At 40.0% G+C, this 144,179-nt stretch overlaps 1 protein-coding gene across 1 annotated transcript; it reads left to right on the plus strand.

Annotated features, from left to right (window-relative positions):
- Positions 1-141,992: 141,992 nt before the first annotated feature.
- On the plus strand, positions 141,993-142,188 carry TUNAR (TCL1 upstream neural differentiation-associated RNA). The gene has a single exon (XM_063293766.1). It carries the CDS (start codon positions 141,993-141,995, stop codon positions 142,137-142,139), a length of 147 nt encoding a protein of 48 aa, XP_063149836.1. The 3' UTR covers positions 142,140-142,188.
- The last annotated feature ends 1,991 nt before the right edge of the window (positions 142,189-144,179 follow it).

Here is a 144,179-nt window from a genome sequence, read left to right on the forward strand (position 1 = left end):
TAGGAACTTGGTGGATAGGTAGGCCATATCCCCCGCTTGGAACGTCGGTTGTTGGCACCGGTGCTTGTCGGCCTGCTCTTTGTAGGCTGCCTGTGCATCCTTCAGTGCCGCCATGATTATTGGCCATGATTCCGCGATCTTCCGTCCCCAGTCGCTAGCGTCCACCTGGGGTTCCGGGGGTTGAGGTAGCTCCGGTATGGGGACGAAGTCGCGCCCCGAGACTACTTCGAACGGAGTTTTCCCCGTGCTCGTGTGGACGGCGTTGTTGTATGCGACTTCGGCGAACGGGAGCGGTTCAGCCCAGTCGTCTTGGTGATAGTTAGTATATGAGCGTATGAATTGCTCTAAGGTGGCATTAAGAACCTCTGTGGCTCCGTCCGTCTGGGGGTGCCAAGCCGTAGATAGGGCCTGTTGGGTCCCCGTCAGTTTTAGGAAGGCCCGCCAGAATTTGGAGGTGAACTGTGTGCCCCTGTCGGTCACCACATGTGCGGGACATCCGTGTAGCCTGTACACGTGGATGAGGAAGAGTTTGGCTAGCTGTTGTGCGGATGGGGCTGACGTGCAGGGGATGAAGTGGGCCTGCTTTGAGAAGTAGTCCTTCACCACCCAAATGGCCGTTTTCTTCTGGCTGGGTGGGAGGTCCACTATAAAATCCATAGAGATTTCCTCCCATGGGCGGGAGGGTTCTGCCACCCATTGTAATAGCCCCGCGGGTTTGCCTGGTGCCCGTTTGGCCCTAGCGCACGTTGGGCAGGACGCTACGTATGCTTTTACGTCTCGCCTGAGCGCGGGCCACCAGAATTGACGCCGTGTTAGGTGTAGGGTCTTGAGGAACCCAAAGTGTCCCGCTTGTTTGGCGTCGTGTGACCTATGCAAGATCGCCTGGCGTTGCGAGTCCGGGACGTAGATTCTGCCTTCCCCCCATGCTAGGTCCTGTGCCATCGTTACCTTGTCGGGGTTTGCCAGGAACCAGGGGTCGGTTTTGAGGGCGGCGGCGAGGTCCGTGCGCATTCCCCCTGGTAGTTGCGGTTGGCTTCTTCCGGTCGCCGGTTGTCCCGCCGTCGGCTGCGCCGTAGAGTCGAGCTGCCTCCGAGCGCCGCTTCGGGTGGTCACGGCCATCCCCAGTTGCGAGGCGGATAGGACCGTCCCAATGGTGTCTGGGGCGGGCTCTTCGTCTTGGGGCAGTCGGGAGAGGGCGTCGGCCAGGAAGTTCTTTTTGCCCGGCATGAACTTCAGCTGGAAATTAAAGCGGCTGAAGAATTGGGCCCATCGGACCTGTTTTGGGCTAAGGCGTCTGGGCGTTCGTAGGGCCTCGAGGTTCCGGTGGTCGGTCCAGACCTCGAATGGTTGGGTGGCTCCCTCGAGTAGGTGTCGCCATGTCTCTAGCGCTGATTTTACCGCGAAGGCTTCTTTCTCCCAGACTTGCCATCGCCTTTCTGTCTCGGAGAACTTCCTTGACAGGTAGGCGCATGGTTTCAGGAGTCCCGTGGGGTCTTTCTGTAGCAGGATGGCCCCCAGGGAGAAGTCTGAGGCGTCGGCTTGGACCACGAACGGCCGTTCTGGGTCCGGGTGCGCGAGGATTGGCTCCGTAGTGAACAGCGCTTTCAGCTTGTTGAATGCGGTCTGGCACGCGGGAGTCCAATTCAGCACTGTGCCCGGGTTCTTGGCGCGTCGGGTGTCCCCCACCCCTTTGGTTTTGAGGAGGTCCGTTAGGGGGAGGGCTATCTCTGCGAACCCCCGGGCGAATGACCTGTAAAAATTCGCGAATCCGAGGAAGCTCTGTAGTTGGCGTCTGTTGCGGGGGCGCTCCCAGTTTAGCACCGCCTCGACTTTTGCGGGGTCCATTTCTATGCCGTCCCCGGATATTCGGTACTCCAGGTAGTCTAGGCGCGCTTTGTGAAACTCGCACTTTGTAGGCTTGGCATAGAGCTGCGCCCTTCTGAGCTTGTCGAGGACTTGCCTGACTAGGGTCACATGTTCCTCGTGCATTTTTGTGTAAATAAGGACGTCGTCGATGTAGACCAGGACCCCTTTGAACAGATGTTCATGCAGTACCTCATTGATGAGCTGCATGAACACCCCAGGGGCCCCCGCGAGTCCGAAGGGCAGTACTTTGTACTGGAAGGCGCCTAGGGGGCAGTTGAACGCAGTCTTCCATTCGTCCCCCTCCCTGAGTCGGATGCGATAGTACGCCTCGCGAAGGTCCAGTTTGGAAAAGACTTTGCCCGTGGACAGGTGGGCGAGCATGTCCTTCACCAGGGGTAAGGGGTATTTGTTGGACGGGGAAGCCGCGTTTAGGCCCCGGTAGTCGGTGCAGAGCCGTAGGGTGCCGTCTTTCTTCTCCCGGAATAAGACGGGGGCTCCGACCGGTGAGCATGCTGGCTCTATGAATCCCCTGTCTAGGTTTTTATCGATGAACTCCCGGAGGGTTGCCATCTCCTTCGGGGTCATCGAGTAGATCTTTGGTCTAGGTAAGGGGACGTCGGGCAGTAGGTCGATCCGGCAATCCGTCTTGCGGTGGGGGGGTAGTTGGTCAGCTTCTGCCTCTCCGAAGACCTCGGAGAAGTCGGCGTATTGTTCCGGTAGGTCTGCTGTGGTAGCGGCGTTGTCTTGTGTAGTCGCCTCCGCTCGTCCTACAGTGGGGTTGGTTCTGCCCGCTGGAACTGGTGCTCGATACTCGCCATCGCCGAATGTGAAGGTGCGGGTCTCCCAGTTGATTCGCGGGTTGTTTGTCGCGAGCCATGGCATCCCCAGGACTGCAATGGGCCATCCGATGTGAGTGACGACGAACGATGTGCGTTTGGTGTGAGTGCCCATTTGCAGGGTGACCGGCTCGGTTTGCAGCGTGGCTGGTTTCCCTCCCGCCGTGGAGCCGTCCAGCTCGTGGAATGCCAGCGGCGTGGGGAGGGGGAAGCAGCGGAGGTCGAGTTTGGCGACTAGGTCGGGGTGGATGAGGTTTTTTGAGCACCCCGAGTCCACTAGTGCCGCGGCCGTGGTGGCTCCGTTGCCGGCAGAGAGTTTGATTGCCGCCATTATTACGGGGCTTTCGTCGTTCCGTCGAGGTGGTCTGCGCTGCTGTCCCACCGCCTGCCTCGCAACGCGTTTCAGGGCAGGCGGGGAGCTTTTCCCGCCGGCTGGTCGGGGTCTACGTTATCCTCTTCCCCCCGGTAGGCGTCCCAGCCTTCCTCTGGTGTCGCTGTGGCCACGGTCATTCGGCGGTGAGGGGGCGGCCCCAGGTTGGGTGGTTTGGGGCTAATTTTCGGGGTGGGTTTAGGCACACTGGTCGGCGGTCGGTTGGCGAAGCAATCCACTGTCTTGTGCCCTAATTTGCCACACTTCCCGCAGGGCTCCCGATTGAATTTCTTTTTTGGGTATATGGGGCCGGCCATCCCCACGTGTGGTGCAGGTACCTTTTTTCCGGCATAGTTTGTGTCTTCCGTGGTTGTCATGAGGAAGGTGCGGTGTGCGTGTTCGGCTTTCCCCGCGAGGTGGATCCACCCGTGTAGCGTTTCTGGGTCGTCGCGGTAGAGGGCCCATTGGAGAACGTCGCGATTGAGCCCCCTTTTGAACATTTCCAGCAGGGTGGTCTCGGACCAGTCGCTGACCTTCCCCGCGAGGGCTTTGAACTCCAGGGCGTAGTCAGGGACCATGCGTGTGCCCTGTTTAAGTCTTTGGAGTGCGCTTTTCGCCCTTACTTTGGCTAGGGGGTCTTCGAAGTAGTTTTTCATCTCATTGATGAAGGCAGGGAAGGTGGCAAGGGCGGGGGAGCTGGACTCGTACAGTTGGACGTACCAGTCCGCCGCCCTGTCTTGTAGTTTGATCGCCACGGCGGCGATCTTGTCGGCCTCGGAGTCGTAGGAGTGTCCGTGCCTCCCCATGAACTCCCTGGCGTTCGTTACGAAGAACGAGAGTTTCGTGGGGTTCCCATCGAAGAAGATGGGGAAGTCCTTTGGGGCCCGGGCGTTTTGCGCAGCCCTGCCTCTCGCTTCCCGGTCTGTGGTGTCGTCCGCCTGTGCCGTCTGCTGACCCTCCGCTGGCCCGTGGGGGTTCGGTGCTTCGCTCGGGGTGTGGGCCTGTGCGGGGATGTCGTTGGGTGGCGCGGGGGGTATAAGCGACTGGAGCATGGTCCGGAGTTCCGTCAGTTGAGCCCGCATGGCCGCGAGTTCAGCTCGTGCCTCCTCGTCCACATCCCGCGCCGCCGCTGGGGCCGGTTCCGTTGGTGCATCAGCGGGGGTGGGTTGCCGGCGGGGTTCATCCTCCCTCTGCCGCTGGCCCGCTTCCTCCGCCGTCTGCTGGGTGTCTCCATCGTCCTCCTCCGTGTTGACCGCCATTGGGCTGTCGCTCCTCGCCCGTTGCTGGGGTGCGATGTGGGGCGCGGGGTCCTCCGCTGGTCTCGGAAGGCATGCTGCTCCCTCCCGCGGTCGGGTTGCCTCCGTCGCCATCTCCCCTTGGGGTTGGAGCTGAGGCTCGGGTCGGGTGGGGTGGGCGTCCATGGCTCCGGGAGTCCGCGGTGCCTCTGGCCTTGGTCGGTCCTCCTCTGTCTCTTGCCGCGCGGCTCGCCCTCCTTGCCCGCGTCGCTCCGGCTTCATCTTGCTGGTCTTCTCGCCGTCTATTCCTCCCGCGGCTCGTTGTCATCCGGTGGGGCTCGGCGAGGCTGAGTTTATGACTCTCAGCTTTATGTCATGCGCTGCCTGCCTCTGAATAATACTCAGACACTGGTTCGATGGATCAGGCTCTGGTTTATTCACAGCGCAGTTACAGCGTCGGAAGAAAAAAGCTGAGAGTGACAGGAGCGCGCCGGTGCGGGGTTTAAATACCCCGCGCCAGTCAGCGCCCCCTCACTCGCGGTCACGTCACCCCCCTTTGTCCAATACGTTGCCCTGCCGGTGGGTGAGGGGTTGTGAGGCCCCGCTGGCGTTCCGGGATCGCCCATCATCGGGTTTTCTATTCATCCGGTGATTGCTGTCAGCTGGGCGATCCCCGTTGTATTGGCGCTGATGGCTCGGTTGTGCTCCGTGATCCGTTTAGTTATTGTTTGTTGGCCGTTAGTCATTGTGAGTTGATGGCTACTTATCTTGAGCCCCTTCTCCTGTTTCCTTGCTATTGTTATGTGTGCCATTGCGCTGATGACTTCAGCTCAACGGCACTCATGACACGCTGCTGCACAGATGGCCTTCCTCTCCTACCAGGTACAGTCAGTGTGTCCAGCAGTCCAGAACAATGAGACTTGGAGTCCAATAACATCTGTGGAGTTCTTGGTGCTCTCTGAGCTTGGTTGCTTGCTTGTAGATGTTTCATTCCCCAGCTAGGTAACATCATCAGTGTGAGTCACTTAACAACCATGATGGAAGTGAAGTTGTAAATCCATCACAGTCATGTGATGTGTCATTTAAAGACTGCATCACTTAGCGATGGAGTTGCGTATCCCAATTGTGGTTGCTAAGCGAGGACTACCTGTAGTCTTTTTGTTTCCTTCCTGGGTTTTTTATTGCCTCTTTTGAATGCTGTGTAAATGTGGTTTATCTTTATGTGTCTATTGATGGCTAATTTGTCTGAATGCCAAGCTTCCAGGAAATCCTTAGCATTTTCAGATTTGGCTTGGTCTAAAATGCTAATAGTTTCCCAGTCAAAACTATGATTGAGTCTGTCATGTGTTGTGAGATTAAGGAGTTTTTGTCATGTCTTTCATCCAATACCATCTACAGGACCACAGGACCAACTCCTATACCAGCTAGAAAGAAAGGAACTTTACTATTTCTATTCTACGATTTCTAACTTTTTAAATAATAGGTTCATCTCCTTGTCATCAATCTTTAACTAAAAGCCGACATTCTAACAGGAATGGGGATGGGGGGGAAGAGAATGTATTTGCAAGAGAAGTGTGAGTGACAGGATCAGCCCCATTCTCTTGGCCAAAAAGGAACTGATGTCAGGAAAGGAAAGTGAACAAGGATGTCAGCAAGAAGAGATAATTAATTTGAAAGCCCATTTCCCCACCCTCTGAGTCACCGAACTTCATTTGTCACTTCCTGCCCTATTTTTAATGTCTTGCCTTTGGAAAAAAAATGGCTCCTCCTGCCATTCAGATTCCTGATGACAAGGTTTTGGTTCTAATATGCATCATTGAGAAAGGCTGGCAACAAAAGGAGACTGTTTGGGAGGTTCCTCCTCCTCCTCCTCAGCCTCATTAAATAGTTTCTGCTCACATAGTTTTGAGTAACTCTGAGAGCTACTCCACAAGTTTTCCTAGGGAGCTCCATGCTTGTCAGGCTGTGATAGGAAAAAGTATGGCTTAGTTTTACCTCAAAGGTGTTACCCAAATGGCCAGGTTTGGGCAACTGATCCTCCCCTCTTGATATCTTGCCATCTATTTCAGGTATTTCGATTGCGAAAATTGTTGTGTAGCTAAAGAGGCACCACCCAAACTTAATAGGAATAGGCCTGAGAGTTTATAAATTTAGAAATGAAGAAAAACTGTAGAAGAGAAAGATCTCAACAGAGTCCCACGAGTGGTTGAATCTGATGAATGGTAACATTTTCAGAGTATTGTTTTGTTAGTATTTGTCCTTTGAGTTCACCTCTATATCTGTGAATTGGTTTGCAATTTTTGTGAAGTGAGGTATATGGTATATAAATAAAGTATTTGGATGCCCTTCAAAAAGCATGTTTAAAAACCTTTGACTCTATTGATTTTGAAAGGACTTGGCACAAATTTATTTTCTCTATACTGAAGTTGAGACCTTTCTGGTTGATATGGTAATATTTATCTTACATTTATGTCCTTATTCCACTCACAGGTTATGCTTAACATATCCTTATTTTTGACAGCTTTATTGCTTCATTGGTAAGCGTAAAACTCCTTTTGCCTTTCTTCCTTTAAATCAGTGCTCTGTGGGATAAATTATAAGTCCAAAGTTGAGAAGGCAGAGGAAACTAGGCTCATCCCTCTCCTCACCTCAGGGGAGAAGCACCTCAGAGCTGAACAACAGTTGAAAGCTGAATTTATTCCTGACCCACAAAAGAAAGGAACACAGAAAGAGTTATGATTTACATTCTTTTAGATTAAAACCATGGGGGACAAGGTGAAACAGAATTTTTAGGAGATGAAGGAGAGACTTGATTATTTGGATCAGAAAATCACAGAGTTAAAAAAAACATATGGATTAATTCATGTCAAAATAAGAATCACACAGCTTGAAAATTCAGATAAAAAATACGTCACAAACATGTTCAAAGTAAATCAGTATTTAGGAGGAAGGAGAAATGTTGTAAAAATGAATATTACCTTAAAGGTTGACATGTATGCACGTTTAGAGAAATTCTCATATTAATACCTTGAAAGTATAAAGACAGATTTTATGGGAAGGACAAACCCCTAGATTTTCTTTGGTTAGATGATAAGGTCTTGGTTTCTGTTTTAGTCAATATTCTATTGTATTTCTAACATTAAAGGCTGCAAAATATATTTGGGAGAAGTTGGGATGGAGGTATAATAATCATCATCTGTATTTACATGATAAACTTGTACTTTATGATAATGGCAGCCTGAAAATTGCAAGTAAATCTTTTTTTTTTTTAAATTCATGTGCTAATAGGAATGTTAATACTTCAGGTAAATTAATTGCCAATCCATTTTTATACCATTTTTGTTATTGTAAGAGGAATTTAGATTGTCTAAAACTGCAGATTGGCAGAATATTCAACTAAATGTTTTTAATTTCACAGTTTGGTGAAGCATCATCTGAAAACTCTTGAATTACTGTCACAACTGAAATGTGTTTGGATGATTCCACATCCACAGTGTTTTTTTTAATAGATAACAAAGAGTGCTGCTAAGGTAAGTATTAGTTATTTACAAGAACTTTGGGCTAAAGAATTAAAACATTCTATATTAACAACTCAATGGTTAAGGATCCCAAAGAATTATATTATAACCTGTAGATTAGATTAGATTAGATTAGATTAGATTAGATTAGATTAGATTAGTCCAACAATTTTTCTATATACAATACTGTCCAAAATTCTTAGGCCACCATTAGATTTGTTGTTTTAGCAATGCTATAATGACTATATATAATTACAGTATATTGGCTAGCCCTTATACTTAAAACAAGTTGGTGGTTAACTTTAAGAGTTTGTTGTTTATTCATTTAGTCGCTTCCGACTCTTCGTGACTTCATGGACCAGCCCACGCCAGAGCTTCCTGTCGGTCGTCAACACCCCCAGCTCCCCCAGGGACGAATCCATCACCTCTAGAATATCATCCATCCACCTTGCCCTTGGTCGGCCCCTCTTCCTTTTGCCCTCCACTCTCCCTAGCATCAGCATCTTCTCCAGGGTGTCCTGTCTTCTCATTATGTGACCAAAGTATTCCAGTTTTGCCTTTAATACCATTCCCTCAAGTGAGCAGTCTGGCTTTATTTCCTGGAGGATGGACTGGTTTGATCTTCTTGCAGTCCAAGGCACTCTCAGAATTTTCCTCCAACACCACAGTTCAAAAGCATCGATCTTCCTTCTCTCAGCCTTCCTTATGGTCCAGCTCTCGCAGCCATATGTTACTATGGGGAACACCATTGCTTTAACTAGGTGGACCTTTGTTGTCAGTGTTGATGTCTCTGCTCTTAACTATTTTATCAAGATTTGTCATTGCTCTTCTCCCCAGGATTAAGCGTCTTCTGATTTCCTGACTGCAGTCAGCATCTGCAGTAATCTTTGCACCTAGGAATACAAAGTCTTTCACTGCTTCTACATTTTCTCCCTCTATTTGCCAGTTATCAATCAAGCTGGTTGCCATAATCTTGGTTTTTTTGAGGTTTAGCTGCAAACCAGCTTTTGCACTTTCTTCTTTCACCTTCATCATAAGGCTCCTCAGTTCCTCTTCACTTTCAGCCATCAAAGTGGTATCATCTGCATATCTGAGATTGTTAATGTTTCTTCCAGAGATTTTAACTCCAGCCTTGGATTCCTCAAGCCCAGCTTGTCGCATGATGTGTTCTGCATACAAGTTGAATAGGTAGGGTGAGAGTATACAGCCCTGCCGTACTCCTTTCCCAATCTTAAACCAGTCCATTGTTCCATGGTCTGTTCTTACTGTTGCTACTTGGTCGTTATACAGATTCTTCAGGAGGCAGACAAGATGACTTGGTATCCCCATACCACTAAGAACTTGCCACAATTTGTTATCGTCCACACAGTCAGAGGCTTTAGAATAGTCAATAAAACAAAAACAGATGTTTTTCTGAAACTCCCTGGCTTTTTCCATTATCCAGCGGATATTGGCAATTTGGTCTCTAGTTCCTCTGCCTTTTCTAAACCCAGCTTGTACATCTGGCAATTCTCGCTCCATGAGCTGTTGAAGTCTACCTTGAAGGATCTTGAGCATTACCTTACTGGCATGTGAAATGAGTGCCACTGTTCGATAGTTTGAACATTCTTTAGTGTTTCCCTTTTTTGGTATGGGGATATAAGTTGATTTTTTCCAATCTGATGGCCATTCTTGTGTTTTCCAAATTTGCTGGCATATAGCATGCATTACCTTGACAGCATCATCTTGTAAGATTTTGAACAGTTCAGCTGGGATGCCATCATCTCCTGCTGCCTTGTTATTAGCAATGCTTCTTAAGGCCCACTCAACCTCACTCTTCAGGATGTCTGGCTCTAGCTCACTGACCACACCGTCAAAGCTATCCCCGATATTGTTATCCTTCCTATACAGGTCTTCTGTATATTCTTGCCACCTTTTCTTGATCTCTTCTTCTTCTGTTAGGCCCTTGCCATCTTTGTTTTTGATCATACCCATTTTGGCCTGGAATTTACCTCCGATGGTTCTAATTTTCTGGAAGAGGTCTCTTGTCCTTCCTATTCTATTGTCTTCTTCCACTTCCACGCATTGCTTGTTTAAAAATAATTCCTTATCTCTTCTGGCTAACCTCTGGAATTTTGCATTTAATTGGGCATATCTCCCCCTATCGCTGTTGCCTTTTGCTTCCCTTCTTTCTTGGGCTACTTCTAGTGTCTCAGCAGACAGCCATTTTGCCTTCTTGGTTTTCTTTTCTTTGGGATGTATTTTGTTGCCGCCTCCTGAACAATGTTGCGAACCTCTGTCCAGAGTTCTTCCAGGACCCTATCTACTAAGTCCAGTCCCTTAAATCTATTCTTCACCTCCACTGCATATTCCTTAGGAATATTAGTGAGCTCATATCTAGCTGATCTGTGGGTCTTCCCTAATCTCTTTAGTCTGATCCTAAATTGTGCAAGAAGAAGTTTGTGATCTGAACTACAGTCAGCTCCAGGTCTTGTTTTTACCGACTGTATAGATGTCCACCACCTTTGGCTACAAAGGATGTAGTCAATCTGATTTCGGTGTTGTCCATCTGTTGAAGTCCATGTATAAAGCCATCTCTTAGGTTGTTGGAAGAGAGTGTTTGTTATGCAGAGTGAGTTGTCTTGGCAAAATTCTATCAGCCTATGTCCTGCTTCGTTTTGTTCTCCCAGGCCATGCTTCCCTGTAATTCTAGGTGTCATTTGACTTCCCTCCTTAGCATTCCAGTCTCCCGTAATGAAAATAACATCTCTTTTAGGCGTGTTGTCCAGTAGGTGCTGCAGATCCTCATAGAACTGCTCTACTTCAGCTTCTTCAGCATCTGTGGTTGGGGCGTATATTTGGATCACTGTGATGTTAGATGGCTTGCCCTGAATTCGAATTGAGATCATTCTGTCTGTCATGAGTGCCGTTGAGCTGAAGGCATCAGCACAATGGCACACATGACAATACCTAGGAAGCAGAGGAAGGGACTTAAGATAAGCAAAGCACGCACAACAACAGACACAGACCCCGAGGAGAAGGGAATGACCCCGGCCAGATGACTCAGCCATCAGGACACAAAAGAGGAAGAAGGAAAGACAGAGACAGGGCGGATCACGAGGCACACCTGAAGCTGTCAGCAAAGCGCAACGGAGATCGCCCAGCTGACAGCAATCACTGGCCGGAGAAAGAAACCGATTATGGGCGAAGCCCGGGGCACCAGCAGGGGCCCTGCAACCCTTCACCTACCGGCACGGAAGCATGCAGGACTAAGGGGGGATGACGCAACCCGAAGTGGGGGGGCGCTGACCGGCGCGGGATATTTAAACCCCGCACCGGCGCGCTCCCTTCACTCTCAGCTTTTTTCTCGTCTAGCACTACGCTGAAATAAACCCGAACGTGCTCTTCCCTGAATCAGTGTCTGTGTTTCACTCAGCGGTAGGCAGCGCATGACACTGTCATTTTTTGGATTGTATCCAAGCACTGCTTTAGCCACTTGACTATTAATTATGAAGGCTACTCCATTTCTTCTGTGGTCCTCTTGTCCACAGTAGTAGATCTGGTGGTCATTTGATGTGAAGTGGCCCATTCCAGTCCATTTCAGTTCACTGACGCCCAAAATGTCTATCTTTAATCTTGACATCTCACCAAGAACCACATCCAATTTGCCCTGGCTCATAGATCTGACATTCCAGGTTCCGATGGTGTGTTGATCCTTAGAACATCGGATTTGCCGTTCACCACCAGCACCGTCGGCCGCTAGCCATCCTTTCGGCTTTGAGCTAGCTGCGTCATCACGTTTGGGGCTAGTTGAACTCATCCTCTGTTCCTCCCCAGTAGCATTTTGACCATCTTCCGACCTGGGGGTCTCATCTTCCGATGGTATACCGACATATCTCTGGTTGTACTGATCCATTTAGTTTTCATGGCAAGAATACTGGGGTGGGTTGCCATTACCTTCCCCAGGGATCGCATTTAGTCTGACCTCTCTGTCATGACCTTCCCGTCTTGGGTGGCCCTTCACGGTTTAGCTCATGACATCATTGAGGTGCTCAAGCTCCAGCACCACGACAAGGTAACGATCCTTTGCTGAAGTAACTTTAAGATTAAGCCACCTAAATATAAGTGCAAGCCACCCAAGTCATTTTAGAGTCAGGCAACTTTTAACTTAAATACATACATACATACATACATACATACTTCATTATGCAGAAATATAAAATGATAAAGGAGTCACCAGAGCAATATTTTTAAAGGTATGAACGTGATTTTGAATTAAATACCAGAAGTTTAGAATTTATCATTATATGAAGAACTTTGGATTTATCAAGCATGAGACATAAAATGATTACTGCTTTTTGATGAATTTACAATAAATTTATGAATGTACAATGCTAGATTGATGATATGTGTCCATGTTCTGCTTACCAACTGGCTTTTTAATATTTCTCCCTGTGATCAAGGCTTAATCCTGTGTTTAAAAACTGAACTATTTTTATAAGTGTTATAATATTTTCTTTTCCCTTTTGTTTGTTTTGTCCCCCTTTGCCTATTCAAGCAATAAAAGTAAAATAAAATAAATTGAAGCCCAGTTTATATTTGCAACAAAACCGATTCACAGAGCAAAGGAGTCAAATTTCCACTACTTTAGATGTACCAGTGTATTTACTGTAACAAAATCTGAATTTAAAACCGCATGTCCCAACATAAATTCACAGTTACAAAAAATCAGTTGAGTATATTTTAATACCACTGACTTTGCCTAGAAGATTGGATGCAAGGGACTGGGTTAGAACGCCTCCAAACTCCCTTTCAACCATAAGACTCTATGATTCTATGACAGTTATGGATTTTAACTTTAGCTTTGAATGATGGCTGTAAAAGTCTAACTTTAGTCTAATCATGCCTCTGGTATTTACAAGCAAAGTTAGGTAAACCAGAATTCAAACAATACCATGTTATCATATAAACTATGCATTAAGGCTATGTAATGCTTTGGATCCAAATGCAAAAAGATGCTTTGGAGCAAGCAGGGGCATGCACCTACCTGTAACGCCTTGCAGTTAAGACACAATCCTGGGAAAAGACACATTGTAGTGCTGCACAGCCTTACTATGCATGTCTGCTTAGGGGTGGATGATTCTATCAAATCTAATTCCTCATGTTTTCTAATCTTAGGTTTTTCCATCCCTTTTCTGCATTTTTGTTGTTGTTTAAAAAAACTCACAAAAATCTTATGTAATTTTAGGTGCAATATCCCCAGTTGGCTTAATTTTGTATTTGTGTTTGCCTAATATACAGTTTTTGTAAGTAATTTGGCTTTAATGCAAATGCTATTTTGGCCAGTTTCTCCCTGGTATACACATTCATGCACACACTTTCTCCCAATGTGTAGAGAGATATTAAAAACTCTCCACACAACTGAGCTCTTTCAAAGAGCATCCCAACTGAGTTCACGATTGCACCTTCTATTCTTCTGTGTTTTGTTTTTCTGTCTTTTAGTTTTGTTTAAAGCTAAATTGTACCATGGATTAAGTTTTCATATCTTGGAAGCTGCTGAGAGTCTTTTAATTATGGTGGGACATACAGTCAGGACTGGAAATATTGGAACAAAGATAACTGTTTGGGCATTTGGCCTCTGTACACCACCACATTTCAAGTTGAAAGGAGCAAGGTCAGGACTTTCAGCTGTAACTCAAGGGGTTTGACAAAAGTGGGGCACTAACCATTCAGGAAGTACAGCCAGTGGCATACACACACACACCCATCATTGGTGGCTCATAAGTAATAGAACAAATGGCTGACAAGCAACTGCATGGCCAGATGTGGCCTGCTTCCTGGGTATCCCATGACCAATCAAGCAGATAAAAGGCCTGGAGGTTTTTCTGAGTGTTACATTTACATTTGGTAGCTGTTCACTGGAACTCTCAACATGAGGTCCAAAGAGGTGCCCATGCAGGTGAAGGAGGCCATCATTATGCTGAGAAAACAAACCCATCAGAGAGATAGCAAAAACATTGGGAGTGGCCAATACAACAGTTTGGAACATCCTGAAAAAGAAGGAATTAACTGGCAAGCTCAGCAACAACAAAAGGCCTGGAAGACCACAGAAGACAACTAAAGTGGATGACTGCAAAATTCTGCTCATGGTGAAGAGGAACCCTTTCACAACATCTAGCAAGGTGAAGAATGCTCTTGAGGAGGTAGGCATGTCATTGTCAACATCTACAATCAAGAGACGGCTTTATGAATGTAAATACAGAGGCTTCACAACAAGGTGCAAACCACTGGTAACACTCAAGAACAGAAAGGCCAGATTAGACTTTGCCAGCAAACACCTAAAAAGCCTGCCCAGTTCTGGAATAAGATTCTTTGGACTGATGAAACCAAGATGAACTTGCACCAGAATGATGGGAAGAGAAAAGTATGGAGAAGGAAAGGAACAGCTCATGATCCAAAGCATACCACATCATCTGTCAAACATGGTGGAGGCAGTGTTATGGCATGGGCATGTATAGCTGCCAATGGAACTGGGTCACTGGTGTTTATTGATCACCTAACTGCTGATAAAAGCATCAGGATGAATTCTGAAGTGTATAGGTCTATACTTTCTGCTCAGAGCCAAATGCTGCCAAACTGATAGGATGCCACTTCATATTGCAGATGGATAATGACCCAAAACATACAGCAAAAGCTACCCAAGAGTTTCTCAAGGCAAAGAAGTGGGATTTTCTTCAATGGCTAAGTCAGTCACCTGATCTCAACCCAATAGAGCATGCTTTTCACTTACTGAAGACAAGACTGAAGGCAGAAAGATCCACAAACAAGCAGCAGCTGAAGGCAGCTGCAGTAAAGGCCTGGCAAAGCATCTCAAGGGAGGAAACTCGGCATTTGGTCACGTCCATGGGTTCCAGACTTCAGGCAGTCATTGACTGCAAAGGATTTTCATCCAGGTATTAAAGGCGATCCTTATGTTTGTAATGATGTTGCTTTGTTCCATTACTTATGAGCCACCAACGATGGGTGTGTGTGTATGCTACTGGCTGTACTTCCTGAATGGTTAGTGTCCCACTTTTGTCAAACCCCTTGAATGTCAGCTGAAAGTCCTGACTTCACTCCCATCTGGGTTTCCTTTCAACTTCAGTGTGGTAGTCTACAGAGGCCAAATGCCAAAACAGTTATCCTTGTTCCAATATTACTGGTCCTGACTATAAATGGGATAGATAGATAGATAGATAGATAGATAGATAGATAGATAGATAGATAGATAGATAGATAGATAGATAGATAGAATACATTTTATGTGGGTTTTTTGGGAGGGATTATTCCTTAGTAAAAAAAAACATAGAGGGGCTAACTATTTCGACTCAAAGTCAATAACATTGTCCTGTCCCAACTGATGCACTTTAACAAGGAATAAACTTCAATGAATTTTATTTAACAACCATGAAACTGAAACACTTTACCTCACAAAACTTCTCAATTTCACCAACAAAAGAAACTGAACTTTTTGAAATGGTTTGGCTAGAAGGAATACCAACTCTTCCATTTCCCTTTTAATCTATTTCATTACTCAAGGATGGGTTAAGACAGTTAGTGTTTTCTCTGGTTTCCAAGCCAGGTGGTGTTGCATCAATGGATCAGTTGTCCCTGACAACCTCTTCATGATCAAGGCTCTCCTTATATAGACTTTCCCCCTTATGTGAGCATGCACGTTCTTTTTGACATTTCTCTTGGTGTGCAAGGATTTCCCTCTTTCTCCATTGCTCCGGACATCTTTCTGCTCTTCTTTCATGCACACTGGTTGGTGGAGTCAATTCAGGGCTTTCCTCTTCTTCCTTTGGCTGCTTCTGTTTCTTCTGTTCCTGCCTTCCTTCCAACTGACTCTCCACAAATTCAGCATTTGGAGGCAAAGCCGATTCAATGTTTGGAGGTAAAGCTGATTCAGCGCTTGGATGTGAAGCTTCCTAAGTTTCATTCCTGGTAAACATCAAGATTTTAAATTAGAAAATAGTTGCACTGAAGCACATATCATTTTTTTAAAAAAAATAAAAATATCCAGGTATCAGAAACAGCATATTTTGTTTTTCTGTACCTATGAACCTTGAGGAATTTTTCCAAAGTTGGGATTCCTCAGAATTAAAGGTTTTACAGGCAGAAGGAGATAATATTTTCCAAATTTAAAAATCAAGGGCTAGAAAAACAAAACAAAGCTGGATCACCAAGCCAATGGGATTATATAATGAAATACCCAAAGCAATCCATGTTATTTGCTGGTAGGAGAGTTGAAAGAGTCCAGGAATCTAGTCTCACAGAAAAACAAAGCCAACCCCTCATTTAGCCCTAATATCAGTCATCTAGAAGGGCAGCTGATCTTTATTGCAATTCCCATGTTGTCCTAACTATTCACGTTTATGAAGTCAAGGAGTGCCTTTAGTCCAGTAAAGCCTCTGTTGGAAGCAGTTCTGGGTATCTGAGCCTGCACTTTCAGAAGTCTTTTTCTTTTGGATGTCCATTAACATCAGCTGGGGTATTATTTGTAGTACTGGTTGATTCAGAACCCTGTTTCATTGGAAACGGTACATCTACAAATACCCACAGCACAATTTTCTGCTTCTTCTTTGGAGAAGGAATCCTCAATGAGATACATAATAGTAGTCAAGCTTCTTTGAACAATCTTGCCTCTCATAATAGATCTTTCTTGGTAGTTCAGGGAATGGTTATTTGGAAAACACAAAGGGTTCTAATCCCTCTATCTCTACAATAATCTGAAAATAAAAGTGTTACTTTGATGATATCGGAGATGTGCTGTGTTCACATGAGATACAGAGCTACAGCTACCTGAACCTGGCTGCAAAAGTATATACAGCCACTAGATGGCAGCATAGAGATATATGAACCTATTACCCTTTGCTGTCATCTAGTGTCAGCTGAAGTTTTCCAGCACAGATCTGGTAGCCATAGCAAATCAGGTCTTCAGAAACTTCTGAAAGATGCATAACTTGAAGTGCCCCTCCTACATGATGGTCGAAGAGATCATAGCCATCTGGATTTTACGAGCTGGGGTAGTTAGGAAATTGTTTTGGTTTTAATGGGATTTTATTGGAATTTTACCGTGTATTTATTTGAGTTTTTATTGTATATTTATTTTGTGTTGTAAACCGCCCAGAGTCCCTCCGGTCGGAGGAGATGGGCGGTGACAAATTCGATAAACAAACAAACAAATAAATAAATAAATAAACTTTCTCCAAATTGTATACTTTTTTCATTTACTTTTGTTTTGTTAGTTTATATTTCTTTTTAACTCTTGGGTTTTTTATTTGTTTGTTTGGTTTTGGGTTTTGTCTTGATGTTTGTTCAGTTAAAAAAGGAGATACCTGGGAGGGCTACTACCAGATTGGGGATGCAAAAATTTTGACATTGGCTAGATGGCAGCAAAGAGTCATGTTTTTATATCTCTTTAGTGCCATCTAGTGGTCCTTTGGATTTCCACAATCCAGATTTAGCAGTACAAGATATGCAGATTCCGATTTTTAAACTAACATTCAAATTTGGATGAACTTTCTTCTGCATTATTCCAAAATAAAGCAAACTTTTCAGATGTACCAACGAATGTTATGGCCTGTGCATACCTGCTGCACATGTGGACTGCAGAAGCTTGGACTGCAAATTGCTTTGCAGGAATGAAACATCTAAAGGTTTAACTTTGTGCCAGTGCAGTTTGCCTGAGGCCAGTGCTTTGTTCAGCATAAATTATTAACAACTGACACTACTGAAAAACACTGAAACACAGGATCTTTTGAACTATCCCTGCATTTAAATGATTGTATGAACTGGGGTAATGAGGTATCTGCTAAACGTAATAAGAAGCAGTAATCTGTGATGACTCACTATGTGGTGACTTATGCAAGGAATTTCACATTTTCAAGCAATTACTTGCAATTACCTTGTGATTAACGTAATGTGTGAACTTCCTCTGCTTAGTATGAAAGGCAATTTCCTGGCACTGCTGGATGCATGTGCTTACCCAGCAATTAACAGTTTGTAGGCTTGAAACTCATTTTATTTGCACCGTAGACATGTCTTCTTTTTCTCATACACCTGGGGGTCCTTGAACTGAATTGCATTTTAGGGGGACTCACATCTCTGACCTAGAAAATGTGTTTCCTTCTCATCCAGTGTTCAACAGAGACAGAGCGCGGTTCATGCAAGTACAGAAAAGTTCACATACCCTTCCAGTTGTTTCCGTCTATCGTGTCTTCCTGCCTGTGGCTATCCAAACTCTAAGTTCATCTCTGAGGGGCCTTTGGGGTTGGTTTTCTCAGTTGCTCTCCAGAAAGGAATGGCTGGTAGCTACCCCATTTAATTTTTTTTGCCCTTGTGCTACAATGCAGTCTTTTGACTAAAGTTATCCTTGATGTTTGAGCAGTTGCCTTAATTGATAGCTTTAATTGATTACTTTACCAAGTTTTTGGAAGGATATTTAAGCAGGATATTATTGTATGCCACTTGAAGAGCTTTTGCTATAGATGGCTTATCAAACTTTAGAAATGAGTTGAAATAGATGGTGTCTTCATGCTGTTGGGGCAGCCCAGGCACCCCGTTTCCCTACAGTCTGGAACTCAGACAGTGCTTCTTTGTTTAGGAATAGCGGAGAAAACTCAAATTAATTACTGTTAATTATATCAGTTCTGGGATATAGTAATTTACAATTATTACTGTTTATAATTTTGATGACCAGATACAAAGAAAGGTAGGCTTCCTGAACCTTTATTAACTGGACAGGAGAGAAGATTTTTGGAAGATGTTGCTCTACCACCTGCCAAGATTCCCCCAGCTATGTTCTTAATTGCCCAAAAGATTGTTCTTTGAATCTGGTTATTCTGTTAATGGCTTTTCCTGGCTTTTTTTCCTAAAGAGAAAGATGCAAAGAGGTTGCTGACTAAGAAGAACCAATCCGCTGCTCAACCTGATAACTGCAGATTTTTATGACTGTTGTGCACCATAAGGCTAAAATAGAGTTTTCCACAGTAGTCTTCTAAAACCTACTCCAGAATTTTCAAAACATACAGCAGCCTCCAGAAAATGTTCAGCAATGTTGCAAGATTCAGCTTTTTGGCATCTGAAGAAAAAGAAGGTGAGGGGGAATCCAAAATAGCTTGGCATATCCTGAGAAAATAAATGCTTCCCAGTTCTCAGCAACTTGGAAATCACCAGCATGAGGAGTGGAGGAAATTCCTGCCAGTTTATGGTTCAGGGGTTCAGTCAAACCACAAGGCATACTTTGAAACATTACAGTAAGCACAAAGCTTCAGCAAAGCAAAGCTGTAAACGTGATGACTCCTGCTTTATTGCAGGGCTTCTTTGGAAACTAATTTGAAGCAATTGCATTCCCAGAGCAGCAGAGGTACAGCAAGACCTTAGCTAGCATATTTTAAATTAGGCATTTTCCATTTGTGATAGTCCCTGTGTTCCATTGAGCTGTTGGATGATTGACGGTTCGTGCATGGTTAATTCACATGGAGTTCATATAGTGGGGAAAAAAGAGGGGGAAGAAAGAAACCCTTGGTGTAATAAATATTGTAGAGGTAATGATCCTTTCCCCCATGTTACACTTTTAAAACCATGAAACCATATATAGAGTTTAGATGATCCCAAGTGGATTTGATTGCTTTTCTTTGGGGAAAGAGGGAAGAAACACCATTCCCAAAACAAAATGAGATAATCACCCATGGAGATTTCATTTCCTTACAGAAAGAGAGGGTTAGGTATTTAAGAAAAATGGAATTAAAGAGTAACTATTGAAGAGTAACTATTCATACCCAGAGGACTTGTCAATCTTGAAAAATGGACCTTTACAGCTTTAGAGTTGAAGAAGACAGTAGAAATTCTTCTTGATTGTAAAAGACAAACAACAAAGCAACAATGTTCTAAATTAGGTACTAGGTACTTTCTATAACACAATAGTGCCAAAATTGGTCTGCTGAGAAAGAAAAAGAAGGACAAGTAATCAAGTGGGTTTTTTGGTATTAACTGAACCTATTAAAAACATGTATATAGTGATAGATACCTCATCCCCATCCACCAAATTGTTTCCTCCATGGTGCAGAAAGAAGAGGGAAGTAGACCTGCTGTCTGACTTTGCATCTCGCTTCTGCTACTGTGGCTTTTGATAGATAGAGACAAAGTAAATTGTTGATATTAAGTCTCTCTGCCCTTTTAATTCTTGCCTGTTGTCCAGCTCTTTCTCTTTCCCTGTTTTTGCCTGCCTTTTGACAGGATCTTGCCTCATTCAGCAAAATACATTCAGCAATACTCAATATTGCTACAAGAGAGGAAGGCTGGATGCCAATCCAGTTGAATTCTTAGCATTGGGATGATGATGGGCAGGGGCAACAGCACTACCATGTTCTGCAATAAACACTGTGAGCCTCTATACTATTGATATCCCCACTGTGCCCCAAGGTAGCATTGTTCCAGGGCACTGTAGAATCAGCCAAATAGCAGATACTTAACTGATTGCTACTCCCATAGCAAAGGTCATATTGAAGGGCAAAGTCAAGAGGGAGGGAGAACTCGACGGAATTGACAGCACCAGTCAATTGCCAGTTGGGTGGCTGGCAAACATCTAAGAATATTGGATGTATCCTTGCAAGAGAGACATCATTTGTATGATATTCATACTTATTTTCTCTCACATTCAATTTTGGTCAAATAGATAAATTAACGATGATTAATATATTGTGGTCTCACCCTGTCACCACTACTTGCTTTGGGACTTGATAAAACCCTAGCTGAACTAAGGCAGAGGATTTGGTACCTTTGTTGTTTATTTGTTTAGTCGCTTCCGACTCTTCATGACTTCATGGACCAGCCCACGCCAGAGCTTCCTGTCGGTCGTCAACACCCCCAGCTCCCCCAGGGACGAATCCATCACCTCTAGAATATCATCCATCCATCTTGCCCTTGGTCAGCCCCTCTTCCTTTTGCCTTCCACTCTCCCCAGCATCAGCATCTTCTCCAGGGTGTCCTGTCTTCTCATTATGTGGCCAAAGTATTTCAGTTTTGCCTTTAATACCATTCCCTCAAGTGAGCAGTCTGGCTTTATTTCCTGGAGAATGGACTGGTTTGATCTTCTTGCAGTCCAAGGCACTCTCAGAATTTTCCTCCAACACCACAGTTCAAAAGCATCGATCTTCCTTCTCTCAGCCTTCCTTATGGTCCAGCTCTCACAGCCATATGTTACTACGGGGAACACCATTGCTTTAACTATGCGGACCTTTGTTGTCAGTGTGATGTCTCTGCTCTTAACTATTTTATAGAGATTTGTCATTACTCTTCTCCCAAGGATTAAGCGTCTTCTGATTTCCTGACTGCAGTCAGCATGTGCAGTAATCTTCGCACCTAGAAATACAAAGTCTTTCACTGCTTCTACATTTTCTCCCTCTATTTGCCAGTTATCAATCAAGCTGGTTGCCATAATCTTGGTTTTTTTGAGGTTTAGCTGCAAGCCAGCTTTTGCACTTTCTTCTTTCACCTTCATCATAAGGCTCCTCAGTTCCTCTTCGCTTTCAGCCATCAAAGTGGTATCATCTGCATATCTGAGATTGTTAATGTTTCTTCCAGCGATTTTAACTCCAGCCTTGGATTCCTCAAGCCCAGCATGTCGCATGATGTGTTCTGCGTACAAGTTGAATAGGTAGAGTGAGAGGATACAGCCCTGCCGTACTCCTTTCCCTATCTTAAACCAGTCCGTTGTTCCGTGGTCTGTTCTTACTGTTGCTACTTGGTGGTTATACAGATTCTTCAGGAGGCAGACAAGATGACTTGGTATCCCCATGCCACTAAGAACTTGCCACAATTTGTTATGGTCCACACAGTCAAAGGCTTTAGAATAGTCGATAAAACAGAAATAGATGTTTTTCTGAAACTCCCTGGCTTTTTCCATTATCCAGCGGATATTGGCAATTTGGTCCCGAGTTCCTCTGCCTTTTCTAAACCCAGCTTGTACATCTGGCAATTCTCGCTCCATGAATTGCTGAAGTCTACCTTGCAGGATCTTGAGCATTACCTTGCTGGCATGTGAAATGAGTGCCACTGTTCGATAGTTTGAACATTCTTTAGTGTTTCCCTTTTTTGGTATGGGGATATAAGTTGATTTTTTCCAATCTGATGGCCATTCTTGTGTTTTCCAAATTTGCTGGCATATAGCATGCATTACCTTGACAGCATCATCTTGCAAGATTTTGAACAGTTCAGCTGGGATGCCGTCGTCTCCTGCTGCCTTGTTATTAGCAATGCTTCTTAAGGCCCACTCAACCTCACTCTTCAGGATGTCTGGCTCTAGCTCACTGACCACACCGTCAAAGCTATCCCCGATATTGTTATCCTTCCTATACAGGTCTTCCGTATATTTTTGCCACCTTTTCTTGATCTCTTCTTCTTCTGTTAGGTCCTTGCAATCTTTGTTTTTGATCATACCCATTTTGGCCTGGAATTTACCTCCGATGGTTCTAATTTTCTGGAAGAGATCTCTTGTCCTTCCTATTCTATTGTCTTCTTCCACTTCCGCGCATTGCTTATTTAAAAATAATTCCTTATCTCTTCTGGCTAACCTCTGGAATTTTGCATTTAATTGGGCATATCTCCCCCTATCACTGTTGCCTTTTGCTTCCCTTCTTTCTTGGGCTACTTCTAGTGTCTCAGCAGACAGCCATTTTGCCTTCTTGGTTTTCTCTTTCTTTGGGATGTATTTTGTTGCCGCCTCCTGAACAATGTTGCGAACCTCTGTCCGTAGTTCTTCCGGGACCCTATCTACTAAGTCCAATGCCTTAAATCTATTCTTCACCTCCACTGCATATTCCTTAGGAATATTAGTGAGCTCATATCTAGCTGATCTGTGGGTCTTCCCTAATCTCTTGAGTCTGATCCTAAATTGTGCAAGTGTCATGTTCCCGTTCCGATGTTTATGGTTCCTCGTAACGTTTCACATGTCATATCTGCAGTTGCGTGCCTGCCTGGCCATGCTGGTAAATTTCCTTTGTGCTGACTTGTGATCTTCTGGAATGTATGTTTGGGTTATCTCTGCTGTTCAAGGTTACTTTCTCAGGCCGATTCTAACGGTTGCTAGCGTCTGGGGTGGGTGGTTGCTATGCTAGCCTGAGGGGAGGGTTCGCAACGGGAGCAAGGCCTTTTAAGTTTGTATTTGGCGCGCTTTTGCTCATTCTCAGCTTTCTTCGTACTTTGCATACTATTCATTCAATAAATTAGTTTTCTCTAGTAACTACCGATGAGACTCCTTTTATTGGAATAGGCAATCATTACAGCAAGAAGAAGTTCGTGATCGGAACTACAGTCAGCTCCAGGTCTTGTTTTTACCGACTGTATAGATGTCCGCCACCTTTGGCTGCAAAGGATGTAGTCAATCTGATTTTGGTGTTGTCCATCTGGTGAAGTCCATGTATAAAGCTGTCTCTTAGGTTGCTGGAAGAGAGTGTTTGTTGTGCAGAGTGAGTTGTCTTGGCAAAATTCTGTCAGCCTATGTCCTGCTTTGTTTTGTTCTCCCAGGCCATGCTTACCTGTAATTCCAGGTGTCATTTGACTGCCCACCTTAGCATTCCAGTCTCCTGTGATGAAAATAACATCTCTTTTAGGCGTGTTGTCCAGCAGGTGCTGCAGATCCTCATAGAACTGCTCTACTTCAGCTTCTTCAGCATCTGTGGTTGGGGCGTATATTTGGATCACTGTGATGTTAGATGGCTTGCCCTGAATTCGAATTGAGATCATTCTATCGTTTTTTGGATTGTATCCAAGCACTGCTTTAGCCACTTGACTATTAATTATGAAGGCTACTCCATTTCTTCTGTGGTTCTCTTGTCCACAGTAGTAGATCTGGTGGTCATTTGATGTGAAGTGGCCCATTCCAGTCCATTTCAGTTCACTGACGCCCAGAATGTCTATCTTTAATCTTGACATCTCACCAATAACCACATCCACTTTGCCCTGGCTCATAGATCTTACATTCCAGGTTCCAATGGTGTGTTGATCCTTAGAACATCGGATTCGCCGTTCACCACCAGCACAGTCGGCTGCTAGCCGTCCTTTCGGCTTTGAGCTAGCTGCGTCATCACATCTGGGGCTAGTTGAACTCATCCTCTGTTCCTCCCCAGTAGCATTTTGACCATCTTCCGACCTGGGGGTCTCATCTTCCGATGGTATACCGACATATCTCTGGTTGTACTGATCCATTGAGTTTTCACGGCAAGAATACTGGGGTGGGTTGCCATTACCTTCCCCAGGGATCGCATTTAGTCTGATCTCTCTGTCATGACCTTCCCGTCTTGGATGGCCCTTCACGGTTTAGCTCATGGCATCATTGAGGTGCTGAAGCTCCAACACCATGACAAGGTAATGATCCTTTGCTGAAGATTTGGTACCTAGATATCCAAAATTACAGAACCAAAGTCTCTTATCCATTTTATAGCACAATTGTTCCTCCTCCCAAGATTATCCCTAAATATTTCTTTAACATTTTATATGCTCAACATAGGGGACTATTTACTTTGGCCCAAATTAGGGCACTGCCTATTAGGACAAAAAACTGGTGGATACATAAGCCGCTCATGAAAGCCAGAGTTGTTTTGTTCAGACTTGGAAGTAGAATCTGTCTCACATGCACTATTAAAATGTCTATTGTACACCCAATGGCAATCAAGTTTAATACTTCCAATTGTCAACAATTCTAATTGCCATTGTGACTAGAAGGCCATTACCCTTCTCCTGGGTGACTGCTCTTCTGAAACTTCTCAGAAGGTTGCAAAATTCTTATCAATAGCTACAGCAGTTAGAAGCTGTCTGGTTCCTCCCTCATGTTATTAATTGCTAGCTGCTAATTGTTTTAAGATTTCCTTGCAATTTGTAAAATACCTTTTTATAGTTATTGCATTGTACTGATCGTCTTTTTATTGTGTTTGGTCTTGGACTGTAAATAGATTTGATAGATTGATTTGGTCAAATACAATTTTCAAGTTATACAAACATGTTGACTAGAAGGAAACATGGGACACAATTTAAGCCATGATCCCTCTCCTGACATTGCAAGAAAAAATACTATTTGCTTAATTATTGGTTTACTTTCCACTTTTGTTTATGCTGATTACACTTCAGGCATTTATCCTATGTCTTTGCTAAAAAAGTTGGAAAATGATCAGAAGATGTGGGCAGCTGTTCAAAGCAAGAAAGTCTCATTCATGCTATTCATTGTGAGTTGAGCACTTGACTTGATGGAGGAATGTCAGATCTGATGTAATTGTTCTCAGCTCAGCCTTTTAAATGGTGATTTAAATTCATCATTGTTATCAGCATTAAGAGGTTTTATTATTCTCCTCCTTTAAAAAAAATCTCAAATAATTCACCACTGAGATATTTATGTCACTTTTGTTTGATATTCAGTGAGCTTAGCAATTGCAGGGCTCACAAATTCATCCAGACCAGAAATAACTAAGCCAAGAATTGTGGATGATCAAAAGACATGAGCAGGGAAAGGGAGTAATAGATTTAAAGATTAGGAATCCTATGCTTTAGCTGGCTAATATGTTCTTCAAAAGGTGAGATAATTTTTCTGCTCCAGTCAGAGAAATGGAGCATGCAGGTTGCAAATCAGCCAGGATTAAATTCAGAGATGATAGACAGTGCAATTCAGTTTGAATTGATTCAATATTTAAATGGGGAAGCATTAAAATATCTGCCTTTATTTCATTTTTTTTTTTTTGGGCAAATGAGATGAAATAGCAGGGATAGCATGTTGGATATATTATCTTCATTCACCAAATTGTTACTACAGTATTTATAATCCAGAAGAAAGGACTCCTACGTTCCATCTCTATTCTGCTCCTGTTACGTACATGAAAGAATTAAAACTGGAAAAATCAAAGGCTTTGTGACTATACATGCTAATTACTCACAATATTGTTTCCAGCAGCTCTGAAAAATTCTGAGTTTATTAAGTTCTCCACACTTCTTTTTCCCCCCTTGTAGCTTACGTCCCTTTCTTCCACTTGCTTTTTGTCCTGTTTTTGTCCTGTTAACTGTTTTTGATGTTTTGCTGATAATAAACATCAAGCTATTTTTGCCAGTTGAACTGAATGATGTCTGTGCATGGCCTGATCTGGATACAGGGACTGACCTGAGATTGTGCTGGATGCAAAACTAAACTAGAAATTACTCATAGCAATTTTCCAACATAGTATACCCTTTAGGGGATATCAACCCTGCCAAGTTTCAGTGAGATAGCTTGAAGAGTTTCACTTCAATAATTTTTGAAATACCTCTTCTAAGCCAGAGATGGCACAGATGAACAAATGACTGAACAGCCTTCAAATTGCTCAGCATAGGGCTTTTGGAAAAGATGTGCAGAAAATGTCCTGTCGCATCTCAAAAAGCAAACAAAACAAAAACTCCAAAGCTACACATAAAGCTTTCAGTAAAGTTTGAAGAGTTTGCCACCCTCTAACCTTCTGGGCTGGCAAGTAAAATTGGTCTGTTCTGGAACTTGTGCAACAATTTTTCTTTTAAAGGCTGAGAAGCATGTGTGATCAATACTGTGTGTGTACGTGTGTGTATATACATTACACTATGAAATAAAGGAATATGCTTTTATGCAACAGCAAGCACAATCTGAGTTCCATTCATGAAATGAAAAAAAAAAACCCTCAAATCATTCAACATAAGACAGGGTAGCATCAGAATAAAAGATAAGATACTTTAAGTGTTATTTTGGGAGGGATGGGAAGATATAAATCAGAATGAAAGTGGAGGCTGGTTGGTCTGACAAATTGCCAACAGTCTAGGCACAGAGACTAACAGTGACTATACTACTAGTAGGACAAATAGGCTGAGAGTCAAAGTTAAGCATAAAAAATTATGGATCTGGGGACAGCAAGAAGATCACACAGGATGGAAAGAACAAGCTAAATTAAAGAGCAGCATAGCAGTATTTTTCTCAACTGATATAATTTGCAGAGATACGTAATAAAAATTAACCAGCTACTCACATGGATATCACAGCGCTCATCCAGCCAGTCAGTCCCTGTTTAGCTTGCTTTATATATAAAAGTTGAAGCTAGGTTTGAGATTGCAAAGCTAGAAGTACTAATGACTTACTGAATATCCAAATCACCTTTGAATCTCTCAGAAGCAACGTGATGGGCATCTGAATCAGTTTGATGCTTTGAAATTGCCTTGGATATTCAAAGATTTATTTTAAAAGGTGATTCAGTTAAATCTCCTTTTAGTCAGATTTTCTCTTTTGTAACCATCATATTTACTTGATGCAAAAGTTGGGCCAACATGAAAAACAGTACTTTTATTCAGAGACTAAGTTAACCATGTCTTCAGGAATTTCCATTCCATCCCCCTCCCTCATTTCCCATTTTCCCACAGCAGACACTATGTTTTGAGTCTGCTTTGGGGTGATGGTACTACTTCCTGAAAATCCCACCCCCCTGCTTTTGTTTTTAGAAGGAGGTGATTATGTAAACCTGAGAAATGCCTTCAAAATTACTAATGACTGATTCCTATTGAGTGATGAAGATACTATACTACTTTATGGACCTGGAGAATGAATAAGTTTTCTGTTTGTATACAGGATGCTCTTCCTTTGGTACATATGTGAGTACACTGACCAGAATTAGATAAGCAAACTTGCAATCCTTCAATTTTAAACTTATTTTTAAAAGACTCTTTTTGAAGAGCTGCACCTGCAGACTTAGCTCACAATGTTTGTATGTGTGTTTGCAAGCCAGATATTAACACATTTGGATACCATCACTCATCCTTGCTGTGCTACTAGGCTTACAGGGTGGCCTTGATTAAGTGACTTCCCCTACTACCTCATGTTCCAATAAGATTGCAACAATAAATATAAGGACTCTTCCATCGCAAATGTGCAGCAAATGTAATCAACCAGAGCAGACATATCCATTTGTCTGACTAATCACTCCCCCATGTTCCTTCTTTCCAATCCATTTGACTAACCTAAGGGAAGAATACATAAACATAAAGGGTCTAAGGAACAGGATAGTTTGTTCACTTGTATTGAGATGGGGGGATTACAACTCATCTTTTATAAAGAAGGAGGGTACAGAATATTCACATGGAAAAATAAACAAAATGTTCTGTTTTTAGTTGTTGTTGTTGCTTTGTCTCAAATATTTGTAAATTCAGATGCTCAGGTACCTGATTTTGCTTCAGTATTTTCTGTTGTATCTGTTACTAGTTTTCCAAGATTGCAGACTGGAACCTCTCCCAGCCCTATCTGGAAATGCCTGGCACCACTTGCCTATGCGAAACTGCCCCTCTATCACTGAAGAACGCTGTGCCTTTCTACTCTCTAGCAGCATAATAGAACTGGCCTCAGCAGGAGAACACTATTCTAGAGGAAATATTGTGAAATTTGGAATGTATACCAATTTAATCAGAATTGCATATCAGTAGAATAATTTTAGCAGGCTCAGGAGTAGCTGGCCTTTATAAAACATTGAAATCCTCTCTTTTGAATAATCAACTTGATTTCAGACAGATCTGCCTTCTGATTTAATTTTGTTTAATTTGTTAAAATACATTTTTCTTTGGCTTTGAATTACAGTGCAATCACTATGAGCAGCCTCTTCATTCTCTAGAGGGGTCCTTTTGAGCAGCTCGTAGTTAGAGAGTTCAGATTTTGAAAATATGTACTAGAGTCAGGTCTAGTTTCTAGACATGCTTCTCGCTGCTGTTTAATTTCTGCACATAGTACAGAGTTATTGCAATAGACAGATAAGTCCTTATTCATGGACATTGGCCTGTTTATGTGTGTGCTTAACTTGAGGGGAAAAATAACAGTGGCCAGAATTATTGGAAATAGCAGAAATTCCTATATCTGTTATTTAATGAATATTTCCATCATATAATCCAAAATCTAGTATGTATGGATCATTCTTTTGGAGGATGTGATGACTGGCAGAAGTCTAATTGTGGAAGTCCTGAGAATACTCTGGGGCTCTAAATAATGTTATTGATGAGTGATGGAATGCTGAGTCTTGCATGAATAATTCCAGATGATTTTATGTTGATCTGGGCCTTACAACTTCTAGGACTTCCCAACCCTATCTTAAGCCATTGTGATAGCATTGTTTACATAAATAAATTGAGCTCAAGGAATATGGAATCATAGAACTGATAGGATTCATCTAAGTCAACAAAACCAAATCCCTGTTCAGTGCTGAAATTAAAATTAAAGCAAATGTCTAGCTACCCTCTGCTCAAAAATTTCCAGCAGAAGCGAGCCCACTGTTTCCTTAGATAAAGAATTGTTGAATCGTTCTTACCATGAGGAGGTTCTTTTAATATTCAGCTAGAATTCTGTAGTTTAAGACCATAATACTGTGCCCTGTTCTCTGAGATGATTAAGAATAGGATAGGGCCTTTTTTCTGTGTCACTACTTTCAGTTACTTGAAAAGTGCTATGATATACTCCTCCTTCCCCCAACGAATCCAATTCTCTCCATGCCTCTTGTCCAGGGTGCTTCTCCATGTCCAGGGTACTTTTTTATAGTACCCTGGACATCACTGTTGTCTTTTTTCACACCTGCTCCAGTTTGTCTGAACATTTCTAAAAGTGTGAAGCCCCAAAGTGGATGCAACTTTTGTGGTACAGCCTGACAAATGCAAAATAAAGAAGAATATTACTTCCTGGGATTCGGGTTCTCTGTTTCCAGTGATGCAGCCTAAAGTTTTGTTTGCCTTTTTTGCTTCTGCATCACATTGTTGACTCATATTCACCTTGTAAGCAACCAAATCCTTTTCACTAGTACTAGTATCTCTTACTCTAGAGCTGGACATTTGATTTCTTTTTCCCAAGTTAATGGAGAAAGAAAACAAAGAAAAAAAATTCTGATCATAATCCAGATATTTATGCAAATGTTATTAACTATTTCTCAATTCTTCTCTGACATGTTTAAAATAAATTATAGTAAATTTAAAAATCCAGCTGCTTCCATTTGGGTGGAATAAATCATGATTTAATGAAGACAGCTATCTGCTGTGGTGTAGAACCTAATTAAGAAATATATGAATCAGAGCAAAATTAACTTTAGAATACTTAGTATTGTATAACTTTTGCAAGGAAAAATGTAACAAATTACCACACAAAAAGTCTTCTTAAGCATGTTGTAGCTATCATCACACTTTCTTTCATCTGCTGAAGCAGCTGAAACAACTTACAGTATTTTGTCCATGGCATCTCAAGCTGCCTCCTCATGGAATTTTAGATTTGAAAACAATCAATTTAGAAGCTGGCACATCTCTCTTCTTTTTATGGCTCTGTGTTTAATCTCTTCCTATTTCTTGGTGCAGAATTAAAATACAATTTCGCTAATCTACAAAGAAGCATTTTCAATATAAATCTAGTCACTTGAATAAAGACACTATTTGATCAGAATTCTGGCCACTAAAAATCAAATCAAACAGAGCAAAGCAATGGGAGTGAAGGTGATCTTTTCTTTTTGAGTTACTAATGTTCAAAGTATCTGAAAAGCTCAGTATGGTTATATAATAAGTTTTACTGTTTAGGTAATGAGGAAGTTTGTAGATTATGGTGCTTTGTTTTAACTGGTTTTTCTTGTGGTTTCTTCTTTTATTTTAATTGTCGTAAGCCACGTAGACATGTAGATTGTGATAGAGGCAGCCTATAAATTTAATTAATAAACAAATAATTTCAGTTCTCCTGGTTCTGATCATTTTGAGCATCAGCTGGTCTACCTTGTTTGTTTAGCATTATTTGAATAACGTAAAATCCAATCCTATGCATGTTAACTCACTGAAAATTCCCATATAGTTCATTCTGACTTGCTCCAGCGAATTTAGTTTTACAAGAAAGGCAGGATATAAATCAGATCTATCTCTCTCCCTCCCTCCCTCTCCCTCTCCCTCAATCTCTCTCTCTCTTTCTCATTTATCTTGCCTTGATTTCAACAACTTCAAGTAACTTCCATTTTTTAACAATGTTTCTCATTATTGAAATTGCTAGGTAGAAGTATTTAGATCATTTGTATAGCTTTTCCCTGCTTTCTAAGAGTGAATTATCTTCACTCTTAGATTATTTTTAAATGCTCAGTGCCCAGAGTTGTTGGAAGTAGACACAACAATCACAACCATAGAAGTTAGAAGGGACAGAATAATTGTTCAATTGTCCTCCTCTCTAGCACCATGGTAGAACTGACCCCAGCAGGAGACCACTATTCTAGAGGAAGTATTACATGAAACATTGTGAAATTTGGAATGTATACCAGTTTAACCAGAACTGTATATCAGTAGAGTAACTTTAGCATGTAATAGCTTTACAAATGGAAGGAAGTAAGCAAATGTGTTGCTTAAATGTAAAATACACAGCTTTTCTCTCCCACCCACCCACCCTGCCCCCAGTCAATTCCATGCTTTAAGACTGCTTGGACTTTCACAGTACAGCATTTTCCATTTCTTACTCACAAGTAGAAATATTACACTCTGCCTGTTAATTGATATGATAAATAAGTGAACACACACAGAGAGAGCTGATCAGTCTTATATATTGCTGTAATTCAAATATTTTATTAAAATTAATCAATGCAAACAAATTTTAAAAAATGCAGCAATGTGTTGAACCTGTCTGGGAGAGCCTTGATATCTTGCAAAATTCTGTGGAATCCCAACACATCACACAGCCAGCTTGTCTACTGCAAATTGATGGTCATTGGTGGCTTGTATCCAGCAGTGCCCTTCATTCTATTGGAGATTTCTTCTCCTTGAAAAGAGAAGAGTCTTTCTATTGATCCCTGTCAAAGCTCTGGCTCAGTGGTGGAACTCTTGTGTTGCATGTAGATTATACAAGGTTCAAGATAACTTTGGCATCTTCATGTATTTTATAGTTCTTAAAAAACTCCTTGGTCTATTTGGGCATTATATATGTACATGGAATAAATAGTTAAGTGGGCCAGGTTACTCAGATAGGGACACTTTTAATACTTTGACCCATTGTGAACTATTTCTATATTTTCCACCCACAGACGCAGCTTGCACCAGAAATGAAACTTATAAGAGCAGTAAATAATAAATATGTGACTTTCTGATCTGGATCTCCCTCGCATCTACACCGTTGCTATTTAGATAAATAAATAAATACACCAAGTTCAATTGCATGATCAGTGTCACTTCTATTTTGGTCCTTGGCTAAAACTGGAATTGGAACTTGATATATAATATGAATGTCTGTTTGGGGAACTGGTTGCTTATGTACAGGGTGCTGTTAGATTTCAGAGCAAGGTGCTTTACACTAATTTAGACCATTGGTTCATATCTCAATATTCAGGTAGTATTGTCAGAAAAAATTAGAAGCAGGAGATAATAGGAGATGGCTACTATACTATTGTCTTCCTTGTGGGCTTTCTAATACACCGCTGATTGAGCATTAGATGATATATTTTTTGTTTGATCCAGGAAAGGTCATCTTATGTTGTTAAGAGTTCATCTGCAGGGGCTCTGGAGAAGTAGGCACTACAATTATGTTGACAAAACAGCAGTGCATGAGTATGGGCTTTCTTCAGAAGAATGAAAAGCATGACAAGTTGGATACAGAACCTACTGCCAAATCCCTCCTCTCTGTTCTTCATTCTCCCCTAGATATATAACCTGAAGGAAACTTTGGCAATATGCACCCACTTAGTTCACTACAGGTAGCAAAGCAATCACTGCTTTCCAGTAATGCAGGCATCTAGTTATTTGACTTGAGCCTTTCTTCCTTTCTTCAATAATGTCAGGAAACATACCTTCCATAATTTCACAGCCTCCTTCCTGCTCTTTCTCCTGAAAGTATCTTGTTTCTTGGTATGCAAGAATCTGTGGACTCTGCCAAAAGTTACAATAATTACATGATTTTGCTCTTTAAAAAAGATTAACAATTAATAAATTCTTGATAGGTTGTTTTCTGATAGTATTGGTTGTAAATAAATATTTTCCCCAACATACTGTAGCTTTGCTATAAGTATTTTGATAGGATGTTCTTCTTACTGCTTGTTTGTAATTAAATAAACAACACTCAGTTTCTTCCAAGAATATGATACTATAACCTTGAACAATAAAGAGAATAACGAAATTGTCTTATGCTGATTTAGTCCATTAGCCCTTCCAGCTTAATAATGTCTGTATTTCTGGCAGCCTCTCTTTTTCATCTCTGCCTGGAGGTGCACAGACTGAACCTGGCAGCTGTTTTATCAAAACATAAACCATTCCAAGAGAGCCAATTTGGTGTAGCGGTTAAGGCATTGGGCTAAAAACCGGGAGATTGTGAGTTCTAGTCCTGCCTTATGCATGAAGCCAATTGGGTGACCTTGGTGAGTCATTCTCTCTCTGCCCTAGGAAAGAAGCAATGGCAAACCACTTCCAAAATCTTGCCAAGAAAACCACAGGGACTTGTCCAGGCAGTCACCAGGAGTCAACACTGACTCAAAGGCACGTGCACACACAGACACACACAAACACCCTGTTCCAATGCACTACAATCCTTCCTTTTCAAATCTACAGATTTAAGGAACATATAGGTCAGATCTGATTATTTGTCCATTAGATCCAGTATGGTTTACTCAAGTTGGGAACTGTTCTCTGTGTCCATAGTATTTTAGGCAAGTTCTTTCCCCATTGTTTGCTGGCTGTTCAAAAAGCATCTTTTGTATGCAGAGCAACTGTTCTACCAAGAAACTATAGTGATATTTTACTCCATATTTGCATTTATCTTTGCTCTCTTTTTCCACTGTTTTTTTCTTCTTTGTAACTTGACTTTTTATTGATATTTTTTCCAGTTAAATGCAACAACGCTAACAACATGTGCTATGGCTCCTGTTGCAACCCATTACTTATTGGCTGCACAGCCTATTCATACACAGGTAGGAGTCTGTAAATGGCACTTCAGGGGCAAATAACTTGTCAAGAAACTGTGTAACAGGGAAGTATGAGCTTGGCCCTTTTGCACTGTAATCATGATCCAGATTGGATATTTTTGTAAGGCAAAAGTCTGGCCAGTTACAAGCATGTTGGTTAAGAATCCTTTAATATAACATACTTTGGTTCTAAACTAAACTTATGGCTAAGCTGAAGACAATAGTTAATTTTTTTTGTTCAATTAAAAATAGACTTTTTTCAAATATTGTAATAGGTTAAAACTTAGCTAAATGAATGTTGGTGGAAATAGCAAAGTAACATAACCAGGTGACAGGCTTCCCCCCCCCCCTATTTATGTATGTTTATTAAAAATTCCTGCTTCTGCTGTACTAATTCCCCATTGGGATTCATACAGCACAGGGCACTGTCCCAAAGTTCTGTACCTATGAACTTTTACCTTTATGCTACAAAAAAAAAAGTTTCTGTTAAATCTCCAAGACACTCTAATAGTTTTGTTGCTTTAGTAATATAATGTCACAGTTTTAAACTTCAGTCCATTGCCAGGAATGAAGGGAGGGGAGTAATTCAGCAGAGTCCAAACACCTTATGACTCAGAGGTTTAATGTTACCAACTAGTCTTAAGGCTTGGGCTGAATCTAGACAATGTTAAGGTTAGCAGTGCATACTAAAACATTTTAATGTGGTTTCCTTCTCTCAGAAAGGCAAAAGGAAGAGCAATGATCTACCAGGAACAGGGATAAGTTAAGTTGGGAAGACCCTGATGATCAAGAATAGTTGGGGTTCATGATGAAAAACAATGAGGAAGGTTTAGAAAAATCACAGAATTTTTCAGGAGGAAGGTCCTCAGACCTCAAATAGCTTGGCATGTTTCCTGGTCATTGATACCATTTGCAATGGCCTGAGTCATATCTGAGGAGAGTATCTCCACATCGGAGATATTCAGACCATGTGATTAAGCCTGTATCTGAGGCAACTGAATTCAACAAGATTGGGTCCATGACTTCAGATTTTCCTGAAAACCTCAGAAAGGTTTTTTCCCCTTTTCTTTTCTTGTCCTATTTTAGCCCACTCTAAATTTTAATCTATAGATCTGCCCTCTACAAACCCTCCAACATTTTCCTCTTGATTATTTGGTTTGTGATGGGGAGACCACCACCCTGCTAAAAAGCCATGTGATCTGCCTTTGTCTCATAGCTCTATTCTTACTATTTTTGAATTGCCTGTGACTTGGTGCAAGCTATTTTTTATTTTATTTTTTTAAAAAAAAACATTTTTTAAACATGTGACTCCATATATGAAAGTACCCTTTCAGAACAAGGTAACATTTGCCAAAAATATTTTGAAAGTTTACGTATTTGATCTGATATGATTATAAAGATGACTAGCATACACAGAGAGAGTAAACCAAAATATAGATCCATGTGTCCTCACAACAGCAATGCAGTTCTATTTAATGCCATAGAAAATAATATACTCCTTCAGTCTCAAGGATTTAGACTTGTGGAAATGTCTGGAATTGATAGAAATTATAGTCCAACCTGGCTGGAGGGCATCAAGTCATATATAGAAGAACTCTCTTGGCTCTCACTGAAACCCATTTCTACAAGGGATAGGCAATCTGTCAATTTTGGTCTCACTCACTTGCTCATTTTCCAAGGCATGTTGGATGGGAGGAAATGGCTTAATTCTCTTCCACCTCCAGTAGAAGGGGAGGGTGTGGGTAAGGCCTTGCAGCAGGAAAGGTGCTTTGAGTCTGGCAATCTTGATTATAATAAATAGAGTTAGATTTATAGAGTATAAAGGAAACTCTGTAATAATCAAAGAACAACAACACATTTGGTAACTGTAAAATATTATTGCCAACTAATATTTACAAGGCCATGAAGGGCCTGCTTGCTGTTCCTTGTAAAAATCATTTAAATGAAAATTTAAAAGGTATTCCTCATCCTTATTTTTCATTTTTCCTAAGGTTCTGAACACTAGAAATGATGCTCCAGGTTGACTGATGACTAAGGAGTGGTGAGTCATAATCCCCAACTTAAATATTAACTAAAACCTGTTATATGACTAGATCCTTATGTTTTAAAATTTCCCTGTTTAAAAACACATGCAAAAAACGTGCATGTGTGTGTGTTATTTACTTATTTTACTGTACCTGTAACCAATCCCAAAGGACATTATTTGCATAGTATAAGAGAAAACTATTTGCCAAAAAAAGCATACTGTGTATCAGGAAAAGGGTGCATAAGAAATAGAATATCTTCTAGATTCATGTACAGAGCATATACAGTACATATGTTGTGGAGTCCTTGGTGCTTTCTGAGCCTTGTTGTTTTCTTGCAGATGTTTCATTGCCAGACTAGGCAATGAAACGTCTGCAAGAAAACAACAAGGCTCAGAGAGCACCAAGGACTCCACAGTTCAACCCTGAGCTACAAATATTTGCTTCGATTAGTATATATATTGTATTGTGTTTAGATGGATGTTCTCCTGCAATCCATTTTTATTTATTGATCTTGTTTTCCTATATTTTTAAAGTGTTTTAACAGTTGTGGTATTGTTTTAACTATTGGTTGTATACTGCTCAGAGTCACATTTAGTGAAATGGGTGGCCATATAAATGTGTTTAATAAATAAATGCATACATACATACATACATAGCCACCTAGAATTATTTTGGTGATTGAGCTGACATAGAAGTTTATAAAAGTATATAATGATGACTTACACAATGTTAACATAGTGAACTATGTCACCCCAAAAGGTGACATAATTCACAGATTTACATGTGCTAGTGGACAGCAATGCTTGCAAAAATAGAATTCATTATTATAATGTAAATACAAATACAGCACAGCTCATCAATGACCTTTTTTAAGCGGTCCAGGTTAAATTGTATGTTTCAACAAGTCCCTCAATAAACAGAAGCTAGCACATTCTCTTTGTGGGGCAAAATCAAGCATAACATCAAAATAAGAAAACAGTGAATATGGCAAATGCAGAAGTCTGGACATCCTTCCAGTTGATTCAGTGCTACCTTTATTTTTTGTTTTTAACTATACAGTTGTTAATAAGGCCCCCAAAGGTGATTGACTCATTAGGCCTACAGTTAGCCAGGTAGGACAGTTGAACAACTACTCTGTCCCTTCTAACTTCTATGGTTGTGATTGTTGTGTCTACTTCCAACAACCCTGGGCACTGAGCATTTAAAAATGAAGATAATTCACTCTTAGAAAGCAGGGAAAAGCTATACAAATGATCTAAATACTTCTACCTAGCAATTTCAACAATGAGAAACATTGTTAAGAAATGGAAGTTACTTGAAACTGTTGAAATCAAGGCAAGATAGATGAGAGAAGGGAGCGAGAAATCTGATTTATATCCTGCATTTCTTGTAAAACTAAATATGGCATACATCGCGCTCCTTCCTTATATTTTCCCTACAATGTGAAATAAGTTGGGCTGTGAGAGAGTGATTGGCCCAAGGTCACCTAGCTGACTAGAGCTCACAGTTTCCCACTTTCTAGTCTATTACATAAAGACAAGATCTAGAAAACCAAGAAAATCTCTGCTGTGGCTGCTAGAAAACTGATCAGATCTGTAAAACAGAGCAACAGATTAGTGCAAATGATCAGTGAAAAGTTTAGATGACACTAGAGTAATTGTCTCAGGTCTGCAAAAAGCACAATGGTCTGCATGAGAGAGGTCTCAGAATGAAACACTTTTCTTCCTGTTCTCATTACAAAAGTCACTGTCTGAAGTATGCAAAAGAAAACCTTGAGGATATTGAAACATTTTGGAGCAAAGCGCTTTGGAGCTATAAAATAGCTATAAAATGAATCATTTGAAGAAAAGAATATCTTGCCAACCACCTAAGCATGGAGGTGGTTCTATTATGCTTTGGGGTTGCAGAGCATCCAGTGGCACAGGAAATATGTGGGTGGAAGGAAGGACAGAATTAACTAAGTATCAACATAAGAGCTAATGTCCCACAGTCAGTGAAGAAAACAAGGCTGAAAAGAGGTTGGATATTTTAACAAGATGACAATCCCAAGCATACCTCCAAAATCAACTATGAAACACTTACATCAAAGAAAAATAAAGATTTTGGAATGGCCTTCAGAGTCTCCAGACTTGAATATTATTGAGAATCTGCAGGGAGATCTCAGGCATGTAGTGCATGCAAAGACACCTTAGAATATTTCTGAGCTAGAAGAGTTTTTGCAGGAAAGCCTGGGAAAAATGCCAAAAGCAAAAATAGAAAGACTTAGCTGGCCATGGGAAATATTTGAAAGCACTTGTTTCTGCCAAGGGAAGTATTACAAGGTTCTGACTGAAAAGGAGTCCAACCTTCTGCATCTGCCATATTTACAGCTTTCTTATTTTGAATCTGTAAACCACTACACACAAAAAAGTTAGTTTGGATTAATACCTGCAGAATGTTTTCTTTCTTTATTTGACAATACTTAGAGACTACCCCGATCTGAAAAATTCTGGGCAGTGCTCATGAGCAATCCAAACAATGTGTATTTCCATACATTAAAAGAGACCATTCTAAATATAGCTATAAAAAAATGCAAAACAGGGGTGGGGGGTGGGGAAAGGCTACTGAAATGACTTTAAGTACCTCCTGAACTCAAGGGTGGTAGGTCTAACTGCACTTTTGGGGGAGTATGGTCCATAAAGCAAGGGCTATTACCAAGAAGGTCTGTCTCCTGGCATACATCCTCTTGACCTTCTAAGAAAGGGGGGAAGTCAGAGCTGGCCTTCTCTAGAAATTTGGACTAGATGGGAAAAGAATAATTGGCAAGGTAGTCCCCAATGTATCCCAGTGCAATGCCATATAGAACTTTATGGTTGATAACCAGTAGTCTGAATTAGGCCCAGAAGCCTACTAGCAGTCAATACAGCAAGTGCAATATTAGTGTCACCTGACAGTCACAGTCTATTATCTACCATAGCCATGCTCTCATAGGATGCTTCAAGACACCAGCTTCTCCAGTCCAGCTAAACTCCTCACTTTTCATTATTGACACCACTTTGGAATGTTCTATCTATCTCCATATGGCTGCCTCTACTTCTGCTCCACCAGTTTGAATAAAAGCTGTTCCCTCCTATCACCCCCTTGTTTATGCTATAATAGTGTTCATTTTATTGCTGTCACTTCACTGTCCTTCTGAGACACACTGCCAAGAAGGCACTGCCACCAAAGCAGTTCATATTCCTCCAGAGTCTTTGCCACTCTTGAACAGCAGTAATCCAGCAAATTCTTTGTAGAGCTGAATCACAAAACATTATGTTTGTATTATTCTTTTTCTTCTCCTTCGCAATATCAACACTTCCCACCTGTCCATTCTTAAACAGTTTCTTCTTTATGGTAGGCCATAGCAAGGGTGTCAGTCAAATTTGCAAGATGGCAGGTGATCATGATGCATGATCCAAGCCATGCATCATGAAACATGTACCAAAGGCTTAGATTGCAATGGTGACTCTATCATCTTGCAGCAGTGTCCCAGATACTGCTGGACACAACTAAACCAGCATCAGCTCTTTCAAAGAGTTTTTTTCCCCAAGCTTATTGAAACATTGAGCAGAGTAGCTTTTCTGTCACCATACTGTTTTTTGCAATATAAATAATCTTTCTTCAAAGCTATTATTAGCCCATCCCAGTGGAGAACAAATATTGGTAGGAAGGCCCCATAAATACTTCTGATTATTCCAGATGAATACAAATGGGCAGCATACACATTTTCTAAATAAATAAACAAACTGTGGAGGAATGCATTTTCTCAAACAAGGGGATCCATTCTTCATCTCAGTAGCGTAGCTACAGGAGAAAATCATATTTTCAATAACAAACTGACTTTAGTGGATGGCACTTTACTGATTGCCACTTCAGCTGAGATGTGCAATTGTATTAAACTTGACAAAGGTTCTGTGTGTGATTTAGAGTCTAATAAGCTACAAATTAAGATAACAGGAACCCTCTTAATTTGCTAGTCAATAATTGCAGACAAATGCCATTAATATTTTATTAACTAGAACAAAATATAAGTGAGTTAAGTGTTGAGGTACTGACTGGTGGGGGTTTCTTAGGGGTAAAAAAAAGTGAAAGCTATAGTCATACATGCTGGAGTACCTATCCATGGGATTCAGCAGGACTTACTTCTGTGTTAATGTACAAAATACTATGATCATTTTTATGCTTTCAAAGGCTTCCTAATATTTAACAAGTGAATAAAAATAAATAAAAACATGTAAATCTCTATCCAATATGCTGTTATAGGCATCTGTTGAAGCTGACGTAACACAGTAAAAATAAATAATATGGATTCTAGTATTTGTTGAAATGTACTAGTGAGTCAGATGCCTTTGCATTAGTGATGGGTAAACAGAACCTGCCAAGAAATTGCAATTAACTTGCCAAATTACAAATGAAGGGTGGGTGGGAAAGATGAATGTCAGTTATTTTAGGAATTCAAAGTATCTTTGCATTTATTCTGGGCCTGTGGGCCTCTGTTTTCTGTAGTCAAGTAATGCAAAACAAAGATGGGAGACTGTGAAATAAGCAAAAACTGAATGAGCAGCAGCAGCAATACAGCAAGTGAATTGTTCATTTTGAGATTTCTATGGGACTCATAAAAAAGTGGACTTCCTCATTCACATTCCTGAATGGGAAACTTGATCTGTGTATATAATTTAGGCATCACAATAAAACTCAAAGAGAATTGTATAGGAGTCACAGGCACTGATACAGCCCCTAGCCTGCTCAGATTCTTCAAGAGCCTTTAGATCAAAGGCTGAGAACTTGCAACTTATGGGCCAAGTCCTGCTTTTGAATAAATCCCATTATTGCCATCACATGCTACTACCTCCCATTCTCTCCTCATGTATGACTAACAATATTGATGTATTTTTAATGCATTTGTATCCCACCCCAGTCCAAAGACTCTGAGTGGTTTCCTTACATGAAAACCAAAATCCAGCCAGAACATAACTCAAGTTTGCATACTATAATTGAAAACAAAGTCCAAATAACCCTAAATCTATAAAAAACCAAAATGTTGAACATTTTCAAATCAAAATTGCTAATAGTTCTACAGAGCCTCAGTTAAATGCCAAATGCTCATCAAAAAAGAATTGTCTTCACTGCCTTCTGGAAATCCTCACTCAGAGACATTCTATTCCATAAGGCTGGAGCTGCCAACAAGAAAGACCACATTTAGACTCCCATTAAATTCATGCTTTCAGCTTGCTTTATCACCACGACAGACCACCCACCATTTCTTGAGTGCAGGAATGGATGATATTGTGCTTCATCTACTCCCAGCCCATTGCAAATGAACCCCTACTTTGAAGTTCAACTTCAAAAGTACTTTATTTCCACCATGAGCTAGCTTTAACCCCTTCCAAGCAGCTCATTCACTGTACTTCATTGTGATCTAGCAATGTTGCTAGGTCCAACTGTCTACAGTGCCTGGCATGACTCCTTCCCTCCATCAGCTGATGACTGCCTTCTGGGCTGCTGGACTGCTGTGTTCTCAGCTGCTTAGCAGCTTCCATTTGTTTGTTTGTTTGTTTGATTGATTGATATACAGTAGCCGCCTATCTCACATACATGACTTTTGGTGGTGCACAACTTTAAAATAAATAAAAACATACACAATTACTAAAATAAATTTTAAAAAGAAAACACACAAACAAAAATAAAAACACACAGCAGCCAGAAAATCATAAAACACCTTCAGCACAGCCAGGAAACAGGGTCTGTCACACACCAGGGGCTCCAGGCTCAGGCACAGAACCAGGTCAAGGCCTTCCAGATGGCCAGCAGGAGGGGTGATGTTCCAGAGGGCAGGCACCACAGCAGAAAAGGCTCTTCTTTGGGGCCATGCCAGCCAACACTCCTTGGCCAATGGAACCCGCAACATGTCTCTCCTGCCAGATCAGATTCGACAGGTAGAAACAACTGGGAAGAGACAGTCCTGTGCCCTGGCCCCAAGCAACGAAGGGCTTTAAAGGTGACAACCGGCTCCTTGAATTGCACCAGGAAGCGGACTGGTAGCCAATGCAGCTTGCAGAGCAGTGGTGTAACACCACTGCTCCGCAAGCTGCATTGGCTACCAGTCCGCTTCCTGGTGCAATTCAAGGTGCTGGTTGTCACCTTTAAAGCTATGCCAAATAACCGGCACCATTAACTGTGTGCACCACCATATTCTGCAGCAGTTAAAGCTTCCAAATGCTCTTTGAGGGCAGCCCCACATAGAACGTGTTGCAGTAGTCTAAGGGGGAAGTCCATCCAGCTGATGTACTGATGGATCATGGAGGCCTGGCCACCATATTGTCCTCACCTCTTCTGCCAGCACACCTCTATCCCACGTTTATCTCCCTGGGGGGAACCCTTTTGATTTCTGCCTAGGTTGGATGAACATTACTTGGCTTTCTTTCCCATTCTGTGTCCACTGTACTGCAATGGTTTGTTAATTCATTTATCTATTTTAATATAAGTTGCAATTTAGGGACTTACTGTAAATGCATAGCCTTCATAATCTTTATCTTAATTGTAGTCTTGTTTTTATTCTTTCGGGGAGGGGGGAGGTTACAATGGCTTGTTAGTCATGCCTTACAGCTGAGATTGCTTGTATTAGATTAGTTATAAAAATGTTATATACTGTTTTGTCTGATCTGTGACCATAATGAGCACACACACTCAACATCATATTGAGTCAGCACACAGCCGCCTTGCTTCTCCTTAGCAGGGAATCACCCCTCAATACCTCAACATGCCTCTTCTTTCTCAGGGTTCAAATAGCAGGTGATCCAAAAAGCCTCTTTGCTTGAGACCCTAACACTGCTGCTAGCTAATGGAAAAAATACTGTTTTGTATGGCACATTTCACTTAGTAAAGGGTGCTTGGGAAGGTTGCTAGGGGAATTAATTATAGCTCTGGCCTGACACACCTCCTTAATTGACCACCCTCTGCTCAGCTCTGTGGGATAAGAGGATTGGTGGCCGATTAATTTTTCTATCCAGCTTCTGAAGCAGAAACAAAGCCTAGAACAACTTCCCCCATAGCCATAGAGGGAGCTGGTTGGATGACAATCAGAAAGGGATGAATGTTTGTGCATCTTGTGTCTCTGTCTGCAGTGGCACCAGCCCTAACTGGGCCTCTGTGTTCTGTTATTTCCCATTCCATAAAACACACAAATATATACACGTATGGAAACACCACCCTCCTTTGCGGCACATGAGAGTATACTGAAAAGAAGTATCCCCCTTTAACTGGGGCATCAGTGATTGGGTGTTCCTAAAGCATGGGTGTTAACTATTTACCCTGAGTGTGTGGCTAACTTAATCAGCTGCATTGGGTAAACACAGCCCCTGGGTGTATATAGCTCTGCACACTTTTTTTAATCAACTGACTTGATCAGTTGGCTGGAAAGTCTCACACAGTTCATTCTCAGTCACATGCATAATGCACCCACAAGGAAGATGGCCATGCCTTTAAAGTGGATCATAACACCGCTTCCTACCATTATAATACAGATAGCATTCCCATCTTCTATGTTAAATGTAATTGCATTATTAAAAGTTGGCATTAATGAACTTTGGAACACATTCTCTTTCTTCCCACCTTCCTTGTCCAGATTACATCCATTGTGCCTTGCATTCATAACTTTTAATTTTCAGTCTTGCTTCATGTATACCCTGCAGTATCATAGCTCATTAGATAAGATGTTTATCAATACAGTGTAACCTGTTAAAAATGTAATCCTGACAGTTAAAACAGCTCTATAAAATATTTTAACTGACAGTTAAGAGCTTTAGGTTTCAAGACTCATAACGGGGAACAATAATGGTATGCTGTGGACTGGTGGGAACCTGGAAACTAAAAGCATTATCTAAATAATCAGTAGATGGAATGAAATAAGTTACTGGGAAATTGCTACAGGAAAAAGCTTTTTGGTGGAGTTTCATTGCATGCACAATGTACAATAAAGGAGAAATATTGTCACTGGGAGAAATCTGGTGGTTGATCTGACTTTGATAATGAAAGCTTAGGATCTCTTTGCTAGTGAAAATGTTTTCTTTTTTTTTATTCTTTCTGCCAAATGTAAGAAAGTACTTTTGTATACAGACTCATATATTGTGCCAAAATATTTGTGGGAGAAGAAAGATAAAGCACATTGACTGACATGCGTAACTTGTTTACTGAGCTGGCCCAGTTTTGGGATTAACATAATACACTGAAACATAAATTAACTGAAAAGGTTGGGGTCACACAGCATGCTAACCACTCCTAAAACAAACTAGAATTAGAATTAATTCATCTTAGTATGTTGTGTGAATGCAGATACTAAGTAACTTTAGTTGACTTGGTTAAAGGTATTGTGTGAACACAGCCATTGTAGAGGATATATCAATTTGTTATATTTTCAACTGCTGTCAGTGATATAGTGAAGGGAGAGGTATAGGAGAGCACAGAGTGGGGGTTCAGATTATTGACAGATTTCTCTGATAAGTGATGTGATAAGAGGGGCAGATATGGGAAAGGGGGTTATTTTCTCTCTCCCCTTCTTCACAATGGAAGAATTACTCAGAGGCTGCTGCCTACAGTATAAGGGTGACACCTTCACCCCAACTGTACAGTCTGGCCCACAAAGCACTTCCTCTATGAAAATTCCATCCCTCCTCGGTTCATAGTCCCATCGCAGATCTGTTCCTCTGCATCCATTTCCTTTGGTATTTTTGGTTTCTGGAGTTTAATCTTTGGAGTGCCACATGACACTCAGATTTTATTTTTTCCTCCACCATCACTCTGGAGGTTCTTGATTCGTAAAGAGCTCTTCTGAATAAACAACAGGTCTGTTTTTTTATATAGCTACTTAGCTTCTTTCTGGGAGACATGCCTAGTGCTATAATTTTGAGCACTTGTTATTGGAAATGGAATCTGGACATGAATGTACTCAGTTGTCATGTTTCCCGATCAAATGTTCCCAGAACATCTTATCGTACTTGCATCCATTTTGCTGCAATGCATGTCACCCTGTGAGTCGACCAGCAGGGAGGGGGAGCATGGTTGGAGTGTGAATCATCTTGTTTGGACTATCCCTGAGCACCAAGGTCATCCACAGAGAACCGTTGCAGTCAGGAGGGGGTGCATACCTAAGGGGGCAGTGGGGGGGGGATTTTACTTTACTGATACTTTTAATTGTACAAATGCATAGGAATTTTCATTCATAACTTTTTCTCTGTATTGGATGCTTCACGCCATTAAAATAGATTTTCTAAGCAAAAGCTTATAAGTCATGATTGATGAGAAGTCAAGTGTTCCAGTAATCATATCAGTTATATTTACTGCCACAGATGATAATTAACATCAATTTATAGGCTACAGAGTTTTTTCAAATAAGTAGGAATATTAGTGAAAAATATGTCACTTTTACCTACTTCATTTGCACTTATAGAAGCAGTAGCACAGAACAGGAGGGAAACTATGAATACTCAAGGTCAGTATAAAAATAGAATTACATGTCACTAATTTATTTGCAGAAGATATATTTATTTTTCTCAGAATCCAAACAGAGATTTCTCCACATAATGGCAGGTTTAAAAGTTCACTTTGATAGATCATCTGCTACATTAATTAACACAGATACAGAATCACAGATACAGCTTCAGGGAGTTACAGACTTTATATCAGTCCAGGTGGCTTTAGATATTTTGGACTAGTTATTGGCACTAATTAAAAAACAGAATTTTGACTCTGTTCTGTGCGAGATTAAAATGGAATTTAAGTTAAGGCAACATTTTTCATTATCATTACCTGGCAGAATAGTAGCAGTTAAAAGCTTCCTCTTCTTCTGCATCAGTAGTTGGAACATAAATTGGATAACAGGCAATATAAAGTGATTGATGATGTAACGCCAGATGATGGGCATCTCAGGTTGGATAGCACTCAACGTGCTACTGAGGAAGGGCTGAGGATCTTTTAGAGTACTATTGGTGTTTATGACTGGCTAGATTAAAGCCTTTAGGGCATCTAGTTGCTGATGCTGGCATGCAAGAAAAGAAAACCCAAAGCTACAAAGACAGAAAGAGTGGGAACATGGGACATAAGAGCATGGGAAAGCTCAACACAGTGAAAGATTAAATGAATCAACTACACATTGATATCTTAGGCATCAGAGAACTGAAATGGACTAGAATTGGACACTTTCAGTCAGAAGATCACACTCTTTACTATGCAGGACACAAAAAACAAAGGAGTGGCATTGCTTTCATAGTCAGGAAGGTTATACCAAGAATATTACTTGGCTACAATGCAATCAGTGACTGAGTAATATCAATTAGACTTGGCAGGTAACTTTTTAATCTGAAGATTATCCAAATTTACGACCCAACCACTGAAGCAGAAGAAAAAGAGGTTGATGAATTTTATAATCAAGTTCAATCTGAAAGTGACAGAACATGTAAGCAAGTTGTGCTTGTGGTTGTAGACTGGAATGCCAATGTTGGAAATATTAAGGAGGAAAACGTAGTTGGACTGTATGGCCTAGGAAATCAAAATGAAGTAGGAGAATGAGTTATCAATTTCTTCATTGCTAACAGTTTTCAAATGACTACAATAATACAAGCACTGTTAAATAAATAAATGCCATAGCATTAACATTTCACTCCCTTTTGATAGTCAAAAGTCAGATGAGATGTGTCAATCTTTTTATAAAAACCTATTTAAAAAGAAAAAAATTGCCAGGGATGGACAAAGAGGATCAGAGTATTTCCAGTGCTCCTGTATCTGAATGTGCATCCAAGTGCCTGAAACTACTTCCAAGCCACTTCAAAACTAATATGCATATACCTCTATAAAATGGTCTTTATTTGATACTGAATCAGCTGGACAGGTTGGTACAGCTAGAAGAGACCCAGATTCCTCCACTGTCATCATTATTAGCTCTAGAAGGAGCTAAGTAGGAGTGAATTTTGCTTTCCCCTTCAGGCTCTTAATTGCTGGTGCTGCTACTTTCTGAGATGGCGGCTTCTATGACCTATAAAGATAGCAGGATGCTGAATAGTGAATTCAGAAACAAACAAATAAAATCTTTTGCCCAGAGCACAGGTCAGAATTGCAGAAATGGGTGGAAGAAAAAGTCCCAGCAAAAAATGCTCAGTTGTGCTTCATATTCTTAAGAACATACTCTGGTGACAAGTACTCTGTCAGTGCTGAATACCTAAAGGGAGATGGCATATTTGATAGACTGCAGATATATTGCTGGGAGCTTTCACTTCATTATTCATAAGAGAAACTGGATGTTATAACTTGGCTTGGATGGAGAGTCATGGTTTGGTTTGCTAGGAAGTGAAAGAAATGTACAAAGGCTGACCTTAGGGAATCTCTATTTTAGAGTTCTAGAGATTCAGCTGCTGGGTTTCTCCTTATAGGCAAGGAGTCATGTAGGGGAGGGTCATGAAAATGTTTAGCATAACAAATATCTAGTTTTTCTCTTTTTTCTGTTTTGCAGGACCAAGGTTGAGTATAGGTTCAAGTTAACAGACAAACTTTAAAAGTAAGGAAGTCAGTGGCCCTTCCTCCCCAGTCCATCTAATGCTGTAACTAAATGCAGACATGTGGCTTGAATGTCAGCCACCCTTTTGCTTTGCTTACAGTCTGGCTTGATGAAGAATTTGGGGAAAACTGGCATGCTGTTTGCCTAAGGGAGGTATTGTTCTAATATGCGACGGTGCTATATAGGTACCTTAATGAAGATACCAAAGTGGTGGATAGCTCCTGCCTTTTAGGATCAACCATCAACAGTAAAGGAACAAGCAGTCAAAAAACATGCCACAGTCTAGCACTTGGTGGAGCAGCCATGAAGGACTTGGAAAAGATATTCAGATGCCATGATGTGTCTATACCTACAAAGATCAGAATCATGCAACTCATGGTATTACCTGTGACACTCTATGGAAGTGAAAGTTGAAGTCTGAAGAAGCAGGACAGGAAGAGTATTGACACCTTTGAACTTTGGAATTGGAGAAGACTCCTGAGAATACCATGGACAACCAAGAAAATAAACCAATGGATCATCAAACAAATCAATCCAGAGTTCTCACTCAAGGCACAGATGACCAGGCTCAAATTATCCTACTTTAGACACATTATGCAAAGACCTAGCTCTCTGGAGAAGTCTCTAATGCTGGGAAAGATGGAAGGAAAGAGAAGAAGAGGACAAGGTTGATGGACTCAGTTACAATGACAATGCTCAAGGTAGGAAACAGTAACATACAAATGCAAAGCTGTCCTTTTCCAGGTTTCCTACTGAAGAAGGAAAGATCTGATGGTCTGACATGACCATCAGATCTAGGAGCAAGAATTGACTAAGGGAACATTGCATGATACATGTGAGATAGCACTGCTATCTCAAATGCACTTGTGCATAGCAAGTATTTCGTGGTTGTTTTTGTTATTTCAGTATCCTATTTCTTCTTGCTATTAAATCCCCATTAATTTTGTTACTCTTGTTACTCTTTATTTATTCATCCCTTGGGACAGATTTGATGAATTCAAGGTGGAGAGGGGAACGCTTCTTTTGATGGAAGCAGTCCCATCAGTGGAAGACCAACTAGGCTCTAGTTTTGTTTAAGTTTTAAATTCTTCCTTTTTAATTTTAAACTGAAATTCAATTATTTTCCCAGAATGCCCTGAGTGATGTTATTCTAGGGCATGCTAAAGAAAAATAGTGCCTTCAGCTATCAAAGACAGATAATTCCTCCACCCCTTTATGGATGACAAACGGATAGAAAGAGGATAAATCTCTGTCAGTCTGTCTACTTACTAACTATACTAATGATACCGCTGAGTACTGAGATCTCTCAGCAGTTTACAATAAAGTAACCACATGCCGGTTATTTTATAAATAAAAGATGAACTGAATAAACCCCATTTGGTTCAATGTTTCATTTATTAAAGAACAAATGCATATCCCTATGACTTGGAGAAGCTGTGTTGCCAATGAGGCCATAGCATAATACTAAAAAGTACTTACCCCATGCTATGACATCATCACATTGGGAGCTTCCCTTCCACTGTCACTAATACTCTGCCATGCTGTTTCAGAAATTGAACCCTACCCATTACCTGCTGCCAGAATCTTTTTAAGTGGAAATGTCAAAGGTTGATCCTGGGATCTTCTGCATGCAACGTATGTGATGGTGCTGCAACCACTCTGAGATCCATCAGCAATTGTCATATTGTTTCCTTTTAAGAGAAAATTATCAAAAGCACAATAAATGCAGAGAATTACATGGTTGTTTGACACATAGAAAAATCTTATTTTTTAACTTGGGGGCTTGTTTTCATTCCTTATATCAGTTTGAAACTCAAGTACTCATATGCTGTCTCATCTTGCAAGTGAAGAGTATTTCTCACTAATGGCATGTTCCCTTAATTCCCATAGGAGCAGACAGAGCTGCACTGAACTCTGCCCCAAGCAGCAAAGCAAATTTGCATGATTGTGCCTTCAAACTACAACTTCTCAGTTTTGCTCTTACACTAAGATGATTAAAGAAGAGTGTTTCAAGATGTATCTGATTAAGCATCTTAGAGTTTGCCTTAGGACACAGCCATGTTCAACAGCAAAAAGAGATAAAGAAAGTCATCAATACTATATATAGGTTCTTCCCTTTTATTTGAAATATTTTGTGAGGTTTAAGAATACATGCCAGCAAATGCAACTTAGAATTGACAATGAAGATATTGAAGTGGTGGATACCTTCTGCTTCTTAGGATCAACCATCAACAGTAAGGGAACAAGCAGTCAAGAAATATGCTGCAGACTAGCACGGTAGATCAGCCATGAAGTCCTTGGAAAAGATAATTCAAATGCTGTGATGTGTCTACACTTACAAAGATCAGAATCATGCAAGGCATGGTATTCCCTGTAACACACTATAGAAGTGAATGTTGGACTTTAAAGAAGCAAGATAGGAAGAGTATTGATGCCTTTGAACTGTGATGTTGAGAAGAGTCCTGAGAATACTGTGGACCGCCAAGGAAACAAACTGATGCCTCATAATGACTTGATGGCACATAATCAATCAATCAAATTCAACCAACATTGACAATGTTGAGGAATGATGGGAGTTGTTGTTTAACGGCATTGGCATGGCAGCAATTGTGTTGCCAGTGTAGTCACCATTTTTCATCCTCTATAATGATCTGGATCAAGTGTTTTGGGATATTATGTGTTGATATGGTGGGAAGGGAGCTAGAAGTATCACTAAAACTTTAATGAAGGATGTTTGGAGACAATCCTTCAAATACTGGAAATTCAACCTTAATTTAAGCTGTTAGCATGTACTAGAGTAATAATTGTAGAAGTGCTACATAATTAATTGGGGGAATCAAATATTTTGCCAAGTTCCTGATTGAAAGCAAACAGACTTCACATGCATTTCAATTAGCACTTGTTCAGGCTGTCTTTTCAAGACATTTGAGTGTTAACCATTCATAGGGCTATCAGATCAAAATTTTCTGTGGCTACTGGATAAGAGCAATAAGATCCATGACCCTCCTAACTATTTGCTGCCATCTCGTGGTCATCCAAATTTTTGCAGCCCTGATCTGGCTACCTTAACCTTTCAAAGCCACTTAAAAAGTGGAATTAACAGTACACATCAAGATGTTAAGAACATTAAGCACAATTCAGAAAGTCTGAATCAACTACACAACCTGCTGCCTTGTCTCTTGTTTTTAACAAAAGCTGATGGATCTAATAAGCAAGAATTTTCATTTCAAGGACAATTTAATTTAAACAAACCCAACCTGGCAGTAACCTCTCATTGTTATTGCTAGTATTCTAAGCAATTAGTTAGCTTAAGGATTAATTGGCAAACCTTTACAGCAAACCACTTCTGAGACCACTGTGTGCTTCTTGGCAAAGCCCACTGGCTTGGGAGGCAAAACTTCAATCCATGGGTGGGTTATTTAAGTTCAGCTTGTTGCCAAATAAGCTTGCTTTATTGTTATTTTTAAAAAGTTGGTTGTACCTTGGGACGTTTCATTTCTATCCAGAAATTCACTCAATGATATTCAGATGGCATGATTCTGAAGAGTGTGTTGATAATGGAGTCTTTGGATATGCTGCCTTGACTTCTTAACAAGAATCATCAGTCAGCACTCAAAATAATTGCAGGTTCTAATGACATATAAGTGATTTACTCTTTTTTTTTTAAATACAGGACCAGCTCCGTTCTGCTCATTAATTGTAGCTTTCTGCTACAATCCTTTTCTCTCTTTTTTTAAAATTTAACTTTATTAAAGTTTTTAAAAGAAAGATAAAAACTAACAAGAAATAATATTTAGAATAAAGAGAGAAGAAAAAAGAAGGAAATAAGAAAAGAGCAAAGCTAAAAGTGCAGAAAAAAGAAGAGAAATATAAAGAAATGACTTCTGATTTTCTTTTACAGCAGTTATAAATTTAAATGTAAATTAACCTCTTACTCTATGGTTACAACATTGCTTACATTTTTTCTATAATCTATTTTTTTCTTAATCCTCAAAACTATACATTATAATTTCATTTTTTTTGTTTCACACAGAAAGTCAATAAGGGGATTCCAATCAGCTTTAAACTTAGACAATGTCTTATCTCTAATTAAAGCTGTCAATTTGGCCATCTCAGCAAGTTCCATCATCTTCACCATCCATTCCTCCATTGTGGATAAACTCAAATCTTTCCATCTTTGTGCATGTAATAATCTTGCTGTGGTTGTCATATATAAAAACAAAGTTCCATGGTTTGTTTTCCAACTGTTTATCCATCAGGCCCCAAAGAAAAGTCTCTGATTTCAATTGTATATTAATCTTTAAAATCTTATTATTGCATGTAATTGAGTCCAAAAATTTTTAGCTTTTTTTACACATCCACCATGCATGATTTTATTTTTTATTTATTTTATATATTATTAAATTTATACACCACCAGTGTCACAATAAAAGTGACTCTGGGTGATAAAATGTCCTTTCTTGTTGGTTACAATTTCAGCATAATTTTGAAGTATCTTTATACATTCTGGACAGTTTTTTCCAGTGACATGTACCAACGATACATCATTTTATAAAAATTCTCTTGAATTTTGATTCTTTCAACTACATATTCTCCCACTGTTCCATTTGTATATTGTAACCAAACATTTTAGCCCATTGTATCGTATATTTTTTGATTTGTTCTTCTTGTTTCAGATTTCTAGAAAAGTTTATACATTTTAGCAATAACATGCTCTTCATTTGTACACAATTCTGTTCAAACTCAGTCTTACTGTGTTCAAACCCAAAAGTTCTTTTATCTGCTTTAAATCTTTCTAATAATTGTAAATAAGAAAACCACTGAGATGTATATCTTTCTATCGCCATCTCTTCTCTTGATTTTATTTTAAATTCTCCTTGACAAAATCCTAGTATATCAGAGTAAGTTAACCGTTTAATTATTTCTCTTCAATAAAATGCTTCCTGCGCTGAGGGCCACAAAGCTATCTTTGGGCACAACCTAGGTTTATATCTGTACCATATTCTAAGTACGTCATGTCTAACAAAATGATTTTTATAATCTACATTAACCTTAGTTAACACATTCTCATCTGCTTTGTCTGTTTTCCAACAGCAGTAGAGGACCAAATACAGGGCCACTGTATTTCTGGGGAAAAAATAAATGCAATACAGTATTTGGGATTCCAGCTGTTGAAGAGAGAAAGCAGTTGCAGACTCACATCATTATTTTGTACATACAGTACTAGTACAGTATTTCCAAAGTATTGTAAAAGAAATTAAAATAAAAGAAATTAATAAAAATAACACAAATACAGTATCATAAAAATAAAATGAAATCAAACAAATCTCCTAGATCAATGACAGCCACTAAGACCAAGACACTACAGTAAATGAAATGCTTACCTTACAGCAGTAAAAAAAGCAGTAGATACAGCAGTTTGTAGTTGCTGCATTCTGCTTCTAAATACTGTAGAGGAGGGAAACTCTTGGAATAAACGACTGTTTAAAAAACAATAAACCAGCATTCAGTATTGTTAAATATAATTAAAAATTAGACAGGCTGTGGATGGAATATGCATGCCACCATACAAATCTCTACTTAAGTTAAACAGAAGCTAGGAAAAAAAGGCAAGCATACAGTACTGTATGGAAAAAGTACTTACTTTTCCTGTACAGTAAGGCACACACAAGCCTCCTTCTGCCGGCTGCTAAATCAGAGGAAGTAGTGCGACCACGAGACTAGGCCTGCTGCCTCAGAAATCCAGCATCGGAAGCCTGGAGGACTTCCGGGAACCAAAGGGCGGTCAGGTAACCCAAAATGGCCACTACTTCCAGGATGGCCGAATCCGGGTCATGTGATCGCAGAGGCCTTGTGAGGGTCATAATTTCAGGCCCCAGTCGGAAATCTAATTTTGGGGCCATTGTAACTTCAGCCTTTAAGCAGCCGGTCGGTAAGTGAAGACTACCTGCATAGACCAGCTTTTTACCTCCAACTGTGGCCAATCAAGTGTCTCTTGAAAAACCACCCTCAAGAGATGAATGGCTTCTCTGCTGTTTTTACTCAGTGGCATTGTGTCTATACTTTAATATAGGTGTGGAACATAAATCAGAGTTTGGAGGGGGCACTTAGGTCAGAGTCTAACCTCCTGCTCAGGGCAGGAATCCAATTTAAAGTATCCTTGACAAATGGCTTTCTAACCCTCACATCTAGTGAAGGAGGGCCACCAACTTGCTGGATAACTGTGTACGCTATTGAACTGCTATTACTGTTAGGATTTTGTTTTTTAACAGTCAATCAGAATCTGCTTCCCTGTAATTCAAATCCATTATTCTATGCCACGCACTACAGAACAAAAAAGGACAGGTCTTGGCCTTCTCTACAGCCTTTCCACTATTTTGAAAGCACTCTCCTTAGGCTTTTGTTCTTAAAAATGAACAGTCCTAGTTCTTTTTACCTTTCTCCCGAGAACTTCCTTCCGGATTTCTAATAATCTTCACTGCTGTTCTTAGAACTTGTAGAGCCCTGAACTGGATGCAGTACTTAGGGTGCACTCTGGCCATGGAGACTGAAGAAGAACTATGAGCTCCCATGGTTTTGAAACTAATTAACCAGGGTAAAACTCTATTTGCCACATCACTCTGTAGACTTAGATTCAGGTACTCTTCCAAAATCTTTTTCACAAATAACTATTTCCAAGCAAAGTTTCTCCCTATGCATACCTGTACATTTTGATTTCTATTAGCGTTTTCTCTTAAATTGCATTCAGCTCATTTCTCTAACCCAGGGTTTCTCAACCAGGGTTCTGTGGAACCCTGGGGTTCCGCGAAAGGTCACTAGGGTTCCCCAGGAGATCATGATTTATTTTAAAAATTATTTCAAATTCAGGCAACTTCACATTAAAAAGGTAAGTTTCACTGTTTATTCTCAGTTTAAGAACACTGTTAATGCATATATACAAGTCTACACATGAAACAAATATAATATTTTTGTAACTTCTGGCCTATATTTGAGCCTGAATGTGCAGGGGTTCCCCAAGGCTTGAAAAATATTTCAAGGGTTCCTCCAGGGTCAAAATGTTGGGAAAGGCTGCTCTAACCTGTCAAGATAGTTTTGAATTTCATTTCTGTCTTCTAGGTTATTAATTATCCCACCAGTTTTATACCAGCTGCAAATTTGATAAACCTTCCCCCCATCTACTTGTTTAGGAGGATTCTGGTCTGATCCATGTGAGACCCACTTGATATTTTTCTACAATGTGATGAGAAATATTTGATAAACTCAATTGGAGTATAATTTTCATGTATTTAATTAATTGTTATGCCATCCAGCCATCATCAGCCAGCTGATTGGAATTCTTTGGAGTACTTTCTTGTGTTAAGCTTGTTCCTCCCCATTCAGATCCCCACAGCCTCCAGACAGCAGGAAAGAACATCAATGACTTTGCTTGATCAACCCAAGGTAGAGATGTATAACTGGGTGTCATCAGCATACTTATGATACCTCACCCCATGCCGGTGGATTGCCTCACATGTTGAATAGGAGCAGGGAGTGTGGAGTCTTGAGGAATACTGCAAAGTAGGGATCTAGGGCTAGATCACTCCCCCCACGAATACTGATTGGGATTGGCCCCAGAGGAAGGAGGAGAGCCACTGCAACACTATGCCTCCCACCTCTAACTCGTGAAGGCAATCCAGGAGAATACCACAAATATTCAAAATGAGTACATTTGATCTGCTCTAAAATTTTCCCAGGTAGTGATATCATATTGAAATCAGTAGTTCCCTGGATCCTCTTTTTTTCTTATTCTGAAGATAGTGACATTTTATTCTCTTTCAGACATCGGTTTCTCCAGAATTTTCTCAAATATAATACATAAAAATAGTATCCTAGGATGAAATTCTTCTAGCTTTCGATATTTAAACTCATTCAAAGTAAATACATAATCCCTAGTTTCTAAGCCTAACACTACATTTCTATGAAACCTAACCCTAAATCCTGCCTCTTCATCCAACTGTGTGATGGAAAACATACCCCTTTTCAGAGAATGTTGAAATAAAAAAGCAGCTGGGAAATTTCTCTTTTCTCTTTTATTTTGAACATATCAAAAGTTATTTTTGTTAACTTCTCCCTCCAACCGCAGCTGATTCTAAACTGTAGCTTTTCTGACTCCATCTCTATTTTCACAGTGATTACACGTGTGACCATTTCTTTTTTCGTATCTTCTGTAAATTTGTTGTGCTTCTTCAGCAGTGTTCCGTTTTTATCTTCATTGGAACCGTTTGCCTTTGTGCATCTGGTATTTCCTTTTTTAGGAATTCCCACTAATCTTTAGTTCTTTTTTTTAATTAGCTTCTCCTGTCATGAATCCTACTTATCACTACTCAGAGTTAATTAAAATCTGCTTTTTTAAAAAATCCAAGATATTAAGCTTTTTGGTGTTGTTTAGATGTTCACTTGCTTTCAGTTCTTTCTGATCTGATAGACATTATTTTGCAAGGATTATCAGTAACTGCTTCTTTGAATTCTAGTAAACTTACGCTTGTGATATCAGTAATAGTATCTAGTCACTTTGTCTTCAGTTGGCATCTTTTTCAAAAGCATTAAATTTTCTACATATGAGAAACTTCTCTAATAACTCTTGCTTTTGTATTAGATATTTTTGTCCAAAATATCTAACTTTAGCTTCATTATTTGGCTTTCTAGGGAGCAGTCTGGTTTTATTTCATCTATTATTGAATGATTTCTTCTTCCTGAACTCCAGTATACAATCAAAAATTGTGTTCAACACCTCCATTCAAAGCAGTGATTCTTCATTCAGCCTTTCTGATGATCCAGGTTTCACAGTCATATAATACAAATGAAAATTGCATGGACTTTATAGTGCGTACCTTTCTAGTCAGTGCAATGTTTCTGCATGGTCATATTCTGTCTAGATTTGTCATAGTATTTTTCCCAAGTAGCAAACCTCTCTTTATTTCATGATTATAGTCACCATCCTGGTGAATGTTTGAGTCTAGGAAAACAAAATCTGTTAGCACTTTGACTTTTTCTTCATGTATTTCCATTGGGTTAGCACTGCCCATTGATATACAAATAAAATAAAATAAAATATTGAACAGAGGACCAGCTTTGGTAGAATATTTGCACAAACCCTTTGGCCATTATCTTATTAAGTAAATGCATTTTATCTGGGAGAATTTGACTGACATTTTCTTTTGCCTTGAAATAAATTTTGAAAGCAAATTGCTTTCCATGAAACTGAAAAAAATATAGAATTATTTTTTCTGATAGACAAAATAATTTATATACACTCAACTGATAAAATTTTCAAGATGTATTGATAGCCACTAGCTTGAAAGATAAAAATGCCTTCAAGATTATTTTAAAAGGAGATTACAGATGAGTGCAAAGCTATACATGGGTATCACTCATTACAGCTATACGAAGCCTCCATGTTTCAGAGCCTATGAATTATTAGTATTTGGGGGTTTGCTGCTTACGGAAACAGAATATCAAATTAGATAAACCATTGCTTGGATCTGGCAGGACTTATCTTTTTGCTTATTTTCTCTATTGTGAATTGTTTAGTAATGCACTCCTATTAACACAGTTTTAAAAGAAATCCATCACAGATTTCTTTGAGAGTAAAATAGCATGATCTGCAAGACACAGTTAGTTGCAGCATGAATAAACAGCAACACAGATTTCCCTAGCATCTCTTAATCTACATTCAAAACAATGGAAATATGCATTAAGTTTCAAATTGCATCGTTTCTATCTCTAACTCTGTCTCTATCTCTATGTAATCTATAAGGTGTATATACAGTAAAGTGCTCTTCAGATTGGCTTGGCTGCTTCTGACTTCATTGACATGTCCATGTAGCTTTCTTGGCAGCAATATGGGAGGGTTTTTTCAGGAGTTTTTTTAATCAATCTAATCTGCAGCCTGGTATTTCCTGAAGGTAAGCTATATTTTCAAAGTACTTGCACTAAATAAAGAAAAGCCTCTAAATTAGGAAAATTATGTAGGAAAATGTATGTGGCTTTTATAGTCATTAAAAAAAACTGTGACACTGGCTTAGATAATTTTAGACTTGGACACCTATTGCTACATTGGATCACTCACTATACTGAATCATAAGTACACCATTTTTAAAAATCTTTGTATTTTCCTTCTTGCTAGCAAAGTATCTTGAACCTTGCTTGCTATTTTTCCCAAGTATCTCAAGGCATCAACCATTAGGCCTGAAATTGGCAAGACAGGAAGCAAAGAGCTGTAGAGCAGACAATACCATTACGTAAAGTGGTGGAGGTGTTCTCCACACACTGGTGTGGGAAAAAAGCAACAAAAAAAGAACATTTTTTTTGTAATAGCTGATTTTCTGTGTAAGTAAAACTTCTATCTAACCATTCTGAGTCTGTGAAGAGTATGCTGTTAGCTAATTATTTGGGTGGGGTTAGTATCAAATAGCTGAAGATTTGTGAATCAAATTATATGCATGTGTTATATGCATGTGAAATCTTACAGCAACTTCTATATGGAAGGGTCATCAAGTAAGTCTTAAGGAAAATTTGAATAAAGATAAGGTCTCCATTGAATTAAAGTTCTAGTGAATTGATGGACCCATCCATGTAGGTTTCCTAATAGCAACATCCATACCCATACCCAGAGAGAGAGAGAGAGAGAGAGAGAGATCCATCCTATAGCCTTAGTTGTTACTGAAGGTCTCCCATCCAAATACTAATTTCTGAGTGCTAGATAATCCAAATGCTTCTATCCACTGAAAAAAACAGTAGAATACCTAATACTATTACTAGAAGAACAAAGTGATATAGAACTTGTTACCTAGCAAATACTGCCCATCCAATCAACATTACAAAACCCACATATTGCATAAAATAATGAATAATAATTGTGCCATCTAGTATGGATCTCTGCATCAGTAAATTTATTTATTTATTTATTTGTTTGATTTCTATAGCCACCCATCTCAACAAGTGACTCTGGGTGGCTTACAATCATAAAAACCATAAAACAGTTAAAATAATTAAAAGTACAAAATAAATATATATGGTTGCCAAGTAAACAATCCATGGATGTTAATATAGCCAAGAAATGGGCCTTTAACACATTCGGGGGCCCAGGCTTGGGCACAGAACCAGGTCTTCACGGCCTTAGAGAAGACCAACAGGGTTGGGGACATCCTGATCTCTGAAGGGAGAATATTCCTGAGGGCAGGTGCTATGGCAGAGAAGGCATGCCTTCTAGTCTCCACCAACCAACATTCCTTGGCTGATGGGACCCGTAGCATGCCCAACCTACCAGACTGAACTGGACAAGTAGAAACAACTGGGAAAAGACGGTCCCTTAGGTAACCTGGTCTCAAGCCACGAAGAACTTTAAGGGGTGACAACCAGCACCTTGAATTGCATCTGGAAACACACCAGCAACCAATGCAGCTCACGTAGTACTGGTGTTACATGCGTCGAATATCCAACTCCATTTACTACCCCTGCAGCTGCATTCTGTACCAGTTGAAGCTTCCGAATGCTCTTCCTGGGCAGCCACATGTAGAATGCATTGCAGTAATCCAGACGGGAGGTCACGAGGGCCTGAGTGACTGTGAGCAAAGCCTCTCAGTCCAGGAACAGGTGCAACTGGTACACAACCCGAAGGTGTGCAAAGGCCCCATTAACAAACCGTCTGTGTGCCCTATACCAGATGTTCTAGTGATCATCTGTTACTCAAATAATAGTATTAAAAGCTGTTTTGTAGCTGTATAATTAAAAGGGCATTATCAGGTGATCTGAGAGAGCATGATGGAAACAAAAGGAAGAAGACAAGGCCATTTCTAATCTAAGTAGGAGCCAAATTTCTTAGTGCTTTAGTTAGAACTTTTGTGGATGCATACAGATTAGAGTACCTGACAGGTCAGATCTTATGCAATTAATTGATAGAAGTAAGTGGTTTGCACAATTCATGAAACACATCTAAATATAAAATGAACTGGTTTGCTAACTGGAGAGGATAATCAAAACCCATCTAATTCATTCAGTAGAAATACATATCTCAGAGATCATCAGTATCATTCTATTTGGCGTTGGAGGTAACCATATAAAACTCTTGATTCACCTCCTCTTCAAACATTATATGAATATAAGTCACCAACAGAAGAGAATATGTGCATCTCAGGGTTCAACTGTAGAGTCCTTGGTGTTCTCTGAGCTTGGTTGTTTCCTTGCAGACGTTTTAGCATCAGTGCGAGTGAATGTGGGTTTTGCTCCCTGATAACATACAGTAACTTGCCTTGCCAGTTTTGGTGGGGGTGTAGATTTCTCCTTGGTAGTTCCTTGATTAGGAAGTTAGTTCCTTGATAAGGCTGTTACAGTCCTTACACTGTAGGTTGTCAGCTATGTTCCTGTCTGCTATGTCTTCTTACAGTATTCACGACATGAATATATGCTAACCTTTAACATTTCTGGTAACAGTGAAGAAAACTTCCATTTAGGCATCTTTTAGCCTTAATTTGCCAGCCAAGAGGTATCCTTAGAGAAAAGGCTCAAATAAAGTATCATCCCAAACTGCATTCCAGATACTTGGGGAGCAGGGGTGGATAGACGTAAACAGAATTTATCAAGGAGATCCTGTTAAGTTCAGAATTCCTTAGTAGCTATATCAAAGAAAGGCCATTTTGGGATGATGTAAATTTAGACAAATTTATAGTTGCTTCTTCAACAAATCCCATGACAAAACCCATCCACTTATTCCTAACTGATTGAGATCATGTTCTCCTTGCTTTGTTTTCTTGCCTTACAAGCTGTTTCATGAAATATGCTTCCTATCACAAAAAGAGCTACTGTACTTGAAAAGGTAATAGAAACTCCCTAAAGCCAATCCCACCCAATACGAAAAAGAAATTACATTTTCCTGTACCACAAAAGAATAATCTGTGTGTATTGCAATAGCTGAGAACTGTGGCTTTCTACTCAGCTGCATCATATTCCTTCGCTCCAAACAGAGCAGGCCAAACGATTTGTTTCCATGTTGTTCTACAAAGGCTTCAACCAGCTGAAATCCCTGATAAATTTGCCCTGCTTTGTTGTTATGATGAATCATTGTGTATTTTTCTGCTGCACTGGTTAATCTCACTCTGCAGTCTAGGGCTTGTATGTACACTAAGAGATAAATTGGACAATGACCTCTCCATAGCAATGTTACAACCACCGCTAAGGGTGCACTTGCAACTTAACTCTTTAACATCATCCGGCTGTGTGCTTTATGCAAGACTGGCTTCATCATCAGACAGGGAGGGCTAATGCTAATGGCTCCAATTTAATGGGAAGTCAAATAATAAATCTGAGAGGGTGGATCAAATATCTACATTTTGATGTTTACCTAGAAAAAATGGAGGTCATTGTTATAAAACCCAAGCCTGGGTGCAAACAGTGAAGAATTTAAAAGCCTACAGGGTGATTTCTTAAAAGAAAAATAGTGATGCTGAAGACCATCCTAAATAAGTAAAGTAATGATAAAGCATTCCTCCCACTTCATTTTGCAGCAATGTCTCCAGCATCAGCATGAAGGGCATCCACTGCTGAGAGGGAGTCTATTGTAATAACAGAGCAAAACAAACAAGGGACAGGGGAAAGCAGAGAAAGCCTTTAGCCACCTGGTGATACTGCATGTTCACTCTTATCATTAACTTCTTCCTTCTCCACTCAAATGTTTACCTCTCATTTTAATCTTCAGGAAATTCAGTTAAGTCCTAAAGAAAGTGTGTCATCTGCCATATAGCCTCCATCATGGAATGCAACCAGATGCTTGGTCAAGTATACAGTATGTATTTATTATTGTACAGTATTAATATATGATACATCAGTCAAAGAATTTTATACCTGTCTCCCAGTGAACTCCCAATCAGTTATTCTAAAATATCAGATAAGTTTGATTTCAATAGCATCATTCCATCAAAATTTTTTGTAGCTATAAATGATCTTTGGCCAGATGAAATGCAGCTTTACTCCACTTTTCGTTCAATGCTGTGTGCTTCCTTTACCATTTAAACAAACTAAGAGGGCCAGGCCCCAGTTCTGCCCCTATATTTACTCTGGCACCACTGTTACAAACCCTACAATGAATCATCATCATATCATCATCATCATCATCATCATCATCTATAAAAGTATATGTAATAATAAAATTGATTAGTGTTCTTTTTCTTGCCTACAAAAGACTAGCGTGGCTACCACTTTGGAAACCTTTTCACATTGACACACTGAACTCAATGGCTCAAGAGACATGCAATTATCTGTAGTTATTTATCAATTCCTTTCTCCTATTCTCTACCACATACTTTCCATGTTCCCTCAGTTTTTTCCTAGCATTAGACAGATTCATTGGTTCCTTGAGAAAATGGGAATGAATTTGTCCTGTGAAATTATTTGTCTCATATCAATAGAAAATAATTGTTATTTTGCCTTTCTGCCTAGAGTATTTTCATTCTAAAATGGAAATACAGTTTTGCCTAGCTGATACATTTCACTTATCCATTTTGGACTATTTACAGCTCCAAATTAAAGTATAATGTATTTTCAGCAGTTGTTCATCATAGTCTGTTTTCTGCTGCCCAAAAAGCCAAGGCATTTTTTTTAAAGTAATAAATAGTGCATGGGATTGTTGCTTGGAATTTTTCAGATGTCATCTTTTTGAAAGGTTGAGGGATGCAAATAATGGAAAGTAAACTTAATATATATGCTCCCAGTATCCTCCCTCCAAATCTGGGTGTCAAAGAAAAAAATAAATCTCTATGTTTTGTTTAACAAACTCGATGACTAATTTGTTAGAATGCAAGTCTGGCTACTGTATTGGTTTCTACCTAAAATAGAATTGTAAATTACCTTGGGCTTCATGCAGTTTAACCTTCTGCTCAGTCAATGAAGGAATGTTTAGCTGCTGTAATCCTGTAGATGGCCAACTAGCCTCTTCTTAAATACTTTCAGTGGAGGAGAGTCCATTACTTCCTGAGGAAATCCTGTCCATTTTGTTCAGTGAAGCTTACTAATAAAAGTGTGTATACATGTATAGCAAACATTCCCAGTTTGACACTTTCCAGATGAATGGAGACTGCACCTCCTACAATTCCTGCCCAACATGGCAATTCTGGGACTTGTAGCCCTGCACATCTGGAGGGCACATGATTGGAAAACACTGATAAATAAGATCGCAGGCATCAATTGATGATCATCAGACCATATGCCCACCCTGTTTCATTATTTTTTTTCTGACAGTCATCAGCCTGACACATCTGGAAATCCAGTTGCATTCACTAACAAACTGCTGAGATGCCCCCAATACTTATTTATTTACTTATTTCCTATCCTGCCTTTATTATTTTTATAAATAACTCAAGGCAGGGAGCATACCTATTACTCCTTCCTCCTCCTCTTTTCCCCATAATAACAACCCTGTGAGGTGAGTTGGGCTAAGAGAGAGTGACTGGCCCAACGTCACATTGACCCCGACTGGAGACAGGGAGAAGACTAAGTCAGAAACCTGTTGCCCAGTAAACCAGATTGTTTCTATTCACTGACTATATCTCAAAGATAGTATGGCTAGCAGGCTGACCTAATAGGAAGGGATAAATAATAATAATGTCACACAGATGGGTTTATCTAAAATATTCCAACATCACACAGTAATTTCCACAGTGTCTGCCTTTTTCATTGTTTCGCCTTTGCCTTCCTTTGCCTTTCAATGTAGTGGGCCAAAAGTATATAAGCCCTGGTTCTGCTTTTACTCATGGTCGCTCAGCAAAGTATCAAAGCTTTGCTGGGGGTCCAGTATACTATTATTGCTTGTATGAATGCACCCAGTACGCTTCCAGTCAAGCCCCATATCCAGATCAGAGGAAGCACTTGCACCACTCAATTCAGCTAGCAAAAAATTCAGCTTGATATTTATATATTGTGTGTGTGTGTGTGTGTGTGTGTGTGTGTGTATATATATATATATATATATATATAATATATATATACATAATATATATATTAAACATCAGCAAAAATCAGTTATCTGAAAAAACAAGAGAAGGCAGGAAAAGCAGGAAGAGGGAGAGATGAACAACAGACAAGAGATAAAAGGGAAGAGGACTTAATATCAACCATCTGCATTCTTTATATGACACATCAAAGGCACAGGGCCACTTGAAATAGTAGTATGGGAAATTAGCACGGACAATCCCAAAGGGAGTGGTCTTTGGTTGTTCCATCTTTAAGCCTTTTATGTAGATAACAGTAGCAGAATAGGGAAGAAAACCGGGTTATCAGGAGATCCCTCCTCTATTCTGCACCACCAAAGAAGCAGGTGACCAGGATGATGTATCCAACCAGGCACACCCCAAAAGAGCTCTAATAGGCAAAGAGTTTAATAAGGCATTAAGCTGATTGGCTACTCATGTAAGTCAGAATGCCCAGCATACCACTCAACCATCCCAACATTCTCCTTATACGGAATTGAAGGTGCAACATTTTATATTGTCTGTAAAAATCCCAGGTGTAGCAGAATAGCCATTGAATCTCCAAAGCATTTTGCAGTCATCCAGTTCTGTTAGTTGTTTCAGATCTGATGCCTGCTTTGATTAGTGAGCCTTCTTGGATGGGATAATGTGATTAAAGCTTTGTCCAAACTCTGTTACCCATTTGAAGCTTCCTACAGTCCTATTTCAGGACTTGACCTCATCCAGTTGATGAAGATGACTGTGATCCATGAAAAATCAAGTGTAAATAAACTGATTTGCCTTTAAATCAAAACATTATTTACCATTTTGAACAAAGTGGCCATTTGATCTTAAGATATGATGACCAAAGCAAGTAGGTTCTGTGGGTGACATCCAGAAGTACAAAACCTTTGTGTATGTGCCTTCAGGTCAAGTTTTGACTCCTGGCAACTGCCTTGATAGTCCCTGCAGTTTTCTTGGCAAGGTTGTTTGGAAGTGGTTTGCCAGTGCCTCCTTCCTAGGGCTGAGAGAGTATGACTGGCCCAAAGTCACCCAGCTGGGTTTGTGCCTAAGGCAGGACTAGAACTCACAGTCTCCAGGTTTCTAGCTTGATACTTTAACCACTACATCAAACTGGCTCTTTACAAGCCCTTTACAGCCTGTGATATCACTGCTTTTCTTCTTTTCTTGCCATTTTACAATGTTTCCCCCCCCCCCAGGTCAAAAATCAAGATTCTTATTCATCTTGAAACTTCAGGGCAAAACCTATATATAATGATTCTGAAGGCCTTGAGAAAAAGTGGACTTAAGAAAAAAATCTATCAAAAAGCAAAAAAAAAAAAAAATGCTTACTGTCCAATTCTTTAGAATATCCTCTTAAGGTAGAGCTTCACATAACCTTCAAGTTCCTAATGAGCACAGCATATAGGTCCATAGACTGAGCTGGGCTATGCATAATACCTGCAATAAGATTTGTCAAATAGATCAGAAGGATTTATGTTTTCAAAAAGAACCTTTTTTGCACATATGTGTGTAAAATCATGTCAGTAATTCAATTTCACACCCCCTCACACCCCCACACAAGCACAACAGATTGTTTTCTAATCATTACTCCCTTGTGAGTTATAGTAGTTAGAGATTCGGGTCTCACAATTCATTTCAGTTTTCCCTTACCTAAGGTATTAAGAAATAGGTAGCCTGCTGCTTATCACAAAATGAATATGAAAATAATATTTAATAAAAGATTAAGAGAACATTGGGTCTACTTATTCTGGAACTATTCAATTAGCCACTTCAGTCATATGAATTACATTTACCAGGAAAAGGCAAAATCTTTGAATCTTCGTAATTCCTTCTACAGTAACTACGTGGATATGTCTTCATTATATTCATGGAAGTCTGTTCACTGTTGCTGCTTTTTGACTTTTCAAATAGTTTACAGTCCTGATATTTCTCAATGACCTCCTACCTAAGTATAGCCATGTCCAACTCTGCTTTTGGAAATCAGCTAAAGTCAGCTGGATCCTGCCACTTAACAGGGCATATTCACTGCAACATCTTCCTAAAACACTTTTTCAGTTATGGCTTCCATGCAGCCCTTTTCCTAAGCAAGATGATCTCAAACACTTCAGATACGGGAAATTTTATGAACATTCTTTCAGCATTACAACAATTAATAAATATTGTATCAAATATTAATTTTATTATACATTACATCATTTCCTAACAGAAAATATAAGTTTACTTTTAACACATCCAGTTCTTTCAGCAGGAGTCATTCCTGAACCTTTATGGTTCAATGGCTGCTAAGATCTAATTCCATCTTTTGTGCTTGTTTAGTCTGTAATTGCCACTTGTTTAAACAAGCAGGAAAATTCTGAACCTTGGTTCAAGACATGCTAAAAATACAGTTGTTAGGCTAGATTCACATTTTGCCTTTCTCCACTGGCTCTTTAGGTATGACTTCTGCAACTTCACCTCCCCAAGTTCCTCTGGAAACAAAGGAACCAAGCAAGATTGGTGAATTGAAAGAAGCCTCTCAAGACCAATTACAGTAAGAGCCTGAATCACCTCCTGTTGTCAGTAGTTAACCAGGCCATCAATGGCAATGCATAACAAATTACTGGAAACCTTCCCAAGGACCCACCAAAATCCATCAGGATCCATGAAACATCTTGGATAGGCCATCCAAATTGATCTGTTTGCCCAAATAGGTTCTGGATAGCAAACCAGGAAATAATGTTGTATTCTCCAATTTCAGATTATCATACAATAGCTCCAGGACAAAAATGAAATCTAACACGTGACCACTTGTATGTATTGGGCCAGAGATTACCTGGGACAAGCCCATGGTCACTGTGGAGATCCTGGAATCCTGAGCTCACCAATAACTGTGAGAATTCCAACACCAGCCTTGAGTCTAGGTCCAGCAGCAGGGAGGCCAATATACCATTAAGATTCCTAACTTGTCCCTATGGATAAGATCAGCAAGGTAGTTAATTGTAGGCTGGATAACATGCCAATTAAGTGAATATACAGTATAGGTGTCTCAAAAGAGTGCTTATTCATGATTCCTCATCAAATGGTTAGTCTTTAAGTATTACATTTTCTTTTCTTTTTCTGCTTTGGGCTTTCCTTGAGCATTTTGAGGATGAAACAACCAGTGATGACATAACTCATGACTTGCTCACCCTTGGAGCTGGCATATTCTCCCTGTTCTCTCACACACAATACCGTGGGGGGGATCTGAACACTAAACAAGACTCCAGTATGGGACATGAATCAAAATTTGTGCTTATCTAATACTCCATCAAATAAGGCATTTTGCAAGCAAGCAGAAAGTTGCTTTATTTCAGTTTGCCACGTGTATCACAACGAGTGGTGGAAGGAGGGCCATATTTTTGCTTTTTTAATTTCAAAGATTTAACATCTAGTTTGAGCCACTTTTTCATACTTATTATGTATTCATATAAGACTTCAGCTTTTTTTTTTTCTACTCCTTTCTTCCAGGCATGAAATTAGAGAAGAATTCAAAAGAGAAGGCATCCTGCTAATAAAAATTACATCTGCTCAAGGTATCTGAATGATGCTTAAGCAGATTTGATTGAAACAAGAATCCTGGGGGCTGATTCTGAAAGAAAATGCTACAGACTTCTCACAAGTATGCAAAAATGTAAATTAGAAGCAATCAGATTGTATCTCTAGATAGGGGTATGGAGCATTTTTAATTGATGGGATATTTTTGCTCCTGATTGGACTGATAATATCGTAGGGTAGAAACTAGCATATTTTAGTTGCTAAAGGTGTTAGACGTGAACAAAGGAACTCAGTGCTTACTCTTTTCACTGGGAGGAAGAAGCTTTGATCTGATCTTAAATATGTTTCCTCAGAAATAAGCCCATCTGGATTCAGCCAGACTTACTCCCAGAAGACAGGTATAGATTACAGTCTCAGTGGCATAATTTACTTTGCTAGACAGAAGAATAAACTGATGAACATCATCCCTGAATTCCAGGGGAAAAAAGATAAGGAGGATTCAAATGAATAGATTAACAGACTGTAAGCATGCTGCAAATAAAGCCAGCCAGATAATCTAGAAAGTATAAAAAGAGAATAATCCTTTTTATTGCTTTCCCAAAGTGCAAGGCATAACCTCCGACATTTCAGAGAGAAGAAAATGAAACCACACTTGTAATGCTCCTATTGTCATATCAAGATCAAGGATTATTAGCTGAACCCCCTTGCCTGTTTTTCATATTGCTTTAAACATATTAAAATTAAATGCATATTCAGGTACAATTCTTTATATAGTTAATTGTCAGCATTATAGTTGTATAGCTCAGTGTCTAGCTCAAGACCCTGGACTGGAGGCAGCTAAGAGAAATGAAACAGCTCTCCTTCCTAGGGAGGGTAAGTGGAATGATGTAAAAGGAGATACAACATAACCTTTGCTGTTTATTGTATATGTTGATAATACCAGGAAGGATTCTACAAATATGAAAGAAAGTATAAGAGGGATGTCATTTTATCAGCTTATCAAAGCATTCCAGCTAAAGTATCATAGTGTAATTGTATTAGTTATTTTATCTTTCTGTGTCCAGCATAATTGACCAAATGTATATAATCTGTAGCAGTGTCTCACTCCAGGCTTTCTCTCCCACTATCTGTTGGCAAGGAGCCCCGTGATCACCATAGCGCATTTCAATAAAAGTATACCATTGCATATATCTCCAATCACTTTAGTTTCTATTTTAAATGAGCAGATTTCTCATAATATCATTCTTATTTCCATCACATACATATACTGCTTCCTTTTGTTCTTAAAATATATCACCTCTCTCTACTTGATGAGGTTCTCATCAAGTCCATCCAGTCATGACTTTGGTCTTCTCCTTCCTCTCCCTAAATAGGCAACGTGTGCAGTCTGATCCTCATTCATTCTTTCTGCATGACCAAATCACATCAACCTATTTCTTCTGTATCAGTCACTCACTTTGGTATTCAATCCATGTTCATTCAACACCCATTCATTCTTGACCCTGTCTCTTCTTGTTTAATCATAAACAATTCTTAACTACACCCATTCCCACCATGTTCAATGTTCCTAGCCTATTCTTATTTCAATACAACATAATGGACAGAAACAATCTCACATCCAGTTATTTTTGTTTATTTTGACAAACATCCATTTCTTGCAACAGATCAGATACTGTTCAATTTTGTCCCTCCATTTTCTCATCTCTGGTGAGCATTCTACCAAGGTGCACAAATTCATTTATTTAATCTAGATTTTTTGCCACTTATGTATAACTTGCAACCATTCATTTCATTTTCCCTCTCAGACACAACTACCTTGGTCCTTAATACATAATTTTTCAGAGCCATACACCTGATATGTAACATTAGCTACAAATCATTTAGGTTCTCAGTCAAAAACATGGCATCACCTGCATACAAAAATATGCATAGATTCATGTTCCCAATCAACAAGCCTCTAAATCACAAGCATTCCTTACATATTTATCTATACCTACATTAAACAACTTTCTGTTTTATTGACTATTCTAAAGCCTTTGACTATGGACCATAACAAATTGTGGCAAATTCTTAGTGGTATGGGGATACCAAGTCATCTTGTCTGCCTCCTGAGGAATCTGTATAATGGCCAGGTAGCAACGATAAGAACAGACCATGGAACATGTCATGAGTAAGGATGGCGAGCAGGGGGCTCCCATCCAGACTGTTAAGCGCATGCATAGCACTGAGGAATTGGGCAGCCATTCAAAGAGACACAGATCGCGACCGCCTTAAACTTTGAGGTTTATATGTCTGGGTTTTTCCCACACTTCTTCAGTTTGTTAGGATTCCTGTTATGTACAAGCAATAAAACATTAGAGACCCATTCCTTGTCTCAGCGTGGTTCCTGGCTGTTAGGACATCAATCCTAACAAACTCCTACTCCCATCGAAAGAGGGAGGAACAAGAAATTAAGGAGAGACATTTGGAAATGTCTTCAGAAAGCCAAGAAATGCTGCTCGCCATCCTTACTCATGACAGAACAACAGACTGGTTTAAGATTGGGAAAGGAGTATGGCAGGGCTGTATACTCTCACCCTACCTATTCAACATGTACGCAGAACACATCATGTGACATGCTGGGCTTGAGGAATCCAAGGCTGGAGTTAAAATCGCTGGAAGAAACATTAACAATCTCAGATATGCAGATGATACCACTTTGATGGCTGAAAGCGAAGAGGAACTGAGGAGCCTTATGATCAAGGTGAAAGAAGAAATTGCAAAAGCTGGCTTGAAGCTAAACCTCAAAAAAACCAAGATTATGGCAACCAGCTTGATTGATAACTGGCAAATAGAGGGAGAAAACGTAGAGATAGTGAAAGACTTTGTATTTCTAGGTATGAAGATTACTGCAGTTGCTGACTGCAGTCAGGAAATCAGAAGACGTTTAATCCTTGGGAGAAGAGCAATGACAAATCTCGATAAAATAGTTAAGAGCAGAGACATAACACTGACAACAAAGGTCCGCATAGTTAAAGCAATGGTATTCCCAGTAGTAGCATATGGCTGCGAGAGCTGGACCATAAGGAAGGCTGAGAGAAGGAAGATCGATGCTTTTGAACTGTGGTGTTAGAGGAAAATTCTGAGAGTGCCTTGGACTGCAAGAAGATCAAACCTGTCTTAACAGTCAGAAATCACGCTGAGACGAGGAGTAGGTCTCTAGTGTTTATTACTGCTACATTAAACAGAATCCTAACAAACTGAAGAAGCATGGGAAAAACCCAGACAGATAAACCCTGAAAGTTAAGGCGGGTCTGATCTGTGTCTCTTTGAATGGCTGCTTAATTCCTCAGTACTATGCATGCGTTTCCCCCCCTGGATAGAGGCCCCCTCCTGCTCGCCATCAGTACTCATGACAAAACCAGTCCATACTCCAGGAAATAAAGCCAGAGTGCTCACTTGAGGGAATGATATTAAAGGCAAAACTGAAATACTTTGGCCACATAATGAGAAGACAGGGCACCCTGGAGAAGATGCTGATGATAGGGAAAGTGGAAGGCAAAAGGAAGAGGAGCTGACCAAGGGCAAGATGGATGGATGATATTCTAGAGGTGACGGACTCATCCCTGGGGGAGCTGGGGGTGTTGACGACCGACAGGAAGCTCTGGCGTGGGCTGGTCCATGAAGTCATGAAGAGTCGGAAGCGACTAAACGAATAAACAACAAAAACATTAAACAACTAAGGGACATCACACATCTTTGTCTTATCCTTTGCTTAATGTTGAATCAGTCTCTAAATATTCCATTTATTTTCATGCATGCTTTACTTCCACTCTTAAGACATTCAACAGCCAATTTTCAGCTCCTTATTTATTCAGAATATTCCATATTTTAGGCCTATTCACTTTATCATAAGCTCTAATCAACAAACATACAGTACAATAAACTTTCTTAGATATATACAGTACATTTCTCAGTGACTTGTTGAACAGCAAGAATCTGGTCAGCACATATCCTACTTGGCATAATGCTGTATTACACTTGCCAGATCTTGCTCATTGTCCCATCTCATACCCTTTCAGTCAGAATGTTGCCACTACCATGTAGTTTTCAGCATTCACTCCTGCTACCTTTTCTTTTGTGTAAAGAAACCATAATGGCATTTTTCCAATCTTCAGGACTGATGTAATCAGTATACTTTTATTCTTATGGTTTTCAATTATTTCTTTTTCTTCCATGCCCATTTTTTCCAAGATTCACTTCTGACACTTAAAAAAATGGTCTGTTCTATATTCAGAATCTCTTATCACTCTTATATCCTTCAGTTCTCTTAGTCTTGTATCATAAACAATCAAATCAATTATGCTTTTAGAGTTATATTCATTCCTTTGTTATGCATATGAACAGACTTACACTTAAACCATGTATTGAAAACTTCTTCCTTTTCTATACTATCTTCTCATTTACAATCATCCATTTATGTTCACCTAGTAATATTTTTTCCATGGATCACATTCATTCAGAATGTTGTGCAATGTTTTCCAAGATTCATCTCTGATTCTTCCTTTATCACCATTCACCTACTCTAATCAACCTATGTATATTTATTCCATACACACCCACAACAATCTAGATGATAACATTTCTACTTTCTGACTTACATCTTAACACTTTCATTATTAAACCTACACCTTCAATTCCCTGCATGTATTCAGCAACTCCACATAAGTAGATCAGACCAGAACTATTATGTCCCTCTCTTTCCTCTTATTTGCACAGATACACAACATATTTTTTTATTTCTCTCCTCATACATTCCTAGTTAGTCTTCCATATGCCATGGTCTTTACCAGATAGGCCCATGGATATTGACCTCTACTACCAATTGAAGCTTCTGTATAATGCTTTTTAGCAAGGTAGATAAGGCATAGATGATCCAACTAGCCTTAGTTGTACCCATGCTGCATGCAGCATTCCTTACTAAGGGTAAAGAGTACAGAGCTTCTTTTAGAACACTGTCAGCTTTTTGTAAAGGAATGTTCTTACTAATCTCCTCTGTTCACAGTTGTGTGGTAGGTGGATATACTATAAAACTCAGTCTGCCTGCTGGTCTCACTTCGGTCACTAGCATTGCTCCCTAATGTTTCTATGTCTGGTATAATACCTGAAAAGAAGCATATTTAGACATATAGCTGTGTGAGTTCAGGTTTCTCCCTTGGAAAAGTTTCACTGAATCTGTAGATTCAGGGCAGGGATGAGATGTGTGTTCATAGCAAGAATATGATCAGCAGAGATACTCCCACTGCGTCTATACATTGTCCATCCATCATTAATTTGCCATTTTGACCAGAGAAAGTAGAAAAGCACCTGCTTCCTAAATCACATATCACTGAAGTTCTGCAACCATGAAATCAACCCCTTAACAGATTTTTCTCCCTGATAAATAATGGACTAATTTGGCAGTGGCACAGGCCTGTTTCACTTGACCTTTTCTCTTCCTGACACTATGCAAATATTCAATAATAAATTACAAAACACATCTCATTTATTCCACACTGTATGAGCTTCTGAACTTTTAAGCAATACCTCCTGAGTTAGAATGAGCTGATTTAGCCTGAAATCCATGACACAATTGTCCCAAAAGTCCCTGTGGATGCCTAAAATGCTTGCAGAACATCTCTAGCTTCCAAGTCTAGCCATTCTTTCTAACAAATTGATAGCTCAATGCTTTCCAAACACAGGAGTAATGCTTTCTAAGCATATTCATGAAAAATGGCTCTCTGGACAAGCAACTACTACCAAAACAGTATACACACTAAAATGCACAGAGATTTAGAAATTCTTCTAAAAATTCTGTAAGATTCAGAACTCAGGATTCATCTTCTGGCTTTTCTAAAAACTCCACAGATATTTGGCATAAAGAGAAATGTCCAAATTTACTTTACATTTTAAGTAAAATAAAATCTTCAAATTTGGCATATTGTGGATGTTTGGACTCCATTTCCTGAAATTGTGATAGTTTTAACATTACAATCCTTTTTCCTAAAATATTTCTAGGTGATCGTTGTTTTTAATGAAGACCTTTCAAACTCACACTGAAAAATTTAATATGATGTAAAACTGAATGGAGATTCACATTGCAGTGTGGCTTCTGCCTATAGCAGACAGTATTATAGCCTTCTCCAAGAGTGCCAGTAAAGATTTCTGCAGTTTATTTCCTCATCAGTTACATGCAATATGATGCTGTAGAATAAATCTTTCTTTCTACATTTCCTAATTCAGCTCATACTCTTAAACTTCAGATTTCAAACCCAAGGGGATATTTAACATAACAAGAACCATGAATGCTGGAATTCGTTGTACATAAGCAGGTAGGAGGAACAGCTAGTAGGAGTGATAAAGCATCATAAATTCCAGTGAGGTAGCCCTGTAAAGGTTGCCAAATATATGTGTGGTCTGTGTGTATGTGTGTGTATGTGAGAGAGAGAGAGGTGGAGACTCTGAACACTAATGTATGTATTATTACATGAATTTATGAAGTGTAATCCTGAGTTGACATGTACATAATAATATTTGAGTAATCAGAGCTGGGTAGGAGTGATTTGACCCAGCTCACTAGCATTTTCCATGCTCAAAAATCAGTTGTAATATCTAGAATACTCTCTACCTTGACTTTGAAAAGCAAAAACCAAAAGAATACCTCCACAGTTTTAGACACTAGGTCATTTCCTCGGAGGTAGACGTAATGTGTTCTAGGGGGATGGCTCAGTTCTGTTTAGATCTATATTGAACTTCAGCTCTTATAATTCCTTAAGTTATCTGGAATAGCAGATTCTTAAATTGGAAGGCAAAACTGCATCAAAGAAATGCTGAACCTCTAGTTTCCAAGGCTACAGAAAATCTGTAGCAATAGTAGATAGATCTATTGAATTTATTGCTAAGGGGAGTCAATTCTCTGAAACACTTTATTTGGAAAGGAGATTAGGATTAGCCTTTAAATTATCCAAGGCAGAAGCATGATGTGCCACAAACAAGGCATCCTCCACAGAGTTGGGAACACATTAAAGTATTAATTTGAAGAACTTAGAAGTCTTGTTATTAATAACTTGGACTGTTTCCGTTCTAGAATTTAATTCAATTATTCAGTTACTGTAATGAGCCACTTCACATCAAATGACCACCAGATCTACTACTGCGGACAAGAGGACCACAGAAGAAATGGAGTAGCCTTCATAATTAATAGTAAAGTGGCTAAAGCAGTGCTTGGATACAACCCAAAAAACGACAGAATGATCTCAATTCGAATTCAGGGCAAGCCATCTAACATCACAGTGATCCAAATATACGCCCCAACCACAAATGCTGAAGAAGCTGAAGTAGAGCAGTTCTATGAGGATCTGCAGCACCTACTGGACAACACGCCTAAAAGAGATGTTATTTTCATCACAGGAGACTGGAATGCTAAGGTGGGCAGTCAAATGACACCTCGAATTACAGGTAAGTATGGCCTGGGAGAACAAAACGAAGCAGGACACAGGCTGATAGAATTTTGCCAAGACAATTCACTCTGCATAACAAACACTCTCTTCCAACAACCTAAGAGATGGCTTTATACATGGACTTCACCAGATGGACAACACCAAAATCAGATTGATTACATCCTTTGCAGCCAAAGGTGGCGGACATCTGTACAGTCGGTAAAAACAAGGCCTGGAGCTGACTGTAGTTCAGATCACGAACTTCTTCTTGCACAATTTAGGATCAGACTCAAGAGATTAGGGAAGACCCACAGATCAGCTAGATATGAGCTCACTAATATTCCTAAGGAATATGCAGTGGAGGTGAAGAATCGATTTAAGGGACTGGACTTAGTAGATAGGGTCCCGGAAGAACTCTGGACAGAAGTTGGCAGCATTGTTCAGGAGGCGGCAACAAAATACATCCCAAAGAAAGAGAAAACCAAGAAGGCAAAATGGCTGTCTGCTGAGACACTAGAAGTAGCCCAAGAAAGAAGGAAAGCAAAAGGCAACAGTGATAGGGGGAGATATGCCCAATTAAATGCAAAATTCCAGAGGTTAGCCAGAAGAGATAAGGAATTATTTTTAAACAAGCAATGCGCAGAAGTGGAAGAAGACAATAGAATAGGAAGGACAAGAGACCTCTTCCAGAAAATTAGAAACATTGGAGGTAAATTCCAGGCAAAAATGGGTATGATCAAAAACAAAGATGGCAAGGACCTAACAGAAGAAGAAGAGATCAAGAAAAGGTGGCAAGAATATACAGAAGACCTGTATAGGAAGGATAACAATATCGGGGATAGCTTTGACAGTGTGGTCGGTGAGCTAGAGCCAGACATCCTGAAGAGTGAGGTTGAGTGGGCCTTAAGAAGCATTGCTAATAACAAGGCAACAGGAGACGACGGCATCCCAGCTGAACTGTTCAAAATCTTGCAAGATGATGCTGTCAAGGTAATGCATGCTATATGCCAGCAAATTTGGAAAACACAAGAATGGCCATCAGACTGGAAAAAATCAACTTATATCCCCATACCAAAAAAGGGAAACACTAAAGAATGTTCAAACTATCGAACAGTGGCACTCATTTCACATGCCAGTAAGGTAATGCTCAAGATCCTGCAAGGTAGACTTCAGCAGTTCATGGAGCGAGAATTGCCAGATGTACAAGCTGGGTTTAGAAAAGGCAGAGGAACTAGAGACCAAATTGCCAATATCCGCTGGATAATGGAAAAAGCCAGGGAGTTTCAGAAAAACATCTATTTCTGTTTTATTGACTATTCTAAAGCCTTTGACTGTGTGGACCATAACAAATTGTGGCAAGTTCTTAGTGGTATGGGGATACCAAGTCATCTTGTATGCCTCCTGAAGAATCTGTATAACGACCAAGTAGCAACAGTAAGAACAGACCACAGAACAACGGACTGGTTTAAGATTGGGAAAGGAGTACGGCAGGGCTGTATACTCTCACCCTACCTATTCAACTTGTATGCAGAACACATCATGCGACAAGCTGGCCTTGAGGAATCCAAGGCTGGAGTTAAAATCTCTGGAAGAAACATTAACAATCTCAGATATGCAGATGATACCACTTTGATGGCTGAAAGTGAAGAGGAACTGAGGAGCCTTATGATGAAGGTGAAAGAAGAAAGTGCAAAAGCTGGCTTGCAGCTAAACCTCAAAAAAACCAAGATTATGGCAACCAGCTTGATTGATAACTGGCAAATAGAGGGAGAAAATGTAGAAGCAGTGAAAGACTTTGTATTCCTAGGTGCAAAGATTACTGCAGATGCTGACTGCAGTCAGGAAATCAGAAGACGCTTAATCCTTGGAAGAAGAGCAATGACCAATCTCGATAAAATAGTTAAGAGCAGAGACATCACACTGACAACAAAGGCCCGCATAGTTAAAGCAATGGTGTTCCCTGTAGTAACATATGGCTGCGAGAGCTGGACGATAAGGAAGGCTGAGCGAAGGAAGATTGATGCTTTTGAACTGTGGTGTTGGAGGAAAATTCTGAGAGTGCCTTGGACTGCAAGAAGATCAAACCAGTCCATCCTCCAGGAAATAAAGCCAGACTGCTCACTTGAGGGAATGATATTAAAGGCAAAACTGAAATACTTTGGCCACATAATGAGAAGACAGGACACCCTGGAGAAGATGCTGATGCTAGGGAGAGTGGAAGGCAAAAGGAAGAGGGGCCGACCAAGGGCAAGATGGATGGATGATATTCTAGAGGTGACGGACTCGTCCCTGGGGGAGCTGGGGGTGTTGACGACCGACAGGAAGCTCTGGCGTGGGCTGGTCCATGAAGTCACGAAGAGTCGGAAGCGACTAAACGAATAAACAACAAATTCAGTTACTGTAGTTCTACTAGCTCTAGGAAAACTTCAAGGAATGTAAGCTTTCTAATAATGTCCTGATAGTCATAAGACTGCGGGCAGTTCCAGAATACCATTTATCTCTAAAGATCTTTCTCCAGCTACATCAAGAACCACATGAAGTTCAGCTCATGCAATTGCTTAGGTTCCCAAAAGGATGTTTCATTAAGAAGAGAGTGGAATTCCCTTTACATGAATATGCATGTCTTCATCTGGCTAGACATTCAAATGTCAGGATTCACAGTGAATCAAAACAGCACTGAGAAGGGTGCTGACAGGTGCTGTCATTTTTAGAAGAAAACACATTGCCCAACCAGCTCTGCAGCTCCTCTGTATAATATTCTATGTTTTACAGCAAGAACTGAGCCACTTCCTTGTCACCAACATCTTTTTTGGCATGCAGGCAGCACAAACATGCCTTTCTCACAGTCACCCACGCCCTAGTCACCTCCCGTTTGGACTATTGTAATGCGCTCTATATGGGGCTGTCCTTGAAAAGTATCCGGAAGCTTCAGTTCATTCAAAATGCAGCAGCCTGCATAGTTTTGCACAAGCCTAATTTTGCACATGTGTCACCCCTTTTGCGGGAGCTGCATTGGGTGCCAGTTTGCTTTCAGGTCAAATTCAAGGTGTTGGTTATCACCTTTAAAGCCCTACATGCCTTGGGGCCAGGTTATTTGCAGGACTACCTTCCCCCAGTCACATCCACCCGGCCCATCAGAGCTGGGAGGCAGGGCATGTTACGGGTCCCTTCAGTTAAGGAAGTACATCTAGTGGGGCCAAGGAAAAGGCCCTTCTCTGTGGTGGCTCCCTCCCTCTGGAACATCATTCCTCCATATATTTATTTTATTTATTGTATTTATTTATTTAAATTTGTATCACCGCCCATCTCCCTCCATGGGGGACTCTGCGCAGTTTACAATAAAAATAATAATAAAAACCTAAAAACCTAAATTACAGTCTAAAACATAAATTAATAAATATAAATATGTCAGTTAAATATAAATGTGTCATTAAGTCATATTTAAGATTGCCCCCCCCCTTTGCTCCTGTTCTGGAAGGCCCTGACGATGTGGTTCTGTCAATAGGCCTGGGGACCCCAGGCTGCTTCAGAGCCAATCAAGCAGCTGATATGAACACGTTTGCTGCTAACAGGGAGTGTCTATTTTGTTTTTATGGTTTTTAATTCTGTAAGCCGCCCAGAGTCACTGTGTGTTTGTTGGGCAGTCTTATAATTTTTTGAATAAATTAATAAATAAAATTGCTCTACCATGTCCATTTCACTGTGCAGAAACATGAGTTAAAAGATACTCAGGCTTCTCCTCCATCATGGACAGAACCATGGTAAATCCTTGAAATGCTTCATTAAGTAAACTCAGTGGCAGTTGTGCTTTCAGCACACAAAGAAAAAGTCTAAAACGTGAATGGGAACCATAATATGATACAAAGTGTAGCAGGCTAAATAAGAGATAGAGCAACCCATTGATACAGAACTTGTGTTAAAGCCTTGATCCAAATATGTCAAAATTATTACAATGAATGGGCAGCAGCCTGAAAATTGACCTAATGACGTATTTATCCAAGCTAACCACTTCAGTATCTACCACACTGCAGAAAGCCTGGCCAGGAAGATGTCACCAGCTGATGGGCCCTGGAATAGAACATAATGTGAAATAAACTGAAATCATCACTTTTTATGAGACTACACCTAACAGAAAGGCTGGATCAACTTCAAATTGTGACACCCTGTGGAACATGCTGCTTGGAGGAGTATATCCCACTTAACTTCTAGATTCCAGTCGAACATGGCTTGTAACTTCAAATCAGAAAGCTATTAGAAGCATTTTAGTTAATGTCATAAATGCCTCTCTGAGGAAAGGCAGTCCTTTTTGTTTTACAAAAGGAAAGTATTCGATTTCTTCTTTAAAATCCTACATTCGATTTCTCTGAGGTGGACAAAAATAGGCCAGTACCTAATCTTCAATGGTTGGAAAGTGACTGAAAGATACGATTTCTCAACTTCAGGCAATCCTGAAAAAAGCAGATAATGATATCATGGATGATAATTATCTGGGAATTAGTAGATTAAGCCTGACCCTACTGTTCCTTCTGGTTCCTTCAGCAACCATGAGAACTGGAGGCTTTGAAATGGTTCTGTTCCTCTTTTTCAGGGATATTTCAGACTAAGTCATTTGTTGGAGGAAAATTCTGAGAGTGCCTTGGACTGCAAGAAGATCAAACCAGTCCATCCTCCAGGAAATAAAGCCAGACTGCTCACTTGAGGGAATGATATTAAAGGCAAAACTGAAATACTTTGGCCACATAATGAGAAGACAGGACAGCCTGGAGAAGATGCTGATGCTAGGGAGAGTGGAAGGCAAAAGGAAGAGGGGCTGACCAAGGGCAAGATGGATGGATGATATTCTAGAGGTGATGGACTCATCCCTGGGGGAGCTGGGGGTGTTGACGACCGACAGGAAGCTCTGGCGTGGGCTGATCCATGAAGTCACAAAGAGTCGGAAGCGACTAAACGAATAAACAAGTCATTTGAAGACAGCTGCTTCTCAAAACAAGATGAATTATGTGGTATTCCTCACAGCTCCATTCTTCCTCCAGTGCTTTTCAATATCTAACTAAAACTGCCAGGGATATCAACAGGAAATTTGGAGTTGGATGCTATCAGTTTGCTGTTAATAGCTAAATATATTTCTTTGTAACATCTGTAACATAATGGTAATGGTGTGATTCTCCTTAATACCTGAGTAAAATGAGAAATTGAGACTGAAGCCATACAAAACTGAGGTGCTTATTACAAGAAGTCACAATCCCAGAGAAGTAGGACTGATCTGCAAAAACAGGTTGCTCCAGTGCAAGTACAAGCCACTGTTTCTCAATGTCAGGAATGCATAGCATCATCCTCTACCCAACCCACTGGGAAGACAATCTTTTTCTGTCTTTTCCTGATATCCACCAAAAGTGGTGTTTTCCAATTTGTGCCAGCACAAGCAGTGTTGCCTAGTTTATTTGCTGTAGGCAAATTCCTCCACTCCAATTGGTCACTGTGTGCTATGGCAGGAATGTTCTTTGTCCTCCAGTCACTGTTCACTGCCCTCCATGGTCAGTTTGCTCTAGGCCAGTGTTTCTCAACCTTGGCAACTTTAAGATGTGTGGACTTCAACTCCCAGAATTCCCCAGCCACCCTTGATGGCTGGAGAATTCTGGGAGTTGAAGTCCACACATCTTAAAGTTGCCAAGGTTGAGAAACACTGCTTTAGGCTATTGGGTTGCCTGCCCCCATTTGAAGGGACCCCAACCCGTTAAACTCTGATTTTGTTTGTTTTTCTTCATGGACTAATGAAATGAAGGATGAGGTTTTTTTTCCTAAGTTGACCAGTGGAATATTAAAAGCTTGGACTCTTTCTTTCTTTTCTTCTTTTTCACACGTTCACTGATGGAAGTGTGAATTGCAGATCTTTCTTTTAATTCAGGTAAATCTGACAACAGTTCTGCCAATGTCACCTTCTAGCCTAAGTGACAGGTAGAAGGAAGTATCAGTATTTTTTTTTTCTTTCTTTTAACTTTTTACTTGTCCACTGGTAGATGTACCCAGAGGGGAAGGGGTCAACTATGAGGGGGAGTCAATGGAGGGAGGCTCATACAAAAGGTTATCATTGGAAACCATATTGTCATCCAAGACCCACCAATGGAAAGAAATGCAACTTGTGCTTATTGTTTCGGCATAGGTAGGAGGGTTAAGAAGCAGGGGAAATCAGCAGGCAGGGACCACCATCAACACAGTCCAGACAAAACACCAGGACCAAAACACTGTGGCCAAAGTGGAAGAAGGTATTGAAATCTGGAAAGCGATTTCTTAAGCCAGCTTAATTTCCTGCTGGTTTATGCACAGGAATCAAACAGCTTAAGGCTGCTGTGTGGAAAAGCCCATAGATCTTCCTCTTCCTGTTACATTGTCCCTGAAAGACCAGTTACACCATTTAAGGATGCTTTTGGATCTGCATTCCTCTCTGTTTTCCCAGATACAGGTGATAATCGTCAGTTGATACATTAATAATGTCTCTCACTAGAAAAAAATGATCTTAGAATTCTAGTGTGCCCACTGGTAACCTCCAAGCTTGACTACTCTAACGTAATCTCTATGGGGCTCCGTTTTGGTCTAATCTGGAAACTTCAGCCAATATAGCACTCAACAGCCATGTGGGTACCAATTGAAGCAAATATTTGTAGCTCAGGATTGAACTGTGGAGTCCTTGGTGCTTTCTGAGCCTTGTTGTTTTCTTGCAGACATTTCATTGCCAGACTAGGCAACATCTTCAGTGAAAAGAGGGAGTGGGCCTTTATTAGTCATGGAAGAGACTGTTACAACCACATGGCATCACCATAGCACATAAACCAGCTAAAACTCTTCAAAACATATTAAGCAAGCCAAAAGACCCAATAGCCCAAGAAGAAAAAACAGGAGTTATTTACAACATACAATGCAAAGACTGTAACAGCCACTATGTAGGACAGACAGGCAGAAGACTAGCAGAGCACATCCACAAACACCAACTAGCAGTCAGAAGACATGATGAGAACTCCTTAATCTCACAACACATGGACAGACTCAACCATACTTTCAACTGGGAAACAGTGAGCATCCTAAACCAAGCCAAATCCAAAAATGCCAGAGAATTCCTGGAAGCCTGGCACTCAGACCAAGCAGCCATCAACAGACACATAGAGGTAAACAACATTTACATACCATTCAAAAGAGACAACAGAAAAGCCAAAAGACCAGTACACTCCCTTGCCAGCAATCAACACCCAGATATGCAAAAATCAACACTAGGATTAACACCAAATGAACCATCAAACAGCACAATACACCCTAATAAAGGAACTATTAACTCAGGCAACCAACCAAGCAGCAAACAACAGCCCAATCAAGGAACTCCCAAGGAGAGAACAACACCCCTACCAGCACAAGCAGGGCAAGCCACAGTATATAAACTGAGAGCAAGGCCCACTGAAGATGTTGCCTAGTCTGGCAATGAAACGTCTGCAAGAAAACAACAAGGCTCAGAGAGCACCAAGGACTCCACAGCCATATGGGTCTCTGGAAGAACATAAGTAACACTAACTTTTACTAAAAGCACTGTATTGGCTGTTATTTTGTTTCAAAGTGAAGTGTGTATCTACAGCCCTATGCAGCTTGGGTTGAGGCTACTTGAGAAGATACTCTTTCTATATGATTTTCCCCACATCTACTCATTAAAGTAATCTGACCTGGATTATCCACAGCTGCCATATTAAAAACAAATATTTTACAGTTTGATTTTTAATAATTGTTTTTCTCATTTTTAATAACTCTGGTTTTACTTTTACTTTTATTAGAAATTCCGAGACATTTACTAGTTAATGGTGGAATGAGAGAGAGAGAGAGAGAGAGAGAGATTGGCCACCCTTCTCATATGGATCTATTGTAAATTCTACCAGCTGCTCCATGCACTCCTAATTCACGTTACATAAAATGATACTCATATAAATCCTCCATAAAAGTATAGCATTTGTAGGGAACTTGGAAGTTATATAGTGCAGCTCTTCTGGGTAAAGTGGGAATAGATCACCAATAGATGGCTGTCTAGATAGTTAAGTACTTCCAAGGGAGAGAAGTCCCCATTCCCCACCCGCTCTTACTTCCCACCATAAAATGGCTCTTATCATTAGCATGGATCCTGACATTTGGTACCCTGCAATTTCTACCACTGGTTTTAACTCTGCCATCTGAAGCAACAGAGAACATGTTTGGTCCACCACCTTCTATATGACAATCCCACAGATATTTCAAAACTCCTTCTTCTCTCTGAAAAAGACCAGTTTTTCCAATCAATTTGCATATGACTTGGATGCCATGTTTAGTGACAGTATATCTGTGAAATGCTAGAGACTAACACCCAACTATTACCATCACCTTTGGCTGGACCTCATTGAAAATGGAATATTAGGCCAGATGAATTCATAGCCTCATCTGGAAGGCAGTTATTACTTATATTTCTGTGTTTTCTGGTTCCTTAGGTCCTTTTTTCTCCAAAGCAAGTATACTTTTTTATATTGAAACATACGGATAGTCTGTCTTGCACACACAAACACACACTAGTTACTTTCAAGAAGTATATAGGAAAATGATATCAGATCCACATTTTAATTCATACTTGCCAGATTAATACAGTACATGGATTGGAATAATTCTTTCCTTCAGACTCCATATATGATGGAGCTCTTAGTTCAAAAATCATGTACAAAAACATGGAAAAACTACATATTGATATTTGTATATTAGAAAAAAGATATATACAAAATAGGGAAACTTGTGGAAAGAAATGTGATTTTTTTAATATTAATTTTTAAACAATTGCACACTGATGCACACTGGACACATGCAAAACTGACTCATACCATTGTAGATTGATTGGTCAGTAATGATCTCTCACAACATACATTACACAATTTGTGTATCTATTCCACTCACATTCCTAAGTATCTAATTTCTGAGATATCCTTGCAACAGGAATATATTGTACAGAACTAACCACTGCTATTTGTAAAATAGGAAGTCTTCCCTGTTTTCATTTTGTCTGAGAGTCAGTTCAAGAAGTGATTGTTTATTACTTAGATGATATTCCGGTTTTCCTTCAAGACCTCAAGCTGGAGTACCTAGTATTCCCTCCTGGAAGTTTTCCCCCACAACTGGCTTGTGAGGTGGCTGAGAGAGTGACTGGCCCAAAGTTACTAAGTGAATTTCCATAGTGGAGAGTAGACATGATTTTATCATTATCCTACAGAAAGAATATTGTTCTGTTTCAGGTTCAAGTCAATCAAAGAGTTGATTTGAATTGGTTTGATATCTTGATTTAAGAGATAGGGTAAAATTCATTTAGCACAAATTTTAATGCAAGTTTATTACTTGCACTTTGCCTTTTCAAACCACTACATCAGATGAATCCCAGTTACCCTTTGTACTTCTCTGAATTTTAAAAGCTAATTTGTCAATTAAAATGAAAAGTATATTAGAGAAATGCTGCACAAAACACATGTATTTATACAAAATAATATACAAAATGCATTGTGTTAAAAATTGTGAAAATTGAATATATATCATAATATGGCAAATATGTCTATGGTAGGAGAAATATGCAACAATTATATATACGTATTATTTTATTTTTAAAACATTATCAAACTAGCATGGTAAAGGGATTAATTGAACCTATGAATAGATAAATGAGAAACTGAGAAAAACTGAATGAGTAAATTAGCCATCTTTTCTTGATTATGTTGGAAGCTATCTGAGCTTGTATCTCAGGCAGCAAAGGGGCAATTTTGTGGTCCCAGCTCTGATGTTTCCAGGCTGCTAATATGGAGGGATTTAGAATCTCTTGATCAGCTTCAGTCTACATGGATATTTTATTAGTCATGGAACAGTTAAGACTATATAATATGGTTTTTCATTCATGCATATCATAAAGATGTACTCAGATAAAAATTATCTCTCCAGATAATTTTTATGTTAATTGTACCAGATAAAAATGACAAGAAAATTATCATCTTTAGTGTCTTAAGAAATAATCTTTTCAGCTATTTTCATTGCTATAGCGATGCTGTGAATATCTTATCCTGGTGCCTGGAGGCTGTGGGGGTCTGGATGGGGAACAACAGGCTTCAGCTGAACCCTGGCAAGACTGAGTGGCTTTGAGTTTTGGGCCCTACTGGTTCTAGGACTATGTCATCTTTGGTGCTGGGTGGGATTGCACTGTCCCAGACAGACCCAGTGCCCAATCTGAGGGTCCTCCTAGACTCACAACTCCTGCTCGAAAAGCAGGTGGCAGTCGTGGCTAGGAGGGCCTTCGCACAGCTTCATGTTGTGTGCCAGTTGCTCTCATTCCTAGATTAGGAGGCTGTGCTCACAGTCACTCATGGCCTAGTCACCTGCAGATTGGACTACTGTTATGCATTCCACAGGGGACTATCCGGAACCTTCAACTGATGCAGAATGCAGTGGTGCGGGCAGTTATGTGTGCTCCCAGAACAGCACATGTCACACCTCTGCTCTGTGACCTGCATTGGCTGCCAGTTTGTTTCTAGGTCCAATTCAAGGTGCTGGTTTTGACCTTCAAAGGCCTTCATGGCATGGGACAGGGTTATCCCATTAGATCCAGCATAGAGGGCATGCTGCAAGTACCATCTGCTGGGGACTTACATTTGATGGGTCCCAGGAGGTGGGCCTTCTCTGCCATGGCACCTGCCTTATGGAACATTCTCCCCTCCCAAGGTCAGGTTAGCTCTGTCCTGGAAGTCCCTCAAGACCTGGTTATGTCACCAGGCCTGGGGGTCCCAGGGAACCGGTGATGTTCTAAGATGGCTCCACTATTGTGGTTGATATATTCACTCTTTCCATGCCTTGTGGTTTGTATATTTTAATTTTTAATAATATTTTAATATTTAATAATCTTCAGCAAAGGATCGTTACCTTGTCGTGGTGCTGGAGCTTGAGCACCTCAATGATGCCATAAGCTAAACCGTGAAGGGCCACCCAAGATGGGAAGGTCATGACAGAGAGGTCAGACTAAATGCGATTCCTGGGGAAGGTAATGGCAATCCACCCCAGTATTCTTGCCGTGAAAACTCAATGGATCAGTACAACCAGAGATATGTCTGTATACCATCGGAAGATGAGACCCCCAGGTCGGAAGATGGCCAAAATGCTACTGGGGAGGAACAGAGGATGAGTTCAACTAGCCCCAGACGTGATGATGCAGTTAGCTCAAAGCCAAAAGGACGGCTAGCAGCTGACGGTGCTGTTGGTGAACGGCGAATCCGATGTTCTAAGGATCAACACACCAATGGAACCTGGAATGTAAGATCTATGAGCCAGGGCAAATTGGATGTGGTTATTGGTGAGATGTCAAGATTAAAGATAGACATTTTGGGCGTCAGTGAACTGAAATGGACTGGAATGGGCCACTTCACCTCAAATGTCCACCAGATCTACTACTGTGGACAAGAGGACCACAGAAGAAATGGAGTAGCCTTCATAATTAATAGTCAAGTGGCTAAAGCAGTGCTTGGATACAATCCAAAAAAGATAGAATGATCTCAGTTCGAATTCAGGGCAAGCCATCTAACATCACAGTGATCCAAATATATGCCCCAACCACAGATGCTGAAGAAGCTGAAGTAGAGCAGTTCTATGAGGATCTGCAGCACCTACTGGACAACACGCCTAAAAGAGATGTCATATTCATCACGGGAGACTGGAATGCTAAGGTGGGCAGTCAAATGACACCTGGAATTACAGGGAAGCATGGCCTGGGAGAACAAAACGAAGCAGGACATAGGCTGATAGAATTTTGCCAAGACAACTCACTCTGCATAACAAACACTCTCTTCCAACAACCTAAGAGACAGCTTTATACATGGACTTCCCCAGATGGACAACACCGAAATCAGATTGACTACATCCTTTGCAGCCAAAGGTGGCGGACATCTATACAGTCGGTAAAAACAAGACCTGGAGCTGACTGTAGTTCCGATCACGAACTTCTTCTTGCACAATTTAGGATCAGACTAAAGAGATTAGGGAAAACCCACAGATCAGCTAGATATGAGCTCACTAATATTCCTAAGGAATATGCAGTGGAGGTGAAGAATCGATTTAAGGGACTGGACTTAGTAGATAGGGTCCCGGAAGAACTATGAACAGAAGTTCGCAACATTGTTCAGGAGGCAGCAACAAAATACATCCCAAAGAAAGAGAAAACCAAGAAGGCAAAATGGCTGTCTGCTGAGACACTAGAAGTAGCCCAAGAAAGAAGGAAAGCAAAAGGCAACAGCGATAGGGGGAGATATGCCCAATTAAATGCAAAATTCCAGAGGTTAGCCAGAAGAGACAAGGAATTATTTTTAAACAAGCAATGCATGGAAATGGAAGAAGACAATAGAATAGGAAGGACAAGAGACCTCTTCCAGAAAATTAGAACCATTGGAGGTAAATTCCAGGCCAAAATGGGTATGATCAAAAACAAAGATGGCAAGGACCTAACAGAAGAAGAAGAGCTCAAGAAAAGGTGGCAAGAATATACGGAGGACCTGTATAGGGAGAATAACAATATCGGGGATAGCTTTGACGGTGTGGTCAGTGAGCTAGAGCCAGACATCCTGAAGAGTGAGGTTGAATGGGCCTTAAGAAGCATTGCTAATAACAAGGCAGCAGGAGATGACGGCATCCCAGCTGAACTGTTCAAAATCTTGCAAGATGATGCTGTCAAGGTAATGCATGCTATATGCCAGCAAATTTGGAAAACACAGGAATGGCCATCAGATTGGAAAAAATCAACTTATATCCCCATACCAAAAAAGGGAAACACTAAAGAATGTTCAAACTATCGAACAGTGACACTCATTTCCCATGCCAGTAAGGTAATGCTCAAGATCCTGCAAGGTAGACTTCAGCAACTCATGGAGCGAGAATTGCCAGATGCACAAGCTGGGTTTAGAAAAGGCAGAGGAACTAGGGACCAAATTGCCAATATCCGCTGGATAATGGAAAAAGCCAGGGAGTTTCAGAAAAACATCTATTTCTGTTTTATTGACTATTCTAAAGCCTTTGACTGTGTGGACCATAACAAATTGTGGCAAGTTCTTAGTGGTATGGGGATACCAAGTCATCTTGTCTGCCTCCTGAAGAATCTGTATAACGACCAAGTAGCAACAGTAAGAACAGACCACGGAACAACGGACTGGTTTAAGATTGGGAAAGGAGTACGGCAGGGCTGTATCCTCTCACCCTACCTATTCAACTTGTATGCAGAACACATCATGTGACATGCTGGGTTTGAGGAATCCAAGGCTGGAGTTAAAATCGCTGGAAGAAACATTAACAATCTCAGATATGCAGATGATACTACTTTGATGGCTGAAAGCGAAGAGGAACTGAGGAGCCTTATGATCAAGGTGAAAGAAGAAAGTGCAAAAGCTGGCTTGCAGCTAAACCTCAAAAAAACCAAGATTATGGCAACCAGCTTGATTGATAACTGGCAAATAGAGGGAGAAAATGTAGAAGCAGTAAAAGACTTTGTATTTCTAGGTGCGAAGATTACTGCAGATGCTGACTGCAGTCAGGAAATCAGAAGACGCTTAATCCTTGGGAGAAGAGCAATGACCAATCTCGATAAAATAGTTAATAGCAGAGACATCACACTGACAACAAAGGTCCGCATAGTTAAAGCAATGGTGTTCCCCGTAGTAACATATGGCTGCGAGAGCTGGACCATAAGGAAGACTGAGCGAAGGAAGATCGATGCTTTTGAACTGTGGTGTTGGAGGAAAATTCTGAGAGTACCTTGGACTGCAAGAAGATCAAACCAGTCCATCCTCCAGGAAATGAAGCCAGACTGCTCACTTGAGGGAATGGTATTAAAGGCAAAACTGAAATACTTTGGCCACATAATGAGAAGACAGGACACCCTGGAGAAGATGCTGATGCTGGAGAGAGTGGAGGGCAAAAGGAAGAGGAGCCGACCAAGGGCAAGATGGATGGATGATATTCTAGAGGTGACGGACTCGTCCCTGGGGGAGCTGGGGGTGTTGACGATCGACAGGAAGCTCTGGCGTGGGCTGGTCCATGAAGTCACGAAGAGTCGGAAGCGACTAAACGAATAAACAACAATATTTAATAATGATAGTTTTATATTTTATAATTATAGTTTTTATATATTTTTTTACTTGATTTTTGTATGCTGCCCAGAGTCATTTCTTGTGAGATTGGTGGCCACATAAATTTGATAAATAAATAAATAAATGTACAATCTTTGTTGAAATTCTGCTTGAGTATCATAACCATTTTCATAGATCTGTTAGAAAAGCCAATTTTCAAATTTCTTCTAAATTTGTAGCATTGACCAGTAGAATCCATTGAAGGTGTACCTGCACAAGACTTTTTGTGTGCAATGAACGTTGGGTTTCCCTCCTCCCCCTCCCCCTCCTTTCTTCTATGCAGAATGAAACAGTAGCCTCAGGTAAAGGATCCCAAATGAGGTGAGGGGGCATCCTCCACAGCTTTCTTTCTAAGTCCCTCTTCAATTTAATTTTGATGAAGGGCAGAGCTGTGTGCAGTCTGGCCTCTCTCCACTGAACTATATGCTGCCCTCTGGTATTGCAGAGACCAATGTTGAAGTAAGATTTAACAACTAGTTTAAATGCAGCAAGGGTGATATCCCATCTCCACAGGTTCTATGGCCAGAAAGGTTGTTAGTTCTACCAATTAGAAGCTAATGCAAACAACCTCTATCAAAAACAAAAAAGAGAGAGAGAACCATATCATTTTACCAGAGGTGATAGAATGTGTATTATCTTTTCATCTGATATTTCAAAAGGTTCTTCCCATGAATTCAAAGTACAAACTTTGATGATTACTAGTCTAATGATTTAATGACTCCATCTCAGGATAATCCCTCTAGGTATCAATTTTTATTGAAACACTGAGAGAGGACGTAACTCACAGATTAATCTAGTTCTTTTCCACTATAACTGTGAGGCTTAAACATCAGCAAAATAAAAACATATCTTGTGTAAATGTAATAAAACAGCTTAGCTGATCCAACCAATTTTTTTCCCTGTAAGACAGTTTTCCTGTATTTGAACAATTAAAAAAAAATCTGCCCCAAGGAGTGTAATTCAAGGCAATCACAAGATGCTCAACCTCTCCTGCTGTTTCTTCTGCTGCTACTTGTTCCTTATTATTCTGTATTGTATCTCCAGACAAACAGCCATGTGTATCTTTGCCTGTTTCCTTCGGTTATTCGAACCCAGGTGCTGCCTTCCAGTTTGATAAATACAACCTATTTGATTTGGGAAATGCCCAAGCACGTGAGAGCATTTTGCATCTCTGAAGAGTTCACTTTCATTTGCTCCCTTCCATCCTTTTCCAGGCAGGCAGTGCAGAATGCTGTATAAATAGCCAAGTCTGTGCTACCTCCAGTTTGAGATAATCCAAGCATCTCAGAAGCAAGGCATACGGCAGGGAGAGCACCGAGCAGCTTCCAAAATGAAAGATGATGTATATTTTAGACTCAATCTCCTGAGCAATCTTGAGAAGCTTGGATGGATTACAATAATACTTCAGCAAGGCTGCTGATATCCATAAAGAGCTGTCACTAACCAAGCAGGATAAGAGCTGGAGAGAATGTTATTCTTTCCACATCAGATTAATTTGAAGAGCTGATATCCTGGAAAGGATAAGACCTGAAAATGCTGATGGATTAAACTTTTAAAACGCTTTATGAGTGGAATGGGTGAGTCTTAAGGCTTCTTCTTTTTTGCAAGAGAAAAATGTATGATGTTGATTCTCAACAATCCACTGTTATAACACTTTGGCAATTATTTCAAGACAGATTTAGCTGCCAGAGTGGCACTTTTTTGCTGCTACATCTTAGCCATGCTTATTTCAAGAACTTAAAATCATCTATGCAGGCAAAGGTGTTATTAAGCTGGATAAGTTTGGATGTTAGGATATTAGAAGCTCCTCTTCTGAAATAAACCCAGCAGATGTTGTATTTGTTTTTAGGTAAAAATACATGGGGTTGGACTGCATGATTCCCAAATGTATATTACCATTTTCTTTCTCAACCTTTGTGACAACAAAGCTCTTGCATCACTAGGTTTTCACACAAAACATAATTCCATTAATTCCAACGTTCCATTATTTTGAATGTGGACAAGGTGAACAGAAGCTCCAAATCAAGATAAAGTTTGTTAATGGGGTTTATAGTTAATCTGTGCTACTTAATTCATCTCTGAAACTACTGCAAGGCTAAGGGTTAATATTTTAAGGTTAAACATGATGTGCAATTAAAAGGAACATTAGATCTTTTTTGTTAATGAAGAAATAATGCTTTTTGAAAGGTAAGTTATATATACTGTAGCTTCAATTATGAGAGTTAATTTCAATGTAAAAAAGAATATTTGTATTTTAATCCAATTTTCATTCAGTACCTTTAGTCATAAAATTATTAACTTGTAGCATTTTAAGACTGACCTCAGAAGAATGGCTAATAAGTGAGAGGCAATATTGAAAATATGTATTAATTGTGCCTTTATAAAACAGGGAAAAGTATATTTGCTTATGAAAAGCAATTTATTAAAATTAGCTTACCTTTTAGGTATGAAATCTGAACACCAGCCTGCCAACAGAGGAAAAATATATGTATGAATAGCTGGATGTTTAATTAACAGCAAACACAACTATTATATTTTCTCCATTGCATAATGATTTAGCACCTCTGCTCATGCATGTTTACAATTCAAAACTAACTCATGATCAGTCAAGGAAAAGAGGTGAGATCTTAAAACACAAACAATTTACTAAGAATTTGGAATGATAGGGATAGAGAGAAATAAGAATCCAGAAGTGAAAGAGTGTGTATTTATGTATAGAGCAAATAAACAAGAAATATATAATATTGTTCTTTCTCAATTAAGAAAAGTCTACAATATGAGAGTTCTGCAGGAATTTGTTTGGTATTGGTTCTTTTCCTAATAGATTCTGTTGGCTTCTGAGCAAAATATGCCATAACCAATTAAATTAAAAAATCTGGATTTGAAATCTGCTTAGTCCTTTCAATTTTCTGATTGTGGCTATGCATGTTTGACCCTAACCACATTTCCCTGGAATTAGAAACCAGATACAACCAGTGGAACATACTTGTTTTCAAGAGAGAATGCCTGAAAGAGTTGCATCTCAGTCCTAAGCATGTTTACTCTGTAATATTCAGGGTGCTTTGGATTACAACTTTAGCATCCTTTCTGCAAATATTCTTAAATGAATGGATATATGTGTGTGTGTTTATTTAAAAAAAAACACTGAAATTTAGTTGAAAATAAAAATAGTTGCATATAAAAAATAAACCATGTAATATTGTTCATGAGAGTGGTTTCCTTAAAAGAAACCTTTAAAGTTCTATTTTCCACTCCTACATCTAATGTTCAATCAAATAATTTCAAGTATTGAGATTATCTACATTTCAAGCATTGGAAGTCCAACTGAGATTATTTAGTGCTATAAAGCAAGCAATCCAAAATATTTGTCTCAAAATCTCAGTTTTCACAACTAATTCTGATTTGAGGGATTGGGGGATCCACTACACAAACTGATTCTCAAACTGAAGCATAATTTCCTTTTATTTTCCTGGAGGCTGATTCAGTGTGGAAAAAAATGGCCCCAATTCTTTATAAAATGTTGCATCCATACAAGTTGTGGTATATAGAAGGAGAAGTTACTTTCCTCTTTATAATATCTAAGCAATAATGCCTACTAATACAAACAAGGGATAACAGACTCAGTTATCTCACTAATTCAGCATTATGTTGTCTTATCCTTTAGTAATCTGATGTAATTTCCTTTTTGCTTTTCCCTTTAGGTGTATATTGTAAGCTCAAACCTAGTAAGTGTGCATTTATGTAACAAATATAACAATTAATTTGCTAAGGTTACTAGAAGAGGTTCACTTTTTCAGAGTGTAAATAGGTTTAAGTTTAAAAAGAATTCAGGCAGACAATCACTCCTGAGATTCAGGAAATTCATACCCTGCATGTCCTGTCATTACATGATTGTACACAGGAGGATTATTGTTTCTGTCATGAGTTCAACAACAAAGAAAGTGCAAATAGATCAGCCTGTCAAATTTAGAGATAATCTGATCCAGCTTGGATGTTTCTATATGGTAGCCCTGCAAATTCAATCAGATTATTCCTTCAGACTTATATGTCCTGTTTATTAAAAACAAAAGAAAACAAATGATGACAATACCATTTGGCTGAGCACTATGGATCCATTTCAGCCCTATAACCTAGTCCTTCCATGAGTGCATTTCTCTGACCACCAAGTGGACTACCATTAGTGGAGGAAAGTTCTGGGTGTGTGGCAGGAAAGAGGGGATGCAGCAGAAGACTTGGACGCCTCTAATGGCTTCAGAGGAAATGGGCATCTTAAAAGCAAACTGATGAAGATATCACATACCTTTCGTTTTTGGCACTGCTTTAGGTAGATGATTCCAAATGTGCAGTAGCTTTTAGCTAGGCAGATTAAGAACATCATTAGTTTAGAATATATCCCTCAGCACTGAAACCACATCTGCAAATTTTAGGACATTAGCTGAAGCCTATTCCCTGATATGACATTGGAGGAGATCTGATGGCACAACTCATCTGCTTCCCTTGGCTACCATATAATAGTTCACCATAGAAAGAAGAGCAATCCAGTAAAAATTAAATACAGCCTCATGGACATAAGGTCTGAACTGGATTGGCCCATGGTGCCAGAGGAATGGGATTAATCCATTTCCCTATGTATTCGTTCTAAATTTATTTATTTATTTATACTTCAAATTTTGTCACCACCTATCTCACTCAGAGAGTGACTCTGGGCAGTTTACAATAAAAGCAAGAATAAATAATCATTAAAATACAATAAAAAGAATAAAAAGAATATTCTTAGATAAAAATACAATTCAAGACTGAGGTGTTAAAAGATCTTAATTTATGGGAGCATCTTCAAGGTGCTAACCCCCACCCCCCACCCCCAGGATTGGTTGCTGTTCCTCACGCCCCACATGTAAATAGGTAAATAGCAACTCTTTTGTAGGGATGAGTTAGATCAGGAAAAACAGGTTTTGGAAGACTAGTTTTACCAATAAACAAGCTGAGGCAATCAGCTTGTGTGCATAGCAAAATGCTAGAAGAAAGAACTGTGTGCCATTCAGCTTTCTTTGTGTCCCCTAGATACAAGGTTGTTGCCTTATAGGGATGCTGAAGACATCTGGGACAATGTTGAACCAAGATTCAACTGTCAGTCAAGTCCATTTTTATACACAGAATGGAAGGGATAGCTCCATTCTAATATTTGCATTGGAAGCATAATGTCTTACATTAGCCATGAATTTAGGCAACATTAACTACCTTGCCTAAGTTCTTTCTTTTGGCTAATTATTTTAATCTTAAAAACTGAAAGAAAAAAAAAGGCCCTCATAAAAAAAACTTGCCTCATCATTACCACTACTTTTACTCACATTGACTCAGATTGATGTCCAAACCCAGTTTGATCAACATATCCAGATGTAGTTTTAATGGCAATTTAACATCCCAGATCATCCCTGAGGGATCCTCCTAGATCAGAAACAGATTTAGTCAGAAATAGTACGGATTGTGCTGAAACGCTGCAGAAATAGAATGAAATACAAGTCAGAAGAACCTGGATTGGCTGGTAGGAGGAGGAGATGTGCAAAGAAAACTCTCAAAATCTCAGGAACTTTTACAAGTCTTTATCTGCATAATTCTGAAACAATTATAAATTTGGTGCTAAATGTCATTTAAACACAGACTGTTGATTCAGACTGTTGATTCAGATGATTTAAAAGAAATGTCTGAACTGCTCTGCAAATATTTCAGGATTTGATTTTCATTATTCCTTGTCAGGTCAGTCTACTGGTCTGTCAATTTCAGTAAAGTATATGCAATGATTTCTTTTTCTTTTTCTAGTTTATATTATAATATAATACAACAGATGACTAGAGAGTAGAATTTCACAGATGATACTGTACATCATAACTTTCTTCAAAAGCTGCTGGTATATCTAAGATCTCTGTAAAGTCATCTCCTCCTTCCTACATTTTCGGGAGGCTAAACTTTTTTTTTTTTTTTTAAGTAGCCATTGAGCCATATAGGACATAAACTTGCTGAGAAGCAGAGATATACAATTCCTACGGACAGTGATTTTCAAACTGTGGGGTAATTCTGTATCTTCTTGGAAGGTTATGCTGTCCAGAGTTGGTTGGTTGGTTTGTCTTTAATTAGAAGATTATGGAAGAATTAAGATAATGAAAGAAATATTCTTGTCCATTGGTACTATAGTCAGGCTTAAATTTAAACTTTAATAATTTAATCATTTATTCACACTGTATTTCATTCAGAAATACAGTGGATACATTGACATTTTTAACTAGTGTTTTCTTGTGGACAATTGTACCCATTTAAAGTGATAAAGCTAACGCTGGCCCAAAATCTGTCTTGCCATTTCTCAAAAGTTTTCTTTTCCCCTGAAAAAATCCTTTCAGTTTTCTGCATTATTTTCAGAGGACATGGGAATTTCTTTTTCTTTTGCCAGTATTTTATAATGTACTTTACCATGCTATTGCTGTTCCACATTTTTCTGCCACTGTATAGCTTCTCTGGCTGTCCTCAGTGCTCAGTCTGGAAAAAAAAAAGGAGGAATTCCTTTAGGAAATATTAATTTTAAGATTTAATTGAATTGAGAGAAGGCAGGGAGGTTGCAAACTGATGCAGAGATTATTATATAATGAAAGGCAGACTACTCAGACACATCCATGGGCCATCAAGCAATGAAGTAAGTGCAAGAAGATTACACTTCACCCATGAAAATTTCACAGAGGAAATTTCAAGAGCAAAGGCTTTTTCATGAAATTGAATGAGATCATTTTCCCTAGTAGGAAAAAATACAGGATATTTTTTCTGCCTACTTTATACCTGACCCTACTTTATGGCTTAATCATCTCTAAATTAATCTTCTTTGCTTTCCCCTCTTCTGGAATCGTTTCTCAGCTCTTTCTTCTTCAGACTTGCATTTGATTGTAAATGTCTTCTCTGAAATCTATTCTGTTGAAGTTGCACCCATTTTGTATCTTCATGTACACTTAAAAATGTAAAGTATTACATGACAAAAACTTTTTTGAAAATATGCAGGAATGCTCATCAGAGATGAGGGTTTCAATACAGACTTCTGTTGAATGTATACTTGGTGGCAAATCTGACTTTATTTACAGTATATATCATGTACAATATGGCTCTCTCATCTCATTGCAATTTTTAAAATGTATTATTTCCAAGTCTTCAAATTTAATAAGTGGGCTAATTTGTTTTTTCTCTTTAAATGCAATCTTTCTCTATATTTCCCTTCCTTGATTCATCTGGCTGATTTTCTTTTTAACATAGTTTTTTTAAAAGCTATCACTTGATGACAATTCTCAGTTATAATAAAGTGTGGGGGCAGTAATCATTCCATATCTGGAGAAAGTTTTATGCTTGTCCTACAAAGTCAGGTAAAAATTAATCTTAATTAAGCCAAGAAAAGTATTTTCGTTTCCTACCAACTTACTGTCATCTGAGGCATTTCTTCTATTTTTCATTATCTAATCGACATTAACACAATCAAGTTCAGCTTACAGCCCAGCTCCATTTCAAAGTCTTGATTATTAAAAAGAATTATCTTATATTCTGATGATGTGCTGATGATCAGTTCTAGGAGGCAGAGACATAATCAATAACACAATTGAATCTTGTAATGGGAAATAATCCTAAAATCATAGAATGCATGAATTGGAATGGACCCTATAGATTGCCTAATCCAATCCTTGTTCAGTAAAAGAATCCACTAAATCACCCCCAGCCTCCATTTGAAAACCTCTGGGTGAGGTATCCACCCCTTAACAGCCATGATTGTCAGAAAATTCTTTCTAATGTTCAGCCTGAATCTCCTTTCTTTTAATTTTTAATCTGTTAATCCTTTCCCCTAGAAGGACAGGTGCTCTCTTACATGGAACAATCATTTAAGTTGATATACTGGAGACAGCTCCCTCTTTAGTCTTCTTTTTAGCTAAACATGCCCAGCTCTATTAATGATTCTTCACAGGGCTTCTCCTAGTTCTCTGATTATCCTAGTGGTAATCCTCTGAATCTGCTCCATTTTTTCCCTTTAAACTGTGGTGCCAAGAACTGAATACAATATTTCAAGTGCAACTGGGGTACCAAATTGTTTGCTCATATCCTGCCGATGGTCCACTAGGATTTCTATATTCTTGTAAAATGTACTGATGCCAAACCTGAACCTATGGATTTGATTTTTCCTACCAAGATATACTGTAGCTCCTTACACATGTTATAGTTAAACATCATTCTGTTGTATCTGACCTGTCTGTCAAGGTCATTTTGAATCATGCTTTCATTCTCTAAGTGTTAGGCAATCTCCTTAGCTTGGTGCCATCTGCAAATTTAATATGCATTTTACTCCATTCACTAAGTCATTTATAAAAACGTTGACAAATAAGAACTGATTTAAATACCCCTTTTTAGAAATACTTACACAGAAGTATGTTTTAAAAGAAGGCATCAGAAACTTTGGTAGAACTATGATTATGAGACGGTTTGACTAAGACCTAAACAACTTTATCTAAAAGGTAGGAAAATGGCTGACTGGACTGAATAGAATTAAAGGCTTGGCTGAATAGCTGATTGAAAGGAAAATTTTAGTAGATGAATTTTGACATGCCCTTGGTTCTGGATGAATCTGTATCTTCTTCTGAAATATCTGATTCACAATTTGAGGATAAAGATGGATCTGACTTGATCTTTAAAGGTCTAAGAGATGCCATGGTATAAAGCCACTTCCATTTTTTGAGACTGGCTGTTCAGTTATGGCCACCCTCAAAGGCAGAGAGATCCTGGGGACATTTATCTGCACAGTGATGATAATTCAATTATTTCTGCAATATTAGATAATTCCCATATATTGTATATGGGACTATCTTTGAAGGCTATGCTAAAACACACAATGTCTTTCAAGAATTTTTGTGTCATTCTGAAAAAAGATGCTGTTGTATCAAAAAAATCGCAAAGGGGCTACCTTTCTACACTTCAGTGCTTCAAAGCACCTTTTTGGGCATGAATCCAAAGCACTGAACAAACATAGTACCTATATTGATTATTTTCATTTATATCCTGTCCTTTTCCGTAAGAGCCCACGATTTCTTGAAGGGGCTTTCCCTTCATTTTATCTCCACTGCCACAATCCTATGAGATGGTTTGAGCTTAGAGACAGATTGCAGCTCTATCTTTAAAAAATGGTCACACTTGTAAGGAGATACTGTATTTAGATACTCTTTTATACACTGCAGAGTGTGGTATTTTTACAAACACAAATTCTGAGTCAGGGATAGAGTGCGGGGGTAAGCTGAGAAGTTATTTTTGTAAAGGACTGCAAAGTAGGCAGTCAAATTCAATCTATGAAAAAAGAAACATCCTGTATTGAAATTAAGACTGTTCAAGATGTGGATGAAAACAAAATTGAATTCCTCCTCCAGTGTGTGTGTATGTGTGTGTGTGTAAATAAATAAAATAAGATTCCTGCTAAAATAGAATAGCAAATGCAGAAAACATTTTGCTGAAACCATCAGTTCTGAGAGGAAGGCTAAAGGATACTTTGTGTCAGTGTTTCCCAATAGGGTTGGCTCCAGGTTTGTCAAGGCCCTGGGCAAAATGCCTCCTTTAACTGGTCCCTAAAATTGTGAGGCCTGTTGGTTTGCCAGGCAGCCGCAATGCTAAAACAATGTCACAAAGCAGCACTGCAGTCGGTGCTGCGAAGCCTGCAGCTGCCATTTCAATTATCTTCCAAAATGGCAGAGAATAGCATTGCTCCAAAGCATTGTGGGAAATTAAACAGTGTTCTCCCAAGGATTCATTGTGGGAGAGAAATTAAAATGGTGGCTTAAAGTTATTTGGGGCAGAGTAGGCGCTGCAATAACTACTGTATTTCCAGGGATCCGAGGCCTTGGGAACTTCGTAAAAATGTCCTATGCTGTGCCAGATTTATCAAAAGTATTCTTTTTTTTTTTTAATGCCATGGCAGAGGTTTACTTCATGAGACAACATGAATAAAAATTACCTCTGACCTTGGGTAGAATGCCTCCTTTCTTAATACTGAGGCAATGAAATTTGGTCTCAGTTAGGGAACATTAAGATACAGGGCATGTCCTGTTGTTTATTCGTTTAGTCGCTTCCGACTCTTCGTGACTTCATGGACCAGCCCATGCCAGAGCTTCCTGTCGGTCATCAACACCCCCAGCTCCCCCAGGGATGAGTCCGCCACCTCTAGAATATCATCCATCCACCTTGCCCTTGGTCGGCCCCTCTTCCTTTTGCCTTCCACTCTCCCTAGCATCAGCATCTTCTCCAGGGTGTCCTGTCTTCTCATTATGTGGCCAAAGTATTTCAGTTTTGCCTTTAATACCATTCCCTCAAGTGAGCAGTCTGGCTTCATTTCCTGGAGGATGGACTGGTTTGATCTTCTTGCAGTCCAAGGCACTCTCAGAATTTTCCTCCACCACCACAGTTCAAAAGCATCGATCTTCCTTCTCTCAGCCTTCCTTATGGTCCAGCTCTCGCAGCCATATGTTACTATGGGGAACACCATTGCTTTAACTATGTGGACCTTTGTTGTCAGTGTGATGTCTCTGCTCTTAACTATTTTGTCGAGATTTGTCATTGCTCTTCTCCCAAGGATTAAGCATCTTCTGATTTCCTGACTGCAGTCAGCATCTGCAGTAATCTTCGCACCTAGAAATACAAAGTCTTTCACTGCTTCTACATTTTCTCCCTCTATTTGCCAGTTATCAATCAAGCTGGTTGCCATAATCTTGGTTTTTTTGAGGTTTAGCTGCAAGCCAGCTTTTGCACTTTCTTCTTTCACCTTCATCATAAGGCTCCTCAGTTCCTCTTCGCTTTCAGCCTACACTTTATTTCCCCCTTGTATTTGGTAGGTCACAAGATACTGAAGTATCAATGCCACTGGATCCATACCTCTACCATATCCAAGGTTTGCACTAGATTATACACTTCAGTTTCCATAAATCCCAAATAGCATCTATTTCAAGTTCAGATAACACAGTAAGGCCCAGAATGTATTAAATTCATGTATAATTGAGGGAGGTGTGTGACAGACAAATGCCTATTAATGAGGTTTTCAGTTTAGCCTGTCATATAGACCCAGCACAAGAGTCCAAATACACCAGAAGAGGGTGTGGCTGAACAGAGAGAGGGCAGCTGTAGGCAGAGGGCAAGCTAAAGGTCAAATGTCAGTGAATTATACAAGCAATGTGGAAGGTTAAAGAAAATGAGAATAAATCCTACACATCTCCAGCTAAAGGATATATATCAGAGATTCGAGAGAACCACTGTAAGGTTAGGCAATACTCATTTAGATGAGGCATGGCTCCAGTTCTGTCTAAAGTAAATTCCTCTATCACTTTTATTGAGGAAGTGGCTTTAATAGAATATGCGCCTCAGTAAAGAAAAGTTTCAGATTATGCTATGAAGTATCTACAACCTAATAATAATATTAGCAGTTCTTCGTTACTTAAAAAAACAAGGACATTTCTCAACATTTTAAATGGTCCATCTTTGCAGAGAAAAGCAGGCTCCATTTTTAGTGGTAGGGACAATTAAATCACTAGTGGTTGAGAACATCTGCCTGCAATTCTAATCCTGACCCAGTTTACCATGTAAATGATGGGTTGCTATTGACAAATGCTGGAGTGAGTTACAGAGGGGAGTGCACGTTTCTATGCTTAAAATGCACAGAGACACACTGTATTTGCCCTTGCAATGTTGTACTGTCTTTTCTCTCTCTCACCTAGTCATACCCCCATGTTGTTTAAATTCTTGTGTTACTGGCTAATTTAGAATTTGCAGGATGGATACCAAAGCAGGACATTAGAGGAAGTGCTTGGACCAAAACAAACAGCATCATGTTCATTTAAATTGCCCCACCCACTTACAGCACCTGGGGTTCTTCCCCAGGCTCCCACAGTGAGCCCTAGTGGGGGGAACAGTCTCCAGAATTTGACTCAAAAAGGGGTTGCTTTCATTGGGCATCTTTTATAGCCCTGCAGCCTCTCTCTCCTCCTCCGAGTTGCTTAGTTTAGGCATCAGCAAGGGAAGGTTACACATTAATGAGGATTAAGTGTCTAGCAGGTACTGGGCACCTGCTACAACAAAAGAGGGAAATAATTATCTAAAATTGGGGTTAGAGCAAAAAAAAGTTATCTCACAACTTGAAAGAGTAAATAGGAAGAGCTAGCTTGTCAAAGCAGCCTGCCTTCCAGGTGTTAATTAAAAATGCAGGTCAATCACAGGATACCACACCTCACATCTATCATAAGGAGGGGTTCCAACTAAAATCAGACATTTGGAGACTGATGAGTACCTGAGAACTCCAGTTGAATGGCAGCAGCCTTGCTATTTGCTAGTCCAGAAGGGCTTCTTGACTGTGCCTACTGTAGGAATAATCAAATGCAAGGGGATTGGGAATATATGTATTAAGTCGTATGAATGTCAAAGTTCTTTCATTCTTAAGACAGATGCAGATACAGTATATACAGACACCAGCAGAAAAGGGATTGAAATTAGTACATGTGCCCAGATGAAGATCAGAAAAAGAAATGTATCTGCTTGGCATCTTCCTCTTCTTAGAGATATTCTTGCGGGTGTGGAATTAGCTGTTCAGCAGCCACAATCAATTAACAAGCTCTGCAGGAAGATTTGGGAAAGCCAAAGTTATTGGTGATGGGAAAACAGAGCAGCTCAAAGAATCTACTCACCTCCAGATGTCCTTCCCATTCCCATTTTTGGAACCTAATCCTTTTGAAGTCAGAATGAGAACCTCATCCAGGGTGGTTGAGACACATAAGTTGTGGTCTTTTTTCTCTTGATAGGAAGATTTTCCCGTTTTACTGAATATTATGCCTGTTTTATCCCAGCTGTTTTCCAAAGCCAATATACAATTTTAGCTGCCTAAACCAACATGAGTTATGAAAGGAGAATAAGGGGAGGTTTTGAGGTGTATTTCCTTTTCTTTGTTTGCTGGCTGGGAGAATAATTGATTGGTGATACAAAACTGAATTGTATTTGCAAAATATGTGCCAATTGGGATTTTTGAATGTTTGTCCATTAGAAAATAATTGTCTCTCTGCAGGTAAAATAGATAAAATTGGATTGCTCAGAGTATGAAAATAGAATGCCCCCTTCCTTTTCAGAGAGCTGCCTCAATATACACTACTAAGGTCTTTTTTCTCTCTTTCCTTCTCTCTCCCCATCTCTGTTTCCCTTGGAGTCTCTCTGATGCCAGCAGAGGAATGAAGACCTTCTCCAGTCTGATGAGAAATGGCGTTGCAAAGCTGGAGGAAATATTCCTCCCACTGACTGAAGTACAATGCACTTTAAAGCTTTGACTACTGGTGAAGGATTCAAGCCTAGAGGAAACCTGTCCACTTGGCAGATAAAGATGAGTTGGATAATCTTAATGCCTTCCAAGGGGAGTTTAGATTCCATGCTGAGTTTAATCTCTGTGGCATGCTGGGAGATTTTCTCCTCCTGATGCACTGCATGGTAAGGCCAGTTCTTTCCTCACACAGAATGTTATTAGTGGTACACCAGTTGTTTTTTCCCCCATTTTAATTCTGAAAGTCATGCAAAAATGTTCTTCCATTCCTTATTCTTCTGATGGGTATCGATGCTTACCATTATCCATCAAATGTTTATTACACTGATTTTAAAATAACATTAGTACAGTGCTTTGTAGTAGTTTGAGAAGAGATTTCAGGTGATGATTTTAATCCTACTATGGATTTATTTGTGGGTTTCTTGTTGATTTCAATCAGGCCTATTAATGAATAACAGTAAGAATGCCTTTTTAAAAGTCTGCTGTCAGACTAGCATGGCAGTGTCAAAGTGGTCTTCTGCAGTCTCACTCTCCTACAAATAGTAAACGTTATGCCTATATATTTCCTCCTATGAATTCTACAGATAACAAGATTTATGCTGGTCAAAAACCATAATAAAGTTATTTACTATTTAGATGGCAAGATATGAAGGAATGTTTGACTCTGTAGGTGTGAAGGGGGAGAGGATGGTTGGATTTTTTAATTCAAGACTGATTATGACCACGCCAGTTATTTTCTGTGTATGATTTCGTGCATACCAGTGACTACACAAGGAAAGCAATGTGTGAGCCATCAGTCACACAGATGCCCATTTCCAGCAACTTCCACAACTGCAGCTATACTTTTTTACAGCAAAAAGCACTGCAAAGCATCTTCACAAAGTTTCTGGAAAAGCAGTACTTTCACTACATGTTCCTCTGTTTCTATATGGCACATGTGGGGAAAGTCACAATGAAACAAAAGTAACTGTGGCCTGTTCTGTTGGTGAAATGTGAACTTTACACCTTCTTCTCACAGCTTCCTTTATGAAACCGTAAGATTTTTCTTCCTTAGTACTGGAATGTTGAGCAAGCTGAGACCCACTGAACTCCTGTTTGGGGTCAAACTGAAAGTTTCCTTTTGGTAAAGAAATTTATCTTTTGCTGTAGAAGAAGCCTTTGGGTCTTTATATGTTTTTAAATTAGCAAAACATTAGTGGCTAGATTAGTCAGATAAAAGGAATGGCCAGAATATTACTGTACATAAGAAATATGGTATGTGTAAATTATCTCTTAATTATTAAAAAAAAACCTAGATGAAAGATTTCATATAATATTTGTATATATTTCCCTGATAACACTAAAGGACACATGTTGAGAGGCATTTCATTTCTGCTACTTTTTAAAGAAATTTCAAATTCCTTCCTAAGTTTGGTTCAGAGGATCCAAATTGGCCAGTATAATTGATTATGTGCCATCAAGTTGTTTTCAGCTCTTAGAGACCACAAAAATAGATTTTCTCCATGATGATGTATCCCTAACCTGGTCTTTCAGGTCTCCCAATGGTGCACCCATCACCAATGTAACGGAGTCCGTCCACCTTGCTTGCTGGCCGTCCTCTTCTTTCTTTCCTTCCACTTTCCCCAGCATTAGGGCCTTCTAGGCCTCTGCATAATGTGTCTGAAGTAGGATAATTTAAGCCTGGTCATTTGTAATATTAAGATACAACTAATGAGGAACCACAATGTAAGCACAAGAGAGAAAGGCACTAAGACGAAACCCTTTGAAAACCCTGAGTTTCAGCCCTAAGATGAAACCCTGAAAAGCATAGCATGAGAATAAGATCAGAAAAGAGTTTATTTGGCAAAATTATATTCCGGATTGTTCAAAGGAACAAGTGAAACTGAACATATGACACGGGATAAATCCTGGGTTGAATGAAAGACTTGCACATTATAGGCTTAAATAAGGGACAAATTGGGAAAATATAACACTTGGGTCAGAAAGTAGTGTCTGGATTAATAAATTGCAGTTTTTGAACTCACATGAAATACTCTTTAAAAATACTACATGGTGGCCTGGTGTGCATAGCATACTACAACAATGGGTGGGTTTCCCACAATACCTTGAACCACAAACTAACCAACCCTATACTTTTTCCAGGAAAGGGAGCCCTTGTACCAGATTTCATAACAGTATTGTAAAATAACCTTGGTCAGATAGGCAGCATTGAGTGTGAAAAGAAAAGGAAGTCAAAAACGTGGGAATATCTACTGTACATTCCTACCCACCCATAATCTGGCTGCCTCCCTTCCAGCAACCCCTTTCTCCCCCAGGTTCCACCACACAACATCGCCCCAGCATCACTTGATAGAGGGGAAAGGGCCTCCACTCCCACTATCAGGCCAGTCTTCACAAACTGGCTTCCAAAAAGAAAAATATACCTACCCTCCCTGCAGGAGAAGCAAGCCCTTTAACAAGGGAAAAAAAGAGCTGCAGAAGAGCCAGACATCCCTTTCCATAACAAACCCCTCATAAGGCTGCCAAGGAGGGAGAGAAAAGGAACACACGCACGAGCATTTTGCTTGCATGCTGGCAAGGACTGGAAAACAGGGCAGCAGACCCTGAGATGCAAAGAGGAACAAGGCAGTTGGCTGTAGTGTCTGTGAATATATTCAGAGCTCAGGTGCAAGACGTTCTGCCAAGACTTCATTCTCATTTACAGTCATCGTTGGTTATAAGCACTTGCAGGAGGACTACTTTCAGGCCTGGTGGGGTTCAGCTGCCCCTGCAGCCAATCAGTGTGAGGCAGGAAGCTGTGCTCCACGTCTGCCAGGACGGTGGCAATGAGCTCTGTAACTGGGAGCCTGGCTCTTCCAGTTGCTGTTTCCCATTCTTTTCTGGGTAGGAAGGTGGAGCAGGTGGTGTAGGGCAAATGTGTTGCTTGGAAAGGGCTACTGTATGGTACTCATGCAGCATGGCTGACCAGCTGAGTGTCTTTTAACCCAATATAAACCTGCAGCCATTTAGAGTTAAACCTTCCCCTCCCTAACCCCACTGCTGACTGGTTTTAGACAGATGCCTATCATAATCTTACCTATGAACCCCTAAATGTTTCATGTGACTATATCAAGTAAGTCAAGGCACTAGGTGTGCCCCGGCAAAACCTTCTGGCATAACGAGCAAGGACCAGAATAACTAGGCAAGAGTGCCAAAGTTCCAATCCACAACAGAGCTCATAAGGATATTGCTCTCAGCTCCCTGGTAAACCAAAGTGATGATCTGGCTCCCCAAGAAGAAAAGGGCACTTAAGCCTGATGATATCAACCACCCAGGCTATTTTAACAGTGTCCCATTGAGCTCCACAGTCTTCAGACCACCAGCTCCATCTGGTTCAAATACTAAAATCAACGTGTGTTCCACTACATGCTGATGCCAGGGACCAGCTGGGGTAAATCTATAATTTATCATTGTAGGCAGAAAATTCTGAGCTGGCTCTGACAAGGCCTCAGTGTGAAAACTAAAATCCCCCAGGAGAAGATGGGTAATTTATACCATGCCTGAGATTAGTCTAGCTAGCTCAGGAGACAGACTGCTAGACAGCCGAGTAGACTATAACTATATACTATAGTTAATGTAACTATATTAACCTATATATAATAGGATAATTATATATCTTAACTCATACAGCATAACTATATACCTTCTCTATCCTAGGAACCTCCTGGATAACAACATGCTTTCAAAATGGGAGTCTATTCATTAGAGCATCTAGTTAGTGAGATGGAATTCCCATATGCCAGGACTCTCAACCCTTCTTGCCCTCCAGTCCTAAGTTTCTGCATCTCAGAGTAGCCTGGCAGAGACAGCTGGGAGAGGGAAATTCCTCTCACCTCCTCTTCCCCCAGCCAGATATCTGTGATACACATCAGGATAGAATTCTCATCCAGGTTTAAGTCTGGGATAATAGATGGTGTATCAGCAGTTGATCTGGCATTGAATAGATTGGAAGAACCACTTTGTCATCTTGACTACCTTGGTTAGAAAGGAAGTGAGACCAGGCAGCAGCCTGTCCTGCTTTCTTTGCAATGGCTGTTGCAGCCTCCTATCCTATCTCCCCCTGCCCATGATTACTTCATTCTTTCCCAGACTCTTTTCCATTCCTTACTGTCCCTCAACTTCTGATGCTTCTCTTAAGAGCAGGCTCAAAAAAAAAAAAAGCAGCAGTCCGATTTCCTCCATTGAAACTCCACTACTCATGATATCCACCTGAATATGCAGAAACAGAATAAAGATGCTTTCAGACTTAAAGCCTCTCTAAGGAGCTCCTGAAAATTAGCCCCATTTGATGTCACTCAGAGCAAGATTCTTTAAAATCACGGCCCATAAAGTTGGTGAAGTCTTGAGCCAAAGCCTTTGCTGGAAGCTCAGTCAAAGGGGAAGACAGTGGTCTATGGAACACAGGAACATTTTGGGAACTTTGACCCACATTCAAACATCCAGATGGTGCAGCATTCTAAATCTTTGTATCTGTGTGTGGCAGAAGTATGTGAACCCCTAGGATTATCAATTCATTTGAAGAGGAAATTAGAGCCAGGTGTTTCAATCAATGGGATGGTAATCAGATGTGAGTCTGGGTGGTCTTGCCTTATTTAAAGAACAATTCTGGATATTCACTATCAAGGCCTGATCTTCCCAACATGGGTATGTGGAAGTGTGTCACAGCTCAAACAAAGGAGACTTCTGAGGACCAATGAAAAACAGTTGTTGATGCTCACCAGGCTGGAAAAGTTTACAAAACAAAGAGCTTGGACTCCACCAGTCCACTGTCAGGCAAACTGTGTACAAATGGAGGCAATTCAACACCACTGTATCCTCCCCTAGAGTGGTCCACCAACCAAGATTGCACCAAGAGCAAGGCATGTAATACTCTGTGAGGTTTTAAAGAACCCCAGGGTAATGTCAAAGGAACTAAAGGCCTCTCTAGCACTGGCAAATGTCAGTGTTCATGAGACCATCATCAAGGACACTGAACAACAATGGTGTGCATGGCTGGGTTGCAAGGAGAAAGCAACTGCTCTCCAGAAAGAACATTGCTGCCTGTCTTCAATTTGTAAAAGATCATGTAGATAAGCCAGAAGGCTATTGGAAGAACGTTCTGCAGATAGTTGAGAGCAAAATAGACCTTTTTGCTTGACTGAAAAGCAGTATATTTAGCAAAAGGCAAACACTGCATTCCAGGATAAGAACCTTGTTTGATCTGTGAAACATTGGGGTGGTAGTATCATGGTTTGGGCCTGCTTTGCTACCTCTGGCCAGGATGTCTTGCCATCATTGATGAAACTATGAATTCTGAATTGTACCTGCAAATTCTATAAGAAAATGTCAGGGTATCTGCCCATGAACTGAAGCTCAAGAGAAAGTGGGTCATGCAGCAACAACCCAAAACACACAGATTGTATGACCAAAGAATGGTTAAAGCAGAAGTTAATGTTTTGGAATGGCAAAGTCAAAGTCCTGGCCTTAATTCTATAGAAATGTGGTGGAAGGACAGTTCATGTGAGAAGCCCACCAACAACCCTGAGCTGAAGCTGTTTTGTAAGCAGGAATGGGCTAAAATTCCTCCAAGCTGATGTGCAGGACTGACCAACAGTTATCAGAAATGTTTAGTTGCAGTTATAGGCGCACCAGTAACTAAAAGCAAATTATTTTGCCACAAATATGTAGCTTTGGATCATTTTCCTCAATAAATCAATGAACAAGTATAATGTTTTTGACTCCTTTGCTTAATTGGATTCCCTTTATCTAGTTTTAGGGCTTGTGTGGAGAATAGATCACATTTTAGGTCATATTTATGCAGAAATATTGAAAAGGATTCACAAACTTTTAAGCACCACTGTTGGCAGATGTGGTCTTGTGATGTTTTAGCCACATACAACATAGCATTTCCCTCCCCCCACCTTTTTTTTAAAATGAGTTTCTTGTTGACCAACCTTAACACTGAGGCAAAGTGACTTATGGCACCTATTTAAAAGAGAAGAGAGGGGAAGCTAAGAAGTGAATAAAAACAACTCATGTGGATAAAAGTTTTGTCAAATCGAGCTTTTTGATTGTCATGGCAGCAGAGTCATTAAGCTTGGGGCGTAATTCCATTTCCTCTCTTCCAAAGTAAGTCACTTTAATAACATTATTTTTGCTCATGTAAATCTTCTTTACTATGTGATTACAATAAGCAAACTAGGTCAATAATGGATATCTCAGTATTTTAGGCTCTATAAAATGCATTATTTAGCAGGAGTCAATTTTCACACTGAAAAGCTTACTGTTAACATAGGTTCAATGGCATAAGCAAATAATTTTTTATAAATGTTAATCATTCATATTTTTAAAAGAAATATATACTAATATGAAGGAAGACGATCTAAATTGGAAGGGATTACTGTTGGTTTCCAAAACCCAAAGTTACCATAGGGGATCATTGTTTAATTATAGTGGAATGTTGAAGGGTTGTGTTGTTGTTGTTGTGAAGGTGCTTTGCTGAATGGAGGACAGAGTGGAGGACTCAGCAGACTTCCCAAAAGCAGCCAGATCAGCTCCTTTTCAGAATGTTTTTCTAGCAGGCCAAAGCATGTTTACATAAGACAGATTTTGGAAGGGAGAAATGCTATTGAGCTTTTAATGGAGTATTATTAGGTTTCTATTACTTTTATTTTTGTTGTTGCTTTATTGTGTTTAATGTCTGTTTTCCTTGTGCTTCTAATATGGTTTTTATTATATTTTAAATTATTCTTTTAGTTTTCATTTTTTACTGTGTTGATTGTTAGATGTCTTAAGTGCCCTTTTGGTGCAAAAGTTGAATATAAATTCAATTTAAAAAGAAAAAAAAATGTACCTTTCATTATTTATGATATCTAGTGAACACTTTCCATGATTTCTTCTCCCATGTGCCCTCAAAATCTAATGCTGAGGGTTGAGGAACTCCTGAAAGCAGGCATCAGAAATTGGGGATAAAGAAATAGAGGAGAAAGTCCCACTGCATAAGAATGCTAATGAGATAATGGAATTTCCCTGTACTGTTTGAGATTGTAACCACATATTAGGCAAACAAAAGTTCTCTCCTTTTCCTTTGTGTCAAACCTAGAAGAAAAATAATAATAATTAGATTAAAATTCTAAGACCATTTAGAGAACAGGCCTTCACCAACTGCTCTTATTTTATAGATATATTTATGAGGGAAGAACTTCCCAGCTCCTGCTGGAGAAGCATCTAAGTTCCAGTAGAAGATTAGATCCACCTGTTTTGGGTGTATCATGCTATGGACTCTGCAATTGCCACTTTAAAGGTAGTGAATACTTTTACTTCTTTTTAAGTTTCTTCCCTGCCCAAAGTTGATGTCAGATTAGTTGTAGTAAGCAGCCTCTGACATTAATACAAATGTATATCTATTATTGGTTACATCAGTACTATAGGATTGTCAGGGGATTCTTTTATTTTTAAAGAGCTATATAAGCATAAAAATATGAGCTCCTTCCTTCCTTCCTTCCTTCCTTCCTTCCTTGTCATATCGTTTTAGATGGGAGTAGCTGAAGACAATAGATACAGTAGATGGAAAGGATCAAAGAGATTACTATAAAATCATAGAATCATAGAAATTATAGACTTATTTAGATGAAGGGAACCGTCTAGTTTATTGCCCTGCTCACTGCAGGTGATTTATGGATTCCTGCCCAACAGATGGCTATCCTGTTCTCATTTGAAAATGCAGGGGGTGGGGAATGGAATCCTTTGTTGTTACAGCTATTACTATACATTCAGTGAATTCTTCCTGATTCATCCTGGATCTACTTTCTTTTAATTCCAATCAGTTGGACCTTATCCTACTCTCAGTGTTAACAGATATCAGAAACAAATATTGCATGTGTTTTAGGTGTTTATAGACTACTATCATATTTCCCATAGTCTTCTCTTTTGCAAAACTAAACAAGCCCAGCTTATTTAACTGCTCCTCATAGGTCTTAGTTTCCAGTTTCCTTATCAACTTGGTGGCTCTCCTCTGAACCCGTCTGCTTCTCTACTTCTAAACAGTGACCATCAACACAAGTATAATGGAACTATTACCTCCTGTGACCGGGACACAGCATTAATGATGCTCAGAACTGTGCTGGCCTAAGCTGTTGTATGACACAACTTGCTTATGTTCAGCTGGCAGTCCACTAAGCCCCTAGATTCTTCTCTCAATCATTGCCACCAACCTGTATCTCTCTGTACCTGTGGTGAAGAGCATCCTGTTGGATTTGCCCCATTGATTAAGCTGGACAAGTTATTCTGAATAAAGATTTTGTCCTATAAGGAGCTAGCAAACCTCCATGCTTGGGCATTATCTGCAAATGTGATAAGCATGCCTTCCAGACCATTGTTTAGTTCATTAAAAGGTCTTAAATAGCACTGGACTGAAGATAGAGTCCTGGGTGATATCACTTGTTCACCTCCAGGGAATGTCTTTGGAAGAAGTTTGAATTATCACTAAAGAAAGTCAGCACTGTGAGCATGTATCCATACAGTCATTAGAAGTCAAGCCCAATGGGTACAGGAGACCACCAAGTAGCAAATCACTTGTGAATTGTTGCATAAAAATTGCATGGAGTGGTTTCTGAAGTTACTAGGAGTTGAGCGAGACTCAAAGGAGAGTTAACCTTATTCATTTTGTATTTATGCAGGTATTTGAGAATACCAATATATAAAGTCAATGTGATAATGAAAAACTACCTGCTGAGAAATATCAAGGAAAAGCTGTTTATTTATGAAATTGGTGCAGAATATTAATAGCATTATTTGTGCACAAACTGGGAAGATGTGGCATGGGTGGGTAATTGATGTCTTTAATAAAGAGACTAAGCCTTCTGTTCCCCAAACATATATATATATATAAAAGAAAAAAAAATGTTTGGGATTGATAGGAAAGGATTCCCAATATAAATCATAACTAGGGAAGAAATAAGTTTATTTCTTTTATATGAGAGAAAGACAATTTTTATTAAGAAACCTGTCTTTTGAAAAACAAATTCTGGATGAAGATAATTAGCCATTTGAAGCTGCTATCTGTATGAATGTCAAATACTGTTCATTGCAAGATGGCAGTAGACAATTTAAATGATGGCTAGGATTGAATTTAAACAGATACGAAATTATTAAAAGACACGTTAATTGAATACATTGTTCTTGCTAGAAATAACATCTGACATATAATCAGGACTTGCAAAAACAAAAGTATAATTTTTTTTCTTCTTCTAGCCTTGATGTGATCTCCTTGCTGATTTAGGAGATTTGGTGAAAGCTATTTACCTTCTCAGCTCCACAGTGAAACAAGGCAGGGGTTCCTTCTGCTTTCTTTAGTATCTTATGGGCAAGGGCTGACTGTAATTCGAGGATCCATGAAAAGATATCCATGGGTTCACAATATCAACAAAAATCCTGTAAAAGGAAATGTAAAGAGGCCAAGGCAAATAATACAGTCAAACGTCTCACTAAAAGATTGTCATAGACTTCTCCAATTTCCTGTGCTCTGGATATGTTGGACCACAACTCCCAGAATCCCAGCTATAGACATTTCTCTGGCATGTACTTCCAGATTCTTACTATAGGCATCTTGGGGTGGCAGGGAGAAAAGGGGGACAAATGATGAAATGTGCATTGTGGCACAAACCATCTGATTTATGTATGTACATGAACTTTGGGACACAGATATGGAAAGCCAAAGTTTATGTTGTGTTGTTATGATGTACATTTCATCACTTTTTTCTTCATCACACTTTATACTGGACACCTATGACCACTGCACATTTAATCAATTCATAAGCTATTTATATCTGTGTGTCCTTTAATATACACCAAATCATAGCTGTACTAAGTGGCTGTTAAACCTTCAACTACTACAAAGGAACTCACATCTCCCTACATGAGGATCTCCAAGTAACCCTCCACCATCTCATTTTCTACATTATGTTCCCATGCAAAATACTGGGGCTGTTTGTATGGGTGGCATGGCCTTTTTTGTAAGTCTGATGAGGCTTCATTATGTGTGAGCATTCCTCCACAGAGTATCATGAAAATCAGGATGCATAGCTGATTCAGAAGTTTGCCTATGTGGCTGCACAGGCATATATCTCAATAAGTGCTGAGATGTTTCTACTCACCTCATTGTAACACAACTGGCAAATTACAAAGCTGTTACATAATCTTGCTGTAGTACAAGAGATGATGGAGAATTTAAATTATTTCTGCAAGGGAGATTAGCACTGTTCACATTTTCATTGGTCCATGTGTGAACAAAACCAATTCCCTTAAGAATATCCAGAGACAGATGTTCAAAGTCAAAACAGACAAGTCGTGTATATTAATGAGTTCTTGAGTCTATGATCTAGGCCTATCTTATTTGGGCTACAATTAGAAGGCAACAAAGAGATAAACTCTTTGCTGTCATCTAATGACCTCCCAGATATTTGCAGCTCAGACATCCTGTTAATTAATACAGATTTGAAAATACATGGCACAGTTCTGTTGGAATACAAATGGCAAGTAGTACCTAAAGAAGGAGGCACATTAGGTACCTAATTTAACCCCCATTGATACAAACCTGAGAGCTGCAAACTTTAATCAGTTTAGTAGGTCAATTCATCTTTGGAAGAATATTTACTTCAGGACATACTCCCCACTAAGTTTAAGATTGCATTTGAACATCCTAATCCTTTGTATATTTACTTGGAATTCAAACCCATTTCAGTGAGCTATATTAAATCTCAGATGAGAATATGTAGAGTTGTAGCCTTAATTGGTTGATGCATCCAGCTGTTTAGCCTTATTCAGTGGGGGTCAGTATAGGGGCAAACTTTCGATTGAGACTGAGAATTAAGAGCACTCTAATATAGAAGCTATTTTGTTTCTGGCACAAATACTGTAAAGGAGAAGAAATAAATACTAAGATAGCTATTTGTTCAAACAACAAATAAGAGGTTTTGTTGATTAAATTACAAGCTGTTTTACCTTTCTTCTGCTAACTTAAAAATCTGATATTTGGTAGAATGCAAATACAGATGAATACTGCCCAATCTTACACATGATACGTGTCAAGCTATAACCAAGTCCCATTAAGTTCAGTGGGTTTCTCCCAAACAAATGTATATATTACTGTTTCCTAAGCAATGAAGGGATTGTTTAAATCAGCTGCTGATAGCCTTCAACTCCCAATGTACTGTACAATCAAATCAAACCCAAAACCTCCAAGGCTGTAATTTTCTTTCTAAGTTAGGAGATATTCAAACAATGAAATATTCATTCATTGTTCACTGATTCAGAAATACAGTAGAAAAAGGGTTTACTCTGTAGGAATAAAATATGCACAAATGTTGGAAATATGTCATAAAAATAGATATTTAAGTATCAGCCCTCTGATTATTTTCAAGTGTACAAAATAGTTTTCCAATTAAACCTATTTGCCTTCTGCTACAATTATCTACATGTATGGGTTTAGTCATAGAGATCTCAATTGGATACATTGCCAAATAAAGCTGTAGAGCCTCAGACAAAGGCTGCCTTTAGCTTCGCCCCACATAAATAAAATACAACCTAATCAATGATGTTAATGAGCTCACGGTTTCATTCAATCTGCCCTTCACATTTTAGATTTAAAAATTATCTTTGTGCTAATTTTAGAATCACTTTGAATCTGAAAGGAGAGTCTGATTCTTGACAAGTTCCTGTTAAGACATCCTTATTTACAAATGCTTTAAATGTATTTTATTTATTTAACAAATATACATAGCTGCCAATCTTGTTGAGGTTTTCCTACTAACGATTAAGACTGCTATTGTACCTAATCATTTAGGCCCGGTGAAGAGGTTGTATTTGATTGTCTCCTTTCACGTGCTTCATGCAAATCGCCTGGGGGGAGGAAACCTGCCCGGACTTGTTCTCACTTCCTCTTTTTTCTCTCTGCCGATATGTAGCAAGCCAGGCTTGCTCTCAATGAGAGCTAAGTCCTTTAAATATGTTTTGCTTTTGTTTTGCTTTTTGTAAATACATTATTTTTATAGATATGCCTGGTGTGTGTGACTTTTCTGATCTGTCCTGGGCTAAAGGCTTTCCCAGCATTCTGCCAACAGGTTATGTGCCCAGTGAGCAACCCAGTAAAACCCAGAGAGAAAAGAGAGATCAGCTCCACACCTCATGCACAATTTAAAGGCAGGTAGCAAAGACCTGTGAAGATTTTCTTTGGAGCCACCTGGAGATTTTCCAGCAACTGCCGGTCTACAGGACAAAGAAGCCAGCTGAGGTGACTTGCAAAAGAAGGAAGAAGCCATGGCTACCTCCCAGCCCTCAGCAATGCCTCTGGAGCGCCTATCAGAGACCAACTATTTGAATTGGGCCCTGAAGATGGAAATGAATCTTCGCAGAGAGAATCTTTGGCTGCCAATTGGTGAGCAAACCCCCCAAAATCCCAGTGCTGAATGGCTGAGACAGGATGAGTGAGCTAGAGCCACCATTATCCTGGGAGTTGAGGATAATCAGCTAGTGCAAGTGAGAGGCATGCAGTCTGCTAAGCAACTTTGGGACACTTTGAGAGACTTGTATGTAAAGGCAACAGCAGGGAGTAAAGTTACCCTGACAAAAAAGCTGTACAAAGCCTACCTTGCAGAAGGAGATAGCCTTCCTGAGCACCTGCATGATATTCAGGAGCTGTTTGTTGAGTTGCAGGAGAGAGGAATGGAATTTACACCTCTCACAAAATCCTATATCCTCCTGTCCTCACTGAATGAAATGTGGGACACACTGATTTGTACCCTGGAGGCTATGCCTGAAGCAGACCTCACCCCATCGTATGTTACACAGCGCTTACTCACTGAATGGGAGAAGAGAGAGGAAAGATCCCCCCCCCATCTCTTCTGGAAAGCTGCAGTACCAGAAAACAAGGGAAAAGAAGGGAAAGGAAGCTGAGGCCACAACACTAGCCAGCCAGCGATGCTTCACTTGTGGTTCAGCTGGACATTTGCAGAAAGACTGTGCCTTGAGACCCAAGCGTAGAAAGGCAGAGAAGAACAGAAGGACAACACAGAAGAAGGCTCTTCAGACAACCCAAATTGCACAGGTTGCTGAGAAGGCTAATTCTGATGTATGGGTGTTAGATTCTGGGGCCAATTGTCATTTATGTAATTGTAAAAGCTCTTTTGTGTCACTGTCTAAAACTGAAAGACAAAGTGTATATTTGGCTGATGGGTCTGTGACCAGAATTATGGGACAAGGTGACTTGTATTTATCCTGCTTGGGAGAAACTGTAAAAGGTGTGTTGTATGTGCCAAATTTACAATCAAACGTTTTATCCGTGGCACAATTGGCTGCAACAGGGTATGTCATAACATTTTAGAAAAATGGTTGTGAGATACGTAAAAATGGGAAATTGTGTGCTACTGGTATGTTAAAAGACTCCTTGTACATTGTGCAAAGTGCAAGGAAGCCAAGGTGCAAGGCTGCAGTTGGCAACACTCCATATCATGACCAATGTGTACACCTGATGCACAGGAGATTTGGTCATGCTAATTTCAAGTATATAGCACAAATGCCACAGCTGTGTGCTGACCTAAAGATAAAACCCTGTGACAAATACTTAGATTGTGTAGTTTGCAAAGAATGCAAAACACTAAAAGCTCCTGTGAGTAAGCACAGTGACAGAGTTACAACTAGACCTTTGGAAATTGTACACTCTGACATTATTGGTCCTTTTGCTCCAGTCTTGGACAAGCAAGGTATGCAATGACCATCATTGATGATTTCTCAAGAGATACATTTATCTACATCTTAAAACATAAAGATGAGGCATTTGAGAAATTTAAAGGTTTTGTGACATGGGCAAATAGAAAATTCCCTAGGCCTGTATCTGCACTCCAATGTGACAGAGGAGGAGAGTACCTTTCTCACAAAGTCAAAAGGTTCCTAGTGGAAAAGGGGATAGAACAAATTCTAACCCTTACACCCCTCAGCAAAATGGTGTTGCTGAAAGAAAGGGCAGAACCTTGCAAAATGCGATGGAATGCATGCTTTTAAGTATTAGGCAATATCTACTGCCTGTTATGTACAAAACAGATTGTATAACTCTGTGATTCAGGACACTCCATTCCATTTGTTTTATGGTGTGAAACCAAAGGTAAACCATCTTAGAGTGTTTGGTAGCACTGCATGGGTTCATATTCCAAAACAACAGAGAAGGAAAGGAGGCCCCACAACAAAGAAAGCCATCTTTGTTGGCTATGAACAAAGCCAGAGGAGCTACAGGTTCATAATGGGAGAGAAATTAATAATTAGCAAAAGTGCTTCTTTTGCTGAACAAAACTGGGGGAGATTAAATTCTAGCTCTCCAGTTGAACTGACCACCACAAGAGAACAGCGACTTGCTGATGGTGATCTTTTGCCTGATGAGGACATTAAACCAGAAAAGCAAACTGAAGATCTGTCTGATGAGACAGATGCTTCTCAGGAAAGTGATAGGAGTCAAAATTTAAGCCCTGTATTACCTCGCAGATCTCAGAGGAGTAATAAAGGCGCTCCTCCATCACGTTTTCAGGCTGAAACAGTAAAGGCTTTTCACATATTCACAGAACCTGAGTCTTTAGAACAAGTGAATGCTTTACCACCTGAGATTGCACAAAATTGGCATTCTGCCATGCAACAGGAGTTAGCATCCTTGAAAGAAAATAAAACATGGAAACTGGTAAATCTACCTCCCAATGAACGCTGTCTGGGTTGTAGGTGGGTTTTCAAACTGAAAAGGGATGCTGATGGCAAAATCCAAAAATATAAAGCAAGGTTGGTTGCAAAAGGGTTCACTCAAAGGAAAGATTTAGACTTTGACAAGACTTTTGCACCAGTTACTAAAGGTGAATCAATTAGATTACTGTTAAAAGTTGCTGCACTCAAGGGAATGTCAGTTAACCACTATGACATTCAAACTGCATTTCTCTATGGAGATTTAGATCACAAATTATACATGCAGCAACCCCCTGGCTATGAAAAAGGGGAGAATCTAGTCTGTGAACTGCAAAAGTCAATCTATGGGTTAAAACAAGCTGCTAGATCCTGGAACCAAAAATTAGATGAAAAACTGCAGAGTTTTGGTTTTGAAAAAGGAAAAGCAGATCCCTGTGTATATATGAAGAAGGACAAACAAGGCTGTATGTATCTCTGCATTTATGTTGATTTGCTGCTGTTCACATCAACAGAAAAACAAAGGCTTGATTTTGAAGCCTGCATGAAAAGCCATTTCATATTAAAAAGTCTTGGAGTTGCGACCAATTACCTAGGTTTGGAAGTACACAGAGACAAGGATGGTAGCTTTCTGTTAAACCAACGTAGTAAAATTCAAAAGCTCCTAGAAGATTTTAATATGCAAGACTGTAAACCAGTCTCTACTCCGATGATAATAGATTTTCAGAAAGATATAGGAGAAACTCAACTGAGGCAGAGAACTATAGATCTGCAATTGGAAGTTTACTGTACATTGCAAATCATTCTCGCCCAGATATCTCAAATTCTGTGGCCATTTTAAGTAGACAGGTAGAGAAGCCTACATCTACTGGAAAAGCAGCATTGAAGAGGTTAATGAGGTATTTGCAAGGAACAAAGAATTATTGCCTGAAGCTAAATGCCTCTGGAACTGAGAAATTGCAGGCTTTTGCCGATTCTGACTGGGGAGCAGATGTCAGTGACAGAAAATCCACTTCTGGGATTTTAATTCAGTTTGCTGGATCTAGCTTAGGCTGGCATTCTAGAAAACAAACACTTGTTGCTCTTTCCACTGCAGAAGCAGAGTTTTATTCTCTAACACAAACCTGTAATGAGGTTACATGGTTTAAACATTTGTTAAAAGACATAGGCATGGAAGTGAACCAGCCTATAACTGTTTATGAGGATAATCAAGCTTGCATTGCTATGGCAAAATCTGAAGCCTGCAGAAATCGAACAAAACATATCGATATTAGATATCAATATATCAAAGATATGATAAGCAAAGGAGAAATGTTAAAATATTGTGAATCAAAAGACATGATTGCTGATATTTTAACCAAACCTCTTCCTGTACCAAGACACAAAGAGTTGTCAGAGAAGATTGGTTTGCATCTTAATCTGTAGTATAAAAAGGGGAGTGTTGAGGTTTTCCTACTAACGATTAAGACTGCTATTGTACCTAATCATTTAGGCCCAGTGAAGAGGTTGTATTTGATTGTCTCCTTTCACGTGCTTCATGCAAATCGCCTGGGGGGAGGAAACCTGCCCGGACTTGTTTCTTACTTCCTCTTTTTTCTCTCTGCCGATATGTAGCAAGCCAGGCTTGCTCTCAATGAGAGCTAAGTCCTTTAAATATGTTTTGCTTTTGTTTTGCTTTTTGTAAATACATTATTTTTATAGATATGCCTGGTGTGTGTGACTTTTCTGATCTGTCCTGGGCTAAAGGCTTTCCCAGCATTCTGCCAACAAATCTATCAATGAAACCCTGAGCAGCAAATAAAAGGTAAAAAGAGTCACTGTTGAGATGGGCAGCTATAGAAATTAAATAAATAAATACAACATAATACACAATAAAATCAATTAAAACAGCCAGGCTGAGGCCACTGTAAAAACACCTTATCAACACATCACCCACACCACAGGTTCCATTGCAATCTTGGCCCCAGTGCCTGGGAGAAAAGCCAGGTCTTCACAGTCTTCCAGAGGGCCAACAGGATGAGGGCTATCCAACTGTCAGGGAGGGGGATGATTCCATAAGACAGGTGCCATGACAGAGAAGAAACATTTCCTAGAACCACCAGGTGACACTGCTTCACTGAAGGGACCCATAGTCCTGCAAGTAACCTAGCCTCGTGCCATATGGAGTTTTAAAGTTGACATCCAGTCCCCAGAAACTTACTGGGATCCAGTGCAGTTCAAAGAGCAATGGGTATACAAGATTGCCCCCAATATTGCACATGCCACTGCATTCTGGACCAGCTAAAACTTCTGAATGCTCTTCAAAGGCAGCCCCGGGTACAGCACATTGCAGTACTTTAGTTGGGAGGTGATTAGGGCATGAGTGACTGTGAGCAACATTTCCTGATCTAGGAATGGGTGCAACTGATGCAAAAGATGCAAGAGTCCCCCTTTTAGGGGGAGATGGGCGGTGATAGAAATGTGAATAATAAATAAAAATAAATAAATTTGTGCAAGGCCCTCAATCCAACGATGCCACCTGCTCCTTGAGCAGGAGGCCTGTGTCCAGGACCACCACCATATTGTGCATTAATTCTGTCTGGGTCAATGTTACCCCATCCAGAATTAACAATGGAAGATCACTACATATGGGGGACCCTAAAACTCACAGCCTCTCAGTCTTGTCATGGTTTAGCTGAAGCCTGTTCTTCCCCATTCAGACCTGCACAGCTTCTAGGCACTGGGAAAACACATGATGGCATCAATTGGACAGCCTGGGGCAGAGATGTATACTGATGATACTTGACTACATGCCGACAGATAACCTAGCCTAGCAGTTTCATGTAGATATTAAATAGAGGTAGGAAGAGAGTTGAGCCCTGTGGCACTCTGCAAACCAGAAGCCTAGGGGCCAGACCTCCCCCTACCACACCAGCTTTGGAGGAAGGAAGAGGACTACTGAAGAACTGTACCTCCTACTCCAAATGGAATAGGATGGATACACTACCTGCCAGAGGTCATCAACAAGTGCATCAATGCCATCTTGGTACTATAACTCAGCCTGAAGCCCACCTGCAATAGGCCCAGATAATCCAAGCAACTATATCTGACAGAAACACAGAATAATCCGCACAATGGCGCTGCAAAGGTTCCCATGACCATTCCTTATCCTTGAGGGACTCGGTCACCCAAAATCATTTTGCCACGCAGCTTTAAGGGATGCAAGCCTGATTCAAGGCTGCAGTTACCTGGTCTCAGTCAAACTGTGCACCAGAACTTCATCAGGTGTCTGGGCAGACGAATCAGGAGGCAGCCAGGGAAAACACCAAGACTAGGATTGATCCATCCATAACAGAGCAGCAAACAGAAGATTTCCTTAGCCATGGATCTGAAGAGATTTTCCTATGCTGGGGGAATTCATTCCGTTGAGTGATATTTTTATTATTTTTATAGTATTTACTTATATAACTATAAATTGCATAATATTTCATCCATCAGTAATAAATATTTAATATGATAACCTTATTATAAGAGACTGATGATAACATCTCCCAACTCCAGATCATGCTTCCATGCCATAAAAGAAAAACTAGATCTAATGTGTGACCCCCGCTGTGAGCCAAACTATCAATAACGTGGATCAGATGCAACATTTTTTAAGTCTCTGCTCAAGACTGGAAAAAAAAGATGCTGCTGCTTTAAAAGTTGCATTAACTTTAAGGACTCTTAAACCATTTGCTTAAATCATACCTACTGACAGATTTACTGTAAGGCTTAGTATTGTCTTTCTAAAGTTAGGAAGAGAAAAAATATTTTTCCTCTTTTTTGTCTTTTTTACATGGCAAGGAAACTTCAACTGTAAAATAATCTCTTCGTCTTGAGACAAAAGTAGGAAACAAATGTTCTGAATGACCGTAATTGCTTGTTTAATTTAAAATAACAATCTTACTCAAATGCAGAGGATCTTGCAAAATCCTTTTCACTTAAGTGCCATTCTGAGACTCTTTGAGATAGAGAAGTAAAAGGCAATTGCCAGGAGACAACAGAGCAGCAAACAGATTTCCTTAGCCATGGATCTGAAGAGATTTTCCTATGCTGGGGGAATTCATTCCGTTGAGTGATATTTTTATTATTTTTATAGTATTTACTTATATAATTATAAATTGCATAATATTTCATCCATCAGTAATATTTAATTGTTGTTTATTCGTTTAGTCGCTTCCGACTCTTCATGACTTCATGGACCAGCCCACGCCAGAGCTTCCTGTCGGTCGTCAACACCCCCAGCTCCCCCAGGGACGAGTCCGTCACCTCTAGAATATCATCCATCCACCTTGCCCTTGGTCGGCCCCTCTTCCTTTTGCCTTCCACTCTCCCTAGCATCAGCATCTTCTCCAGGGTGTCCTGTCTTCTCATTATGTGGCCAAAGTATTTCAGTTTTGCCTTTAATATCATTCCCTCAAGTGAGCAGTCTGGCTTCATTTCCTGGAGGATGGACTGGTTTCATCTTCTTGCAGTCCAAGGCACTCTCAGAATTTTCCTCCAACACCACAGTTCAAAAGCACCGATCTTCCTTCTCTCAGCCTTCCTTATGGTCCAGCTCTCGCAGCCATATGTTACTACAGGGAACACCATTGCTTTAACTATGCGGGCCTTTGTTGTCAGTGTGATGTCTCTGCTCTTAACTATTTTATCAAGATTTGTCATTGCTCTTCTCCCAAGGATTAAGCGTCTTCTGATTTCCTGACTGCAGTCAGCATCCGCAGTAATCTTCGCACCTAGGAATACAAAGTCTTTCACTGCTTCTACATTTTCTCCCTCTATTTGCCAGTTATCAATCAAGCTGGTTGCCATAATCTTGGGTTTTTTTGAGGTTTAGCTGCAAGCCAGCTTTTGCACTTTCTTCTTTCACCTTCATCATAAGGCTCCTCAGTTCCTCTTCGCTTTCAGCCATCAAAGTAGTATCACCTGCATATCTGAGATTGTTAATGTTTCTTCCAGCAATTTTAACTCCAGCCTTGGATTTCTCAAGCCCAGCATGTCGCATGATGTGTTCTGCGTACAAGTTGAATAGGTAGGGTGAGAGTATACAGCCCTGCCGTACTCCTTTCCCAATCTTAAACCAGTCCATTGTTCCGTGGTCTGTTCTTACTGTTGCTACTTGGTCATTATACAGATTCTTCAGGAGGCAGACAAGATGACTTGGTATCCCCATACCACTAAGAACTTGCCACAATTTGTTATGGTCCACATAGTCAAAGGCTTTAGAATAGTAAATAAAACAGAAATAGATGTTTTCTAGCTCACTGACCACACCGTCCAAGCTATCCCCGATATTGTTATCCTTCCTATACAGGTCTTCTGTATATTCCTGCCACCTTTTCTTGATCTCTTCTTCTTCTGTTAGGTCCTTGCCATCTTTGTTTTTGATCATACCCATTTTGGGCTGGAATTTACCTCCGATGGTTCTAATTTTTTGGAAGAGGTCTCTTGTCCTTCCTATTCTATTGTCTTCTTCCACTTCCACGCATTGCTTGTTTAAAAATAATTCCTTATCTCTTCTGGCTAACCTCTGGAATTTTGCATTTAATTGGACATATCTCCCCCTATCACTGTTGCCTTTTGCTTTCCTTCTTTCTTGGGCTACTTCTAGTGTCTCAGCAGAGAGCCATTTTGCCTTCTTGGTTTTCTCTTTCTTTGGGATGTATTTTGTTGCCGCCTCCTGAACAATGTTGCGAACTTCTGTCCAGAGTTCTTCCGGGACCCTATCTACTAAGTCCAGTCCCATAAATCGATTCTTCACCTCCACTGCATATTCCTTAGGAATTTTAGTGAGCTCATATCTAGCTGATCTGTGGGTCTTCCCTAATCTCTTTAGTCTGATCCTAAATTGTGCAAGAAGAAGTTCGTGATCGGAACTACAGTCAGCTCCAGGTCTTGTTTTTACCGACTGTATAGATGTCCGCCACCTTTGGCTGCAAAGGATGTAGTCAATCTGATTTCGGTGTTGTCCATCTGGGGAAGTCCATGTATAAAGCCGTCCCTTAGGTTGTTGGAAGAGAGTGTTTGTTATGCAGAGTGAGTTGTCTTGGCAAAATTCCATCAGCCTGTGTCCTGCTTCGTTTTGTTCTCCCAGGCCATGCTTACCTGTAATTCCAGGTGTCATTTGACTGCCCACCTTAGCATTCCAGTCTCCCGTGATGAAAATAACATCTCTTTTAGGCGTCCAGTAGGTGCTGCAGATCCTCATAGAACTGCTCTACTTCAGCTTCTTCAGCATCTGTGGTTGGGGCGTATATTTGGATCACTGTGATGTTAGATGGCTTGCCCTGAATTCGAATTGAGATCATTCTGTCGTTTTTTGGATTGTATCCAAGCACTGCTTTAGCCACTTTACTATTAATTATGAAGGTTACTCCATTTCTTCTGTGGTCCTCTTGTCCACAGTATTAGATCTGGTGGTCATTTGATGTGAAGTGGCCCATTCCAGTCCATTTCAGTTCACTGACGCCGAAAATGTCTATCTTTAATCTTGACATCTCACCAATAACCACATCCACTTTGCCCTGGCTCATAGATCTTACATTCCAGGTTCCAATGGTGTGTTGATCCTTAGAACATCGGATTCGCCGTTCACCACCAGCACCGTCGGCCGCTAGCCGTCCTTTCAGCTTTGAGCTAGCTGCGTCATCACATCTGGGGCTAGTTGAGCTCATCCTCTGTTCCTCCCCAGTAGCATTTTGACCATCTTCCGACCTGGGGGTCTCATCTTCCGATGGTATACCGTCCTATCTCTGGTTGTACTGATCCATTGAGTTTTCACGGCAAGAATACTGGGGTGGGTTGCCATTACCTTCCCCAGGGATCGCATTTAGTCTGACCTCTCTGTCATGACCTTCCCGTCTTGGGTGGCCCTTCACGGTTTAGCTCATGGCATCATTGAGGTGCTCAAGCTCCAGCACCACAACAAGGTAACGATCCTTTGCTGAAGAAATATTTAATATAATAACCATATTATAATATTTTATAAATTATTAATACTACTAATGTTATATAATACATTTATATATCATATTGCGGTAATAAATATACATATTTGGGGGAGAAACATTTTATGAAATGTGTATCTCCTTAATGTTAACTGTTTCAATATTTTTAGGGAAGTTCATAGGTAATTTCCTCAAATGTGATCAGATTCCAGTTTTGGTATGTACAGAATAGTTCCAGGAACAGGCAAGTAATAGCTGATTCCAACAAACCAGAGCAGACTCCCCTGTCTTTGTGTCATCCAGATAGAATGAAATATCATTTTCATAATTGCCACCCATGATAGCCATTTGGGAAACATGAAATAAAAACTCTAATTTCTCAACAACAAAACAATAGGAGGCCTTTGGATTGGCCAGACTGGAGGATATTCAAAGATGGAAGCAAATAGATCTAGCTCATGTTTGTGGTGTTGGGTTGTAAGTTTTCTGAGTTTGATTTTTCATTTACAGACATTTCAATGGGAGCTCATAGTGTTTAAGATGTTACCCCTGTAAGTAATGAAATGTCTGCAAGCGAAATATCAAGCTCAGGGTATTCTAAAAGCTTGTTGGCTAGCCATGAGGGGAGATCTAATCCAACATAAGTGGAAAGTCACTGGTTGGGAAAAGTTAAACTAATTTCTGATTGCCAGGGGGAATCACTTTGATCTGTGTGTGCTCATGCAGGAAAGAAGCCTATCTATCTATCTATCTATCTATCTATCTATCTATCTATCTATCTATCTATCTATCTATCTGGTTTAAGGTTGGGAAAGGAGTACGGCAGGGCTGTATACTCTCACCCTACCTATTCAACTTGTACGCAGAACACATCATGCGACATGCTGGGCTTGAGGAATCCAAGGCTGGAGTTAAAATCACTGGAAGAAACATTAACAATCTCAGATATGCAGATGATACCACTTTGATGGCTGAAAGCGAAGAGGAACTGAGGAGCCTTATGATGAAGGTGAAAGAAGAAAGTGCAAAAGCTGGCTTGCAGCTAAACCTCAAAAAAACCAAGATTATGGCAACCAGCTTGATTGATAACTGGCAAATAGAGGGAGAAAACGTAGAGGCAGTGAAAGACTTTGTATTTCTAGGTGTGAAGATTACTGCAGATGCTGACTGCAGTCAGGAAATCAGAAGATGCTTAATCCTTGGGAGAAGAGCAATGACCAATCTCGATAAAATAGTTAAGAGCAGAGACATCACACTGACAACAAAGGTCTGCATAGTTAAAGCAATGGTGTTCCCCGTAGTAACATATGGCTGCGAGAGCTGGACCATAAGGAAGGCTGAGAGAAGGAAGATCGATGCTTTTGAATTGTGGTGTTGGAGGAAAATTCTGAGAGTGCCTTGGACTGCAAGAAGATCAAACTGGTCCATCCTCCAGGAAATGAAGCCAGACTGCTCACTTGAGGGAATGATATTAAAGGCAAAACTGAAATACTTTGGCCACCTAATGAGAAGACAGGACACCCTGGAGAAGATGCTGATGCTGGGGAGAGTGGAAGGCAAAAGGAAGAGGGGCCGACCAAGGGCAAGGTGGATGGATGATATTCTAGAGGTGATGGATTCATCCCTGGGGGAGCTGGGGGTGTGGACGACCGACAGGAAGCTCTGGTGTGGGCTGGTCCGTGAAGTCATGAAGAGTCGGAAGTGACTAAATGAATATACAACAACAAATCTATCGGGAGAAAATGCTTAAACAACAATTAAACAACAGGTAGACAACCCAACATTGCTCATTCCTGCAGATGAACATACTGTAGCAGGTAGTTCTAAAACTGGCCTCCTCATGGCTTGGTTGAAGTATGTTTGCAAGGTCTCTTTTCCTCTTCACTCTGTGCAGAGAACATATAACAAGGCAGCCCATCTAATTACAGCACGGAGTGAGCTTATGCATCCCAAGAGAAGCTTTCACAAAACAAAAAGCAATATATATTGGAGACCTGTGGAAGGAGAGCTCTCATTGCTGAATTCAAAAGACAAACAAATATTTAAAACTGAATTGCTTGATTCAATGGACAAATATTAAAAAAAAATCCTTCAACCTAAATTTCAGTCCTACTGTGATTTTAAATGAGGGTTTGTTTGGCCCATGCCCTAATTTTTATCCAAATACTAAGTTGAGAGGTTTTTTGTTTTTTGTTTTGCTCCTCTTATATGCTGCTTAGTCTTTTTAATAGAGCTGCTCTGCAAATCAAGATATTTAATGCCTGAGTTCCTCTGTCAGTAGGGTTTTTTTCCTCTTTTTTCCTGACAGAGAAAAACCCTCCAGCCACACTGCAGTCTTATGCAGTTATATTTGGCAACAAGCGACATTGAACTCAGTGAGGCTTATCTCCAAATAAAGAGAGACAGAATTAGTTTCACTGCTACATTTTCTATACAACTTTACTTAGGAGTAGGTACCAATAACCAGCCCTGAAGTCTTAGTTTTAAAAATGTCCTTTTTTAAAAAAATTGAGGAAGCAGTGGCATGAATTCTACATTCAGGGAATCAGGAAAACAAGCCAAGAACAAAACACTACACATTATTATATCCTTCCCAATGTCTCAAAGGCCAGATATAAATGGTTAAGTTTAGTGACCTTCTGCCTAAGAGGAGAGAGCCTCTGAGTCACTCTATCATGCATAGGTAGCATTGAGCTGTAAATAATCTAAGGTGACAGAGACTTTGCCAACCTTTTGAGGGTAACCTTTCCAAAAGAAATAAACAGTGATACTTTTGTTTTATATATACTCACAGCTGTAGATTCTATACACATCACCCTGCCAATTCCAATCAAGGGAAACTAGAGCAATTGAGTCAGCCTTAAAAGAAGCATCAAATGTTGAGTTGCTGATGTGAAGCAAGCATTCTACATCAAATGTAAACTCAGTATTTACATCACTCAAGCACAAAACATTTAGGGAGACCATGGCTATAGATATGCTAATAGGAGGCTGAATGTAATAGTTACCATTAAAGATAGTTGACTATTGCAATAGTTACCAAACTAATGTAACAGTTACCATTAAAGATAGTTGACTATTACTGAATGGGGTGGGAGAGCTGGTACAGAATTTATACCATCTCATATTTCAAATCCTTTATGACCTTTTCCATTCATCCAAAAACATATTGGTCTTCCCCTTGCTCTCAGCTCATTCACTCTATCCTCATAAATCTGTTTTGCAATTTGATCCTCATTCATTCTCTCTGTATGACCAAACCATCTCTATTTATTTATGTTGTATTAGTTGCTCACTTTTGGATTCAATCCACATTCATTCATCACCCATTCATTCTTGACCCTCTCCCTTCATGGTTTACAATACCCAGTGCTTGAGAATACTCGTTCCAGCTGAACTAAATGTACTTATTTCTCATTTCTTCATAAAAAACTGACCGCATGCTTTTAAACACAGACATTTTCATTTATTTTGACAAACATTATTTCCTTACATTATACCATCCACTACATTTGTATAAGCACTTGCCTATCTTATTTTTTTTCCCATTTTCTTATCTTTAGTAAATGTTCTTGCAAGGTACACAGATTCATCCACTGGCTCTGCCGTTTGTGAAAAACCTGCAGTGATTCACTCTATGTTCCCATCTTGGTCTTCAATAGATTAATTTCAGAACCTTACTACTCATTCAATCAAGCATTTGGCTTCAAACAATATTTTCATCTGCATGGAAATGTACAAGAACATTCACATTGCCAACCAACACACTTCTAACATTGCATAATTAACATTAAACAGCCAAGAGTTTCACACACCTTTGCATGACTGCCTGTTCAATGTTCACTAAGCATTTACAAAGCAGTCCATCTATTCACAGCCATATTTTATTTCCATCTGATATTGTTCTTATCCCATTCAACAACCAATCTTCAACTTCATGTTTGTGGAAAAAGTTACATAATTCATGCCTGCTCACTTTATCATATACTTTCTCAGAATCAATCAACAAGCATTCAGTAAATATCCTCTCTCATATTTGCACATTTCTCACGTGACCTGCTGCACGTGCACCTGCTGTATACTCAGCCATCATAAAACCATGCTGCACTTCCCAAATTTTGCTCATTGTCATTTCTTGTTCCCTTTCAGTCAATCACCTACCCAGATACATTTAACCAACTAAGCCTCCTGCAATTTTTACATTTACTCTTGTTATCTTTCCCTTGGTATAGAAGAACAATAATGGCATTCTTCCAATTGTCAGCCTTCACAAACATGTTAAACTTTTCTCCAGTTCAGCAATCTATTCCTTCAACCTTGCCACTTTGCAACATTTTCAAAGCATTTATGACTTCCTTTTCATCATTTAGTATTTTCTCAAATACTAAAACTGATAGCATTAATCAAAGCTCCATTCTTTGGTACTTTATTATTATTCCTATAGAAATCTCTGAACTATTCCTTCCAGCATCCCCTCATTTCAGTTTCATCCCAAATAATTGCATTACTTTTATTTTATTAATTGCCTTGACACATGTGCTTTTAATTAGACTTATGCTTAAACTATGTATTTGAAACAAACATTTTTGAAAGCAAATACTCACTGAGCAATCACCATTCTCATTCATTCTTGAGTCTCTGTTCTCTTTCATTTCATTCCCACTCATCCATTCACATCATCTAATGGAATAGCTTTTTCCACAGATCACATTCATTCCAGATGTAAGAAATAGTTTCCCCAAACTAATATGCAGTTATTACCAAACTATAAATTTTCACTTTCATACACATACACAGCACTCTAGATGACACCAATTCATATTTTCTGACATACATTCTCTGCTAAGAGTATGAACACAGTATGAACTATACAAACACTGGTTAGCTTTGGTACATTTGGCTAGAATACATTAATGAAACCAGAGTCCAGTTTCACCTCAAGCTTGCTTATACAACAGTATTTTATGCAAGCTAGGATCTCTAATCTAAAAACTACCTTGCAAGCCAAGATATTGTTGCCTACATCTCACCAACTAGGAGTTACATGCAGTGTACTGACACATTCAGAATACTAGGTTTCTTAATTAATTGGTGTTTAAGTGTTATGTCATGTAACTACATTGGTTTTCAAAATCTGTTTTTGCCTTCAAAAACAGTGTATCAAATAAATCAGGGCCAATGGCACAGTATTTTTTTATGAAAAACCTCCTGATCTGTGCCACTGAAATTCAGCAACAAATAGTCAATAATCAGCAGTGAAATCTTCCACACATTTTCAGCAGTAAACTAAACAAAATGTTTGACTAAACCTATCGAGTGGTTATTTCCAGGGCATTTTGGGGAGGGGAGAATCCTGCTGTTTTAGGAATGCTATTCCTTTTTTGAGGGCTTTGCATGAAGTATGTGCACAATATTGGACATTTTGGGGGGGTTGGAAGGTTGGAAGAAAACAGCTCAGCTGTGGAGAATAAAACATGAATTGGCTCAAGTTTTGTTTTTATTTAAAAAATCTCTCAGAAAATGCATGTTTTATTTTGAGTTTGGAGCACTCAAAGCTATCCATTTAACAATAAAAGAATGACAGGTTTGAGGTTGAAATGGCTTGTTTTGAGGTTGTTTCTTATGAATGGGGATACTTGGGATAAAGTGACTTGAGATGGACAAGTTTCATTCTGAGGTGGGAACAAAACATCTTTTGGAATGAAAATACAACTTCTGGAATGAAGAGAGAGAGAGATACACACATACACAAACATTTGAGTATTCAGAAGGGCTGTTTTCAAGTCAAAACATTTTGAGACCCAGAACAAGTTTTGCACATTTCTCCTTGGCATCTCTGTGCAGTCCTTGGCTGCCAAAAATAACCATAAATAGTGCAGTCTGAATTAAATAAAAATTAGGAGAAAATGGAAAAACCATCCTTGGCTGCTTGATCTATGGAATCAGCAGATTGCTTTAATTCCAGATGACCTAAGGTTGTGCATGTTTCTGCCAGACTTGGAAATCTTGTCCTTTTCTTCCATTTCACACTTTCTTTAAAGCTGCTTACAGGGTTAATAGCTGTTGGGATCCAGATGAAATGTGAGCTTTCATTACAAAAGGAACTTCAGCTTTTCTATAAATAGTCTATGAGTGGCTCTGGAGATTCTCTTCAACATAGCTATGGGTGGGTTGGTTGGTTGGTTGATTGGCTGGCAGGCAACCACAAGCCATATCCAGTCTATTCTGGCTTTACTTGCTGTTTTTTCAAGAGCCATTGCTGAATGGAAATGCATCATACTTCATGTGCAGAAAGTCATTGGTCTAGTTTTTAGAATCTCCAGGTAAAAAATTCAAGTAACAGGAGAGGACAGATCTCTGCAAAGACACTTGAAAATCATTGCCATTGGAGTAGTCAATATTGACTTAGGTGGACAAATAGACTAGGTTAGTATAAAGGAGATTCCTGCACCCATTCAATTGCATTTCATCTCAAGCTCACAAGTGGTAAAGGCTGTAGCAGAAACATCTACTGGTAGGCCAGATCTGCACCAGATAAAGCACTTTTGGAATACTGTAGAGAACTCTTATCCATATGAGATCTGTTACTTTAGCACAGTGGAAGTTGGGAAAAGCAGATTTAAAGAAATAATGGATAAATAAATGAAGTAGGAAAATATTTTAAGGACCTACATTATATCTCTGCTTGCCTTGGCACCTGAAGGAATATCAGCCAGATCCAAAAGGTAAGCCCGCTATGCTTGAAGAGGCAAATATTATTCAATTTTTGGTAAAAAAAAAAATGTTCATTATGATGAGATCTCAGAATCTCTGCCCCAAAGACAATGCTTTAATCTGCAAAAAGCTCTCCTGCTTTTTCTCAGGTAACCTGTAATTTCCTCATACTTCCTGGCCACTTTGCCTGCGAGCTGAAGAATATGATGAAGGCAACATGACCTTTTTGCTGAAGCAGAACATGTCTCTCTTGCCCCATTTTATTTTCTTCTATTACTCTACAATGGAGCCTAAGTTTAATTAACCCCATTACATTTTTATTTAATTGCCTCCTTCCTTCTGAAATCCATCTTTTGAGGGTTTTGTTTGTACAATGGGATTCTCACTGGATTTAGACTGGCACATTCTTGCTCACTGAAACTGTCCAATCGGTGAGATATAGAAATTACTTTAAGGGGCTGGATGAGAAAAGAAATGTGGAACCTAGGAATTTTTGAGTGGAAGGTAGTGGCTGCTCAGAAAAAGCTTGCACAAACTTCACCACCATTCTAGGTAAGGTCTTAGGCAGTTCTTATACTTCAGTTTGCAGAAGTGGTTGCAGGAGAAGAAAGTTGATCTTGCTGTTATTTTTCACAAAGTTCTAATTCAAGTGGTAAAATAGACCTTACCTTTCCAATCCATTGTCTTTACTAACCCCTTGTTGAATTCCATTTTCTGAAAGTTTTCTTTCCATGCAAAGGAGGCTTCTAGATTCTCAGAGTACTTCAGAATTCCTTCTGAGATGGTGATGATGATGATGATGATGATACACAACAATGTGAAATCACAGCTGCCAGTTCTTTAGCTGGTGTTGGCCTTTATTCACATCGAGTTCTTCCCAAAAACCCAGGATTTCATAATGTATCAGCGTAGTATATGTGCGGATCCAAGCAGTGTGGTCTTTTGTAATTGACAGATGGAAATTTTGTCAATGCGCAGATTTTCTAAGTGCAGTCCAAGGTTTTTTGGAATGGCACCCAGTATGCTGATAACCTATGGAACCACCACTGCCGAGTTGTTGTTGTTGTTATTGCAAGTTGGCAGGGCATGCCTGCACAAAGAGATGCCATTACGGCCCATTTACAGAGAAGCCTCCTCCAGCTACTGTAACTGCTGGAGGAAGCCTCAGAAGAGAAGGAAAGCAGAGCAATGCAGCCACTTTGCTCTTAGAAAGAAGGGGGGCACTTTGCCTTCAGAAGCAACTGTGAGAATATCTTCCCTGAACCTTTGTCATAGTGAAATATCCCTTCCCAGATCTGTACAGCCCTAATTTTCGGTGACACATGGAATCTATATGGCCCACTAATGTAATCCTGATGTATGTTTAAGACCTCCTTTAGAGATTCTCCTAGTGGGTATGTTGGAAAAGCTCATCCATAAGAAGGTGGCCATTTAATTGATCCAACAAAATGGATTGTTGTAGGAGTGGGATTGCCAGACCCAGCATTAGTCAAAGAGACGTGGCTGTCTCAAGTGATATATTCTGGGGAGCAGAAACAGTGGCAAAGGGTTAGAGAGCAGCATTCTGAAAATGGAAGTCACCCCATCCCCCTACCTGCAAGCTGTGGATTTGTTTGGGAATTAACTGATTGAGCTATTTTTAAAAAGTGATCATTAAACTGTATACAACTCTTTGTGCAACTTACTTTGCCAAGTCTGTAATCATCAAAACCAAGCAGAATTTGGAGTTAGGAAAGTAAGAGTTGAGAAAATAAAATGGCAGGATGTCCTACTTTTACTAGATGGTCATAGGATTGTACCTTATATATTCCCCAGTCAGCAAGGTTGAACAACAGTGTTCTAGATAGCCATGACAAATAATATTTAAAATATTATTCTAAAATGCATTAATAGGAAAGGCAAAACAACTCCCAGAATAGCAAAAATAACAAATCAAAATATTGAAAGTAGTAATTGATTTAAAACATCAAAGAGGATTATGCCAATATGTGGAAGACAGTTAATAAGGAATTCTAATTTTGTTAAAAATGCTAGTCCTGCATCAGTTTATAGATTCTGCTTTTTAAAAAAAATCTTGATACAAATTCCTTTTATTATTATTTTTTATCCCACCTTTATCATTTTTATAAATAACTCAAGGCGGGGAACATACCTAACACTCCTTCCTCCTCCTATTTTCCCCACAACATCAACCCTGTGAGGTGGGTTGGGCTGAGAGAGAGTAACTGGCCCAAGGTCACCCAGCCGGCTCTCAAGCCTAAGGTGGGACTAGAACTCTCAGTCTCCTGGATTCTAGTCCAGCACCTCACCCACTAGACCAAACTGGCTCTCTTCATATTTTTGTTTACATTTCTCCACATATGTACAGTGCTGTGAATAATTCTCCTATGTGTTCATTTTGTAGGTAATTTTACTTTGTGCTAATATATGTATTTTATGTACATTTTCACTTACGTAGACATTTTTGTGTGCAACTGTCACTAGAATATGCATTGTATACACAATTTCCCCAAGTTTACAAAGCTTTGTACATCTTTTTCAATTGGAGAATGGCATTGCAACATTCAGAGAACTGCAAACACTGAAGGACAGTTGTCTTCTCATTCACATTTTAGTTCAAGAATTATGAGTTAGGTGTTTTGTATTAAAATGCAAAGAAAATAAACAGACTACCCCGTGTAAGTCCAGTTTTTTAAGTCTTTCAGACAGGAAAGCCTAGGGGCTTGAAGTTGCCAATTAACAGTTGGTTCTGGACCGCAGATTGAGCAGATACACAGCTTATTCAGTCATAGTTTTATTCATGGGGAGATGCATTATTTTCCACCTAAATTGTAATGATCATTTCTCAGTGTCTATCTCTACATGAAAAGTAATATGGGCAATCCAAATTGGTGCCCTCCTTTGTCATATTTCTGGTAATGAGGTAGTATGTTATTGGCCTGACGGATTAATAAAGAAGAAATACAGATTTGATAGAAGGGAGGAAGTGAAAAAGTGTGACAAATCCAAGATCTCCCACACTGACCTCGGACAGGCGATTTTCACACACAAACATCCTTTACCAGCCCTCATGTTGTTCATTCCAGTTGGTTGCTATTAATCCTCCCCCCTCCACATTAACCTACAAATTTGATTGTGTTCTCTTATAATGCTTGTTATTTCATTCCCTCCCCACCCACCCCCAAAAAAGAAACCTGGCAATTTTTTATCAGTTCACTTGATCTGAGGAACCGATCCTGTCTGAACATGATGTGACTTTGGGACATCTAACTAATAAAGGGCTCAATCACTCTCAGACGGAGAACTGAAAAGGCAAAGCTGCAGGGGCGTTTGAAATCTTCCAGGCAGAAACTGTTGTGTGTGTGGGACGGCTGGTTTCAGGTGATGTCTGCGCATGTTTCGGACGTTTTGTCTGGACACAGATCGAAACAGGGCTGGGTAGTTTTGAATATGGTCTGAAACATGGTTATTCCAGATAAAAGTGTATTGAATGTTTCTGTTCTGTTTTAGGTGCTGTGATTGGAAGTCATCTTGCCTCTTACAGAGAGCGCATGACTTTTTTAAATACTTCTGTCTGGACCAATCATTTCTTCTACTCCTATTAGATGGGGCAGAGGGTGTAATCTGGGTGGTGTTTTGGAATGAAGCAACAGGCATTTAAGCAGCACGTGGTGTGGAGGGCCACTCTGAACCTGAGGGCTGGAGGAGAGAGACTGTCTGGAGAGGAAGCTGCAGAGGAAGAAGTTGCTGCAAGGGAACACTAGAGTGGTACTTCTACTGGCGTGGTGATGACTGGAAGTGAGTATCTGGTTGCCTGCCTGCCTGCCTGCCTGCCTCAGAGGCAACCACCACAGTCCCAATAGGTTTGATTTTAGGATTTTTTCCCAGTTCCATTTGATTTATGATAGTGGAATCGGCTGCTAGCCAGGTGTCTTTTTCGCCTCTGGCAGCACTAGACAACCTATATTGCCAACTAACAGCAAGTCACTTGCTCTCAAGGTGCCTGTGCTGTGGATGCCTGTGCAGTGATTGAAGTAGCTGTCAGATGGCAAGTTGGTCCAAAGGCATCAGATAATGTGCAGATGATGGCTTTGGATGACTAGTCTGGTGGAGGAAGCTGGATTTTCTCATGCACCAACCTCACTGTTCCACCTAACTCCATCCATGTATTGCTCAAACGGCTGATTGTCTATGCTGACAATACCTCCCAGGAGCAAGAGTGCCTGCTTCAAACTGTCCCCTAGTTGGAGGACAGCAAACTAAACCAGGGCCTTACTTTATCTTAGGATTCTCTTTGGCAGGCCAAGCCATACCTACCTCAACTTAGGGTAGAATGCTTGGCACTTTGCCAGTGAGAAGAGAGGTATTTTCTGTTGGTTTGGCCAATAGTGCAATATGCTCTGGTTTTTGCTACCTGAGTTAGTCAGAGAAAAATGAGGCAATAGAACCACTCTAGTTTTGGGCAACCAGTGCCAAGGTCTGACCAGACTTGGTTGCCCAGTCACATGTCTCTTGCCTACTACCAACCAGTATCCTGAGACGATATGAGAGGATATCCAGCATCACTCATGCCTGGATGCTGTCTTGGTAGAGCTATGTGTTTTCCTTATAATAAGCCACTTCCTGCTGAACTTTCCTGACTTGCCACTGAAAGGGGATTAATGGCTAAGCCTTTACCTTGTTCTTCAGACCAAAGGCAACAGTGTGTTTATTGCTCTGACATGGCCAATGGTGAGGGATGAGTGCTGCATTTGAGTCACACTGAACTCATTAGAGCAAATCATTCTGGGACGAGTCCCTGGCTCACATCACCTGAGAGACACACATTGGATGAGACCTACCTTTGCTGTCCCTTTCAGTCTCCTAGCAACCACAAAGTGAAGGTTACAATAGAAGGGATGTCACATGGGTCACCCAGCTGTCTTTCTGTCCTTGAGCAACTCCACCGAATAAGGCTCATACTGGAGAAGACTCCATGTGAGTTTATCTAGTCCTTGCAACATCTGAATCGTACTGAGATTCGTTCACCCTTGCTCCCATGGATCTCCACTGCTCCTCAACTCCGCTTCAACCCCACATATCTTCATGCGTGGCTAGTCCGGCTGACGTTGCTGGTTCTCAGCCCTGATCTGGCTGGGTCAAAGAGAGGGCGCTTGCACTCATAACATACATGCACAGTATGGAGGCAATTCTCTGGCCAGTAAACCACAGAGTCCAGCCAGAAGAAAAAGAAAACTATTCTTTGTCACTCACTGTGCCACTGTTTGTCTAGCTGAAAAGTAAACTACTGCTGTATGTTGGGAAGATTCTAAGGGGAAAGCAGAAGTCCACACGGGTGGGTGGCTCTCAAAAGAAAAGCAGCCGGACTGTTGGAGGTGGCACTGAAAGATGTGTATTTGTGCTTATTTCACACGGAGGTGATATAACTGCAGAAAGGACTAATGCACTTTGATTTGGTTGATCAGCTGCTTAGGTATGCATGCAGAATGTGTGCATTCTGTGCAATAGTTTGATTTTTGTAATGTTGAGTTTCAGGATGCCATTATATAAGCAGTGAGTGTGTCATCTTCAAAGGCACTCTGAAAGCTCCATAATCAACGGGAAAAGGCACATATGCTGGAACTCAGGAAGCCATCATATTTTTCCCCAAAAATTTTTATGCTGATGGCTTGTTTTGGTCTGATTGGCTCTTTCGGAGTTTTTAACTTTTGTGTCATGTGTTCATCCTTGCCCTTTGTGTTTTGTTCTGCTTTACTAGTTTTGTTGTGGAGACCTCCAAGTGCAATTAAAAATGCAAAATATAATACACTGGTTGCCTGCTAAGCTTAAATGCAGGTGCTTGTCTTGCACTCTATTCATGCCTTTGTATACAGTGTATGTAGTCAGTGGTGAATTTTGCTGCAAAGGTCTATTTGAAGTGGTTGGTTTAACCTGTTTATCGTCCTCTTTCTGCACCTTTACAATTCAAATGTAAAAAAGAAGAGTTCTGCAGAGCAAAGGTACATGAAGCATTCATGATTACTTTTTTGTTCTATGTACTCCTGAGTACTACTGAAGATGTTAATGCAATTGACACTTAGGATGCAAATGATGACAGCCAGGCACCAAGGGATTTTTGTGTTTCCCAGGATGTGGCTCTCTTCTTGACAGTAGCTCACCTGCCTGCCTGCCTGCCTTCCACAACCAGCCAACAAATAAATGTAAATGTTCAGATGAACTTTAAATATTGGGCTGGTGGTAGATATTACATGTTCCTATCTCCATTTCATAAATGAAATGAAATTAATTTACTATGGTCTGCCAGGATGTCCTCCTTCTTGGGAGGAGGTAATTTACTGGAAGGTTTGTGTGTGATATCAAAAGTACAGAACTGGCCTATCTGTCCCCACATTTCTTTCAGTTAAAACACCTATAAACCTAGAGCAAATGGTTGCTTTACATTCAAGATAGATTATGGTTAAGGCTACCAGATCTACTTGAGTTTAGAGTTTTGGAAAACAAGATACTTGTTCTGAATCCTACTGTTTCCTACAGCCAAAACATCTGAATCTGTTTTAGGTTTTGATTTCACCAAAACTATAGTTCAACCTTTGTTTGTGTCAAGTCATAGTCAGCATGAAACAGGTCAACAGAAGTTTTGGAATGCAAACTTTTGCTTGGAGTTTGAAAGGAAACGCATGTTTCATTTTGTATATACTTGTACTTGTTTATTCTTAGTGCACATGCACATGATAGTTCCCATTATGAACATTTTTTTGAAAAATGGCAATATGTATAATATTATTATATCTACTCCTATTCCTTTGATTGTGTGGAGTTCAGCTCTAGCCAGGCTGGTATTTTCAATATTTGGTTTATTTCCAAAAATACTTGTTGAACATAACTTAAAACTCTCGAGAAGACATCCAGAATCCATTGCTTCTATGTTAGTTATTTTGGGAGACAGCCAACACCCTAAAATGTTCTTATGTTATACGGGAAACAGCAGAGAGATGGACCAGGTGCCTCCAAAGACCTTTCCAAATCTGTGATTCTGTGAAATAAATGGAATAATTACATAGACAGTACTTACAAGAAGTTGCCAACTTCTGATTTCAAAAAATATTAGTTCTCTGGCTTAGGCTGAGTGCTTTGGCATGACAAAATCTGGCATCCCGATGCAGTGTCACAATAGATATTTAACCTGGTACATTGGGGCTGTAGGCTGAATCCTGCATTTCAATACCCATTGCTGCTCATACAATAAAGCCTGGTTTTACTGTGACCAAAATAACTTCCTAAATTCTGAAAACAAGGACTTTTCCCCCTTTATAAAACTGTCTATGCTACATATGTTTTAGTTTATATTAAGGATAGATAATAAAAGAGAAAATCAGTTAACATCCCTGTTTATATCATGCATTATTTAGTGTGTGTGTGTGTATGGAATTCTGGTGGTGGCATCCATGCACTATTCCAGGAATGATTTGTCACAGCTGCTTTCCAGGAGTACATGGTTGGCTTTGGAGCTGAGTGTATGCTAGATGGGAGGTGGGGCAGGGTTTGTGGGAGTTCTGTTATGGCTGGGGGAGTAAGGGTAGGTAATAACAGCAGTGTTGTAATGAGCAGAGGGAGAAAAGACAAGAATCTGGAGGCAGGCCACTCATGGAGCAGTCAGAACTGATTTTTGAGACTGATTTCATTTGCTAGCTCCCAGTAAATGTATTTGGTCATTGGATCCTCAGTTCTCCTGGTCTCCAGCTGTTACTGCTAAATTCCAGATCAGTTTGTAGAAGACTGTCCTCATCTGTGATCTGACTGTAGATGAGGCATGCATAACTGAGACCTGGGCATATTCAATAGGTATGTTTCCTTCTCTGAGATAGCCAACCTGAGTTTCAGGTATGGCACTAGCCACGACCGTAGGGTGATGGTGCAGGACATTTGTCACCTGAGAAGCCCTAACAGCTTTCAGAGGCACTGCCATGCAGATAGTCATATGCAAGACAGTTGCTGGGCTTGAAGGATCAGATAGGTTTGTTGCTGTTATACCCATCTGTGTGGCTGCATCCCTGCCTGAGTTTTCAGACTGTGTCAAGGAGTTGGTTGGTGCTGGACTGTTAATTCTGGAGGAGTTCAACTTGCCCTTGTGTGGCATTGAGTCTGATTCTGTTAGGGAGTTCATGGCCATCATGGCAACTATGGACCTTTCCCAGATCATCAGGGGCCTGACTCACATATGATAGATCTGTTCTATATCCTGGGACAGCTGCAATGCAATCTGAAGATGGAGAACATTACCAACAGTCCTTTGGTCATTGTCAGATCACTCTCTGATTGCTTTGTGACTTGCTGGTTTTGTCCTCCCACACAGGAAGGTAGGACCTATTGGCCCAGGAGGCTGCTGGGTTTCAGAAGAAATGTGTTGTTTCAATTGAAGCAAATACTTGTAGCTCAGGGTTGAACTGTGGAGTCCTTGGTGCTCTCTGAGCCTTGTTGTTTTCTTGCAGACATTTCATTGCCAGACTAGGCAACATCTTCAGGTGATGTTTAAGATGTTGCCTAGTCTGGCAGTGAAACATCTGCAAGAAAACAACAGGGCTCAGAGAGCACCAAGGACTCCACAAATATGTTGTTGTTGCTGTTTTTCCCTCTCAGAGTTAGGGTTAGTTGGGCAGTCCAACTGAGGGCAAAACTCCCCAGACAGAACTGGTGCACAATTTGGGGATCATCCTAGACTCACCATTCTTGCCTGAAAAACAGGTGACAGCTGTGGCCAGGAAGGTCTTTGCACAAATCCAACTTGTGTGTGAGGTTCCAGCCAGCCTCTGACTCAGAAAACAAAACTCTTTCTGAGTCAGAGGGGGAAACAGTAACTTACCAGGCAGAAACTGGGAAAGCAAAACCCAGAAATGACTCAGCAGTGCGGGAGAAGTCACAGACGCTGGTTGGTCAGTCTTCGGAGGAGGATTTGAATCCTCCAATCAGTGTGCATGAAAGACATGCTGAAAAGTGTGCAAAGGAGAAAGCAGCCCAATTGGCTGCAGAAGGAAATAGGCACACAAGGGATCAGCATAAAAGGCAGATGCACAAAGAGCAAGCTGCCAGAGACAACTGATCTTTCAAGCTTGTAGCTTCAGCAGAAGAGTCCTTACCTGAGTCGGAAACCTCATCTGTAGCTGGAGGGGAATCAGCGCCTATGTTTCCTACTGAAGAGGACCTGTGCCCTGTACCTGCTGCCAGAGGCAGCAGTCCCATAGAGATAGAGTCCCACCTATCAAGCAGCAGCTTCTGATTGGACTGAGGAGGCATGCCTTCTCTGTCATGGCACCTGCCCTCTGGAACAGCATCCTCAAAGATACCCAAATAGCCCCAACCCTACTTACTTTTACATGAGCCTAAAGGAATTGTATGCTTCTGTGGGTTGGTTTTGCTTTTATTGTGTTTGTTGTCTGTTTGGCCTTCTTTTCTTTTTACCATTTTGATTGTTTCAACTTTTTATTTTTTAAACCTGTATGCCTCCCAGAGTCATTCTGAGTGGGCAGCCTATAAATGAGAGAGAGAGAGAGAGAGAGAGAGAGAGCGCTTTGTTTTCAAGTTCCCAGCCTGTAATGAATGCCTGTTCTAAAACACTCTCAGACTCATGAGCAGGAATTCAAAGATATCTGATTTATTAAAGAATAGTATGCAGGATCACAAAGAAAGCTGAGAATGATAAAAGCGCGCCAAAAGCAAACTAAAAACCCTTGGTGCAAATGAGATCCCTCCCCCCGTAGAATCTTCTCAGGCTCACAATCCCAGGTGCCCCTAACAGCTCCTGATGGTCCTTGGGAAAAGTCCTTGAGCAGAGCACATAACCCAAACACATTCCATTGTAATGAACATAGATACAGAGCTTGGCACAAGGTTCACAGCAGCTCCCTCCCAAACAGAAACGCACGTCAGCGCCATGGCATGTGAAACATTACGATGTACAGTGCACATCGAAACAGTGAACATGACACAGCCTAGACTTCAGCCCTGAAAATTGTAGATGGCCTTCTGGGCAAAGAGTAACCAAGCTGCCCCACTTTGTTGGCTAACGAAGGGTTCTGTGTGTGTGCTCCATGTGTCCGGATGCCTCTGACACTGAAGCAAAGTCAGTTATTGTGGAATATTGATCCTGCCTCATCCTTTGTTGATATGCAATGATGAACTTCCATAAGGCAAAGCATCTCACTAAAACAAAGTCTAGTCAGTCTGCATGGACCTTATAACTGACAAAGCTTATGGCAACATTGCCCCACCAGCTGCATCCCTGGTTCTATCTATGGGCCCTCAGGCAAGGATTTGTGACCCAGCTTTGTAGACTGTGGTGCTGAGAAAGTAGACTACTTCCCTAGCGATGCATTTCTCTAGGGAGGTGCTAACAGAAGACTGGGTTATTTCAAGGAAGCCTTTGGGGCTTAATTCTTCATGTTTGTGAAGTCTGGCTGTTTAACTTGTGGATTTAACTTCCTCTTTATTATTTGTCTCTTTTTAAAGCTGCTGTTTTAAATATTTTCTTTAAAAAAAGTTTTTTTGTATCTTCCTATTTAAGTTTTATTCTTAAAATGCTTTGTGAGTCTGCAGAGGGGACTTCCCATTTGATAGAAATAATAAATCTCTATTCAGCCTTGACAAGGGGTGTGAGGCACACTGTATTCATTTTTTGGTAGGGCCAAGAACTACAGGGCTTGTAATGTTTACTGATTTGGGTGGGGGGTTCTTTTTTGTGGAAAGGGGTATACATGTTTTTACTCAAAAAAGTTGTGATAAGATTATCAAAATCTAAGCACACTTATTTTATAGTTTATTTTATTTTTTAAAAAGAGGGGGAAATCTCATGGTTGAAAATAACATTGGGGAACTTGACTGCCTGCAAACATTGGGACCGAGTGAACTGTGTAGTTCACCATGGCAAGCTATCAACCCTGGATCTATGTATCTATGCAGGGATGTCTGCAGGGCGGTTAAAAATTGTGTTGGTACTGTCTCCCCCCCCCCCCCCATGTCTATAACTATGCAAAAAGAGGAGCTGGATGGGAAACTATCTTAAAAAAACGATTGGCTTGCAAGTCTAACAGAAGAAATAAACTAAACCATGGTCATCCCATTTTTTTCTTGGCTGAAAGGCAAGCCTGTTCTGTATAGTGGGAAAACAAGCCTCCAAGTTTGTTTTCTGGGGGGTCTACCATCTGATCCTGGCCATGGTCACATCTTCCTTTAGAGTTTTACAGGATACATATTTCTGAAAACAAAATGTGGGGCTGGATTTGAAAAGCATTTGGAAAAGTCTGCTGATATAAAAAGTAGCCATTCAGGGATTTGACCAGAGCTGGCAATATACCTTAATTTCTTTCTCAGCTGAGGCTTGGCTCAAAGGGCTTAGTATTTGTATTTAAAACAGGGGTAGATAAGATGGAGCCTCCGTGGTTTCAAGCATCCCTCAGAATAATTTCAGTCTCCTCCAAGCATTTAGGTCTAATCTGTAGAAAGAGCAGTTTGTTGCTTACTCAGATGGGGAGTAAGGAATAGTTTTATTCTGGGTACAGAAAATGGCCATTGGCTGTCAAATCTGAGAGCTGTGAACCTAGTCTGTCTGGAGAGCACCAGGGTGGGGAGGGGTGTTGCAATCCTATCATAAATTCTGATTGGAAATAGTCAATTAGCCTTCACTCTCTTTCTCTAAACTGTAGGTTACTCTGAGAAGAATATTTGAGAAACTGGCAAACAAGATGGTAATCACTAGTGGAAATGAAGAAGAAAAAGGAAACCAAGAGAAGGAGAGCAAGGAGGAATCCATCCTCGCCCTGCTGGGGATTATTGGGACAATTCTAAATCTCATTGTGATCATTTTTGTGTACATCTATACAACGTTGTGAGTTGCTCAGGCAAACTGGTGATGACAACAGAGAAGAGACACTGGCAAACTTTGTTGACCGTTGATTCACCACTTAATGAGAACTGACTCTTTAGTATATTAAGTAGTCACAAAAGGATTGCATGTGAATGGTGGAGGCTGAAAGACAATTAACTGAGCCAGTTTTTTGTTCCCTGTAGTTAAGAGAAAACTTTCTTTTCTTTCTTTCTCTATTTTCATTTATTCTAGAGAAATGACTGCAAATATGTAAATATCTGATTTGGGAAAAAGCATTTCGATTCAGCCAAAGACTGGACACTATGATAATAGTGACAAATGTATTTCCATGCCAAAATATGTTCCACAGATAGCTAGTCTTTTGTGTTTCATTAGGTCACATCTTTTCTTTGGGGTTCTAGTTAGGTTGTGGCAAGTGGGCTTTTTAGCTTCAAGTGAACTTGTATGGTACAATCACAAATGGGAAGCAGGGAGGGGAAAATGGAGTTACCTGAGCAAACAAAAGATAAAACTTTGAACAAAGTAAGTAACATCACTTCTTTTTCCTCTTCTCTCATTATCTTGACATCTGTGTCCATTCATACCAATGTTTATAAATATATATTTTTAATAAATGTGCTATATTTTTAGCATGAGGTAAACCCTTTGGCCATGCTTATGTTATTTGATCAACCTAGATCTGTTCCATGAAATAACTACTGTCCCCCTCCCTGCCATCCTTTCCATCACACATCCTTCAAAACAGCATGTGTAATGTCCTTTATCTAATGTTAATGGAAGTCAAGGAGCACAGTGAAAATCTAATTTTATAATTTAAATTAATTCATTTAATACACTGCAGACTAGCACTCGATAGAGTAGCCATGAAGGCCTTGGAAAAGATATTCAGATGCCATGGTGTGTCTATGCCTACAAAGATCAGAACTGTGCAGGCAATGATTTTCCCTGTGGCACTCTATGGAAGCAAAAGTTGGACATTGAAGAAGTGGGATGGAAAGCATATGGACACTTTTGAACTTTAGGGTTGGAAAAGATTCCTGAGAATACCATAGACAGCCAAGAAAATGAACAAATGGATCATAGAACAAATCAATCCAGAATACTCACTTGGAGCAAAAAGGACCAGGCTCAAATTATCATATTTTGCAGACCCAGTTCCCTTGAGAAGTCTATAATGCTAGAAAAGTTGAAAAGAAAAAGAAGGCAATGACAAGCAACAAAGTGGATGGGCTCAGTTATAGTGGTGATGGATGTATTGTAGGAAGACCTGGAGGGTCAAGATATGGACAGATTATCCTGGAGAAGGTCTATGTATGTGGTCACTATGAATTAATACACATAATCAATCTGTCACTTAGTGCTGAAATCTGCCTTGCAGTTTCCCAAAAGCTTTCTTGCTTGTCAAAAGAGCCTTTTGTTTTTCTACCTTTTTCTCAAGGTGCTTGCGAATTTGTTTAAATTTCACTCCTGGATTTTTAATATAGGAGGAGATGGAGACTGCTACCACTGATATTGTTTTTTTCAGTTACACACTCTTCCATTCCTCTGAAGACTACTGAAAAAGTCCCATGTGAGGAATTCCACCTTATTCAAAGCAAAGCAAAGCATAGGAAGCCAGGGAAGCAGCAGACTAGTGGTTGTCTGATGATTTTGTGGGATAATTCCACATACTCCTTGACCTACTAAGCAAGTACAAGGGCTGTCCATTCAACCAATGAAAAATTCACCAAAATTCTCTTCTTCTTTGAATGAAATTTCTAAAGTGAATAATTTTTCATCAAATTGCAGGATGACAAGAAGAGAAAAAAAATGATACCTTTTTCCTGCACGATTCTTTAGCAATTAAGCGGCCCTCTTGTTTTCAGCCACTGTGCTGCATCCCCTGTGATTGTATGCCTAGTTTTAGGTTAGAATGTTAAGGTAGAATGAAATTACGATGGAGATATAACTGGAATTCATGATGACCTTCTAACTTGTTTCATGGATAGAACTCTGTCAACAGAGAAATGGCAAAAGCAAGAGAAATGGGAATGTGATAGATGAA

Source organism: Candoia aspera, chromosome 1, assembly GCF_035149785.1.
Source record: "Candoia aspera isolate rCanAsp1 chromosome 1, rCanAsp1.hap2, whole genome shotgun sequence".
NCBI lineage: Eukaryota > Metazoa > Chordata > Lepidosauria > Squamata > Boidae > Candoia > Candoia aspera.

What these genes read in the sequence shown, in the direction of transcription:
- TUNAR (XM_063293766.1), top strand. Translation starts at nt 141,993, where the DNA reads ATGGTAATCACTAGTGGAAATGAAGAAGAAAAAGGAAACCAAGAGAAG.